This window comes from Fundulus heteroclitus, chromosome 3 (assembly GCF_011125445.2).
Source record: "Fundulus heteroclitus isolate FHET01 chromosome 3, MU-UCD_Fhet_4.1, whole genome shotgun sequence".
In the NCBI taxonomy this organism is placed as follows: domain Eukaryota; kingdom Metazoa; phylum Chordata; class Actinopteri; order Cyprinodontiformes; family Fundulidae; genus Fundulus; species Fundulus heteroclitus.
In genome coordinates this window covers 41,608,232-41,738,199 of record NC_046363.1, presented here as the reverse complement: position 1 = coordinate 41,738,199, position 129,968 = coordinate 41,608,232, and the positions used below count along the sequence as shown (strand labels likewise).

Below are 129,968 nucleotides of genomic sequence, written 5' to 3'. Positions count from 1 at the left end.
CTCTGAGAGGACAGTGCTAGCAGTGCGGTAAGGAGTTATAATCAGATTTGGACACTAAATTATACTTAGTTTTAACCATTTATGCCAGGAGATCTTCCAGCGGGAAAGGTGGTGTCTTAAAGATGTTTGTTGCTTTCTGCTATTAACAGCTCTATCTTTCTGCTTCTTTTTCTTTGCAAAGAAACCTGGTCAATATGATAGGAATGTGCTAACATGGAGATTTAGTCTCATTTTAGACATTCTCAGATGCGAGAGAATACCAAAACGATGCCACAGTGACATGGGGGCTGATCCTTGGGACAAGGCCTAAAGGTGATGTCATTGACTTCAGCCTGATCCAGTTTAGAGTTTTATTTTGTCAGAGACAAAGTTTGATTTATTTTTTATCCTTTTGTTTCTTTTATGTTTGTCATGTTAGAGGGAACACTGTAGGTAAAATGTTTGTGACTGTTTTGCTGTAATTTCTTTTCAACCTATGGAGCGTTTCTTTGGCAGGCGTGAGTACTGGAGGATGGACTGTTGAAGGGAAGGAGAATGTTTGGCTGCTGATATCAGACATTGGACTGAAAATGGACAATGAAGGACTATGACTGAGGCATCGGACAACCTTCGACAAAAAAAACAGATGAGTTCTGCAGACACGACTTCATGCATTTCACTTCAGATTTTTGTTGTACACAATTAAAACAAAACACACATTCCGAAACATTAGGATTATGTAAAGGTGGAAAACTTTTAAAGAAGCACCTTGATGGAATCATGGAGCAACTTAATGAATCAACAGTTAAATAAATAAATGAATTAATTAGTTTTCACCATATAAGTAGAGAAATCTGAACTTTTTAAATAGCATTTCATTTAATGAACATCTTAGAGTAAGCTGATTTCTGCTAGTCTGGCAGGCTTCAATAAAACGCAAAGAAAAGGTTACTGGCTAAAATGGATAATGTTGCAATAAAATTAGCATAATGACACATCCGACTAACTAACATGGGAAAATTTAGGATTAAAGCATCAGTGTAAAATGGTTACAATATTTATGGAGATTTAATATCTTTCAACTAGAACACAAATAACTCAAAAGTCTTATTAACCAGTTAAATATCCTAAGGGAAAAACACATAACACTGAGTTTTAGCTAACTGTTAACCTAACGGCTTTTAGATAAGGATAATTTAATGGTTATCGTCTTACATACAGAAAAGAAGTAAGATTAGTTTAATTAGATTAAATTATGGGGACATTTTGGATCTGGTCAGGATGGTTGGGGGCTGTGATGATAAAAGGGTAACAGCTTGAAGATGTATCAGTGAATGAAGGTTTTCTCTGAGGAACATCAAAGCAGCAAAGACACCCCACACTGGAACTCCTGTTGTGTAAAGAACATCTTGAACAGGACGTAAGGTGAGATCCTTACAACGAGAGGCGTTCCACACAGGGGGTGTGGAGACCCCTGGGGCATGGCACCCACGACGAGCTGCTGTGGACTTGACACAGCTGGTGGAACCAGAGGGACGACGAGGTGGTCCCACAGGTCACCTGACACCTGACACTGACTAAAGGGTTCTGGGTTTTCAGGGTTGCTGAAAACAGAAAGCTTCAGAGAACCTTAACCCTTCCTGACCAGGCACTCAGAATACATAGATCATAGATCAGATTGCAGAGGCCTAGACAAATAGGAACGCAGAGACGCGTTCATCCAAGAACTTCTTAATCAAAGTCCTTAATCCTCAGTTTAAGAAAACAAATAATAACAAAGTTCACAATGTAAGGTTTACTTTATTTTAGGATTAAATTGGGAACTAATTCTGATTTGTTTAAGTAGCTTTGGTTGTTCAACAATGTTAGAACGTTTTCAAAAGCTCCTGTTCTCTCCTGCTCACTGCTTTGTTTTGTAGAACCTTGGCGTCCTTGAACAGTAATAGCATGGTATAAATATTTTGTCTTTTCTGTGCAGAACAGCACCTCACTTTCTTCTTTAAAAAAAAGAGAGAGAAAGAGGGAAAAGGCTTTCACATGGAAAGGCTTTCTTTTTCTCAGTTGGGTTTTCAAAATAAAATGGGAAATGACATGAAACGAATATGTTGATGAAATTATGTTGCAGAGAACTTCAACTGTCAGGCAACAACAGTTAAGACACACATTAAAAGCATTCTGTTAAGAATTATTATGAATTTACTGCAGATACATTTGAACTTAAAGATTACTCTTTTAACTAATAATTAAATTGCAGAATTCTGAGAGCTAAATAATTGTGCACAGAAATATCTTGAATGTGAAAGTGCTTGGAGGATGTTTTAATAAATGACACATGAATGGGTTTTTTGATAAGAACACTAATTGCACCTTGTTTCTGTTCCCCAGTGAAAACAAGGACTTGTGTCTGCAGACCATCTTCACAAAGTGTTTTATTAGAGAGAAATGCAAAATAAAATGCTCAGTTCCCATCCAGAACTGAACGCTTATTACCATCCAGCTCAATCATCCAGCCTGTGAGGAGGAACCAAGAAGAGGACTGGGGATGAAGAAGCCAGAGAACTCTGATTCCTTATTCTTCAACGGGAGGAGTTGCCTGAAGAGACCCTAAGCGCGATTAGATTATTTTCTGCCTTGTGCCTGAATGGCCTGAAGGCTTCCTTAACTTTGCATTCTTGACGTTTAGAACTCTTCTCATATTCTGTTGCTGTTTGTTTAACTGCTCTGTTCCACTGACTCACATGTTTGATTTTTTTGTGTTATGAGATCTACACTTTAATATTACATCATGTTGATCAATATGGTTTTATGGTAAAAAATGGAAACTGTTTGCTTCAGACACACAAAGATCTATGGTTTATGCACCTTTTGATTTGATATAGGAAGAACCAGGATCGGATTGGCTCTAAAGATCCTTTAATATTAGCTGGTAATGATAACACTTAGATTCAATACAGGGTTTTCAGGCTCAGATTGGCCGAGAGCAGATCTCCCTGGGAGGGGGCCTTGCCAGTTTTTACTACACCCTAGGGGAAGCTTTTTCTGTGGTTCCCCTGCCCGCACTGAACCTCTCCTGCCTTTGCTCCTGGTGTTGTAAGTTTGGAGTGGTGGATTATTGTCCATCGTAGGGGTGAGTGGAGAAAGGAGTAGGAGGGTATTCAGGGTGGGTGAGAGTAGACGGATTCGACCTTGGTTACTGAACAGGTTTAGCTTACCATAGTCTAATGTAATTTTAAAATAATGTGCGCATAGGTGCCTAAAACAGGCCTTACTTAAGTAGACAAACCCTAAATTGTAGACAAAAGCTAAATCTTTGATCTTGTGTGTTAAACCTCTTTGAAGCATTCATGTTGATCTGTACTAAAAGTTCCAGCACTGCCCGGTTCCAACACGGGAACCCTTTGGGTCCCACTTTACGAGTTTACAGGAGTGGTTCCTCTGTACTTTGTTCACATTTTCAAGTGATAGGTCATCTTGTTTTGTCTTGATGCTGAGGACGCCATCATCATCAAAAAAATAAATAAAATAAAAAAGAGAGGAATGTTATAAGAATTATTATTCTGAAGTTACTATGGCCTCACACTACTCGGACAGAGGAGGCCTGGAGACCTGATGTCTGTGTATAAGATCCACTGTTTGCTGATTGCAAGGCCAAATACTGCAGCTGCTGAGGGATACTGATTGTTTACGATAGACTGTCTTTGTTTTGTCTCATGGGAAGGCCACGGTGCAGTATTAGGGGAAGCCCGAAAAGCGAGGCAGGCAGAGACAAGGCAGACAGAGACTACAGCGGAACCGTGGGGTGCGATTACTTTCCAACTATGTGAATCTCTGCTCTGTTTATCAATAAAAGTGCTGGAACGTCATTACTGCCGTCTCGTCATTTAGTAAAGATGGGAACTCAGTTACTATTGTTTAATATTCAACCCAAAACTCCCATAACAATGGTGCAGACCAAATAAAATAAGATAGAATATATATATATATATATATATATATATATATATATATATATATATATATATAAAGAAGCTATATACACAGTAGAATGTGCGTTGATGAAACGCAGAAGCTTGTAAGTCCTGAACGGGGGAGAGAGACAGTGTCACAGGCAGCTCTGGGCGTTGTTAAGGCTGGTAGCAGATGGGAATAATGTTTTTGGCGCTGCCCTGCTCTTGGGAACATTGGACATTTAACAGCAAATAAAGAATCTGTACAATCTAGTTCAGCACTGAACAAGACAGCATTGATGCTTTAACTCTATTGCCTGTATGCTCTCAGGACATTGAGCTTCTGATTATTAAATGTAGACCTTTCCATCTGCCCAGGAAATTTGCCATCATCTAACACAAAGGAGGCTCTGAATGTGCTCCACCATTCCATCAGTGATTTGCAAACCCACAGCTTGTTTTCATTGCTGTGTTGCAATGGGTGAAAAAAACCCTTCTGAATAATTAGTCTGATGTGTATGTGTCATGTTATTTGTGTGTACCCTAAGCCTCAAAGGTAATTTCCCCCATGGTAAAACATGGTGACGATAGAAGATTCTTGATTCTTACTGAGTTCACCTGAGTTGCTGCAGTAGTTCACTGGATTAAAATAATGTCAACTGAAGAAATTAACATTTAGTTAACACTCACCTTTAATTATATTGAAACGGGTTATGAATTATTCATGTGTGAATATTTTTATACAGTTGGTTGTGTGGCCACAGGACAAAAAAAATGAATCCCCCAACATAAACCAAACGGATACAAAAACATTAGGCCATTGACTTAATGTATTTTATTATTCAAATGGCTGCTAATTCAATTTTTAATGTTTCACATAGATACATGTCTTTAGTATTTTACAAATTACTGTGAGTGTGATGTTTAACACTAGTGCTAATTATATGAGGACAAATATGTTTCCTGTTGTAGAAGCTAATGAGGAACAAAATATGCAATGTTGAGGCAAAAGTCTTTTATTATAGTCTGACATGCTGCAGGGCTTTCTCTTTTCTCATGAACAGTTCGGTTTTCTTCCTCTCTCTGGTCCGCCCACCTCTTGTACTAAGCCGTAATACGGATATGCAGCTATAGACGATGGCTGGACGGATGTTAGTCATGGCTGAAACTGATATCTTTTAACAATTTGCACAAATAAAATCAATACAATAACCTGGATTTTCCAACATGTTAATCATTTATAAAATAGAATGCATTAGAATTAGCTGTAAATAGCAAATTTTCACATACAAACAACACATTACACTTCAGTCCCACTTTGCTTTCAGTTAAGACCTTTTAAGTGCAAATATACAAAAAAAGAAACATTAGTTGGCTGAAGTGCTGACCTGTGGGGAAAAGTTAAAAAAAATCTGTGTGGTGTCTGCAGATAATTAGCTGCCCTTCTCCTGATCCTAGAATAAGTCTGTGATGGAGGGAAGATCAGGTCTGATATTCTGCTCTGTAGACCTAAGAGGGCAAATCACTCAAACTACGTCAAATTACTACATTTAGACACATGCGTCACGGCCATCATGTGATCGTACAAGCAGAGCGGTAATGCTTGAAAAGTTTACTTGTTTGAGTCAAATAGTGAACAGATGTGTTCTGAATATCACCTCACAGACAGCCGGTGCGAGGAACTTCTGGCCGAACAGACGTGGGAAGATGTCTGACTGACAGAAGAGGGTTAGATGGAGAATGAAGCACAGAGGTCCAGGAGGCGCCGAAAGCTCAACAGAAAAGACTGCTTGGAGCGTAGGAGCGCTTTAAGTTGCAGGTAGCCGGCAGAGAGTTCGTTGGACGCCGGAGGCTGCAGTAAATCCAGCAGTGTAGCAGGGAGGGTTCTTGGAGGTGCACGGTCGGTAGACGAGGGAAACTCAGGGAGGCAGACGTGGGAAAATCTTTGTCATGCTGACAAGGAGAAACACGAGGCAGGAACGAGGTTTGGGTGAAGACGATCCAGCGGGGAAGAGAAGACTGAGGAGGGCTTTTGTAGAGACGTGAGCAGGTGGAGTGAGTTCTGACTGATTGAGGCCTGACAGGTGTGGCTGATTGCAGAAGGAGTGGAGGCTGAGCTGTGTGAGAGGAGGAGGTGCTGGAAAATAACAAGGGAAATGGCCAGGCTAAAAAAAACACCATGACAATTGCGGGCTGTCTCAGGAAAAAAGTGACATCATTTGAGAAATGCCCCATTGTTGCAGTTTTGACCTGTCTTATAGATGGATAAGCCAAACCAGAGAGTGATGAATGTACACAAAACAGACTCAATATTGGCAGCGCAAAAGATGGCCAGCAGCTCCTGTAGAATGTTGTACTTCTTAGGTTGCTGCAGAAATAGTCTTTCTACATTTGCTTACACTAAAGCCACGTTCACATGCAAGCACTAATATGCAGAACTGTAGGCAATGTGGCAAAGAGCCTTTTTCAGGGGCCCGATATGTGAAAGCTGAACTTGCCCTTCAAACGTTTGATTGCAAAACAGCTATGCTAACCACTAAGCCACAGTCAGTAGCTTGACAGTTTTCTTTTATTTGAACAAAGACACGCAGAGAGTTGGCACAAGCTTTTGTTGGCTATGAGAAGTGATTCTTAAGACATTATAATAGAAAGTAATGACCTTTTAGGTTGTTGTCTTCAAGTTTATAATTAAATTACTGTTTATTTATATAACACCAATTAACAACAAATGTCATCTCAAGACACTTTACAAAGTCCATTCACCGGAGAGACCGGTTAAAAAGTTTTTAAATAATAACTGACAACTTTTCTTTTGACTTCTTATTTGTAGCTCAGGATAATCAGATTTATTTTCAGGGCTGAAATCTAGATATATGTCAAAATGAGTAAAAGACAACGAGAAACCAGTCAGCCAAGAATAATGGTATGTACGGAAAAAATCTATGTCAGTGCAAAACTCAATGGCCACCCAAACACAACTTTGTTGTGAATGCTGGAAAATTAATTCATAAGGCAAAGAGTCATTAAAGAGTCTGGGGTCACCTTTATGAATCATGTCTACTTCCCCACACAGATAGCATTTGTAGAGAAAGTAAAAGCGCTCACTCTGTTCTATTCTGTGTGCCAGTTAGAGGCCACTTCTTCATTCAACATATTCCCCTAAGAAAGTTTTTTTTATTCTTCATGTTTTCTGTTTATGACCATTTTATTATTTCTCAGGTTTATTTCTTAGGTTCCAGAAGACACTTGATTACTTAATATTTCAGATGATAGTGTCTTTCCATTTAGAGGGAAGCTTGGCTCCCAATGCTGTTTTTCTTGAAGTGCTTTGAAATCCCTTCTGCAAAAAACCCAATGAAAAAGCTGATTATCACTTATTTATGTTTCATATTATCTAAGATTTGTCCATATTCTGCTCTCCAATCTACTGATATTTGTGGCTTTGTGCATACTTCTTCATTTCCTGCTGTTGGTGGATGTTTCAGGTTCAAAAATAGATCTTGTACTTCCACCCACTGCTCAAGTCATTTTCTATGGACACAAGCTCAAATACTCTGTTACGCAATTATATAATTAACCTTTAACAGCTCAGCAGATTGAGCATCAAGTCATACAGTTAGATCCAAGACACCGTAAGAGATCTGAGTATATCTGTAAAACATAACTGCTTCCACTTACTGAAAAGGTCACTTCAGACTACAACGACAATGAAAAGAAATGGTGCTCCATTTTTAGACTCTCCACCCAGTCAAACTCTTCAAAACTGAATTTTCTAAACAGTCCTGATGATTTAACAATGGTGGTGTCAAGGAAACAAATAATTATCATAAACATACTTTGATCTGGACCCAGATTTAACACCTGGATGCAGATTGGAACATCCTTTGTATTTATATAATTAAAAGTCAGTCCTTTTAACACTATGTACAGATCAACAGTGACAGTAGAGATAAAACACACTGTTTGCGTGTAAAGCTTCATTGTTTAAGGAATGAAAGCTTGACAGTAATGTTTGTCCTATGTATTTATTTAATTACTTTTTTGATCTATTACTAATTTGCAGACAGTGTTAAGTTAAAGTTAAAGATCCTCATTAGGGTTTTAAAACTCCTACGGTTTTGCCCACTTTAAGATGGTGTGACGCTTACATGTGAGAAATTTGTGAGAAGAAAAAAACTTAGTGAGTCATGTCTCTTCCTGTTTGGAGACCACAAGCTTCAAACTGTTACTGCACAGTATTACTTTCTTTTAAATAAAAGTAACCCAAATATTGTGGCTCAACCAGCCCTTTAAAACCACTCTGCCCCCTGATTTTGGACTGCTGTATATAAATGGATGTGCTCAAAATATGAGAGCTCTCTGGGCGTGAGCATTTTTTTTGCCCAGAAAGGGTAATAATGCAAATGAGCTCTGTAGTTAGAAGCAGAAGTTAAGAACTGTCATAGCCTCCAAGAGTGTTTGTGAGTTACAGGAAACGTCTACTTGTCATTGATAATGATCTCTTGCTCTTTATTTGTTGAATTTTAACCGAAAAGAAATAGATAAACTTAAATAAAAAAGATGGCAGAGGACGAGGTTCTGTATGCTTCGGTGGTTGTCAAAAGCAGGAGACCCCAAAGAGGTGAGTTTTTATGTGATCGTTTTTTTTTAATAGTCCTCCAACTAACAGGAACGTTTCTGTGTTTGTGGCTATGTGATCAGTGTTGTGTGTAATGTTGATTTATTTAATATCAGGTAGCTGTAGGAATAAAAATTATTAAATGCACAGAAAAATAAGGGAAGGAAACCATCAGAGAGCTTTTGTTAGGCTGTCAGAAGGTTTGTGTCTTTGGGCATTGTGAGGAAAAAAATCACTTAACAGACTGTACAGGTTTCAAACATTTTCAATTCAATTCAATTTTCAATTCAATTTTATTTATATAGCGCCAATTCATGAAACATGTCATCTCGAGGCACTTTACAAAGTCAAAATCAGTCAGATTATACAGATTGGTCAAAAATTTCCTATATAAGGGAACCAGTTGATTGCTTCAAAGTCTCTCCAAGCAGCATTCACTCCTAAAGAAGCGTAGAGCTACAGGAAGAGTTGTCTGCATTGTCCATGGCTTTGCAGCAATCCCTCATACTGAGTAAGCATGAAGCGACTGTGGAAAGAAAAACCACCCATTAGCGGGAAGGAAAAACCTCCGGTAGAACCGGGCTCAGTATGAACGGTCATCTGCCTCGACCGACTGGGGTTTACAGAAGACAGAGCAGAGACACAACAAGACAGACAAAAAAGCACAGAAGCACACATTGATCCAGTAATCGGTTCTACATTAGATGGTAGTAGCGGGTGAGCCGTCTTCTCTGGATGATGTCACAGTTTAACAGAACATCAGACCAGGTGTGCCTACTATGAAGAAAAAGAGAGAGAGCAAAAAGTTAAAAGCTGAAATGACGGCAGTCATTTCAATGTAATACAATGCAAAACTGGAGAACAGTAGACTGAAGAACAGTAGAAATCAGTAGAGTGAGAAAATTAGACCCTGATGTGCTCCAGTAGCCTAGGCCTATCACAGCACAACTATAGAGATAGCTCAGGGTAACATGAGCCACTCTAACTATAAGCTTTGTCAAAAAGGGAAGTTTTAAGATTAGTCCTAAAAATAGATTGGGTGTCTGCCTTACGGACCGAAACTGGGAGTTGGTTCCACAGGAGAGGAGCCTGATAGCTAAAGGATCTGCCTCCCATTCTACTTTTAGAGACTCTAGGAACCACCAGCAGACCGGCAGTCTGAGAGCGAAGTGCTCTGTTAGGAATATACGGGGTAATCAGAGCTCTGATATATGATGGGGCTTGATTATTAAGGGCTTTATAAGTTAGAAGGAGAATTTTAAATTCTATTCTTGATTTAACAGGAAGCCAATGAAGGGAAGCTAAAATTGGATAAATATGATCCCTCTTGTTGATTTTCATCAGAACTCTTGCCGCAGCATTTTGGATCAGCTGAAGACTTCGAACTGCATTTTGTGGACTTCCTAATAGTAAAGAATTACAATAGTCCAGCCTTGAAGTAACAAATGCATGGACTAGTTTTTCAGCATCACCCCTGGACAGAATGTTTCTAATTTTGGCAATATTCCTGAGGTGAAAAAAGGAAACTCTGGAAACCTGTTTAATATGGGATTTAAATGACATGTCTTGGTCGAAAACAACACCAAGATTTTTTACTTTATTACCAGAGGCCAAGTTAATGCCATCCAGATTAAGTGAATTATTAAGAACTTTATTTTTTGAGGACTCTGGCCCAAAGATTACAACTTCTGTCTTGTCAGAATTTAAATGCAGGAAATTTAAAGTCATCCAGCTTTTGATGTCATCAAGACATGACTGCAGTCGAAGTAACTGATTGGATTCATCAGGATTTATGGATAAATATAGCGTGTCATCAGCATAACAGTGGAAATTAATCCCATGCTGTCTGATAATTTTGCCAATCGGAAGCATATATATAGTAAAGAGAATTAATCCAAGGACTGAACCCTGTGGTACTCCACAGGTGACCCTAGAGTTTGAGGAAGATTTATTATTAACATGAACAAACTGGAATCTGTCCGACAGATAAGATTTAAACCAGCCTAATGCTTTTCCCTTAATCCCTACAGTATGCTCAAGTCTTTGTAGGAGAATATTGTGATCAACTGTATCAAATGCAGCACTGAGATCTAACAGGACAAGTATAGACACAAGTCCATTATCTGAGGCCATGAGAATGTCATTAGTGACCTTCACCAGAGCTGTTTCAGTGCTATGATGAGCTCTAAAGCCTGACTGAAACTCCTCAAGTAGGTCATTACTTTGTAAATGTTCACATAGTTGATTAGCAACTACTTTCTCAAGAATTTTAGATAAGAAAAGAAGATTAGATATAAGTCTGTAATTTACTAACTCGTCTTGATCAAGAGATGGTTTCTTAAGTAAAGGTTTAATAACAGCTACTTTAAAAGCCTGTGGTACATATCCATTTACCAAGGATAGATTAATCATGTCTAAAATAGGACCACTGATCAGAGGGAATACCTCCTTAAACAACTTGGTTGGGATTGGGTCTAACATACAGGTAGAAGGTTTAGATGAAGCTAAAATTTTAGATAGCTCAGAAAGCTCTACTGCTTCTAAACAGTTCAAACACTGCGCAGGTTCTAAAGATCCCTCCAATGCTGCCTCACTTACTGAGGATGAAGTGATCAAGTTTGGGAGGATGCCAATTTTTTTATTTTGAATGGAATCAATTTTATTTATCAAAAATCCCATAAAATCATTACTGTTAAGAGCTAAGGGAATGGATGGATCAACAGAGCTATGACTCAGTGTAAGTTGAGCAACTGTACTGAAGAGAAATCTAGGATTATTCTTATTCTCCTCAATTAATGATGAAAAATATGCTGCTCTAACTCTGCGAAAGTTCTTGTTATACAACAATAGACTGTCCCTCCAGATTAGGTAGGATTCCTCTTGATGTGTAGAGCGCCATTTTCTCTCCAGTTTCCCAACATTGTGCTTCAAGGAACGCAGCTCTGAATTAAACCAAGGAGCCAGCTTCCTGTGAATAATCACCTTCTTTTTCAAGGGAGCTACATTGTCTAATGCAGAACGCAATGACGAAGTCATACCGTTTACAAAGACATCTATTTGTGAATTGGAAGAAACAACATTGCTGCTATCTGCAATACTGACGATATTAAGACTGTAACTCATAACACAGCGGTTTCTTCAACAAGTCATTGTAGATGTTGATGGCTTAGCAGGAAAGATCTGCTGTAGTGGTCTGTTTTACAGCGGCTCTGGAGAAGCCTTTGACTGAAGACACTGTTGTACCAAAGTCTGATGAAGAGAATGCCTATAATGTTTAGAAACAGAATCCGCTTTATTTGCCAAGTCTGTGGGTACAAAAGAGGAATGTGACTTTGGACTCCAGCGCTTGTATCATGTTAAAAAAAAAAGGTAGATAAGTAACAGTAAGCAACTACAATCTTTAACAGAAAATACATTATTCAGGTAAAAAGTAAGAACAGGAACAATATGAGTTTTTTAGGGAGTTTTTTTTTCCCTCGGCAGGATAACTGGCTACCCTGACTGTAAAATGTTTATCAGAGACACTGTCTGAAGGTAGACGCTCGCTCTGTGTCAGCCTGTTTTAGCCATCCGTGCATTGTAGCGCCGACCTGAAGGTAAAAGTCTGAATAACCTGTGACCAGGATGAGCTGGGTCGAGAGCTATTTTAGGTGCCCGTTTACTGGCCTGGTCCTGTGGAGGTCATGAAGGGATTAGTCCTAATGATCTCAGAGCTCTACAGCTACCTGATATATATTTTTTTGTTCATTGCAGTTTGGACCTGTCAAGTTTTGCGGATGAGCTGAAACACACAGAGATAGATGGGCACAAGACTGACTGAACAATGACAGACAATGTTCAAAGAGTCCAAGCCCTGCATGAGAGACGCCACTGTCTGCATCCTTTAAAAGTGTGTAACAGTGGTCCAGTGTGTGTTTTTTTAAATCAGCCAGAATGATGATGAGAGAGTCACGGTGTTTCCTCTCCAAGTCTGTTATAATATCAGCAAGCTCTATTTCTGCCTCCAGCGTGCAGGAGGAGGAGGCGGGGTGGAGGCTCTGGCCAGTATAACCAAGGGGAATTTCCTTGGTGAATAAATTGATTTACAGCTGATAAAGAGTGTATCTAGGTGAGGACTGCATGATTTCTGTAGCAGTGTAACATCTGAGAACCAGTCATTGTTGATATAAAAGCAAATCCCACCTCCTTTGTTTTACCTGAGAGCGACCCACCTGAAACAGCTGGAACCCTGGCAGAGATGGAGCGCTATCTGGGATGTGCTGCCCAGCCATGTCTTGGTGGAGCAGGGTGTGGCAGATTGGAGAAAACCTGAGACAATGTTTGCTTCTGTGCTTTTTTGTCTCTCTTGTTGTGTCTCTGCTCTGTCTTCTGTAACCCCCAGTCGGTAGAGGCAGATGAGCCTTCATACTGAGCCTGGTTCTGGTTCTGCTGGAGGATTTTCCTTCCCGTTAATGGAGAGTTTTTCTTTCCACTGTCGCTTCATGCATGCTCAGTATGAGGGATTGCTGCAAAGCCATGGACAATGCAGACGACTCTCCCTGTGGCTCTACGCTTCTCCAGGAGTGAATGCTGCTTGTCAGGACTTTAATGCAATCAACTGGGTTCCCTTAGATAGAGAGAGATTTTTCGACCAATCTGTATAATCTGACCCAATCTGTATAATCTGATTGAATTTGAATGTGTAAAGTGCCTTGAGATGACATGTTTCATGAATTGGCGCTATATAAATACAATTGAACTGAACTGAATTCTTTGTGCAGAGAAGGAGGAATTCTTCCATTTTGTTCACCAGGGAGTGCTGATTTACATTGTGTTAGGAATCCTTCTTTGTAAAAGGTTCTAGAGGAGTCCCCTGAAAAGAGGTGATCTTCTTTATTAGCTTGTTGAGCTTTTTACAGCAGTAGCTCTGTTGCTGCTACAACCAACAGGTGCTGGCTGAAGAGACCAAACCCTTCACAATAGGGTATTCCTCAAGAAGTACAGTGTAATCTGTCCCTTCTCCCTACAGTTTGTCTTGTGTTGGAAGTCTGAGCATTAAAAAGTGAAATGAAATGGTGAGAGTACACTCCCCTGTGGTGCTCCTGTGCTGCTGACCACCTGGTCAGACACACAACCCCTCAGTCTCACAAACTGTGGTGTCATTTTCAGGTAGTTTTTGTTCCAGCCTTCTGGAGCTTTTGACAAAGCAAAGCAGATTATCCTCTCAGTGCTTGTCTGGCCTGTTTTAGTGAAAGTGGATTTATTAAAGGATGAGTTTGATCACATCTTCAACTCCACAGCAATGATCAAACTGCAGGGGATCCTGATAGTTTCTTGTCTGCTTACTCAGGTGGACTGAAGAGTCTCTCTAGGACCTTCAGAATGGGATGTCAGGGCAACAGGTCATTGGGGTCGGATGGCTGAGCTTTCTTTGGTACCAGAACAATGCAGGAGGTCTTTGACAACACTGGAACCATCTAAGTGTTGAAGATGTGCTGCAGAATCCCACTGAGCTGCTCAGCAAAGGCCTTCGGGACTCTAGGGCAGACACCATCTGGAATGGCTGCCATATTCCGGTTCAGCCTCTCCAGCTGTTTCTGTTTGACCGTGGGCGAGTGAGAAGGATGCTGAGCTTGTTTCTGAATGTGTTCAGCTTATTGGCTCTGTCCAGACTTTAATCTGTCTGATCTTCTTTCTGCTTTGCACCAATGATTTTATGCATCTCTCTGACCACATATCTATTTATCTGCTGAAGCTTGCTCTCCTGCTTCATCCTGAATGCCTCCCTGCTGTCTCTTATATTGACTTTAATGTGCTACGGTATACTCCTCACTAAGTCATATAAACCGGCATTAAACCTTAGATCTGTGTTAAATATTTTTAATCCATAACTTAATTACTGGCCATAATCATAATCATGATCTTATGTTTCTAACATCAATTTAATGAGGCACCTATTCTGATAGAGTCAACGCCTCCTAATTACAATTTTCTAGAAAGACTAGACTTGGGGTTCACTATGACATCTATAAAGAGAGACTTTACAGATAAAACATATAACTAAAAAATGCAAGGGAATCTTACTTCTCTGAGATCATGAGCAGAAAAGAGATTCCATGTTGTGCGGAGACAGGTTATTGGTTGGTAGGGGCCGTGCCCTTCTGGGGGTCTTTCATTATCAGGACTGTTCTGCCTTCTGTCAACTATTCATCAGCAGTTGGTTCATTTGTGCTGCTAGGCGTTCATGGAGAGAAGTCAGCTTCCTCAGCCAGTAGGCATGGATCATATCTGTGCCGGGTGCTTTCTAGTTCTTCATACCTGAAAGTCTTTGTTGGATGTTTTTCATTGGGATGTTCGGGGAGATTATTGTGGTCTGCTCTTAGATCTATTAGCCACTGTGCATCATTGTCATGTGATGCTTCTTTCTCCCATATCCCATTCCAGTATTGCTCAGTCTCTTGCCTTGGTGGGTGGCTTGTGTGTTATTACTCTGCCACTGCGAGTACACTTCAGCTGGTTCAGTGGAGAAAAGCCTGTTTATTCTTCTGACTTCTATCTCCCATGTGTATTTCTTCAATCTGGCAGCCAAGACTTGGAGTTTTTGTTTGGCGGTTTCCAGGGCCTCAAGTATGGGCATCTGTTTGTAGCTCTGGGGGATTCTCTTTCTGGATCCACCTTCTGGAGTTCTGACAATTGGGTTACTTCTTTCCTTGTTGCCTTGATTTTGGCGTCCAACCATCTCTTCCATGGTGGACGTTGTCCATTATGGCTGCTCTTAACGTTACCTTTGCCAAGCATCTCAAGGATCAGTGCTGTACTGTCTGTATGTAGGCTCGTTGGTCTCTGTTATGGTCACAGTAGGGATGTACTTTGTGGTGTACAATGTAGGGATTGTATCATCTAGGAGATCCTGTGGAGGAATTTCGCTTAGCTTCACAAGTTAATATCAGGGTTGGCAGGCTCTTAATTTAGCCATGGTCAGATGTTTTCACATTCAGGTATTGTTGCATCATTGGGGGTTTGTACCCAATCTCTGGGGGGTTGATGTTAGCTCCCCCTATCTGACTGTGTGTCTTAGTTCCCCTTTGCTCTAGTTGTGAAACTATCTCTTGGATCTCTAGTTGTGAAAGCAGCTGCCGTTTGTGGATGTTGGAATCCTGAGTTACGAGCTGTTTCACTGTTAGTCTAGACTGTGGGATGTATGCATGTTTCCCACAATCTTTTCATGTAGCCCTGTTGACTAGGGTTACTGGAGTAGTAGCATTCCAATTGTACGTTATTGTCGTCTCGTGTTCCAGTAGCCCATTTCTTGTCAAAGTGTCCTGGGTCCTCAACACCTGATGCAGACCTTGTTTGACCGGGCAACGTCTGAGCTGCTATGATTCTCTGTTTATGTGCTCTCATCATGTTTACGAGGTAGGCAGTTAGCCTTAAGTCTTTCTGTTGTGTATACATATTTCTGTATTTCTTTTTATCTGTTACTGTTTGTCTACACCTTCACTTTATTTTTGTTCACTTTGCAAGACCAGTCATTTAATTTGAGGTGGAGTACTTCCTCTCCCACAGAAAAGCTGGTGTTCCATAATTTAAAAAGTAGCCAAACGCCTGATCAACTTTTTTGCACATGTGCTGTATAAATTGGGTCTTAAGGGTGCTCTCTTTATGTTATGTGCAAGATAGAGCTATGGGGCGAACATGGAGAGACAAATATCTCATGATGGGATCTGGCACTATTTAGAAAGGTTAATAAATTTAACACCTTTACACGTTGATAAGTGTTCACTTGGTCTCAATTTTCTCGTCTAAAAATGTATGCAAAATTATTTTAAATGTTCAGTTCTTACCTTAATGTAGCTTTCAGTTTGATGTAGTTTTTAAAACATGTAAAAAAACTGCAATGTCAGATATTTCTTGGTACTTTTCCTGAGCGATATACTTTTTATTTTTTTGAGCCAACATCAGCTCCATGTCTGAGTTTGCTGACATTAAGAAAAGACATCGACTGATAATCTCAGTGTCAAATAAAAAAGTTTATAAAACAATTAATTTAATTGAAACATTTTTGAAAGTCTTTATTTGTTACACAATTAATTCTCTAACTTTCTTTAAGCTACAAAGGAGGATGAAGTTGTGTATGATGAAGTGAAGCTACCAAATCAAACGGTTCAGCAAACACTTGACACAAACGGTAAGTTGATAGTAACAAATAAATATAAAAATAAAAATCATTGTATGTATAAGCCATGCAGGGATAGGCTTAGTTATCTTTAAAATGACAATTTTAAGGGCAAAAATTTCAGTTCACATTAAAGGTACAGAAAAGTTATGTGTAAGAAAATATGAATAGTGTGTTTGTAGCAGCAGGATTTAATTGCAACAAAACAGTAGCTGCTGTCACAGAGTTTAGCCCATCGCCTCTAAACCCCCTAACTATGAGAGGTTGACTCCATCTTCCTCTCCATGTAACTGGTCCGAGATTTCTAAGTCTGTCAGGTATTACCTAGAATTCAAAGGCAATCTATTAAAACTGGTGTCGAGGAATATCCGTCTAACTATCTAAAGCCCCATTTCCACCGCCTCAATGCCACTCGGCTCCACCCCCTTGAGAGTGTTTCAGGAGCAGTTTTTTGTCCAGGGCCAGCTCGGGTTTCTCCGGTCAAACCAAGTGGACTCGAGCAGGTGTGACATGAACACACTGTTTTTCAGTGATTGGCAGAAAGGCTCTTAGCAGGGCTGCCTGCTGAAAGCAGCAGCAGCCGAGGAGTCCTGGCTCCTTTGAGCACAGATCTCTCAGGACGGAATCCAACCTCTAAAAAATAATTTCACCATGGACAGTTGTCTGCATTGTCAAACAACTGTTTTATATACATGTATCTATCTATCTATCTATCTATCTATCTATCTATCTATCTATCTATCTATCTATCTATCTATCTATCTATCTATAGATAGATAGATACACACATATACACACATATATATATATATATATATATATATATATATATATATATATATATATATATATAAATAAACTATACAGCCAATCTTGACGTCATAAAATAATTACATTTTGTACATTATGTATTCACAGCATGTAAATGACACATATACATAGTTTCATGCGACTAGAAAACATGTTACAAAATCCTAAAAACTTGAAACAGAAGATAATTGATATGGATGGATTGCTATAAGTTACATATATATACATATTTAAATATATCAATTAAAACTTCACTAATCTCAATCCTAAAATGATCATCTAAGCTCATAGACATTTGCAGCTTTTACGTCCTCTGCCAGGGTCCGAGCACCTAAAAACCTTCTGATTTATGTCAATAAATCTTTTTAATTTCATCTTCAGTCTGTGTGAGTCTTTCCAGGTTGAAATATTATTAATTACTGTATGGCAGGGGTTCCCCAACCTTTCAGCCTGCAACCCCCAAAATAACAGCACAAAAAGACTGGGGGGCCATTTTATGCAAGTGTTTTGTCTTTCTTTAGTTTTTTTTAAATTAGGAGAATAAAGTTTAAAAATTCTGACAATAGAGTGATAGTTTTATAAGACCTCTGACACAAAATGCAGCCTTCCCCTTTCATTAAAACGAGGAATATGCAGCATCTTGTAAAGTTATACTTTGATATCGGTTTCACTAATAAGGAAATATTTAATCTTTTTAGTAAATCCACATCAAATCGTCCCGCCACCCCTGACAGGTGTCTCGTGAACCCTCTGTGGGGTTCACGAGACACCTGCTTCTACAACAATGTAGAAACTCAAAATGTATGTTTTGGTTGTTTTTGTCAAGTAGTTAAATAAATAATTATGTATTTATGAAATGCAATTTTTTTATTCATAAACATATATAGAGGTGAAAAACAAAACAGTAACACAGCTGAGGGGATATATATATATATATATATATATAGATAGATATATATAAAATAAATAAAAACAGAATAAAAGCAAGCTGGAATAAAATAAAACATGGGAAAGTAGCATAAAGCATCAAGTGAGCTGAAAAACATTATTATATTATCTTGGGAACTCAATCTGAATGAATTTGGCCTGTCTCAATCTGTTGCAGCGTATGGTCTCTGTTTACACACAGTCACATAAAATTATTTGATTGTTAAAAATCAGTGGTAAGCACTTTAAAATCTAAAAGTTTGAATAAGAAAAAAAAGCAACTGAAGTAGGGTTTTGCTGTGGTGATGTTTTGTCCTAATAAAACTCTATATTCAATATTTTCTGATTAGACTCTGCACGACTTTTATCAAACAAGGAAGCAGAAAGAAAACATCGTTGGTATCAGAAGTTGGCTTGTTGCTTTGGGATCCTCTGTGTGATGTTGGTGTTGGCCATCATTGCAGTCTTTGCTCACTGTAAGTATGTGAAAAATAAAGTTCAGGAAACAAAGTTCTTCTGTTAAGACAATCAGAAGCTCAGATAATATACTGACCCCAAAGAAATAATGTGGGTATGCAGGCTACGTGTTCCATTAGTTTCATTTGTAAAATATCCAATAGGGAGGGCTAGAAAAGTTTTTTAAAGTATTCAGCTTTTGTGCTTAAAAAGATTCAAAATCTTTTGGTTAGAAAATCCTGAAGCTGTCATAGTTATGGTTCTGTTAAGTTTGTCTTTACACTTAAGAGGACCTTTTCTATTTATTCGTTCACCATTTCAGCCACCAGCAGTTATCCTTTCAGCTCAGTCTGCTTCCAGCCACCAACCCCACTCTAGATTATCTCCACCTGTTCCCACTAATTAACTACTCAGCACACATGTTCACCAGCCTACTTATACATGCCTCTGCCTACGCTTCTCAGCCAGAACGTCTCACTCACTTACTCACTTACTTACTCACTGTACAAAAGATAATCTCTGCATTTGCAAATGCATACTCTGACCGCGGTTCTTGAACGCACCACATGTCATGCTGATGTCAACTTCTTAGCGCAAGCTAAGAAGTTGGTGGACCACCTTCAGTCTATTCTCATGGAGGGTGGATTGGAGCTGCGGCAATGGGCTAGTAACGCCCTTGCAGTCATTGGCCACGTACCTGTGGAGTCCCGGTCAGAAAGCAGCGTGCTCTGGTTCTCCCACGAGGCAGCTGATCCTCAAGAGCGCACTCTAGGACTAGTATGGCAGTGCAAGTCTGACACACTTTGGTACAAGAAAACCCAGAGTGAAAGTCCAGAGCCGACTATGCGCAACATCTACCCACTACTTGCCAAGCAGTACGACCCTCTCGGGTTTCTTGTTTCCTACACAACCAGAGCCAAGGTCATTGTGCAATGACTCTGGAGCAAGAAACGAGGCTGGGATGATCCCCACCTACCAGAAGACCTACTCCAAGCTTGGCGTCTTTGGGAAAGCGAACTGACTCAGCTGTCGCAGATAACCCTGCCGACCCCAAGTTTGACTGGAGTAACAGCATTCTGAGTACTCATGTGTTTTGCGATGCTTCTGAGCGTGTATATGGGTCTATAGCTTGTTTACGCACAGACAGAGGCAAAGGACATGTCCATGTGACATTCTTGGCGGCAAGGTCAAGAATAGCGCCAAAGAAGCAGCTCTCAATTCCGAGGCTGGAACTGTGCAGAGCTCTGACAGGAGCACAGTTGGCTTCAGTCTTGAAGAAAGAGCTCACGCTTGTCCAAGTGGTGGTGTATTGGACAGACTCGACAACAGTACTCAACTGGCTCCAGTCAGAATCATGTCGGTATAAAGTGTTCGTAGGAACTAGAGTTGCGGAAATTCAAGAGCTCTCTGATCCAGCATCCTGGCACTACATCGACTCAGAGACTAATCCTGCAGATGACATTACGCGAGGGAAACCACTGGTTTACCTTGCAGGAGAATATTGATGCAGCCAAGGGCCACCGTTCCTTCAACTGCAAACCACTCACTGGCTGAAGGCACCAGCGAAAGAACTTACAGAAGAATTAGAGGAACTGAGGAAGACAATGTTCTGCAGGCTTTCGACGGGGTCAACCAGTCCACCAATACCTGACATCCAACAGTCCAGCAGTCCAGCACTTATCAGGACCTCCTGAAAGCCACTACACAGTCCCTGCACAGGGCGGCCTCTATCACCAACCATCCTGCTGCTGATGACTTCCAAAGGGCAGAACTGGCCCTGCTGAGACATGCCCAGGTAGAGAGCTTTCCAGGGGAGTTCACATTACTAAAGGCAGGAAAGGCCATCCTAGCCAGTAGCCGACTACTTACCCTCGCTCCTGAGTTTTCTGACATGATCAGAGTGGGAGGTAGACAGGTGTGCGGGCATGAGCTCGAAAGTTTTACATCCGATACTTCTAGACCCCTCTCACCAAGTCACAAAGCTCCTAATTCAGCACTGTGATGCGCAGCTGCATCATCCTGACGCCGAACGTGTCTTTGCAGAACTTCGCAAGAAGTACTGGATACTGAGGGGTAGAGAAGGAGTAAGAAGACATCAGCACAATTGTCCGGAGTGTAAGAAATGGAGAGGTCAACCCAACATACCAAAAATGGCAGATTTGCTTCAGTCTAGTTTGAGGATTTTCTGACCTGCCTTCTACTCAACTGGCGTGGACTGTTTCGGACCTATGCTCATCAAAGTAGGACAAAGTAGTGAGAAGAGATGGGGCGTTCTTTTCAAGTGTTTAACAACTCGAGCAGTCCAACTAGATCTCGTGCCAAACATGGATGCCGATTCTTTCCTGATGATGCTCCAATGGTTTATAGGTGTTGAGGGAAGCCCTTTGAGCTACTTTTAGATCAAGGCACCAACTTTAAAGGGGAAGTCCGGTCAACAAGGAAAAATCAGGGTATCATTAGCTATAACTAAAACTAATACGTTTGTGGTTATGAACTTATCTTTAATCAATAAGAAAATAAAAACATAAATTGTCGTCTGAATCACTGTGTATGGGGGCTGACATTACTGCCCATATTTGGGCAGTAAGGGGCGTTTGACATCACATCCTGGGGCGTGGAAAAGCGGAAGCGGCGACAGCATTTCTCTCCGCTTTCCATGCAAAGTCAATAGGAGCCGTTCTGCACAGCTGCGATCATCAATAATTTTTTCGGATTTCCAGAGGACTTCACCGCTGACATTCCCAAGAGCTTTTGCTGAAGCAACATTGCCCATGTGCATGGCCATCGGATGTTCCAACACAACTGGTAAAAGTAGAAAAAACATTGCTTATTTCAACTTCCCGATTCATGAGCCACCGGGCTCGTTGCTGGATTACCAACTTGAAGAGAACGGATTTGCCATCTAACTTCTGGCCAGAGAGAAAACACGTCATATGCAGCGACCATTTTGAAGAAGGATGTTTTGAACATGACATGAGAGCGAGGATTTTCAGTAAGTTATTTTTTATTTTAGAATTTTTTATTTAGAATTTGCGGGGATGGTCACCGAGCAAAGGGGCGGAGGGATACCACATGTGATGTGGTATCCCTCCGCCCCAGCATGTGCTGGAAGGCTCTTATATTTTAATATTTATACAATAATGACCACCTGCCCTATTTACTTAAGTCACTTCAGCGCGATCTCTCCTCCGCTGTGTGTGTGTGTGTGTGTGTGCTCCGCTGCAGCGCCGGCAAAGCCGTGCTGCGGCGGAGCGCACACACACACACACACACACACGCGTGTATACATATATACTGTAGGACCCGACTGAGTTTGCACTGGAAATAGGTACGCTGGATTCCGTCAAAAGTCCGGTTTCTGTGAAGAAACTCTTCTAAAAAAATCCATATCGCTATCAGATGATAGCTCCACGGAGCTCCCATCACTGTCACTAAGTACTTCATCGCTCTCTGCTTAGTACAGAGCACCAGTCGTCACCATGTTGGAAAATAGTGCGGCGTGACAAACAGAGCGTTGAAACTTGCTCAACTGCGGGTCCGCCGAGTGACGTCAAAAAATGGGAGGTGACAGTACTATTCTTGACCAAGATTGATTCCTCCACATAAACATGATTAAATAAAAATTATTCATAATTAAAAAAACGTATAATTTTTTGCACAGTATGTAGTAGTTTTATATTTAAAGTACTTTCAGTGGTTTGAATTCTGATTTTGACCGGACTTCTCCTTTAAGGGTGGAAGTAAAGAGCTGCATGAAACATCCAAAGCTATGGAACCCGCTCTCAGAAAACAACTGGCAGCAGAACAAATCTGATTCCACTTCAATCCTCCTAATGCTCCCCACTTTGGTGGTTCATGGGAAAGAGAGGTGCGGTCTGTGAAAGCAGCCCTACGCACCACACTGTGAGCTCAAAGTGTGTCAGAGGAGGTGCTGAGGACCGTCCTGATTGAGGTAGAGAGCATCCTCAATTCCAGGCCTTTGGGTTACATCTCCACGGACATTGCAGACCCGGATCTTGTCACCCCCAACTCATTGTTGATGGGGTGGCCAGACTGTTCTTTGCCGCAAGTGGTCTACCCAGAATCAGAGCTGCTCAGTCGCAAGAGATGGAGACACACGCACGTTCTAGCAGACCATTTCTGGAGACACTTCATAAGGCACTTCCTACCCACTTTACAAGCTCGTCCAAAATGGCAGACCAAGAAGGAGGACATTACAATTGGAACAGTGGTTCTCATTGTTGACCAACAAACTCCAAGAGCTCTCTGGCAAGTAGGAACTGTGAAAACCGTCATACCTGGTGCTGATGGTCGTGTTAGGACTGCAGTTGTCCAAGTCAAGAATCGGACCTATACTCGTCCAGTGGCACGGCTCATCAAGCTACCTGCTCTGTCTGAAGACGTTTAATGAAGCATTCTGTCAAATTTGCAAAACAAATTTGGGGGCGGCTGTACAAAAGATAATCTCCGCATTTGCAAATGCCTAAACTGACTGCAGTTCTTGAACGCACCACATGCACAGCGTTCAGTACGGAGCGCACATTGCTCGGGGATCTGTGGTGTGTGCGTTCATAGAACCGTGAGCTAATCAGTATGTTTGAGCTTGAGTTTGTTTGTTTCAAATTCTGAATTTGCACTATGTATGTTTGTATTTCAGAAACCACACACACACTCAGTCACACCCACGCACATCTTATATCTTCAGATACTTAAATGCAGATAAACTAATTGAACTGCATTAAAGGACCTCTTATTTCTGCGAGCACCTGATCATCCCTACAGTGTGACTGTTTGCCTGCTTCCTCTGCCATTATTTACCCCTTCAATAAACTCCTTAAAACGTAACTCTGTGTCTGGCTGAAAATCGGGTTCACCTGCATTAAAGCGTGACAGAAGCAATAAAAAGTAGGAATGTTCAGTTGTTAAATAAATATTAATGTAGAAGTTTGGATATACTTAAAACAGAACAGATTTGTGTTGTTTTTTTATTAAAATGTGTCATATTTGTATTTCATGTCTATGTAACCGCCACTTGGTTTGCAACATGTTTTGCAGTTTTATTTCCTCACAAAAGGGATGAGCAAGAGCTGAAACAGCTGAAAGCCAATCAAACGTTGCTGCTGGAGGAAATTTACAACCTGACAAACCTGAACAAGAAACTCAGCTCAGATTTGAACATCCAGGTTCACAACCACACACAAGAAAAAGAAAACCTGAGATTACAAAATCAAAACCTGATGACAGAACTTGATGAAGTGAAAAATAAAACCCAGAAGCTGCAGAAAGAGAAGAAAAACCTCACAGAACAAATAGAAACTATGGAGAAAACTTGGAATGAGCAGAACGTCAGTCGAGCTCAGTGGAGCGTTGATGAATATTGTCCTAAAGAAAACAACAGTATGTTCTATTCTAGTTGTGTTAAAATATTACCCTTAATAATAATTATGTTGGTCAGTCCAAATGTGTATTAGTTGTTCTCTGTTGTTTCAGAGAGAAATTGTAGTTCTTGTCAGAAAGGCTGGACTCACTCTCAGTCCAGCTGCTATGCATTTAATGATGCTAAACCTGAGGATCAGAAAACCTGGGAAGAAGCACGAGAAGACTGCAGAGGAAAGATTTCAGATCTGACTGTTGTTGATGATGAAGAAGAAAAGGTAAAGACAGAGCTGTGGAACTGTTGATGTGAACTAACAGTAGATTTTCTCTAAAAAACTGTAGATCATGTAAGTGAAGTAAATATGTAATCATTTTATCTCATTCTCCACAGAAGTTTATTAAAGACAATAGTTGGGTTAATAACAAAATTAAAGGATACTGGATTGGCCTCAGAGCTGAAGGAGGGAAATGGAAATGGATCGATGGAAGTGATCTGACCAATCAGTGAGAGACACATTATTTCTTAAACTTCGTAGAAAACAAATCTATCAGCCTTGATCTAACAGATGTTTTTCCTTAGAGCCTGGATACAGCAGCAGCCTGTTGATGGTCAGTGTGTAACTTCTCTCCAGCGCAGAGAATGGAGATCAGAGAGCTGTGATAAAAAGAATGCATGGATCTGTGAGAAGAAGGCTTTATCTGTTTAGACATGAAATATTCTGATTGAGGGACGTTATCTGGACTTCTTTAAATACAAATAAAGGAAATGTAAAAGCTTCACAGATTGTCTGTCTGATAATTCAAAATGTAAAACAGCTTTTTTTTTATTGTATCACATATTTATTGTAACACATGTAGGGATTTTAACTTGAAACCTGATTAAAGACATCAGAATTTAGAAAGAGTTTTAGTGGCACTCAACAGTAAAAAGATTTTGGAAATTTGAGGTTTTTATGATTATTTGTCAGAGCTGCAATTTTTAGAGTTTATTAACAGATTCATGATAATGTAAGAGATTATGTGACCCCAGAGACTGGACTGCATTGACGGTTGCCTTGGAGATTGCAGAGGAATGCCTGACATACTTAGATTGGACGGAATGACTGATTGGAAAAACGTGTTGTCTGGGACACGTTTGCATTATAGTCCTCTCCACCAATGTGATGAACGGAAGACTGTTATCATGCTGTAAACGCCCCTGAATGGGTGTAACACAACTGATCATATAAAAGGCCTGGGTGAAGGATGAACGTGCGGCTCGCTCTGAGTCTCATGTTCTGTCTGTCTCTTTCTTTCTCTCAGAAGTCCGGAAATGATGTCAGCGTTGTTGTGTGACAAACAGCACTGAACTGAAAGCTTTCTCTGCCTTTTAGACTAAATATGGTAAATATAATTATGGTTTCATGAGTCTTTTTACTCGTACAGAAGTCTGCAGTAGAAACACCACATTATTCAGTAAAAGAACCTGGGGTGACCACAGGAAGGTCAACAATCAGTAACAATAAAAAAAAGAGAAATGATTCCGTTTCATGTGTCCTGAACTTTTTACTGACCGTTCTTGAAGGACTTGTACTAATAACCATGGTTTTAGTAGCCCCACTTTGTGTTTAACTTCAATGGTTGGAATCCTGAGTATACATATTTAGCTGCTGCTTGTTTAAAGATGTCATAATGAATAAAAATAATATCTGTCACTTTTCCTCTTGTCATTTTTCTGTCACATTGCTCATCAAACATCTAGGAGGCCTGATTTTGTTCCTGAGCTGCACAAAGATGATCATAATTCTGTTCACATTAAAGCAAACAATCTGGGTTTGGAAGTAACTCTGTCTCTGTTATCATGTTCCCCTGAGTTGATGCAGGTTTCTGCTGTAGGTCACATCAACGTCTTGTGTTCGTATAGCTTTAAAAAGATACAGACAGAAAATAGAAGCCTGAGAAAGAAGTTGTTGACACACTAGAGTTTGAGATCATCCTAAAAACCTAAAAAACACTTTGATGGCTTTTCAGCAGATATTTATGTTAAAGCAGGAAACCCTGACTCACATTTTTCTTAGCTTAAAATTTGTTATTGAATGATCAGAAAGATTATAATTTTTTTAATGTCTATTCTTCCAAATAAAGAACAGCTGCTCTGACACATATTTGAAAGATTTTAGCAACATGGAGACAAAATTATAAATTGAAAAAAAGGCCTTTTTCATTAAACTCCTTTGTTCTTTATTTTTCACTTTGACACTAAAGTGTTCAAGACTTCCATATTCCACTGTTTGGTGTCTTCTGTGCCATGTTTGAGCTGAAATTGGTACAGGAAGAAAATATTTAGAACATAATTTATTGGTTGACATTTATTAAAATAATTAAAATATTTTTCATATGGATTTTAACAGCATGTTTTACCTTTTAATGCGTAATTTTTCAGTAACACTGAATGAAATGTCTTTTGTTTACATGGAGGGATCGTTTTACTTTAAATACTTTAAATATTTATATTGACTTCACAGGTTTCAGTTCCATGCAATGTTTCTGCTTAGCCATCAGAGGGCGCTGCATCACATTATCAGAGTAAGCTTTGTGCTGTTAGCTTAGATATTATAAATATTTCCTGTTAAGTCCCACAGAGGGGACATCTGTCTCTACATTTAACCCATCCCTTAGTCAGCAATGTGATGCTACACTTAGGGGAGCAATCTGTGGTCAAGGGTCACGCTCAGGGACCCAGAGGGACAGGCAGAGTTTTGACCTCTGGTCTCCATGATGCAAACGCTGAGCTCCCTACCCACTAGGCCACCTCTCCCACATTAGAGTACATTCACTTAGTTGATCCCACATCGTGGAAATTCATGTGTTACAGCAGCAAATGGCAATAAACAGTGTCACAATAAAAAAACCATCAATACTGGTACAGAAATGAGACAAAAAAATGAAAATACTCAAAGGTTTGGACATAAGATATATAAAAACTTTAAACCATGAGCAACGATGCAGTGGGATATTTACATCATCTACTGAAAAATATGCATAAAATAGGTTAGGCACTATGGTACACATGCATCAAATGCAGCACCTATATTTATGTCCTTTTCATCCCCACTGCAGAAACAAAAAGGTTCAAAATGTCCCCATTAGTGGTGTTTTTATTGCAAATCACAAAGATGCTGCAGATTTAATAGAGCCAATGGGAAAACAGAATTCATTATGCTGTTTGCTATATCCAAAAAATAAATACAATAGCTGGGGAGGCAAAAATTCTGTTCCACGAACAAACACAATTTAAATCCATTATTTTGGCAACTGGAATGTGAACCTAATGATATGGGAGACTATCTGATTTTGTTGGGGGGTGATTTGAATCAGGTTATGGACAACACACTGGATCGTAGCACCTCTTAAATTGGCAGTGAAAATCAGTTTCCATTAGGTACAAAATGTGAAAAGCTTCTGGTCAAGATGATGTCTGGCAGTTACTGAATCCAAGTACAAGAGACAATACTTTCTATTCCCTGCTCCACAATACAGGATCTTCAGGGTTGATTTTTTGCTACTTGATCTGGTATGTCCTCCATGTTTATCTAGCTCCATTGGTAGCATTCCCCTCTCTGATCATGCTCCTGTGTTTCTGTCTGGCCCGTTTAATTTATTATCCCCATTTCCGCCAGATGGAGGCTTAATTAAATACTTTACCTAAGTTTCAAAGACTTATTGAGGCCTCACATTGATCTCTTTATAGAGACTAATTTGGCATCAACACCCTCTGCTGGTGTGACATGGGAAATGTTTAAGGCTTTTATTAGATGACTTAAAATGACAGGCCTCTTTCCATAAAAATAATTAAACATAACAAAACATTGTGAAATGAAGAAGAAGATTTCTGAAGCTATGTTTTAAAAAATGACATCCTGTAATCTGAGCCAAAATGTAATCAAGTTAGTCTTGTCTTGTCAGTTCTTCTTTTTCAGAGCTAGGCAAAAGTATTTGAAATACTTGGCCAGACAGCTTGATGTGCTCTGAAAGTAAAATCCTTGCTATGATCCTGGCTGTAAGGTTAGATGGGGTGATAACCAAACTGATTTATCCTGATCAAGTTGGTTTTATTTGCACTTGGTGCTCAGCTGATAACATTAGACATTTGATGACATCATGGACCCCCGAAAATGAGCTTTCTCTGTTGCTGGCCTTTGACAGGGCAGAGTAGCAGGACTTGTTCTCCATTCTATAAGCCTTTAGGTTTGGTAAGATATTTATTAACTGCACCAAACTCTTATTTACTGACAGTAAAATCTCAGTTTTAACGGTGGCGTGTGTCGAGCCAGGTGGGGAATGGTGCTCCCCTGCAAGAAAGACTGGAAAAGAAGTTAAATGGGGACGGCCAGATCAACTCAAAACAGTGATTATAAGCAAAGAAATTAACTTTAGCTGAATGGTCAGATAGAAGCTCACCTGGAAAATCTGTTGATGACGATCAGAGGAATCAGTGGAGTATCCACGCTAGGTGAGAGCTATAGCTTGTTCATTTGGTATAACACAACGGATTCCATAATGAGTCCCAACATTTTGGTTTTGTTTACGCTTGGAATGGACCTATAGGTTGTGTCGATTTTGGGAAAGGCTGGGCTTTAAGAGCACAGGCCTGAATTTGTTTCTTTATTTTAAATACGACCGGGACGACAACAATCATAAGTTGGCTAAAGTGTCACTTTTTTCCTTTTTTATTTCCCTCTTGTTCTCTTGGAAGCCTAGCAGGTGATCAGAAATAAGGTTGAAACTGGCTTTCAAACAACTTTAGACGACTGTCCATCAACTATTTTCTTCCACACAAAACTAAACACCAGAAGCGGTTTAACTTTAATAGTAGTGATGTGTCCAGTGTGTTGATGCTTTGAGGCAGAATTCTTCAGGCAGATGTTTTATGATTCATGTATAAAGTCTTTGTTGAGGATGAAAGTAGTGACAACCGATGCATCAAGAGCCGGCCATACTAAGTGACTGATTCAGAAACTGGGTCTCTGGTTTGTGCTCATTTCGAAATATAAGGGGGGGGGGGACAGCTTGGTTCTCCCATCACATTTTGTTGTGGTGGGATTCTATTGTGTGTATGTTTGTAATGTATTTTAGTACTTGTGAGTAATAAGGGGGGATTTTGCTTTGTCTGGCAACAGTTTGATCTCATCTCTGCCAAAGGTATACAAATAATATAATTGCACAACATACTGTTATATATCATCAAACAACACATTGTATTCTGCTATGTAATTACTTTTTTCTAATTTCCATTGTTTTAAAAGGTGAAGTCTCTGTTGTGTTAAAAACAACTTGGATACAACAATAACAGCTCCTCTATGCTGAGGCATTATAGAGCCCTGCCTGCATGAAAACAGAGACTAACCAAGGAGGACAAGGCTCAAGTAAGTCCATTTAGGATTCAGGATGCACAAGACAGCTTGCAAACATCTAATTATATAATTATATTGTGTATTTACATGACATGGTTGTGCAATCAGCCATGTGGAATATAATCAGACTGTATGTTTAAAGCCACTGAAATGTGAGAGTTTTTACAGGCATGGAGAACAACATGCAACAACTTGACATTATAGCAGGAGGAGGCAGGCTTGGTGTCTTTATCACACCCCTATTGGTGCCTGGGGGAGGAGCGGGCCACCTGCTCTGGGGTCTTTGCTGGTGGTGGAAGTTGGGTCCCGGTGGTGGGCCGGGACTGGGGCTGGCCCTTTTGCCCTTAAATGTGTGTGTGTGTGTGTGTGTGTGTGTGTGTGTGTGGGGGGGGGCTAAGATATGGAGGGCAGGGTGTGGGGGAGGTGGAACCTCAGGGTTTGTGGGGCAGGCTCTGGTTGGTTGGCCCCATTCGGGTAAAGTTGGCCCCATCTCTGGGTGGATGGGCCCATGGGTTGTCTGGTCTGGGACTGGAGCATGGACCGGGTAGATTGGATTGCAGTGGTTCCCCCCTCCCACTCCATTTGATGTTAGGGTTCACTTTCCAGATCCAGGGGCTGGATACCCCTCTGGGGTGCCAATGCCTGGATCTGGGAATATAGGATGGGTGTGGTGGGTGGGAATGTGTGTACTGTATCCCCCTGTTTTTTTTGGAGCGTTTGCATGTGGTGCACTAGGGTGGGAAAGAGTGGATGTGACTGTTTACGGGGTTTTGTGCTTGTCTATTTTTCAGGTTTTGGTCTGCCCCCTCTCCTGGGACATCTCAGGTCTCCACAAAGTCTGGAGCCCATCGTTCTGTCCTGCTCCCCTCCACCGGCTGGCGCCTTGGCCCGCTGATGCGTTGTTGGTCCTCTGTATCCAGGGCCGGGTGCTGGGACAGGCGCTGGCTTGCTCCTGGCAGTGCTTCGCAGGGCCTAGCGCACCGCCCCCCTGCCCCTGGGGCTCGGGTCCTTGTGGGCCCATGGCTGGATCCGCTCTGGCGTAGCTGGCTGCTGGCGGAGCCCACAGACTCGTCCCTGCGGCTCCCGGGGGCTTCGGCATTTGGCTGTTTTTTTTTTTTTCTGGGGCCCGTCTCTCATCTTCCCTTGGGTGGGGGAGGCAGCTTTCACTGTGTTGGCCCCTTGTTGGCACCTCTGCTCTGGGGGTCCCTTCAGGAGTTTTGGTTTCCTGTGGCGTCTGCCTCGGTACTCTGGGGGGGGATTTTGGCTCCTCACAACCACTATTGGGCATTTTTCTTATGGATAAACCTTACGTACACAAGCGCACTTTCACAAAGACTTACAGGTGCTAGGTTCAGGTACTTACAGATTCACTTCTATACAGAAAACCCCTGTTATTATCTTTAGCTGTCACTTTATATATTTAATTTTAAATAATACTTTATATTTTTCAGTGATGGTATCAAGGCATTGTTTGATTGTACTTGTAATACTTTATCAGCTGGTTTTGCTGTTCTTTGTATATCTCTGTTTGCAGGTGTAGAAGCAGACTCGGAGGATGTTACAATTTCTGTTTTTGTTTAGCTTCACCATCGTTCGATAGTGCTATGAGCTTTATTAATAGGGAAGATTAATGTTGATTTAAGTGTGTTTTGTGTAACGTTAGGATTAACCCAACGACCTAATGACCGATCCCTACAATGCCCTCTAGCTACCTGGGGAAATAATTGCATTAATAAAATCAAGAGTCCTAAAGGTTAATGATTTTTATTGAGCAAATCATTCTTTATGATGATTTGCTCAAAAAATGTTTTATATAACTAAGATTTGCAACGTGAATGGGTTGTGCAGAGTTTGCTGTTAAAATAATTCCAGTGCTCAAATAATCATTTTAACTATTGTCCTAATATCAGCTGTTTGGGCAGATATTCACCAGACAATACCTAACAGACCGAGAGTAATTTTTGGAACGTTAAATAAATTACACAATGGAACCAAGGACCTTCTTGCTGCGAAGGCAACAACACTAGCCAGCACTATAGTTGCATTGTATCAGAGAAATTGTAATTATATCAGTACTTGTGCATTCAGAAAGTAAATTCTGTGTAATCCTGATTTGAAATAGTCTGGGACTTGAAATCAAGATTAGACTGCGTGGATAGCCTCATTTCCTTAGGGACTATCGAGCCCTACTGAGAAGTCTTTGGGCTATTACATATTACAATCACACAGAGGAGGTTAACTGCAAATTAAAGAAGCAGGTTTTAGGTAAATGGACTCCAGTAAAGACAATCAAATAAAAAAAGCCAGAGGTTAGAAGATTTACCAGGACCAAAACCTAAAACTCCCTCCTTCACATGAACCACAACACAAATCAAGACTAATCTTCCCATTACTAAAACACTACTTTTAGGAAAACCACCTTGACTATTGTCAATTTAAGCACCACAGTGCCAACCAGGCCTTCTACAGCCTCAGACGGCACATGTGCTGCTAAAATGGCCAACTGGCAATAATGAGACCTGCTCCTCTTCCAGCTTTATTATGCACTCGTTAAGGCAAACTTCAATCAGCTGCACCCTCCATGCAGCTGAGAACACAAAACTCAGGGGCAGCAAGGAGCCCCCCACCGACATGAAGGCACTGCAGCACATAACAATGAATGTATCATCCACGGACTGATGAAGGATTAATCCACATAACGTAAAACCCACCCACCTCTATGATACCAGGCCAGATCTCATGTTGAAACTTATGTTAAAATCAAAAAAACTATTACACCCATGATAAAGAACACACCATGAGCACCCAACTGCACTAAAACAGACACACACACAGACTCCCCACAAAGGAAACAATCAGGAAATCAATCTCTCTCTCTCTCTCTCTCTCTCTCTCTCTCTCTCTCTCTCTCTCTCTCTCTCTCTCTCTCTCTCTCTCTCTCTCTCTCTCTCTCTCTCTCTCTCTCTCATCAACAGCTTTCTCTTCATTTTAGGAATACCGACTCATGTTTTACTCAAATAATAAAGCCGTGCTCTGGAAGAGGAGCAATCCACAATTTTAGTTCCAGGTCAGCCTCTAATTCCTTTTTGGATATGTATATGTTTCTTTTTTTTTCCCAATACAGTGTTGCAATATTGTATGTCAGTATATTTTGTAATTATGTGTACTGCCCAACAATGACAGTAGAGGTAATACACACAGTTTCCATGTAGCGCATCAGTGTTGAATTAGTGAAAGACCTACAGTAATGATTTTTGCTCTTTATTCATTTATTTATTTTGTCAGCTATAAATTTGCAGACAGTTTTGGGTTAAAGTCAAAGATCTGCCTTTGTTCTGCTAAAACTCAAGTGATTTTACCCACTAAGGGATGATGTAACTCTTTGTGAAAATTCATGAGAAAAGAAACAAACTAACCTCTTTGTCCTCGAAGACCACAAGCTTGAAACTCTACTCATACAACATCACATATTTATAGTCCTCCAAAAACAATGGCTTAACTAGTCCTTTAGAACTACTGTGACTCCGCTCACTGAATTGTGATTGCTTTATATACAAATATGCTTAAAATACTTTATGGTGTGATGCTTTCTTTTCTAGAAGAGTTAATAATGAAAATGATTTCTCTGGATGATTATTTCACTTTTCCGCTCTATGTGAGCTTCCAGGTGTGTGTTAGTTTTTCTGTTTGCTAGTTTCTTCTTTGCCCTCTGCAATAAATATTACTTTGACGTTTTGAGGTGGAGAATTGATAATTTTTTGGTAAATAATCCTGAGAAAACCCACATCAAGTGAAAGATTTCAAATCATTAATATTATCATTAAGCTGAAAAGATTATTAAAAGACTTTAGAACCGATCATCTCTAATATATCTTGAAAATCCAAAGACATTAATTTTATTACATTCACTTTATTGAAGCATATCAACAGTTCTGCAGGTCTGACCACTTTCTGTTAAGCTTAGATCTTTTTCTCCTTTAACAGACCAGTCCAAGAAACAGGTGGAGGCTGGTTTGGTAGATAATGTTTAAATCAGCTTTGGTGTCATTCTCAACAAAATATGTTAAATTACCAAAAAGTATTTCCTACTATGCTAAACAGTTAGCTGGAACTCGATGGCAGGCAATACTAATGATGACGGATGATCAAAGCAGAAATTATAGCCACACATTTCTCAACTTCCTGATCTCTGAGGAAGCCGTTTAAGTTTCTGCATGATCCATTTAGAACCCATCCTTTGGGTTGGACATCATCCTGTTTCTCACTCTTTTTGGTAAGGCTGGTTTGTTCCTTTGTAAAGTCTCAACAGGAAATGATAAAATAATTGAAGTTCTTGTTTAGAAGCAGAAAGTTAACCGCAGCTCTATGAGAAGATGTTGGGTAGTAAAGACTTCTGACACGTCATAAAAGCAGAAGCAGAAACTAACATTTAAGGGCATAAAGTCAGCCTCTGTTCTCATTAACAGTTCCTCTTCAGCCTTCATCTGATGTTGAAACTTTTACAGAATGGACAGAAAAGCACAAAGTCTGGATGGATGGCCTGAGAACACAAATGTTTCTTTATCTGCAGGTAAGACAGACAATAAGGAGGTTTTTACATTCAGTTACAGAATTTTGTGAATATTTGACATTTTGCTTATTTTACAGTGTTTAAACTGAATATATGGTATAATTCAGGTTTAATATGAAACATATTTAAAGCAATGACTTGCAAGAAAGTAAAAATTTTCAAAAAAGATTAAAAAGAAAAACATGATAAAAAATTCAAACCCATTTTTAAGCAATTTCTGTTGGATTAAACAAAGTATCTGGTGACAATTGGCTCTGGGAAACCGCAGACGAATAAACTAACCAGAAGCCAGAATAATGGAAAGTGGAAACAACAATTTTTTGCTGATCTGTTGAAGACAACCTTCATAAAATGAACTCAGTAATTTGACCTAAATAACCTGATACATTTTTTTGTCTTAACCATTTTAATTTTATCAGATGCTAAGGACTATTTGAAAACGTTTTAGCTACTCAGGAAGTTTTGTTGGGTACATTCAACTTGAACATTTCATCTTTATCTGAATATGCCTTATTATCTATTAACATTGGTACATTATTTCCCCCTTCTGATAATTCTCTCTTCTGCTCTACAGTTTAACTCTAAATGTAACTTTTTACTTGTGTGTTTTTGCATTTTTGAGGGTCTTCTATATAAATGCTAATTTTTCATTATTTTTCATGGATTTCTTTCATTCCTGTCTGTGTGTCACTATGGTTATATAATGACAATAAATACCTTCGATTAGAGATTTTTAGATCAGAAGACCAATTGTTTCTGATTGTTTTACCTTTCAGAGAAAACTGAAGAAGCTGATTATGTCAATTTTCCAGAGGGTGCTGAGAAGAACGTAAGAGCCTATCCAGGTAGAACCTGAAGATAGTTACATTAGATTACATGATGCTAAGCATAAGAAATATTTAACTTCCATGTCCAAAGTCAAATTTTATACTTGAAATAAGAGAATTTAAAATAAAAATACTTTCAGGGTTACAGACAGTTTGATTTTGTTGAAAAACTAAAACTGAACTTTTTAATTTTTTACTTTTCTTCCCTCAGGTCACACGTTTCCTTCTTTTTCCCACTTTTTCCCACAACTGGCAGCTTATTGGCTGATTCTGCTGGTAGTTATCCCACTTCATATCCACTGTGAGTTCCTGTTATAAAGGTCATCTAACATTTAGTTGTTTAATTCCTCTGCTTATTGCTAATTAGGTTACATCTGAACAGATCTCTCAGGAAATTAATTTCAACAAACTTCTTTTTAAAGACTTCTTGTCAGATGCAGTTATTGCTTTGATGGTATTAATTTACTGAACAGTGAACACCATCAGCAGAGATTTTCATGTCTGAGTTTTTATACAGTAATCAGATGCAGGGCTTTACTTGGGACATGATGTAAAATGAGTTAATCTATCTGCAGCTTGAAGCACTTGATAAAATATTAAATAAATTTACTGCGGATTGTTTCAGTCTTCTCACTGTTGAACATCAGGTGATGAGCTCAAAGTTGTTAAGGTCACCACAGATAAAAAGGTAATGAATGACAAACCAAGGCATCACCACCATTAATGTTTTTCTTTTTGCCATTGTCTTAGTTCACCTTATTGCTCAGTTTGAGCTGAAACAGCTGATGACAGAACTTGATGAAGTGAAGAAGGAAAACCAGCAGCTGCATGAGCAGAACGTCCAGGTTCACAACATGACACAAGAAAAAGAAATCCTGAAGATAGAACATGATAAAGTAAAGAATACAAACCAGGAGCTGCAGAAAGAGAAGAAAATCCTCACAGAACAAATACAAACTATGGAGAAAACTTGGAATGAGCAGAACGTCAGTCGAGCTCAGTGGAGCGTTGATGAATATTGTCCTAAAGAAAACAGTATGTTCTATTCTAGTTGAGTTAAAATATTACCCTTAATAATAATATTTATTTTGGTCAGTCCAAATGTTTATTAGTTGTTCTCTGTTGTTTCAGAGAGAAAGTGTAGTCCTTGTCAGAAAGGCTGGCTCCTATCTCAGTCCAGCTGCTATTCATTTAATAATGCTGAACCTCCGAATCAGAAAACCTGGGAAGAAGCACGAGAAATCTGCAGAGGAAAGATTTCAGATCTGACTGTTGTTGGTGATGAAGAAGAAAAGGTAAAGACAGAGCTGTGGAACTGTTTATGTGAACTAACAGTAGATTTTCTCTAAAAACTGTTGATCATGTAAGTGAAGTAAATATGTAATCATTTTATCTCATTCTCCACAGAAGTTTGTTAAAGACAAAAGTTGGGTTAATAAAAACATTACAGGATACTGGATTGGCCTCAGAGCTGAAGGAGGGAAATGGAGATGGATCGATGGAAGTGATCTGACCAATCAGTGAGAGACACATTATCTCTTAAACTTTGTAGAAAACAAATCTATCAGCCTTGATCTAACAGATGTTTTTCCTTAGAGCCTGGATACAGCAGCAGCCTGCAGTTGATGGTCAGTGTGTAACTTCTCTCAGGAACAGAGAATGGAGATCAGAGAGCTGTGATGAAAATAACGCATGGCTCTGTGAGAAGAAGGCTTTATCTGTTTAGACATGAAATATTCTGGGACTGTCCTAAATGCAAATAAATTAAAAGGCTTCACAGATCTTTTATGTAAAATATTGTTGTTTTTTTAACAAAACACCTTGAACTGTAAAATAGCTTTTTAATGCATCTCATATTTAATGTAACAAATGTAGAGATTATAAAGCGAAGCCTCATTAAAGACACCAGAATTTAGAAAAGGGTTTTACTGGCACACAACATCAGTTTATATGAAGTATTTTGAGTTTCAAGGTTTTTCTGTTTATTTGTCTGTGCTGCAATATTTACAGTTTATTAACAGGTCCTGAAAAAACAACAGACATGATTCTGTTTCATGTTTCCTGAACCTTTTACTCAGAATTTGAATGATTTTCACTTATAACCATGATTGTATGAGCCCCACTTTGTGTTTAACTTTCTTTAATGGATAGAATCATGAGTAGACATATTTAGATGTTGCTGCTTGTTTAAAGATGTCATAGAGAATATAAATAATATGTCACTTTTCCCCTTGTCATTTTTCTGTCACATTGCTCATCAAACATCTGTGAGGCCTGATTTTGTTCCTGAGCTGCACAAAGATGATCATAATTCTGTTCACATTAAAGCAAACAATCTGGGTTTGGAAGTAACTCTGTCTCTGTTATCATGTTTCCCTGAGTTGATGCAGGTTTCTGCTGTAGGTCACATCAACGTCTTGTTGTGTTCGTTTAGCTTTAAAAAGCTACAGACAGAAAATGGAAGAAGGGCAGAAGCCTGAGAAGTTGTTGACTTTTTATCAGAAATAAAAAATAAGAAACACTTTTATGGTTTCTCAGAAAAACCTTAAATCTCTGAGAAATAATTTCTTTTGCAAAAATGTCTTGTTCAAGTTACAAAGAAAAGCTCCATGCTTCAACCAATTGCCTTCTTTCCTGATGATTGCAAACGACTGAATAGAGTCCACCTGTGTGTAATCTAGTCTCAGTGCAAATACAGCTGCTCCGTGACGTTCTCACGCTGCAAAAAGGGAAACTGCTAAAGCTCAGGGCTCGTTCATGTTACCACGGCCCGTCTCATTCATCCGGTTCGATGATTTGGCAGGAAAAGAGGAGACAAATAATCAAAGGCAAAACAGTTAAAACATATATTTATTACAATTTGGAATTCCAAATGGGAGACAACTTACAAGTTTTATCAACAATGCGGATAGCCTCATCTTACCCTGAAGTATCTTCCATGCATTGTAAAATGTGTCTCCGCGTTAACCCTCGGAACAAGCCTTTTAACACAGAGACGGCTCCAAAGGGGGCCGCACTAACCCCCCTTTTCTGGAGACGTTCAGTCTGCCTCAGACATGTGCTTCCTGACACTCGACTGTTAAATGTAAAACACCATCTTCTCCAGAAGACTTTCATAAATTTCCCGTTCTGTGCTGCGGCTGGCACTCTTACTGAAGTTTCAATGCACGTATTGTATTCTGTAACTAACTCCCATCCCAGGTTACTGTGTTAAAGGTTAATATATGTATAACTTTAAAATACACTATTATCATGTACGTGATTATATATTTTCATAACAATTTCCCTCTTGGACTCTCGAAAGAGAGTCCACATAAATCTGTGTACTGAATATATAATCACACAGCTAAGAAGGTGAGATACACAAAAACACTCCTGTCATTCTGGTAAACATATTGAGGCAAAACATCATAAACAAAGCATGCAGCATTTAACATTAAAAAGCAATACAAATCAAAACCATCATAGTGAAATAAATCAGAAAAAATTAAATGAGTAACTTATAATTAGCATTATTACGATTATAAAATCACTACTAAACCGTACTGCATTAGCTAATAGGGCAGTATCTCAAAATCAAACACATGTGAAACAGTATTTATTTATAAAACAACACAAAATCAATTCTGAATAACCGTGAAAATCCCCGCTTAAAATCATGTCACCCCATGATATTGTACCAACGCCAATCTTGTATCCTGCAGAGGATGCATTTCTCCCACCTGTAACATCTAAGTATTGGGAGGTGACGAGGATAGTGTACCCTTCTCAATAGTAGCTACAATAAATCGAACAGCAAGAGATGCTCTCCAATCTGCATTGTTTGACAGAAAATAAAAAGTTAAAAGTTGAAATAACATTTTTTCTCTTCATAGAAGGTACACCTGGTCTGGCGTTCTGTTAGCTGTGACATCATTAGGGGATGCAGATCATCCACTATTACCATCTAACATAGAAAGTACTCCTGGTTCAGTGTGAGCTTCTGTGCTTTCTGTGTCTCTGCTCTGTCTTCTCTAAGCCCCAGTGGGTGGAGGCAGATGAGTGTTCACACTGAGCCTGGTTCTGGTTCTGCTGGTGGTTCTTCTCCCTGTTAAAGGGGAGTTTTCCTCTCCACTGTCACTTCATGCATGCTCAGTATGAGGGATTGCTGCAAAGCCATCAGCAATGCAGACGACTGTCCACTGTGGCTCTACGCTCTTTCAGGAGGAGTGAATGCTGCTTGGAGAGACTTGATGCAACCTGCTGGGTTTCCTTAGAGAGGAAACTTTCTGATCAACCTGTCTGAGTTGATCGAATTTGACTTTGCCTTGAGATGACATGTATCATACATTGGCACTATATAAATAAAGTTGAACTCAATTGAAAGTTGGCGGAAAGAAAGGTGTATTAGTGGAAAGAGGTTTTCTTTTGCTGGTATGGTTGGGCTGTGTGGTAGCTAACACGTTCCAGCATTATGTGAGCTAGGCCTAATCAAGCCATTTGCAGTGTTCTCCAAAACAAAAATATAAGCCTAAACATTCCACCTAACGTTAATCAGCTCTGTGGATTCACTGCCCTGGTTCTCCGAGTTATCCCCACCAGAATATGTGTCCCCCGTGTCAGAAGCGTGCATGCAGCAGGGAGAGGGAATCCAGTCCATACGTCTCATTTCCAACCATCTACAGGTGAAAATAGAGATGTTTTATTTTTGTTAGCGCAGAAAAAGAACAGGGTTGTTACATTATCATTCAGTTAGTGGGTTAAACAAAATATTTTTAACACATCGGCACGTGGTTGTTTGAAAAGATCGAAGACATTTGGTAATGGATAATCACTGCTTCTCCACTCTACACAGCTTGTCCAACCACAAGATGGCCGCCACGCTGGCACAATGCCTGTTCTAAATTTAGTAATTTGACGTCATTTGAGGAATGTCCCTTGCAGCTGCAGGTGTCCCTGCTTGCTGTGAGAAGATGCTGCAGCCATGCACACTGCACAGAGGTGGACAGGCTGGAGGCTAAATGAGACGATGAAAGGCCATGAGGAGGACCAATTCACCTCTGGGTCTCTGAAATGGACCGAAGGGGGCTTCACTCTATAGTGCAATGGTCTAATGGAATTAGTGGGTAAAGTCAGTCACACCCAGGGCTGGGGTGGCCAGGGAGGTTCAGGAGGATTCCTGACCCACCGCTCGTTTGAAGCTGAAGCAGTCGGTGGTCGAACTCTTTTTTTCTCCCCTTTCTACTACCCAATAATAAAACACAGCCCCAGTGAAGTGCAGGCGTGATCCACTCTGCCAAAGTTCAAAGAGTTATCACTTAGTTATTTGAAGTGAAGTTCTTTATTTTAGTTGTTGGTTGTTACAAACATGCATTTGATGTTTTAGGATCGTGCGTCATGTGAACGCAAGCTCAGAATACACCTGCAATAGTGTGAAATGATATGTATTTGACATCTAGTATTGTTTCTGGAAAATAAATTCTAATCAGTGTGCAACATAGTTTGTTCTTCTTTTGTTACATTCTAATAGTTAGGGACGTGCCTGCCCAGGGTGTGTGCATGACACACACCCTCTTGTCTGTTCCCCTATTGCTAGGTCTGATAGAACCAAACAGCCTAGATCCACACATAGCTCAGTGAATATGAATGATTTGCCCCATGTATTGATCTATTTATTTTATTTGCTATTAATTTGCAGACAGCGTTGCAGACACTTTTGTTCTGCTAAAACTCACAGTTTCACTCTCGGTGGGCTGGTGTGACTCTTATATGTGTGAAATGTTCTGTGAAAAATCTAACAGAGTAACTAACCTCTTCCTCTTTGGTGAAATACTAGAGCTTAAATAAGTGTTAAAATCGCCTGTGACTCTGCCCACTGAATTCTGATTGTTTTATATTTTTAGATATCCTTCAAATGTGAGAGCTCTTAATGGTGTGATGCTTCTCACCAGAATAGTTAATAATGCAAATGACTTCTCTAGATCTAAAACAACAGACGTTAAAAACTCTCAGCTCATTAAGAGGCTTACAGGTTACAGAGTTACAGGACAAGCCTACTTCTTCCTAATAACTCTTACTTGACTGACTGTAGAGGTGGCAAAGGAACAGATTCTGTATGCTTCAGTGATCGTTAAGAGCACGAGACGCACAAGAAGTGAGTTTAGTGTTTTTTAATATTCCTCCAGCTAAGATGAAGCTGATTGAATGGTTGGATGTAATGCTAATTTATTTAATATCTGGTTACTGTACAGTACAATCTTACTACATATCTGAGCACCCCAGCTCGAAACAGTTTTGAAAATAATCTTCTATGATTTACATGGTCAAAGGCTTTAGAGGCATCTAAAAATACATAAGACTATAGTTTTACCTGATTGAAAGCAGCATTCTGGGCCATCTTCTTCCTTTGCAAGGCTGAATCTAACAAATGCTCCATTTGTTCTTCACGCCGAGCCCGGTGCAGCGCCTCTTCCTTCTGGATCTCAGTGAGGATAAATAAAAGGTTCCTCCTGGAGACCCTCTTCTTCAGGCCTGGACAGAAGGAGAAAGCGGAAGGTGATTTAGGACAACGTGTTGTAAAAATGTAGTAAAAATCAATAAAAACACCTAAAGCTGGTGATGAACTGTGACAATACAACTGGGGTGTTTTATGATGAAATGTTCAAAATCTATGTGCTATCTCAACAGTTGTTTAAACACACAGTAGCTATGTTTATATGGACAAAGGTAATCGGAATAAAGGGCCGGTCGGAATAAAAAAGCGTCATGTAAACAAGCCAATCGGAATATGATGATCGGATCAAGCTAAATCAGAATGAAATTGTAATCCGAATGAGAGGGGTGGTTTATGCCGATTAATAATCTGATCAACATGCAAATAAATGTTTGTCAGGCTCAAGTTATTCCAAATGTGGCAAACTGACCAGAGTGTGCATGTGCACCTGAGGTAAATGTGACGTTTTCCGCATTGGTGAGTTACAGAAATACATCGGGAAGCACAACTGTCGGGCCTCCCAATACAATCTTTCCGTTCAAAAAAGTAAAATAGCTCAAAATTGTTGCGTACTCAGTAATGTTTCAACCGTAATTAGAACATCATGCAAATCCAGCCAAAATGGCACCCGAAATTTCAATTAAATTTTATTTACATAGCGCCAATTAATGAAACATGTCATCTCAAGGCACTTTACAAAGACAAATTCAATCATATTATACAGATTGGGTCAGATTATACAACTGGCATACATCACTTTCCATGCAAAAGTTAGGATCTACAGAACAAAAGAAAAACTTGATGGGAAAATGTTCGGTCTTCATTGCAGCTCAGACCCATGCGTACGCTAATTTTGGAGACAGGGAAAATTGACAGGGCAGATGGTAAAGTAGTAAAATGTAGCCAAAATGCGTGATGATTCCTCTCAGACTTCCATTTTCACTCCATATCAAACTTTAATCATAGATCGACAGTGTTATTCATGCCTGCGCTGATGACACATAATTTTACATAAGCAACCTTAAAAAAAATAATTGAAAGAGTGTCTAAGCTGTCTGAAATCTGAAATAAAAGTCTGGTCAACATTTCATCTGGGTTTTCTACCATGTCCATGATATTGCTCTCCCCAGCAATCACCAGGGTTGTGTGTACCACAGATTAACAGATAAATTGTGACAAGGTGTGCAGTGATTACTTTAATTGCTGTAAACGACGGTAAAAGGTGTGCATTGGAACGGCTGGAAACATAATTGGGAGAATTAGGAGGGAACACAGATCAAATCCTTGAATTTAGATTTTCAGATAGCTGAGCGACAGAGGCATCTAAAAATACATAAGACTATAGTTTTACCTGATTGAAAGCAGCATTCTGGGCCATCTTCTTCCTTTGCATGGCTGAATCTAACAAATGCTCCATTTGTTCTTCACGCCGAGCCCGGTGCAGCGCCTCTTCCTTCTGGATCTCAGTGAGGATAAATAAAAGGTTCCTCCTGGAGACCCTCTTCTTCAGGCCTGGACAGAAGGAGAAAGCGGAAGGTGATTTAGGACAACGTGTTGTAAAAATGTAGTAAAAATCAATAAAAACACCTAAAGCTGGTGATGAACTGTGACAATACAACTGGGGTGTTTTATGATGAAATTTTCAAAATCTATGATTTTGAACATTTCATTCTCCCAATTCTCCCAATTCTCCCAATTATTTAGACAGACCTTGAAAAATATCCAGTCTTACCACAGCTGTTGCATTTCGCTGTGGCTACCGGGCATGTACAGCAGCAGCAGATCCACTGAGGGTCCTGGACGATTGTAATGTAATAGCAGTGTCCAATGTGAGTTAAAGTTCCAATAAACGCCTGTCACTCAACGCTGGCGCATAAGCTTTCTCAATAAACTGGTATTATGGCACCGTCTCATCAACCCGCTGTATTCTATGTCGAAACTGTATCCTGCTGTGACAACATTCATCTTCGGTGCAAATTGCAGTTCCAAGGCCACCATTGTTTCATCATATGAAGTACCAGTATCAGACCAGGTGTAGAACAAGCGTTCTCCTTCAAAGCGCAGCACATGGATCAGTAGCGCGTGGCGTCTAGCTTTGGGTTAGGGTTTTCACAAGAAAACAGAGTAACTAAGCCTCTTCCTCTTTGTAAACCACAAGCTTCAAACTTTACCCCAGGATCACAATTTTTTTTAAAGTACAAAAGCAATGGCTTAACTAGTCAACACTGTGACTCCAGTCACTGAATTCTGATTGCTTTATATATATAAATATAAAATATGAGAACTCATCATGGCTTGAAGCTTTTTCTAGAGCTAACGTTGCAATTGATTTGTCTAGTTTTAGAATTGCAGAAGTTAAAAATTGTCAAAGTCTTACAGAAACTTGTGGTTTACAGGACATGTGTACACCTCCTGAGTAATGCTGTCTCAATAATTGTGGCACATTAGTTATAAAACCAGCTCAGCTTTAACAGTCAGACTGTAAAGATGGCAGAGGATGAGGTTCTGTATGCTTCGGTGGTTGTTAAAAACAAGAGACCCCAGAAAAGTGAGTTTTGTGTCTTTTAGTATTTCTCCAACTAACATGAAGCTGTCTTTGTCTGTGGTTATGTGATCACTGTTGTGTGTAATGTTGATTTATTTATTATCGGGTTGCTGTAGACTGATAAATTCTTGAGTAAACAGAAAAGAGAAGAATCATCTTTTAAAAAGCTTTTGAAAAGTTTGCTTTGGGAAACATACAGATAAAAACACTTAACTGAATTGAATTGTTTCTAACATCCAAAGATGAAACAATTTTCAGTTTTAATAAGATCTGTTGAAAACAAAACAGGAAAAAAATTGTAGCAAACCAAAATCTTGTAAGAGGCTGATGACACTGTTTAAAGGAAGGGAGTGATTAAAAGTCTTTTTTACAGTCACTTGAGGTATTCCTCTATGAGAATGTATTTTTTAAATAAATAGGTAACTGGAATTAGCGTTTCTTTGTTTGAGTTTGCATACAGTAACTCATGCCGCAAAGGAATAAATTCAGTCTTCATTTCAATGTTTTTTTTAGAGAAAAAACTGAATTGATGGAAAAATGAGGAACACATTAAAAACAAGTGAATGCCAAATGAAAAACAGAAACTATATAATGGAAGACAGATCTAAATGAAAAATTGAATTGGTCTTTTATAATTTAAACAAAAAAGAAGTTTAAATCTACAGTTTTGAGAACAAAATATAAGTATAGCTGAACTTATAAATTCAGTTGGAGGCGAAAACATCAATTTCAAGTTGGTGTATAAATCTAAAAATACAAGCAACTCCTCTTCACAGTGGGAAAGATGAAGAACACAAGACATACATTTGTTGATTAGAGGCAAATAGCTATTCTCTTTAACTTATCTATATCTGGAGCATTAGTGAGGAAGTTTAAAGTAATTGTGACAACAATGGCTGAATGAGGAACCATGTTTATCTTGTTCCCACAGCTTACAGTCAGAGAACCAAAGCAAGGCGAGACATCTTGGGTTCACACAGTGTTCATAGTAACATTTCAAAACTTTCTGCATGTCATCTGATTGCTTGGAAGATGTGCCAGTAAAATCCTTTTCTGTACCTTCATCTCAAATGGCAATACGCAGAGATTGCTACCTACTACTGAAGCTTTCACTTGAATTGTGTGCTTTGGTCAAATAAGAAAAGCCAAAGCACTCAGGTGAGTCTGGCCCAATAAAAATAACGAATGCAGGAAAAAGCACTTAATAGTGTGATGCTGTGGGATTGTTTCTTCTCAAAAGGTTCTTGTAAGAACCAGAATCACAATCAGGTTTAACTGCCCAGTTATTTAATACAAGGCTTTTAACTTCCGTTCCACTTTGCTCTCAATGAAGACATTTTAAGAACAATTTACAAAAAGGTAAATGGAAATATTTTTCTTGTAAATACGAATTTACACATTTTGAACAAAAGCTGAATAAATGGTTGGTTTGGTACAAATAAGCATGATTTATATCTGGGTACTCTGACTGTTGAACAGTCTGGTTTTAGCATATAGCACAATTTAGCGCTGACCTGAAGGTAAGTCTGAACAGTTTTGCAGGATGTGTGCGGTCTGCAGAGATGTTAGATGCCCTTTTTCTGACCTGAACAATTCCTGGATGGAGGGAAGGTCAGCCTTTGCAGGGTGCTAATTAGCATGGAGGACACTCAGCATGATCTGTATTTTAAAGGAACATGTTAAAATTATTTAAATGTTCAGCTTTTACCATGTGTGTAGCTTTCAGTATGGGTACGTGATAAAGTGAAAAGTCAGATATCTCCCTGGGAGAGAAACCTTCCTTTTCTGAGCTGTGATCATATCAGTGATATTGCTGATATTTTAACTTGCCTCCAATTCTAAAGACCCGCTGACAGAAGGAAAAAACACCGACATGTACTTTAAGGGTTAAAAAAAGATGATTACACCATTAATTTAACATTAAAGTTTAAGGTTAATTGTGAAATAAAGTCATTTAAACCCTTTTTTCAGCTAACAAAGAGGAGGAGGTTGTGTATGACGAAGTGAAGATATCAAATCAAACGGCTCAGCAAACGCCTGACACAAACGGTAAGTTGTTAAAAGCAGTAAATTCAAACATAAGATCATTGTATCCATAAACTCTGCTACAACAGGCTTAGTTATCTTTAAAATGACCATTTAAAGAGTGCAAATTTCAATTAAACTTTCATCAGAAAGGAACTGATAAATGAAAAATTTCATTTTTCCCTTGGAAGCTTACAATTTTTTAAGTATTTTTTATTTATTTTCCAAACAGCACCAAAACCAATACCTAAACTGAAACTATTAGTACCAACCCTAACTCTCCAAAAACGTGTTAAGTCCTACAAATGTTGAATAACAGTAGCCAATAGAGCTGTTAATGGACTTTCCATGAAACACTGTAAACTCTTAGGAGATAATCTGCATTTCTTCTATCAGGGGGAACAGAAAATCATCGTATCACAGCTGGCTGCTTTGTTAACTATGAAAAAAGATTCCTTCAATGTAAATTAACTAAACTTAGCCTGGATTTCTGTAACATTTATAACACTCAGCTCATCTTTATCACTTTTCCTTTGTGTGCCTTAACAGTCAAAGAGAATATATAGTATGGACGCCTGCAAAGAAGGCTCTACTCAACAATCAAGCACTTTCAGCAGACATCATTTCATGGTATTAAAAGAAAGAAGTATTAATCACTTATATTGCAGAAAAACAAGAGATATATATTTGGCTAGGGTGTTTAGTTATGTAATTCCAACAGCATCACTGTAGAACAGGTGCTACGTTTCAGTGAATGAATTAAGAAATGATCCTTTTCACATCAAGCACAAACATCCATCCTTTGCGATCCAAACGTGTCTCAAAGGCTATTTTTCTTCTTCCAACTAAGTCCATGGAGTACACGCCTGCCTCTTTTTCAAATGTTCACAATCCATTTAATTTAGATGAAGCCAAAATGCTCCAATACAGCTTTTAATAGATCATACATACCAATGTACTTTGGTACACAGCATAAAAACAGTCTCTGTCCCATCTCATCACACATGAGCATCGTTGAACCAGGATTGAATAGATGGAGACAGCAGTAGGTAGCTTTTCTACTCCCTCCTGTGCTGAACTGTTGCAATAGCACCAAAAACATGTGATGGTTATAGTAGAAGTAATTCATAATCAGCATTATGGCTTCAAACCAGTTCATAATGATAACCAAGAAGGTAAAATAAAGCACTATTTTAATAAAACGTTGTAAAAAAAACATTTGCTAAATTAGAAATCCATATATTTTTGGACAATTGATTTCTACTGTTAAGAAGGCAACACAGCCACTGACTATATGGACTACAAAGATGGTGCTGAAAAACTTCTACAAAACAAATTTGTAGTATTAGGCTCAGTATCCTGTTCACACTAGTGATGGGAAATTTGATTATTTTTTACTGACTCAGGTCTTATAGAGTCATTCACAAATGCAACTGGAGTTTTTGAGTCATTCAGTCAATTACCTGCTATAGTGTAAATGTAACTCTATGTAATATTATCCATTGGATATTAATATACACTAAATCACATTATATATTTTTTCATGTCTGAGCTTTTGTTTCAGATATGCCAAAAATTAGCTTTTTGCATTGAAGCATACAAACAGAAGTGATTTATACCCTGAAGATATAATTTTCTCTTCACCATATGTACTAGAACAGTGCTACAAAATCCCTGAAGATCCAATTTATGGCTGGTTCTTTGCCAAGTTGTTTGAGTAGTCTAAACAATACTTTGTCCATTTGAATGCTTTGGCGTGCTTACTGGACAGATATTGAACAAAGATGCAACCAAAATCAATAGAAAATGTATGAAAGACTGTCGGGAAGTCTGCAAAAGTCTTTAGCATCAGAGGGAAGATTTGAAAACACATGAATGAATTTGGCTTTAGTACATTTTTGCAGCGTATCATTGTAACTTACTTTGGACTTATCTTATTCCTTTGTTTGTTTGTTTTTTTCCCCTATGTAATGTTTTTCTGTTAATGTACAGCACTTTGAATCGTCTTGTTACTAAAAAGTGTTTCATAAATAAACTCTCGTTGCCTGTCTGTCTGTTTACATACAGTCACAAATGAAACCAAAAATGTACTCCCTTGTTGAATGCTGAATGATGTTCAGTAGCAATGAAACAAAATAATTTAATGATTCTTATTAAAAAGTGTAACTGATTACATTTTGTAGGAGTTTAAAATCCAAAGGTTTCAATTTCACTTGCTGTGGTGATGTTTTTCCTAATAAACTCTATGTTGAATATTTCTGATTAGTGTCTTCAAGACTTTTGTCTGACAAGGAAGCAGAAGGAAAATGCCGCTGGTATCAGAAGTTGGCTTGTGGCTTTGGGATTCTCTGTGTGATTTTGGTGTTGGCCATCATTGGAGTCTGCGTTCACAGTAAGTATGTGAAAAATGAAGATCAGGAGTGAGGGTTCTTCATGAGCACAGGTTGTTCAGAGTTTTACCTTCAGGTCAGCACAACAGAGCACAGATGGCCAAAATGAGCCAGAGGCGGATCAGACTCTGAATGGAGGCAGGCGATAAGTTTCTTCAATTGAACTTGCGCTTCAGCTTCATTTTGCAGGACTGTATGAAATTTCAAAGTGTTTAAATTTCTATTGCCTACATAATATTCAAGGAGACTTGATTATTTCCATTGTATGAAATATCATCCATCTATAAATCACCACTTTGGGACTTTTATCATGCGTCTGTGGAGAGCTTGTTTGGTTTTTCCAAACGATCAGAACATTCCTCACTGCACTGAACTGCATACGCAAAAGAGTTTGGAGAAACCAAACAACCTCTTCACAGATGCATGGCTCAACACAGGAGCTACCTCCTCAGATTCTGCTGTCCACCTACACCTTAAGGACAAAGGACACTCTGTGAGGACCAAAATGTTCTAATTTTGGACAAAGAAGACAGATGGTTTGAAAGGGGTGTGAAGGTAAAGGAGAGAGAAACCTACCTTGAACAGAAGAGGATGACTTAGGTTCCAACTTTCAAAAACTTACAACACAGCAATGGGGTTGATTCCTTCCAATTATCACCTGAATCCTCACCTCCATGCAGGTGATCAAAATATCGCTCCTGTAAACCAGGCCAACGATGACCCTAACAACTCCCCGTTACGAAGGAGTGGACCTGTTTTAGTTTAATTTGCATGTTATCTAAGCCATTACAAGGCCTTTGTTAGGCAGTGGTATAAAGCTTGATACTCCACATTACTCCAGACATTTTAAATTGAGAAAGCTTTCTGGATGGGAAAAGAAACGTCTTCAAACTTTGGAAAAAAGTCCAGTTGTTTTCTTTTTTAACTTTTTTGGAATGACCATGACCTGGGGTCCGTTCTTCGTACGTCGCTAACTCAGTTAGCAGGATTTCATTGTTGACGATTTGGCATGATCTTGGATCGTTTGGTTCTTCGAAAGACATCCTGCACTTGTTGTCATAGCAACAAGTGCGCCAGCTTGAGCCTGCTCCAGAGCAGGCTTATTTCATGTAAACAAGATTAGATCACTGCTGTATAAGCGGAGGAGATAGGGAAGTCTGCCGTAGCCATGTCCATTTTTACGACAGCAACCTGTTGCGGAAGGTGCAAGAATAATTTGCAGAGTTTTTCGAATTAATCGCGTATTGCGCAATAGACAGGATCCTTTAGCGCAGCGCGACAGTGTAGATATTTTTCTTGGTGGCTGTTATAAACAGACAAGCACATAATTTAACAGTGGCTTTTAAAGAGGAAAAAGTGGTGTTGGAGCCATAAATCTAAAATTTTAAGTTATTTGTATGGTGGTTTGCTTTTTATTTTTATCCTATTCAGTAAGAAGACTTGTTCGGGCCATTTTATTGTGAAGTTTAGTTTACTTTGAAAGGCTTGCTTCCTGTCGAGCCGTATATTGTATTAGAAAAAACTATGGATGGATTATCTAGACACGGAGCAATACAGTTTTACCGTGTAAACTGTGGATGACTTGAAAAAGGAAGATTTTCATTTTTTATGGATAAAGATTGTTTTGTTTTTTTGTTAAAATTCCCAGTTTGCACGTGTCCTTTACTTCCCGTATCTAAGGAATGACACTGAAATTTGGATCTCTTGACATAACAAGTGCCTTTTTAAAATACAGTATAATAATTAAAGGCTACCATTTTGTAGAATATTCTTGTATTTCACTTTTACTTGTCCCCATGTTCTAGTGGGTTCCGTGGAGGCTCTGACATAAAAGAACAAAGTAAATATGAGATTATTAAAATGCAAAAATTAATACTGTAGAAAGTGATAGAAACATCTACCATGGACAGTATTTATGCATTAATTTGTCTGCTGCTTTTTGCCAGCCCTCTCTCCTGGCTTTAACAGATTTTTAGGTGTTTTAATTAATGACTCAAATTCAGCATAACCTTCCATTAAAAGCTCTTGTTCTGCTGGGAGAAAAGCTGTGGGCGTTCTTTGGCCATGCTGAACAGCCAATAGCAGCGTTGCTGATCAATGTTTCTACTATCGATACATTTCCCCTTTTAAACAAACGCATGAACGCGCAGTTGTCTCAGATAACTCAATCCAGTGATACTAATCGTAAACAACAGGTGTGTTTGAAGAACCCAATTAGCCGGATCATGATTAGCCGGATGAAATCATCTTGGATGTCTCATTTGATCTTGGATGTTTTAAGCAACGTACGAAGAACGGACCCCTGGGCTCCATTCTTCGTACGTTGCTTAAAACATCCGAGATCACATGACACATCCAAGATGATTTCATTGTGCTAATCATGATCCGGCTAATTGGGTTCTTCCAACACACCTGTTGTTTACGATTAGTATGGCTGGATTGACTTATGTGAGACAACTGCGTGTTCATACGTTTGTTTAAAAGGGGAAATGTATCGATAGTAGAAACATTGATCATCAGCGCTGCTATTGGCTGTTCAGCATGAACAAAGAACGCCCACAGTTTTTCTCTCAAGCAGAACACGAGCTTTTAATGGAAGGTTATGCCGAATTTGAGTCATTAATTAAAATGACAGTGAACACCTCAAAGTCTGCTAAAGCCAGGAGAGAGGGCTGGCAATAAGTAGCAGACAAATTAATGCATAAATACTGTCCATGGTACATGTTTCTATCACTTTCTACAGTATGAATTTTTGCATTTTAATAGTTTGATATTATTTGTTCTTTTATATCAGAGCCTCCACGGGACCCACTAGAACATGGGGACAAGTAAAAGTGAAATACAAGAATATTCTACAAAATTGTAGCCTTTAATTATTATACTTTATTTAAAAAAGCCACTTGTTATGTCAAGAGATCCAAATTTCAGTGTCATTCCTTAGACACTGGAAGTAAAGGACACGTGCAAACTGGGATTTTTAACAAAAAATTATTTATCTATGAAAAAATGAAGTTCTTCCTTTTCCAAGTCATCCACAGTTTACACGGTAAAACTCTATTGCTCCGTGGCTAGATAATCCATCCATCGTTTTTTTCTAATACAATATACGGCTCGACAGGAAGCAAGCCTTTCAAAGTAAAACTAAACTTCACAATAAAATGGCCTGAACAAATCTTACCGAATATGATAAAAAATAAAAAGCAAACCATCATACAAATAACTTAAATATTTTCTATTTATGGCTCTAACACCACTTTTTCCTCTTTAAGAGCCACTGTTAAATGATGTTTGTCTGTTTATAACAGCCACCAAGAAAAATCTCTACACTGTCGCGCTGCGCTAAAGGATCCTGTCTATTGCGCAATGCGCGATTAATTCGAAAAACTCTGCAAATTATTCTTGCACCTTCCGCAACAGGTTGCTGTTGTAAAAATGGACATGGCTACGACAGACTTCCCATCACCTCCGCTTATACAGCCGTGATCTAATCCTGTTTACATGAAATAAACCTGCTTTCGAGCAGGCTTAAACTGGCGCACATGTTGCTATGACAACAAGTGCAGGAAGTCTTTCGAAGAACCAAACGATCCAAGATCATGCCAAATCGTCAACAATGAAATCCTGCTAACTGAGTTAGCGACGTACGAAGAACGGGCCCCATGACTGAGAACCATCAGCAGCACATGGAGGACATGTTGACATTGTTACATTTAGGATACTTCTGTAGTAGTTATTATGGTGAAGTTCATTAAGTGCACCACTAGATGGTGTGCCAGTGGGAAATCTTACACACTGGCACTTTAAAGCTGTGTAAGGAAGACAAACAGCAAAAAAAAAAAAAAAAAAAACTTTTGTCCATACTGCCTGTTCTTATCTTTTACCCGAGTAATATTTTTGTTGTTATAGTGTTCAGGCTGTTCAATATCGACCTGTTCTCGGCCTCCCCTGGTTCTTTTATTTGATAATGTGGTGTCTGCATTGTAGACTTCTGTAGTAATACAAATACTCTTCAAACCATAACTATATTTTACCATATTAAATCTAAAAGGCAGAGGAATGGTTTACAGACACATCAGCGCTGACAGGCTCTTGATCGAACATGAGCCCCGACTGATCACTTCTTAAGCATTATAAAGAAGTCTAGCTACACGCCCATGCAAGGGCTGTATGCTTCCTAACATGTCGTCAGTAAAATAATGTGTCACCACTTGGGTGCTATCTGATGACCTTGTTTCCCAGACTGTCAGTGTGCATGCTGCTCCCAGGACTGACGCTCCACTTGTTCATCCCATTTCTACATTCTACTCATACGCCACATTTCTAACAATAGAGTTTGCAGTTCTGCTTATCTGCCTGTTTTTTTTACGCGCCGTGAGCATTGGAATCCAAAGTCAAATTCCTCGTTTGTACTCACAAACTTGGGGAAAAAATCTGATTCCTATTCAAGATTCTGTTAGGACAATCGGAGGCGTAGACAATGTGTTGACCCAGAAAATAAATGAAAGAAATGGAGCCTACATGTTCTGCAGACATGAGTTCTCTTAGCTCTATTTGTAAAATGTTAATTATAGAGGCCTATAACCAGTTTTACGGTAGGGTAGTCTGCCTTTTGGGCTTGAAAGGATTACTGACATTACAAATTTAATAACATTTTTGAATAATAAAATATAAAAACTTTTACTCTGGTCACATTTTTTTAGATCACACAAGAAAATACATGTCTGTTGTTCAGTACCATTGAGAACAACGAAGAATATTAAAATGTTTAGATTTCAAATAGAAATTACATTTCTGGGCAGTGGAAGTTGAAATATTTCTAAAACTCAAAATCCGGACTGATTTGTATTGCTTTTTTTTAAAGCTTTGTTTAAATGATGTACTTATATCTATATAAAGCCATATGGTATTTAACACTTTGATGTTTTACAGTTTTATTTTCTCACAAGAGTGATGAACAGGAGCTGAAACAGCTGAAAGCCAACCAAATGTTGCTGCTGGAGGAAAATCACAACCTGACAGACCTGAACAAGAAAGTCAGCTCAGATTTGAACATCACGATTCAAAACCTGACACAAGAAAAAGAAAACCTGACAAGAGAACTTGATGAAGTGAAGAATAAAACCCAGCAGCTGCAGGAAGAGAAGAAAATCCTCACAGAACAAATAGAAACTATGGAGAAAACTTGGAATGAGCAGAACGTCAGTCGAGCTCAGTGGAGCGTTGATGAATACTGTCCTAAAGAAAACAGTACGTTCTATTCTAGTTGTGTTAAAATATTACCCTTAATAATAATTATGTTTGTCAGTCCAAATGTGTATTAGTTGTTCTCTGTTGTTTCAGAGAGAAAGTGTAGTTCTTGTCAGAAAGGCTGGCTCCTATCTCAGTCCAGCTGCTATGCAGTTAATAATGCTGAACCTCCAAATCAGAAAACCTGGGAAGAAGCACGAGAAGACTGCAGAGGAAAGATTTCAGATCTGACTGTTGTTGGTGATGAAGAAGAAAAGGTAAAGACAGAGCTGTGGAACTGTTTATGTGAACTAAAAGTAGATTTTCTCTAAAAACTGTTGATCATGTAAGTGAAGTAAATTTGTAATCATTTTATCTCATTCTCCACAGAAGTTTGTTAAAGACAATAGTTGGGTTAATAACAACATTAAAGGATACTGGATTGGCCTCAGAGCTGAAGGAGGGAAATGGAGATGGATCGATGGAAGTGATCTGACCAATCAGTGAGAGACACATTATTTCTTAAACTTTGTAGAAAACAAATCTATCAGCCTTGATCTAACAGATGTTTTTCCTTAGAGCCTGGATACAGCAGCAGCCTGTTGATGGTCAGTGTGTAACTTCTCTCCAGGGCAGAGAATGGAGATCAGAGAGCTGTGATGAAAAGAACACATGGATCTGTGAGAAGAAGGCTTTATCTGTTTAGACATGAGATATTCAGATTGAGGGACGTTATCTGGAAAGCCTTAAATACAAAAAAAACAAAACAAAACAGTTTTCTTCTCTGAAGGTTTGTAGTGGTTTAATAACTCAAAATAACTTTAATAACTCAAACACATCTGTTCATGAAAAGTGTTTGGAGTTTGAAGTGTTTCCTGATTATTTGTCTGTGCTGCAACGTTTACAATTTGTTAACAGATCTGTGAAAAACAACAGACAGGACTTAGTTTTGTGTTTCCTGAACTTTTTACTGAGTTTTTGAAGGATTTTTACTTGTAACCATCATTCTAGATAGCCTTGCCTGCAACTTCAATTCTCGTGATAGTTGTGCAAGAATTTAGCTTGCCCCACTCCCTCAAACGTTGGAGACCAACCCAGAACGGGTCGGGCCAATCACATTTTGCTGAACTATTGTGTCTTGTCTTGCTGTCACATCCAATCAGGAACAAGATGTGGTTGTGACGTGGGGTGAAGGACTGCAGCAGAGACGAAGCAGTTTTCATTCAAAATGAAGGAAAAACTGATAGTGGCAGCCGAGCCCTTGGCTGAACCAACATAAATATGTTAGTGCAGGAGGATGCACACATAGCTGCTGCTATCACATCTGCTTTGTCAGCGTCTATGATGCCACAAGTGTCACCATCTTAACAGAAGCGTCTTGACCGCCGTAATTTGTTGCGGTTTGTCATGGCGCCAGCTGTTTGCAATTATTTGATAACGTGATTGGCTAAAGCCAATCTTTGGTAGGCAGGCACTAGGTGTCGCTTCATCCAATCTGCTCAGAAAGTTCTGCTGATTGTCCCTCCTTTCCCAGGAACAGATTTGATAGCAACAGTCCCAGATTGATAATGTGCAGGACAGAGAGTGCTACACATTATTAATCTGGCTTTCTGGGTTAGATTTTAGGGGCTCCACTTTGTGTTTAACTTTCTGTAATAGTTGGGATCCTGGGTATACATATTTAGATGCTGCTGCTTGTTTATGTCATAGAAAATATAAATATTATCTGTCACTTTTCCTCTTATCATTGTTCTGTCACATTGCTCATCAAACATCTGCAAATATGATCATAATTCTGTTCATATTAAAGCAAACGATTTGGGTTTGGAAGTAACTCTGCTTCTGTTATCATGTTCCCCTGAGTTGATGCAGGTTTCTGCTGTAGGTCACATCAACGTCTTGTTGTCTTCGTTTAGCTTTAAAAAGCTGCAGACAGAAAATAGAGCAGAAGCCTGAGAAGAAGTTGTTGACAAACTGTGGAGTTTAAGAGCATGCCTAATAAAAAAAATAAAAAAATACTGTTAATTAACTACAATAGTGACCACCTATCAGTTTTTACATTTCATAACAGTAAGTAACAACTTAAACAGCCAATGGAAATTGTAAAATATAGGCGGGTAAGGTCAGAGGAAACTTTAAATAAATGTGAGAACAATCAACTGGAGCAAAACTGGGAAGAGGTATATAATGAAAATGATCTTGACATATGAAACTCTTAGAATGTTTACATTATTATATGATACAAATTGCCAGTTCACCAGGCAGAGGTTTCCATGAGGGCTTCAGCAAAGGGCAAATCTGGGATCCAGGTTTTGAGTCATATAACAGGAGGCACACTCCAGGTATCCAGAGGGAGGCAGGCTTGGTATATATATATATTGCTCATCCCAGGCGCACTCCACGTAATTGGAGCCGCCGCAGGTGTAACTGCACAGACCTTGATTACAAGGCAGTGCAGGAGCAAGAAATGACGTCACAGAGACTGCAAACAGGGTTTCCACCGGAAGGATCAGAAAGAATCATCACAGATTTATTATTTTTGGCCAGCCAAATGAAAATAGTTTCTGCAGCAGTAGAATGAAGGGCTGGAAATATGCAGTAAAACAGAACAGATTAATGAAATAAGGACATATATCTATAGTAAATTTTAACTAAATGTTTGAAAAACTGTAATGATAAAAATATCTGACCATGTAAAATCAACTTTAATTGAGGTCTGTGTGTTTAGGAACAACTTTTGTTAGATGAAATGAGAACAAATTCAGAAATCCATCCATTTTCCGTCACGCTTCATCCCTGCTGGGGTCGCGAGGGTGCTGGTGTCTATCTCCAGCATTCACTGGGCGGGAGGCGGGGTACACCCACATCCTCCATATTGCTCTGTTCTGTTCATGTCCGACCGACAGAGCAACTACGTTGGTACGTTAATTAATAAGAATGGTTCCATATTTACAATGAATACTTTAAATAACATCGTTATCGTCAATGGAACAGCTCTCCGTCGTTCACAGTCAAATTATGGGACATCTCCAATTTTCTGTTCCGTTCCGGTCTGACGGACTCCAGCCGGGTAAAGCTCCACAATTCCAATTGTAGCCAACAACCACCAGTTTGTCAAATTTAAATGTTGTAATTAGAGATCGTGAACCACAAATCAAATACATTTTGTATATATTTGAAATAATATTAAGTTATTTTTAATATTGGATCCAAACCACTGTTTTTGACCCCAATAAGAAAGCAGATTTGTCATTTCAACATTTAATTTGAAACGTGGAAATCCTCTTGAAATAGATTTGTGTTCTGCTTTTAATGATGATGATTGCACATGCTCCCTTAGACTGACTACCCGCTGATATAGTGGGCTTTGCTTTTCACTGATTCAAGGACATTAAAACATTTTTTTTCCAACAGTCGTAAACTCTGTCTCCTCATCCTTCACTTTAACTGCTTTTAAAAACTTTTAATTAAGTAAAATTACTGTAAACCTATTTTGTTTGATTTACAATAATTTACAGCAAAGTGGATATGGCTGAGACAAAATATAGTACTATAAATATTGTTCAATATCAAAATAATAAACTTTGTTTGTGACTGCAGCATATTACATTACGATGAAAATGTTCCTGGGAGTCAATGGGAGTTGAACACAAAACCGCAATACTCTAACCACTAGGCCACCACTATATTAAAAGGTAAAGGTTATATCGCTCCCCTTCCCTGTTTGAGGGAGCTGAAAGCCACACCTCCTACAAAACGCAGCTGCTTTGCTGACTTAGGAGCATCACTCATGTTGTTTGTCTACGCTGGTGCACATGCTCAGGGATTGACAGCTCTCTCCAGATGAATATGCAAATGTGTTACTGTGCGCTGTAAGCTCATGATTCTGATTCTTTAGCTGTAGAGGCCAGGAGAGGGTCTACAGGGAAATGTTGAGCTACTGTGTGGTTCACAGTATTGCCGTATGAAGCCCTACAGAAACTTTCGCACACATTGCCTCGTATATTAGACTTGAAGGAGGGCCCCTTCACAAAAGTTTGCCTGGGTCCCCAAAATGGCTAAGTCCACCACTGGGCTCATCTCTGGAGGTTTGTAAGGATCATGATGCTAAACCTACTCAGGAGATCAAACCACTGTTTAAGCTTTCTAACATGTTTTTATACTGTGAGGTGAAGTCAAACAGCAGATACGGCTGTAACATCTATTCTCCATCACACGATGTCCTACACAGAAAAAAGTGGAATAGAGAATTTCTTGCTGAATACAACCAAACTAATCACGACAGCAATCAGAATTTTATTGGTATTTGTACAACAATAATTTGTCCAAACAACTTTTTTAATAGACTTAAGTAGGTCAACAGCACACAGATTTAAGCCACTAAAATTGTAATGGGAAACATTGGGTATCAGGTTTCAAGATATAAGAGAACACGTTTTGTTCTTTGTTTGAACCACTTCCACAATTTCTCACATCTGCTGAAACACAGGGGCTGATTTCTACAACTGTTTCTGTCTGGTTTATTATTATTTAAATTTCTATTGCACTTCATCAATTCCTGGACTGAATATACACAGGTATGATATTTAGGGAAATTCTAACACTTCCGCAATTTTAGACACAACATTAAACAGAAAAGTGCTGCTTTCAGTTTTAACACAGGAGGTTTAAGAGAAGCTAAATTCAAGTGATCTGAAACGATCAGCTCTGGACAGAAAGTTTGGTCACAGTTAACTGAAGAGTGAATCAAACACTCAGACGTAAAATGTGTTACACATTTTCTCATGTAACCACTTCAATGTATTTCCTCAGGATAGACCTAAAAAACAAGTAAATTCAAACATGGTATTTATTCCAAAAAAAGGTAAAAAACAAAGCAACTGGACTTGTTTTCAACTACGGAAAACAAGTCCAGTTGCTTTGTTTTTTACCTTTTTTTGGAATGACCATGACCTGGATGACTGAGAATCTTCACCAGCAACATGGTATTTACATTTTTGCTAATTATAAAAATCTGAAAATGTTAGAGTCTGGGAGACTTGGTCTCCTTTTTCCTTTCTGCTTCATTCTTTTGCTCCTCTAGAAGGTGTCAGGGAGCTCGGTGGTTTGGTGGAGCAACAGGTGTTTCCCATCTGCGTCATCAGGAGTGGAGTATTTAAGAAACCTGCTGCCAGTCCTTCAATACCTGAGTGTTTACCTATGCGTTATGACTCTAGCTTGCTGCAGCTCAGTTTAGCTTCCTGGTTCCCTGTAAAGACTGTTTTCCCTCACGTTTGACCCTGTGCTCGGTTTTTGGACTGTGCATCATACAAGATTCTGTTCTGGTGTACATTCCTCAACCTCATCCACTCCTATGATCATGACCTGCCCATCCTCCACTGTACTCCTCTTCTGCCATCAGGGAACCACCTAGGACCGAGAATTCAAGAACTCAATCTCCCTGAACTCATCCCCCCCCCCCCCCTTCCCTGTGCAACTCCACCCATCACTCTGTAAGCAAACGCTTCATGCACTTTTCTGAGACATTCCTTCATGCAATAACCCTCAGGATCTCTACAGACCTTCTGGATAAATCTTCGTCCAAACCCGTACCTGGACCTCCAGAGCTCATCACAGAAGATTCAAAGTTTTTTTTTTTTTTTGTTGCTGTTTTTTCAATAAACATTATAAAACTGTCTTTGCTTCCTGAGAGTGTTCTGCATGTGGGTCAGACATGTGGCAAAAACCTTGACAGAAAAGTATGGTGTCCATTTGTATCTAAGCCCCATTACTCTGAGAGCACTAAATAAAATCCAACCAACCAGTTGCTTTCAGAGGTCACCTAAACATTATGGGTATAAAGCCAATTAGAATAAGGTGTTCAGAGGTTACTATTCAATTCCTGACATGCATGCGCACAGTGATTTTGACATTTTTAAACCCTTTTAAAATTTTTACAAGCTATGCATTTTATTAGGAATTGATTGCTCAGTCAACTGTCTAAAGAAGCCACCTAATCCTCTGAGTGTCATGACCCTGGTGGGCCAGTCTAGTTTTAATACATGTGTGAGTTATCTTCCTGCTGGAGAGGAAGCTTTAAACCTTTGTCAAAACTAACAACGTCCAGGATCTCCATTCCTTCCCCTGCACCTTCCTTTTACTCTGAAACTGCAAGTCCTGGTCTTCACTTTACTTGTGTTTCAAAGACAACTTCTATAACTGCTCCTCTCCCTTTCAGACACCACAGAACCCTGGACTCTAATCAAATCAAATCATCCAGGTTGGTCAGAAAGTTTGCAATCTAAGAAAACCCAGCAGGTTGCATCAAGTCTCTCCAAGCAGCATTCACTCCTCCTGAAAGAGCGTAGAGCCACAGTGGACAGTCGTCTGCATTGTTGATGGCTTTGCAGCAATCCCTCATACTGAGCATGCATGAAGCGACAGTGGAGAGGAAAACTCCCCTTTAACAGGGAGGAGAACCTCCAGCAGAACCAGAACCAGGCTCAGTGTGAACGCTCATCTGCCTCCACCCACTGGGGCTTAGAGAAGACAGAGCAGAGACACAGAAAGCACAGAAGCTCACATTGACCCAGGAGTACTTTCTATGTTAGATGGTAATAGAGGATGATCTGCCTCCCCTGGATGATGTCACAGATAACAGAACGCCAGACCAGGTGTACCTTCTATGAAGAGAAAAAACGACAGGGAACAAAAAGTTGAAATAACAACAAACAATGCAAATTGGAGAACAGGGGTCCGTTCTTCGTACGTTGCTTAAAACATCTGAGATCAAATGAGACATTCAAGATGATTTCATCTGGCTAATCGTGATCCGGCTAATTGGGTTCTTCGAACACACCTGCTGTTAATGATTAGTATGGCTGGATTGAGTTATCTGAGATAACTGCGCGTTCATGCATTTGTTTAAAAGGGGAAATGTATCGATAGTACTTCAGAGTGAGAGTATGTAAAGTATTGCTGACTTTACATAACTATCTCTTATTGCAGGCAAAAGAATACTTGCTCACGAGCAGGCTTAAGTTTGTGCACATGTTGCTATGACAGCAAGTCCAGGATGAGTTTCGAAGAACCAAACGATCCAAGATCATGCCAAATTGTCAACAATCAAATCCAGCTAACTGAGTTAGCGACGTACGAAGAACGGACCCCAGTAGGAGAACTCAGCAGAGTGAGAGAAATAGGCCCTGATGTCCTCCAGCAGCCAAAGCCTATAGCAGCATAACTATAGAGGTAGCTCAGGGTAACATAAGATGCTCTAACTATAAGCTTTGTCAAAAGGATGGAAAGCATAAACATGACAGTTCTTGTAAAACTGATAACTGAAACATCATGAGTTTAAGTTTGTAATCTGTTTTTAAAATCATTAAAATTTTCTTTTAGTTTCCATTGTTTATTTTGCTTCAGTTTTCCTACATCTTATTCCAACTGTTTTTTTTTACTTACTTTTATTTTCCAATGTTTTAATCATTTAAAGCACTGTTCATTGTCCTTGTACTGAAATGTGCTATACAGATAAACTTGTCCTGCCTTGCCTTGATCATAACATCAGGCCCTGTTTCAGAAAGCTAGGTTAACTGATATTCAGAGTAACTTTTGGGGTAAATTCCTGCATACCCCGGCTTTTCTGTTTCAGAAAGCTCAGAAGCCTTTACCCTGAGTTAAATTATGACGACAAATTACCCTGGGAAACAATCCTGCTACCGAGCAGAGTTGTTTGGGCTAACTCTGAGTTTTTCTTACTTCTAAGTAGAGATCTGCGTAAGGAAGTGTCGGAAAAGGAGTGGCCTTTTCTAGAGGAGCCTGTATGCTGGAGCGCAAATACTAAAAATCTGTCGAGAGAAGCTGATCAGACCACGATAAAATGTTTTGTCATTTCTGGGTTAACATATTTTCAAGTGTTAGTAAGTAAGTTTTTTATTTCAAATCCTTTTGAAGTGAATATGTATTCATTTTGTGGTGGTCAGATGTTAAATATGGGACAATACTCAACTAATCTGTCTATTATCAGAAATTAATGGTAGATGTCGAGGCCTGAACTAGGGCTGGACGATATTTTAAAAAAGCATTATGATAAAATAGAAATCATATTGATCGATATCAATAATTATCAACAAATTCAAAACATATATTTTAAGTGCAGCCCTGGTCATTTTATGCTGTTACTTAATTACCTATTTTTAAATACAAAACACACAGACACTGAATTCAAACTCAACCCTTTATTCAACCAACTTTTTACTAAAAAAGAAAAAAAAAACATGTGCTCTCTGAACCCTCAAATACTTAACGGTAAAATGTTTTTTACCATTAAAATCATGTTTTTCACAAGAAGCGGCTGTGAGAGCAATTTAATATCTAATAATATGTGTGCCGCGGTGCTAACATTTGAGCCAGCGCATTATTTTGGAACAATCAGGCTACTTGACCACAACTTTTATATAGGTGTCCTATAAGTAAAGGACAATACCCAAAGAGGTGTCCATTATCAGAAATTATTGGATGACATGGAGGCATGAACCGTCCGACACAAAGCAGAGGACTGTTGCTTCCGAGAAGTCCTTTAATTTCTGTCAATAGACACCTCAAAGGGCATTATCCCACTTATACCATGGTCACTTACAAAAGAAATAAATATTAAATACATTTTATTACTATATTGTTTTTATCAACAAGCAGCTGAGAGAAATATTTAATATCTCTCGTGTGACGTGTTGTCAAAGTAACCAGCTGCTAACCTGCTAACTTTTGAGCCAGCACAATAATTTAGAACAATCAGTAAATTTGACTGGAACTTTTTTATATGTGTCCTATGATACTTTTTAGCAGACACCCTGCAACCAATCAGAATTGAGTATTCACCCAGACAATAGTATGATCCAAGATAACTGCTGAAAGAATCAACACACACTGATACTCACATTCACTCCACTCTCTCGTCCAACTGCATTATTTCCCATGAGCTAATTTCCAACTGATATTATTTTTGCACTGTTATCTTTTTTATTCCCTGTAAATAAACTAAGCTGATGTTCCAGTATTGATATTTTTTCAGATTTGGAAGCGAGTGGGGGCTTGTCTGGGAGTTCTAAGATAAATCTTGTGTCAAGCACAGAACAGAAGGACCCAGTATTCGAGACGAACAAACAGTTTATTAAGAACTGAAACTGAGCGGGCAAGGTCTGTGTCTTCAGCAGGAACCTCTGGTCTTAATTTCCAGTACTGGTCCGGTGACGGAAAGGGATTCCAGCTGGCGAGCTGCCAACACAATGCAGCTTGTTGTCAAGCTCCGAGAGTCTGAAGTGCGGAGGAAGCGATGATCGTGGACAGGCAGAAGGTCAGAAACCGTGCAGACGATAGAGGGCAGGTAAATCCAGTGCGTAAAGTCAGAGCAGATGTCGGCAACGTAGTCGGTGGTCGGAACCAGGAGGTGCCATGGGATAATCCAGAACGGAGTCGGGTCACAATTCAAGGTTCGGTGTACAGACATCAGGACGGGCGGGCGTCTAAAGACAGATCAGGCAACAGGAATCTAGAAGTCACGACAGGTTTGACACATGAAAAGTAGGGTGAATTCTAATTGTCATATGCAGGTGGAACAGGTGAGCGGTAACGAGAACAGGACGGAGTTAAACAGGTGTGTAAGATGAGTGATGCCTTACCTTAGTAGAGACTCTACGGTAGCTCTTTAGAATATTGGTGTTTGTGCCTAAACCAATATTTTGGAACAAACACCAAACACTTTTAAACGATGAAGAAAATTAAGACACTGATGAAGTTTTGCACAAACACCTGCCACAGGTGTGTGCTAGCCAAGCGTGTTATCAGTATGAAGCCCCAGGTGTTTATATGAGCTCACCTGTTGAATGTTCTGTCCATGTATGGCCACAGGGTTGTGGTCGCCACCTGCACTGGGGTCCACCAGCATCTCCATCGTATTTTCTATATTAATGTGTAACTTATGAGCATCACACCAGTTTAAACATTCATCAGCCGCTGATCTATGACAGCTTGGGTTGGAAACAGTGTTTAACAGGCTTAGTATTTCCGTATCATCTGAGAATTTCACCACATATTAATTAGGCTGATAGCTGACACAATCATTAGTGTACAGTGTGAATAAAAACAGTGAACTGACAGCCCTGAGGTGGTCCAGTGCTGCTTCAATTTTAACTGCTGTGGCCTGTTTGACAGAAAAGAATGATATTGTTTATTTAAAAAGAGATTCACGTCTAACTGAGTTTTATAAGAATAATATGTGACTGAATGGAATTAAAAGCAGAACTAAAATTAACCAAAAGCAGTCTAGGGTATGCACAGGGGGACTCAAGATGTTTTAAAATTAGGTCTGTTACAGTTAAAATGGCATCACTTGTGCTCTGTTCCTTTCTGCATGCAATTTGATATTGATCCAGGTGTGGCTCCACCTCCAAACATATCTCCTCAATCATCAATTTCTCCACTGACCTTATCACATTGGAGGTCAGAGCCACCGGCCTAAAGTCATTGTTTACCTGGGGACAAGCTTTCTTGGGAACTGGAATAATGATGGATCTTTTCCAGAGCTCTGGCACTGAATGAGTGTTGATGGAGAATTGGACATATTGTCTGGTCCTGTCACTTTGTTCATGCGCATTGATCTAAAAACCCGAGTGACTAATTGCGGGTTTATCAAGATTCTGTTCCCATCGTCCTTGCAATCAATCTCCTCCAAAATCTCCATACAGTCATTATTCTTCGCACTTTCAAATCGCAAATAGAAAATATTTAGTTTGTTTGCTTTCATTGTATCATTTTTAAGCAAGTCCATGTTGGTTATAGTGCGGACGGAATCCCATAGGTCCAACATCTTGATGTTCCAGGTCATGAGTTGAAGTTTACAAAGATCGAGTCATCGATGGAAGCAAAAAGCAGAAGTATGCAAATCAGGAGCCATAAAACAGCAGACCTGTCACAGAGGTGGGGTGATTCACTCTTCCAGTCACATCAAACACAACAGGAAGGCTGCAGAGATGGCAGAGGAGGAAGTTAAATATGCGTCAGTGGATATAAAAACTAAGAAGCAGCCCCAAGCAGAAGGTAAGTTTATACTTCTCTGCATGACTGAAGTAAATTCTACAACTCTACTAAGTCTGCATCTTTGCTTATCTGATAACTCAAGTCATGTTTTTTTTCTTGATGTCTTTAAAAGGGTAAAAGTGGCTTCTGTGTGAAACTGAAATCAAAGATTTATGCAACAAAGGGTGTGGAAACCCAAATTAAACAGTTAAAAGTCATGGGAACATTTGTGTCCTTAAGAGGTTTTCTGGTCATCTTAAAATAATCTACCAGTCACTGTAGAGTACTCCCAATATTCATTGGCACATCTGGGTAAAAGGTCATAATTTCAATCAAACATTTAATTTGAGTGAATTCATTCAGTAAGGAAAAATCTTTAGAAGCTGTTTTTTTAACAACTAATTGTAGAATTAAATAAGAGGCACATCCGTAAGGTATGCTGTAATTCTGTGTTTTTAATGTGCTTGACTTCAGAGAAGCCGGATAGTGTTGTGTTTAAAATGTTTAATAGAAATAAACACCAAACAGAAACCAGGCACCTGACCATCACCTGGTAAAGTCCTGAGTGGCGCAGGGAAGATGACAGGAGATGTAGACAAGAACGCAGAACAACTACTCACAAGGCTTGCAGACAAGCCATAAAAGTTTCATAATCCTTTGGATAAGACATAACCCATCATGTTTTTTAATTTACCTATTGTGTATTTCTTTTGTGACTAAACCCATGACTTTGTTTCCTAATTTAGGTTTAACAACAAAGAAAATATCAAACCTTTACAAAAAGACAATGACAAAAAAAAATGTTCTGACCTGGATAATTAAGAAAAAAAAAATTGTAATTGTCGCTTACTGACAAAAACTACACTTTGCTTGTATTTTACCATCAGTGTGATTCTGTTGTGGAGATTCTTTGGAAATACTTAATTGAAACAAATTAATACTGCTATATTTTAGCCTCTTTGTTACCCATATATATGAAAACACTCAGTTCTATAGCGTCTTCGGCCAATGGTATTAAAAGCCACTGCAGGGCATAGAGAGCCAAAGCTTGTAGACAGCAGCTTTAGAGTACATCAGCTGACAGAGACATGGTTCCATTGCCCCAAGTTCAAAACAGCAAAGACAAAATAACATAGTCAAGAAAGACAGTTGTGTTTTGATCTTGGTATTGACAAATGGCTCAGAGAAACATCTCCAAGCAGAGCATTAATTAAATGATATTCAAGTGTGGGTCGGCTTCTGCTGTAAAGGTAGAATAGGTGCCACATTTACAGAGGCTTTCAGTCCTCAATGTACCTGTCCGGGGTTTGATTCCTGACATTTGGATCTTTGCTGCATCCCCCCCCCCTTATTTTTCTGCCATTTTCCTGTCTGACTGCTGCAAATAAAGAGCACTAGTGCCAAAAACAGTTTAAAAAATGATATTCAAGTTTGACTTCAATTTATATTGTTGAACAGTCATCAAAAACATCCTTAATGTTAGCATTAGAACACAGTCGGATGGCTCTAATATTGGTTGGTCAGTGTTAATGAACTGAAACTTTTTGTAATCTGCTGCTTCCAAGTACAGTATGTGGTCCCAGGCCAGCATTTCATGTGTATGGATTGGTTGCTTTGGTTAACTGTATCATCTGCCTTTCCAAAAACATGTTAGTGTATATTTTGATCGATTATCTTATTAGAAGACAAAATCATATAATGAACATATGCCTCTGCTTTTTATATGTTGGTATGTGTGTTTTTAACATCACATGTGTTTAAGCTCACTGATCTTCTGACCCTCCAGCCAAAGATAAGAAAGAGACTGTGTATGATGAAGTGAAGGTGAACAAAGAACCAGATCAGGGTAAGTAAAAATGAGCACAATGTGTTTCAAGGTAAAATGTAAAACACAGAGCCACATATAAAACAGCGGCTCAGTTTCTGTCGTTTCTAAAAGGAATAGATTATGAAAGGTGGATCTCAGCTCAAAGGGTAAAACATTAACAGAGCAGGAAGATACTGAAAAACTGGGAGGATTCCAATTGTATTTATGAGTAAACCTTGAAATTGTCTGCCTGACTGGAAACGTTGTTCCAGTCAGGCAGAGCAGAGAGAACAAAAAAAGAGCATCACGCAAAAAAATGTCTAAGTCATTTTGACAAAAGGTCAGTTAATTTCCTCATTTGTGAAAAAGTTCTGCCATTTTGTCCTAAACAGACCGTCATTTGTTTATTAAGAAGAAAAAAAATTTTTTTGTTGCCACGCAGTTCAGGGATGTTGATGTGTTTTTATTCCCTCTTGGCAGTTAAGTCTGTTAATGCATTCAGAGGATAAATAATCAAAACAATGCTTGAATCTCAAAAATTTTTAAGCTATGTATTTTATTCCTTCCTTGTTTAAGTTAGTTGACAGTTTTCTTTTTTGTTTGTTTGTTTTGTTTTTTGTTTTTGTTTTTTAACCAAAGGTCAAAAACAAAGATCATGTCAAATGTTTAAACTTCCAAAGGTATATACCAGTATTAGTAAAGTCCCCCAAGAGATTTTGACTTTAAGTTCCATCATAACAAATCTTAGAAATTTCTTGTAGTGAAACAACTGAAAATTTCACCCTTTTCAGCTGAAACAGTAGAAGACGCTGAGTATGCTGAAGTGCAGAAGCAGACAAAAAGATTTCAACAAACTCCTGACACAACTGGTGAGTTTAAAAAAATAATAATACATTGATTATCAAAGTTCTCATTCAAAGGAAACTAATTTGCACTTTTTGTTTTCTATTAGTGAAGGAAATGGGGTTGCTAATGTATTATCCCACCTGTTGTTTTTTTAAGTCCATTGATGCATTAAGAGGATTCATGATCGAACCAAATCTCACATTTTCAACCATATATTCTTAAGAATTTATTTGGAGACCCCTTTTTGGGTTAGTTGACCATTAATAAACAAGCTAATTACTTTTTTACTTCAACAAACCCAAGATGAAATGTTTTAACTTTCAAAGCTATAACAACAGTAATGGCCCCTAGGAGAGTTTAAGTTACATCAAAACATGTCTTAGAAATGTTATTGCTGTGAAACAACTTACTATTTCAACCGTTTCAGCTAAAGCAGCAGATGATGCTGAGTATGCTGAAGTGCAGAAGCAGAATGAACGATTTCAACAAACTCCCGACACAACTGGTAAGTTTTAAAATAAAGAAAAAGGCTTTGACTCACCTACCCTCTGTTGTTGTTTTTGTTATTTTCCCCCAATTAATTTGGAAAAGCTGCACTCCTGGGCAGAAGCAACAGTCACATTATTTGTTAGAAAACATGAAAAATGCAGTGAGTTATGCGGTTAGCTTAAGAACATTTACTAATAGATCGGACAACATATTTTCTTTGGAGAATGACCCAAATAATTGAGTCTCATTCGGGTCTAATGTATTCATGTACTCCTCAAAATAACAATGGTTATTTATCATTTACACTTGATTCCTGTTATTCAACAAAATATTAAGACCACTGCCCATCTTCAACGGATTTGCTGCAGTTCTCCTACCAGCCTGGCACTGGGGTGGAAGATCTTCTACTTCCTGCTCTGAGTTCTGGGCCATCTGGAGAAGCGTTGAAGCACTGTGACGATCAGGTTCTTTGACTTCTCCAGTGCTTTTAATATCATCTGAGCAGGACATCTGAGGGACAAGCTGGAGCTCTCAGAAGTGGTGAATAAAGGATTACCTCACTGGCCACCAACAGTATATGAGGACACGGTTTTGTCTACTACAGACTGGTCAGAAGTACACAGAGCCCTGCTGAAACCATTCCTGTTCAGCCTTCACACTGCAGACTTTTGCTTCAGCTCCTAAAGCTTCCATCTTCAGAGGTTCTCAGATAGCACCGCCACAGTCCGCCTTATCAAAGGTGAGAACGATGCAGGACTTTGTGAACTGGTGCCAACAGAACCACCTCCTGAACACAGGCAACACTAATGGGTGGTGATGGATATCTGCAGGCCTAGACCCACCACCCCAACACTGCTTAACATCCAGGGAACTGACGTTCCCCCAGAATGCTCCTCAGGCTCAACACAGTTGCAACCCACTGCTGCCCAGGCGGTTGGGTTAAATGCAGAGAACAAATTCCATTGGAATGTATGTTGCAATGACAAAAAAGATGATTATGACTGAGATAGTGGACTCTTATAAGTACCTGAGTGTGACTGAGGTCTTTTGGAAAACAGAGGCCCTCTTGAAAACCTTTTTTTTTTATTCTATGGTTGCATCAGTTATCTTATGGTGTAATTTGTTGGAGCTGCAGCTGATCTACAGCTGAGAAGAAATGGTCAGATAAGCTCACCAGGAAGTCCAGGGATGTACTTGGATGCCCCCTTAACCCAGTGCAGGTGGCAGGAGACAGAAGGACTCCCGCCACCTGCAGAAAAACAGGACAGAAAAACATTGTTTCTCTCATTTCATACATGAAGCTGTTGCAGAACTAATGAGCTCCTTCATTTACAGACTGCTAAATCCCAGATGCACCAAGGAACGTTATTGCAGATCCGTCCTCCCAGCAGCTGTTATATTTTATAACCAACTCTGATCCCAACAAAACATCTATAAGTGTTTAGATCCATGCTGATTTTTCACAATTTATTTCTTTATTGTAAATAATGCGTTTAGGATTTTTATACATAAACACATATGTGTGTGTGTGTGTTGTACATTTTTAAATCCCACCTACTTAGTTGCACATTTCTTTAACCAAAATAGGCTATTATTATTATTGTTATTATTATTATTATACCATTATTTATTTATTTTATAGCTAATGGTATTTTTTATGTTATACATTTATCCTTGCTGTACAGTTTCTTATTCTTCTGTTTTGTTTTGTACGTTTAACCTTTGTGTGTATCTGCATGCTCCATTTACTTTTTACTTTGCTGCTGTTGAACAATAAGGGATATTTCAATCATATTCTATTCTAATGAAGCATTTAAAGCTGAAAGACTTTGAGATCCTCTTGAAAGTTAAATTAGAATACAATTGAAAATATAAAAAAAGTGATATCTGTCTCATTTTCTCATGAAGTCCAGAACAAAAAGAAAAGAGAATTCAAATTGAAATCTGCTGCGGTATGAAAAATTCAAGGTTTTTATCTTAAAATTACCAAAACACTACTGATACAACTCTACAAAACGTTCAACTGGGTAAATTTATGCATATTCCCAGGAGGATGCTTAATCTTTCCATTAACTTTAACTGCCATTAAATTTAAAACAATGTGTTTGTCTTCTGGATAATTAAGTGTAAAGGTTGCATTTTTAACTGCAGACAGAAAGTAAATGTTTCTGCTGTTTCAGGTCATAAAGTTCATCTTTGTTGTTTCAATCTCTGCAGGACCTCTGTCAGACAAGGCAGCAGAAAAATGTCGGCGCTATCAGCAGCTGGCTTGCTGTTTTGGGATTCTTTGTGTCCTTTTGGTCCTGAGCATCATTGGAGTCTGTGTTTACTGTAAGTGCATGAAACAACAAAGCCAATAATATCTGAGGTTATACTACTGTGTAACCTCAGATATAGTCTGTCTCATAATCTTATTGGTTTATAAAAGGGTTCATTTTTGACATGAAAAAAGCTTATATTTAAATTCAATGATTCGTCTATTTCAATTAAGTAGAAACTTTCTAAAGTTGTTGAATAATGTAAAAGTTGAGATGTTTGTTGCAGTCAAGTGTAGGTTAATGAAACATTAACTTTTGGTAGGTTTTCAAAGGACTGTTTATCTTGAAGAGGAACAGAAAGTGAAATTGAACTCTAAAGCACCAACAACAAATTACAATGAAAAACCTGCTTCAGTTTATTTTCATAAAGCTATTTTCATTTTCTATTTGTAACAGTTCATGAGAGCACCGCAAATGAGTGGAAATCATACAGAAAACTTCTGCGGGAAAAAACTCACAACCTGACGGAACTCACTTCAGATTATGAGAATTTGACAATTCAGTTCAAAAACCTGACTGCAGCTTCTGCTGCCTTAGAAAAAAATATCACCACGCTGACTAAAGAAAACCAGCAGCTGCAGACAGAGAGGAAAAACCTCACAGAACAAATAGAAACTATGGAGAAACCTTGGAATGAGCAGAACATCAGTCGAGCTCAGTGGAGCGTTGATGAATATTGTCCTAAAGAAAACAGTATGTTCTATTCTAGTTGTGTTAAAATATTACCCTTAATAATAATTATGTTGGTCAGTCCAAATGTTTATTAGTTGTTCTCTGTTGTTTCAGAGAGAAATTGTAGTCCTTGTCAGAAAGGCTGGCTCCTATCTCAGTCCAGCTGCTATGTAGTTAATAATGCTGAACCTCCAAATCAGAAAACCTGGGAAGAAGCACGAGAAGACTGCAGAGGAAAGATTTCAGATCTGACTGTTGTTGGTGATGAAGCAGAAAAGGTAAAGACAGAGCTGTGGAACTGTTTATGTGAACTAAAAGTAGATTTTCTCTAAAAACTGTTGATCATGTAAGTGAAGTAAATATGTAATCATTTTATCTCATTCTCCACAGAACTTTGTTAAAGACAATAGTTGGGTTAATGACAATATTAAAGGATACTGGATTGGCCTCAGAGCTGAAGGAGGGAAATGGAGATGGATCGATGGAAGTGATCTGACCAATCAGTGAGAGATACATTATTTCTTAAACTTTGTAGAAAACAAATCTATCAGCCTTGATCTAACAGATGTTTTTCCTTAGAGCCTGGATACAGCAGCAGTCTGCAGTTGATGGTCAGTGTGTAACTTCTCTCCAGGACAGAGAATGGAGATCAATGAGCTGTGATGAAAAGAACGCATGGATCTGTGAGAAGAAGGCTTTATCTGTTGAAACATGAGATATTCAGATTGAGGGAAGTTATCTGGACAGCTTTAAATACCAAATAAATAAATAAAACCAAAAGTTTAAAAATTAAACCTATTTCTTATGTAAAATTTTGTGGTCATTGAAACAACATATTAACTGAAATTGTAAAATGCCATTTTGATTGCATCTCATATTTATTGTAACACATGTGATGTTAACTTGCCTGATTAAAGACATCAGTTTAGAAAAGGTTTTTGGAGTTTGGAGGTTTTTCAGATTATTTGTCTGAGCTGCAATATTTACAGTTTATTAACAGATTCATGAAAAAAACAGACATGATTCAGTTCCATGTGACTTGAACATTTTACTGAGTTTTTGAAGGAATTTTCCTAATCATGATTTTAGGAATCCCACTTTGTGTTTAACTTTCTTTAATGGTTATGATCCTGATTATACATATTTAGATGCTGCTGCTTGTTTAAAGATGTCAAAGAATATAAATAATATCTGTCACTTTTTCTCTTGTCATTTTTCTGTCACATTGCTCATCAAACATCTGGGAGGCCTGAGTTTGTTCCTGAGCTGCACAAAGATGATCATAATTCTGTTCATATTAAAGCAAACAATCTGGGTTTGGAAGTAACTCTGTCTCTGTTATCATGTTTCCCTGAGTTGATGCAGGTTTCTGCTGTAGGTCACATCAACGTCTTGTTGTGTTCGTTTAGTTTTAAAAAGCTACAGACAGGAAATAGAAGAAGGGCAGAAGCCTGAGAAGAAGTTGTTGACACACTGTGGAGTTTGAGATCATCCAAAAAAAAGAGATTTAAATGCAATGTTTTTTTTTTTAGTAGCTATTTCTAATTAAACTAAATCCGGGAAAAACTTAACTCACCGATTTCTTAACTTTGAATCTGTTATTAAAAAATCTGAAATATTAATCGCATTTTCAGTTTTCTTCCAGATGATTATTGAAAAAAGGAAAATATTTTAATTCAAATCCTTTTTATTTTATTTTGTTATAGTCAATCATTTATTTTCTATTTTGACAATAAAGTGTTTGAGACATTCATAATCCATAGTTTAGTGGTAGTGAATTTTTTTTTGTAATATTTGAAATCACGTTGTCTGCCAATTCTTTTCCGTAACACTTAATCAAGTCTATTTCATTGTTTGCATTTGAAAGATTTTAACATGGGATTAAGGATTAATATTTTTAATTCAACTTCTTTGTTCTTTCTTGAGTGATATTCAATAATTTATGTTCTGTTTTGTCAATAAATTAACAGGATGAGGCATATAACCATCTTGTTGGAACACTTTCACAGCTACATGGACACATTTATCTTTATTTTATGTGTGTGCATGATTTTCTTCAGGTCAAGTGAAACAGAACATATGAGTATGGGGCTGGTTTGACCAGAGGGGAGGAAGCAGAGAAGTATGTCTTTCTCTCAAGGATTTCAGTTACCAAAAACACATGTCCAAAGCAGGTAGGAAGGCCAAACACGGCTTTCTTTGTATTATGTAATGCACTGAAAATCAGACAAGATATTAAAGAAGGACATGATGTTGTCTTTTAAAAGGTTTGTTAATATATAAACAGTTACTGGTGAAGACAGGCAAATCCGCAGCAGAAAGAGCAGAATCTTGCTGGGCAGAGATGACAGGTAGTAAGGATTGTAGCTGTGAATTGGGCTCTGGGATATGCACTGTGCATGCAGAAGATGGCTGACAGATCTGTTGGGACTTGGCAAGGTTTGTGTTCCCAGAAAACAGTACTGATGAGGTGTCAAATGAGAGTGAGGCGAGACCAGGAAATCCAATGAATGAGAAGCTGGATTAACACAGGAAAGGTGGGCAAGAATGCTGGACTTCTACTCATAATGTGGCTTTCAAATTATGTGGCAACACAATGCAGTGAAGCTCCTAAATATATAAAACAGGGACAGGAGAAAACATCTGACTAATTGTGCTGCTGCAGAGGAGAAAGATGGCAAGAGCATTATAAGATACTAATTACAAGGTGCACATTACAAGGTGCACAGGCTGGAATGTGAGGGAGAAGGCAGACAGCTGATAATAAAGTATCAAACCATGATGAGGGAAAATGCAAATAAGGGCTTTTTTATTTGTTTGCAAGACAGAGAAGTTTGCGCACTCTTACAGGCTTGCGTTGGAATCAGCAAAAATTTGACAACTTGACTACCTCACTGACCCACGGATATCAAAAGGTAATGACTTGTAATGAGTCTTTAAATGACTAGACCTTGTGTACTCTAAATTTTTGTTTATTTGAAATTGGCAATACGATTAGACATTCTTTTGTTGTCCACCAATGGGGAAATTTGTGTGTGACAGTGGCAAAGACACAGACGGTGTTACACACAGTTAATAGTAATGGAAAAAAAAACAAGCTAGTTTAATCTAAAGTTAGTTATAACGAAAAGGCAATCAGTGTCTTTAAAATCAGAATCAGAATCAAGTTTATTGCCAAGTAGGTTTGCACTTACAAGGAATTTGACTTTGTGTTGATGGTGCAGACAAAACAAAATAAATTAGAATAGATATATATACAGAAGCTATATACACTCAGTAAACTGTGCATTAATGTAATGCAGAAGCTTGTAAGTCCTGAACGGGGGAGAGAGACAGTGTCCAGTTTCACGGGCGGCTCTTGGCCTTGTTCGTAAGACCGGTAGCAGATGGGAAGAAACTGTTCTTGTTGCGTGAGGTTCTGGTTCTGATGGACCGCAGCCTCCTGCCAGAGGGAAGTGTCTGAAATAGTCTGTGACTGGGGTGAAGGGATCAGCCACAATCTTCCCTGCACTTTCTTGGTGAGGGGGTTGATGTTCAGCTCCCACTTTAGGTCCTGGGAGATGATAGTTCCCAGGAAGCAGAAAGACTCCACAGTGTCCATGGTGGAGTCACAGAGGGTGATGGGGGTATCTGGGACTAAGTTCTTCCTGAAGTCCACAACCATCTCCACTGTTTTTACAGCGTTGAGCTCCAGGTTGTTCTCCCTGCACCAGGTCACCAGATGGTCAGCCTCCCACCTGTAGGCGGACTCGTCATCAGAGTCAGATTTACAAATGTATACACTCTACAGAGTAGGCTCATTACCAGTGTTGGGTATCGTTACTTTTGAAAGTAGTTAGTTAGGTTACTACGTTACTATCAATTAAAAGTAATCCGTTATGTTACTACATTACCTATAAATAACGCGTTAGAGTACTCGTGCGTTACCAACAATTAAAACGCGTTTGGTGTGCGTCTCCGCCTGCAGCAGCAACACACATCCTCCGACAGTGCTGACTGTTTATCAATCTATCATGATCATGAACCTAACTGTAGGATAATGACAGGAAAGACAGTCAGTATATTGCACGTTTTATTTAACAGGCATTCATCCTTTGAGAATTAGAACAGCTTCCATGAATAACATATACCGGTAATAGGCAGAGTAATAGTCTAAATAAAACAAAAACAAAAAAACAGTAAACATCCTTGTCCGATGTCATTTCCTCTTTTTTCATTTTAACATAAGAATGTATCTTACCGTATTAGGCTGCGCACAAAAGAACCGTGCTTATACCGTAGGCCTTTCTAAATGTTTGTGCACAAAAGAACAGTGCATGACACTAAAAAAACATTGAATGAACAATGCAAATGTGTGTCACGTCACGTGTGACACCTGTAGCAAACAGCCCTACATTCATTCACATAATCATCACGTAGGTAACATTTAGCCTACTCTTCATCTTCAAAGTAATGATTGAAACGTAGTAAAAGAAGATTCTCAAAACGTTTGTCTGATAGTCGATTTCTTTTAGGAGTTAGAACAAGACTCCCGAGGCTGAACAGCCTCTCCACAGGCGCACTGGAGGATGTTGGGGTATTGAAGCGCAAAAATAATGCCTTGATCATGGGGAAATTGTTTAATGTGTCGATCTCGACTCCTGACTTAAGATAATCAGCAATTTCAGTCTCCACCGAATTTGAGTCCTCTTTGTCCTCTGTAAATGAAAAAAAGTCGAACTCGTCTTCTCGTCCGCTAACAGGTGCAGGCGGCAGTTCCTCTGGCAGTGGATGACCCAGGGCACGACACTCGGCAGCGAGCATGCACTTCGCTGTGTCTTTTTTGGCCTCATCCCTTAACCAGCGCAGTTTGAATTTAGGAATTGTCACTGCAGCCAGTAGAGCCTCTTTGCTTTCCAGCGTGGATTGATGCAAAACGTGTCTTTATGGCCTGCAATATATTAAAATGAATTAATTTGAAACCTGTAAATCGATGTTTTCAGTAAAGGTCATTATCACCATATAATACGCTTATTGTTTCTGTATCCTGCTGGTTTTAAGCCTTTTTTTCTCTGTATTTCTTGATTTCTACTTAGGCTATTTATTATGACATCATTTTGTTAACACGTTAGTTATAGCCTAAGTCATTCCTTTCCACTTTTTCTCTTATGTTGACCTATCAATGTTTTGGATCCAAACATTGAGTTGCATGTCTTGTATGAATTGTGCTGTACAAATAGGCCTATAAGAGTATTATTATTATTATTGTTGTAATTTTTATTATTATTATTAGCCTATTATTATTATTAGTATTATTAGGCCTATTATTATTAAGAAGAAGAAGAAGAAGAAAAAAAAAGTTACCTCGACTATAACATCGGGCAGGCCAGATGTCATCCGGGAGAGGTTGGCTTTTAAATCCAGTGTTTTCGTCATCAGGGCCTCCAGTGTGGGCAGGGTAGTCCCGTAAAACCGATTCTCCTCCCCTTGAAGTATATCTAGGGCCAAGCTTCTTAGGTCAGTGATGGTGATTTCTGTGATCCTACACAAAGCTTCGTAGAAGGAGTTCCACCTTGTTGATGTGGGAAGCAGCAGCTTCCTCCTGCTGAATTGTTCCACGGCTTCTGATGCTACTACTGACCTGCTTGCCTTGGTCCAGAGTGCCGAACATTTAGCGATGGCACTCCTGTACACTGCTCGTGTGTCACTGTTGGAAGACAACCATTTCTCTATGTCGGTGGATATGAGATTAAGCGTGTGTGAGGCGCATCTGTGATGTGGAGGGAGCCTGATCGTACTGTCATTGGCATCACCATCAGAGCTGGACAGCACATTGTTCAGATCCTCAAATGTAACACTGTCACTCCTGTCTTCATCCTCTTCTTCTGAGTCTGAGGCCATTTTGTGAAACACCTGGAATGCCTTGACGAAGTTAGATCCATTATCAGTAACTGTCACTTTCCCACCGAGGCCATATGACATATGGATTTGTTCAATCTCCCCAGCAATGACATCATACGTGTGCATACCTCTCACTCGCCTACACGCAATCGCAGCTTTCCCTCGCTTCAGAGTGGAGGGCTGAATCCAATGTGCTGTCATCCCCATGAAGCTCTTGTTATTAGCTGTCCATAAGTCTGCTGTGGTAGAGATGTATTCCAGGCCATCGAATTGTTCTCTCAGTTCTTTCTCCATATCTCCATAACATTTGTCCAGGTAATTGGCAAAGGTTTTTCGGTCCGGTAGCACTCCCCCCGTCTTGCTTGTCGGTATTTTATTGATTATTTTACGAAAAGATGGAGACTCAACTGTAGAAATAGGGAGCATCTCCTCAACTACGTAACCAGCCACAAGCTTGTGGATTTCACTGGCGGACACCGTTTTAGCCGAGCTAGCACTAAAACTAAGACACTGTTGCTTAGCAGCCAGAGCACCACCACTGTCCTCCATTCTCTCAGCAGGACGTCCTGCCAACTTGGTGGAGGGGTGTTTTGAGGAGAGATGTTTTTTTTTAATTCGAGGTTGAGTTTTTGGCAGTTGACAGAAGTTTTCCACCTACACACAGATTGTATTTTACCACTATGTTCTTGTCCTTTTCGCTGTTTAACTCAAAATAATGTGCGTACCTCTGTCTTCTCGGCCATCTTACCGGGGTACAAATACAAGTAGCTTACACACACAGGTGCGCACGCACACACACACACACACACAGAGAGAGAGAGAGAGAGGCAAGGAGCAGGGTACAGACTCAAGCAGCCGCATCTGACTAAATGCAGAAAAGCAGGGACTTCACTTTCCTTATCGAGGGAAATTCTTAAAGTAACGGAGTAACGAGTGCTTATTTTGGAAAATAACGGAGTTACTGATTACTGAATTCGCAAAACTAACGCGTTAGATTACTCGTTACTGAAAAAACTAATAAGAGTACTCTTATAATGCATTACCCCCAACACTGCTCATTACAAAGTGCTGAAGGAGACTGATTGAGCCAAATCAATTCACCAAGAGACATGGAAAAAATATTGATTCTTTAATGATAAAAAAAAAACTAAATTATTTGTCATTTGATAGGTAACAGTTTATGAGTTATGATGGATTTCTGCATTTGTAACACATTCTAAAAATATAACACACATTACGCACATGTCATTACAAAACAAAAAAAGTAATTATTGCTGTCTTACCTCTAGCCCAAGTTTTAAACTAATGTGGCATATTTGTTAAAGCTATTATTATTATTATTATTATTATTATTATTATTATTGTCATGATGGTTATTATTATTATATCGTAGCCAGTCACAGCAGGGAAGCTCTATGCCATCAACATCTACCAGGACAGGAGATGAGGAAGAGTTCAGGGAAGATACAGAGACAGAAAAAGACCAGGATGAGGGAGACCAGCAGGATGAGGGAGAACAGGATGAGGGAGAACAACAGGAGGAGGGAGAACAGATGGACGAGGGAGAGCAGATGGGTGAGGGAAAACAGGGAAAGAAGAAGTAAGATGAGCAAGATAGCGACTTTGCCGTATCCCACAGATCCTTTACATGTTTCAGCGTTTAAAATCAAGGGTGATGAATACATTTCAATGTGCTGCAGTCGGGGCCCATGCCAGCCAGATATAGCATACCCAAAAAATACAGAGGGGAGATCATTCCAGAAGCAGTGGTTTTCAGGGAATGTGTGGCTGGAATACTCCCCTGCTGGTAACTCCATGCATTGTTTTAGCTGTCGGCTTTTCCTCTCTGAGGAAAAATACAAAAGTAAAACAGCCTGGACAACTGATGGCATCAGAAAGTGGAGCACTGCTCTTGAAAAAAATCAAGCAATACTCCATCACAGAGATGCACATGACAAGCATGGTTCGATGGACCAACTTCCAAAAAAAGCTCCTTCAGTCCGCATTTGATGTTTCAGATGTAAAGGGGGTGGAAGTTAGAGAGCGAGAGAGGCAGGCAAATAGGGAAATCCTGACCAGATTGATTGACCTCACAGTGTATCTTGCACGTCAGGGACAAGCATTCAGAGGTCATGATGAGAGTGAGTCCAGTGACAACTATGGCAATTTCTGTGAATTGGTGAATGTGTTTGCTCGATATGACAGTGTCCTGAAAATGCATTTGGAAAAGGTTTCAAAAGCTAAAGCCACCAAGACTAGGCCCCAGGTGTCACTGCTTTCCAACAGATGCCAAAATGACATCATTGCAGCACTAGCCACTTACATCAGAAGTGAGATAAACCATGAATTAAAAGAGGCTGAAATGTTTTCCATCCTCCTTGATGAAACCTCTGATGTCTCACACAAAGAGCAAGTGTCATTTGTTGTGCGATATTTACATGACATGCAAATCAAGGAACGGTTTATTGATGTCTGCAACGTAGACTCCACTACAGGCCAGAAGCTGGAGAACACTGTTTCCTCCCTTCGCCAGAAGAATGGCCTAGAGCTGAACAACATGTATGGCTGTTATGTGCTTTGGGCACACAATTTTGTTTATTTGGGTTTTTTTAGATTGTTTTGTATTGGACTTTAGTTGAGTGGTTTTGTTGAGAGATTTTAGCATTAGATAATTTTTATTTTGTTTGATAATTGGATTACATTAGTTGTGGTGCTATTGGTCCGCCTATAAATAGGCTGGGTCTCAACATATTGGGGCCCCGCCCTTCCACTTGTCACCACCACCAAGGATGTGTCCTGATTGCGGTGCTCGGACGTCTTCTGGAGCTGTGTGACACAGCTGATGGTGACAGCTGACGACTCCAGCCGGCCATGTGGTATTTTTGTTAGCTTTTTGTTTGTTTGCTGTTTTGATGATTTTGGCCTGGTGGGACCGGTTGTTCTGTTTTCGGTTTTTACTTTGCAATAGTTTTTTTGTTTTGCTTTAGTCTGCTTATAGTAGAGGCTTTGACAGCCCTGTATAGGGTTGGCCCTCTACTATAGCATTGTGTTCTTTTGATCGGCTCACCAGGTCCAACATTCTGTTAATACTTTGGAGAGATGTTTTTTTTTCCCATTTTCACTCTCCCTTTTTTTTTGGACACAGAAACTGAGGGTATTTAAACTCACTCTTTTTTTTCCCCCCTCTCCCTCCACAGAGAAGGAAAGAACCTGAAAAAGAAGTCCAAGAGAGGTTTTTGAAAATAAACTATTGTTGTTAACCCTCATTTCTGTCTACGTGTCCTTAAATATGTTGGCCCCTTTCTGGGACGTAACATATTTATGGGGGCTCGTCCGGGAGTTGAACCCGGGACCTCTCGCACCCGAAGCGAGAATCATACCCCTAGACTTCGTTCCCTAACGCGTGCAGCACTTAAGCGTCAGAAAGAGGTCGATAAGGATGACTTGGACTTGAGTGATAGTTTTCTGTGCAACATTGAATCCAAACCTGTGTCATTAAAGAGAACTGTGGAGGAAGACATGTTGGATGCACAGGATCTGTGTTTGTCCAGAAATCAGTTGATAGATCTCCAAAAAAACTGATAAAAGCTTAGAACATTTATTTAGCGAGGCGTTAACTGATAAGCCAGACTCCATTTCTTCTGGCTATTTCTTAAATGATGGTCTTTTAATGCGTAAATGGACGCCATTAAATGTTTCCCCTGTTGAAGAGTGGAGTGTGGTGAAACAGATTGTTGTTCCAACCCCATATCGTACAGAGATTTTGCAGTTAGCACATGACAATCCACTAGCTGGTCACCTTGGCATAGGAAAAACATATGATCGCATTTTGCGTCATTTCTTTTGGCCAGGATTGAAGAAGGATGTCGTACGCTACTGTAATTCGTGTCATTTCTGTCAAGTATCTGGAAAACCCAATCAGACAATTCCCCCCGCACCATTGTATCCCATTCCAGCTATCTCTGAACCTGTCAGGAACCAGAGACAGATGGACCCAGTATTCAACCAGACAAGATAGGTTTTAAGCAAAAACAGGATTTAATGATAAACTGGGGACAGGCAGACTCAATGATCAAAAAGGCAGTCCAAAATCCGGTACACAAAATGGCAATCCAAAAAGGCAAAAGTACAGACAAGGCTAAGGCAAAACTTAAAATATCCCAAGGCAGGTCCAGGTCAGAAAAACAGGTAAGCAATCATACAGGGCAAGAAAATCAGGTTCAGGGATCAGGCTGGCTCAGAATCAAAAAGGCAATCGGGTCGATATCAAACAGGGCTATCAGAAATACAACGCTGGATAAGACTCACCAAGTGGTTTGAATTGATCTGGCAGATTGCAGAGGTTTGTGACAGGACTATATAGGGGAGTGAGCAGGTGAACAGGAGTGAAGACTAATTACTGACACGGGTGGAGTTTGTCAGGAACAGGGAAGTGACTGGAAGAAAACTGACACTGATTGGATGGAGACTGGAGAAGAGGAGTGACAGGGTGTTGACTAAGAGGTGAGCTGGCAGTTGCTGGCAGGTGAACTGAGTGACTGATTAAAGGCTGGATACAAAGAAGTGAACTGAGCAGGCCAAGTGACTTAATAACAAACTACTCCATAAACCAAAACAGAACCTAAACCTAAGTATAAACAAAACACAAGCTATAATAGAAACCAAACAAGAAAGAACCCAAAACCGATTTAAAAGGCCGGAGAGTTAACTAATAAATCAAAATTAACAAACAGCCAAAACAAAACCCAAATCCTGACAGAACCATTCGAACGAGTACTGGTTGACTGTGTGGGTCCGTTACCTCGAACCAAAGCGGGGAATAAGTTCTTGGTAACAGTGATGTGTACCTCCACTCGTTTTCCAGAGGTTTTTCCAGTGCGTAAGATATCTACACCAGTAATAGTGAAAGCTTTAACAAAGTTTTTTTCATTGTTTGGTTTACCTCGGGTTGTGCAGACTGACCAAGGATCTAACTTTATGTCAAAAGTTTTTGCACAGGTTTTAAAGCAACTTGACATAAAGCACTGTCACTCCAGCGCTTATCATCCAGAAAGTCAGGGGGCACTCGAGCGTTTCCATCAAACGTTAAAAACAATGCTTCGCACCTACTGTTTGGAGTTCGAAAAGGACTGGGATGAAGGGGTACATTTACAACTGTTTGCCATACGGGAAGTGGTTCAGGAGTCTCTGGGGTTCAGTCCGTCGGACTTGGTTTTTGCTCACACTGTTCGTGGGCCATTAAAATTATTAAAAGAGAAGTGGTTGTGTGAAAAATCTGTCCAAAACTTATTGGACTATGTGAGTAACTTTCGGCTGAAGCTGAGCCGTGCGTGTGAGATAGCCAAAGATAGTCTAAAAACTGCACAGGCTAAAATGAAGTCCTGGTTTGACAGAAATGCAGTTATGAGAGTTTTTGAGCCTGGTGATAAAGTATTGGTGTTACTTCCAGTTCCGGGTTCTATCTTACAAGCACGCTACAGTGGCCCTTATGTGGTCAAGAGGAAAGTCGGAGATAGAGATTATTTGGTCTCTACTCCTGATCAGAGGCGGAAATCTCGCCTATGTCATGTTAATATGCTGAAGCCTTACATCAAGCGTGCAGCCTCTCTGACTGTCAGTTGTGTTTCCAGTGAATCAGCTGACGTATGTGTCGGGGCCGGTGCGGATGCAGGGGAGGAGCTGTGTGGTACTGAACCTGAAGGTGACGTCTTTTTGCCGGATGTCTCTAAAGGAAAGTTTCCAAATTCAGAAATGCTGGAAAACTTACCTCTCTTGTTGTCTCACCTTGATTTTCCAAGCAGGCTGATGTCATTAATTTGATCCAGTCTCATGTGTCGCTGTTTGCAGACATTCCCACTCAGACTCGTGTGCTTAGCCATGACATTGATGTTGGTGATTCCAAGCCCATTAAACAGCACCCTTACAGAGTGAACCCGGACAAACGACGCCGTTTGAAAACACAGGGGGAGTACATGGTGAAACATGGACTTGCTGTTGCCAGCAGTAGTGCGTAGAGTTCGCCATGCCTCCTTACAGTTAAAGCCAATGGAGAAGACCGTTTCTGTACGGATTTCAGGAAGGTAAATGGGGTGACTAAGCCGGATTGTTATCCATTGCCACGTATGGAGGACTGTGTGGACCATGTAGGGGCTTGTCAAGTTTGTGACTAAGCTGGATTTGCTGAAGGGATACTGGCAGGTACCCTTAACAGCACGAGCTTTTGTCACACCCGATGATTTCCTTCAGTATACGGTAATGGCTTTTGGGATGCGTAACGCCCCAGCAACGTTTCAACGGCTAATGAATGTGGTTTTGTCCGGTTTATCATTCTGTGAGGCTTATTTGGATGATCTGGTGATCTGTTCTGCTACATGGGCTGAGCATGTTGAACATTTGAGAACTGTTTTTGCGCGTCTGAGTGAGGCTAATTTGACGGTTAACCTTTCTAAATGCCAATTTAGCCAAGCAACAGTGACCTATCTTGGAAAAAGGGTGGGGGGAGGTCAAGTGCGCCCTGTTGAGGCTAAAGTAGAGGCTATTCTGTCTGTTCCTGTACCCACCAATCTTACTGAGCTACGCCGCTATCTAGCAATGGTTGGTTACTATAGGGGGTTCTGCAAAAACTTTTCCTCTGTAGCTGCCCCTTTAACAGATCTGCTTAGCCCTAAAGTAGATTTTATTTGGTCAGAACGCTGTCAATCCGCTTTTGAGCAAACAAAAAATTTGCTTATTAACGCTCCTATGTTGTCTGCCCCACGTTTTGATGTGCCGTTTAAGTTGGCTGTGGACGCGTGTGATTCGGGGGTCGGAGCTGTCCTTTTACAGGATAGTACTGATGGGGTGGAACATCCGGTTTCTTATTTTTCAAAGAAACTTAACACGTATCAAAGATGGTATTCCACCATAGAAAAGGAGGCACTAGCGTTGGTCCTCGCTTTAGAACATTTTGAAGTATATGTAGGCGGTTCCAGCGGATCTGTGGTTGTTTTTACAGACCATAATCCTTTAGTTTTTCTGGACCGCATGCGTAATAAAAATCGACGTTTGATTGAACTGGTCTCTGCGGCTTCAATCTTTTAATATCTCTATTCATCATGTTCGTGGTAAGGACAACGTAGTTGCTGACGCACTTTCACGGCTTTAGGTTTTTTTTCTCTGAATGGATTGAGTTTTTGTTTTTCCCTACGGGTTACATCAATCCCCATTCAGAGTTTTTGGGTGGGGGTGTTATGTGCTTTGGGCACACAATTTTGTTTATTTGGTTTTTTTTAGATTGTTTTGTATTGGACTTTAGTTGAGTAGTTTTGTTGAGAGATTTTAGCATTAGATAATTTTTATTTTGTTTGATAATTGGATTACATTAGTTGTGGTGCTATTGGTCCGCCTATAAATAGGCTGGGTCTCAACATATTGGGGCCCCGCCCTTCCACTTGTCACCACCACCAAGGATGTGTCCTGATTGCGGTGCTCGGACGTCTTCTGGAGCTGTGTGACACAGCTGATGGTGACAGCTGACGACTCCAGCCGGCCATGTGGTATTTTTGTTAGCTTTTTGTTTGTTTGCTGTTTTGATGATTTTGGCCTGGTGGGACCGGTTGTTCTGTTTTCGGTTTTTACTTTGCAATAGTTTTTTGTTTTGCTTTAGTCTGCTTATAGTAGAGGCTTCGACGGCCCTGTATAGGGTTGGCCCTCTACTATAGCATTGTGTTCTTTTGATCGGCTCACCAGGTCCAACATTCTGTTAATACTTTGGAGAGATGTTTTTTTCCCATTTTCACTCTCCCTTTTTTTTTGGACACAGAGAAACTGAGGGTATTTAAACTCACTCTCTTTTTTTCCCCTCTCCCTCCACAGAGAAGGAAAGAACCTGAAAAAGAAGTCCAAGAGAGGTTTTTGAAAATAAACTATTATTGTTAACCCTCATTTCTGTCTACGTGTCCTTAAATATGTTGGCCCCTTTCTGGGACGTAACAATGGCCAAGGCTATGATGGAGCAGCCAACATGAGTGGCATGTACAAAGGTCCCCAAGCGAGGATTCGTGCACACAACAAGAAGGCGCTCTATGTGCACTGCAAAGCCCACTGCCTCAATTTGGTACTGGTGGAAGCAGCAAAGTCCAGCAAACATTTTGTGACATTCTTCAACCTGGTGGAGAAATTGTATGCATTTTGCGCAGGCTCCCCAAAGCGCCATGCTGCCCTGGTCAAATTTCAGGAGTCCTTACATCCTGGACAGCGTGTTTTGGCACTTCAGCAGCTGTCAGATACCAGATGGGCTTGCAGGGAAAAAGCCCTGAAGGCACTTCAGAGAAATCTGAAAGCTGTTTTGATGCTCCTTGATGACATCACTGAAAGTGACCCACCAAACCTGGCCAGAGGTGATGTACAGAAATGCCATCAACTTCATGTTTATTCTGTGCATGTAGATCACCGCCCCGGTATTCAAAGTCACTGCTATGGCATCAGATTCTCCGCAGAAAGAAGGATTGGTCCATTCCACAGCCCACAAGGTAGTTGATGGTGTTCTTCACACATTGAGCTCCATGAGGTCTGAGGAGAAATTTGGAGAAATATTTGAATGTGCAACAGAAAAGGCAGAGAGTTTCAACATTCCAGTACCTACTGTGGTGCCTGGTCAAGAGAGGAAACGGAAAGTGCCAGTGCGTTTCCAACACAACCCAACAGTGTCTCAAGTAGGAGCTTAGTTTGAGTCAGTGGAGGCATATTTCAGGAGTAGCGTGTACTTCACCTTCCTGGAGATTATGACTGAGGAGATGAACAGGAGATTCAAAGGGGAGAACACTGGAAGCCCTACATCAAGAATCATTGAGTCATTCCAGCCCTTAACTGTACATGCTAACTGGGTAGGCACACCAAACACAGAAGCCATGGAAGTTGTGCACATTCTCTGTGAGTTCTATGGAGAAGGTGAGGAGCAGCTTAAGACAGTACTAAAGGTCTTCCACTCCAGCTTTACTTCAAAGAACCTACAAGAAATATGTTCAATACTGAGGGAAAACAATGGCCAGCTGATCTTTCCTGTTTTTGTCAAAATGATCCAAATATATGCAACATTACCAGTGACGACAACTTCAGTTGAAAGATCATTTTCCAAGCTGAAAATCATCAAAACTAAACTAAGAAGCCTGTGTGGAGAAGAAAGGCTCTCTGACCTTCTTCTGCTTGCCATTGAAAAAGACATTGAGGTAAACCACAGCGAGGTCATCAACATCTTTAAAGACATTGCACCAAGGAGGATGCTGCTTTAAAGTAGTACGCTTTAGTCTGTTCTGTTGGTGGTGTGACTTTTTTCCATTGAAAACTCACATTTAGAGAATGTTACAAATAAAAGTCAAATTTCACTCAACATGCGTGTGTATTTTTTTTAAATATAATTAAGTGTTCCACGTGCGCTAAAAAGTGCCCCCCCCCCTCCTGAGTGCCTGCCCCCCAAAATGTCTGTGCACGCCACAGGCCTTTTTCGTGCCTATCCGAGAACCTGAGGTTATCAGAAGCTAATAGCCGTTTGGCAAGTGGATTTTCGGCGCTAACTTTAAAAGCTTCGGCTTTATTTTAGCAATAATGATTGGACGGATAACACAAACATCAATTTCCCATCAATGTATAAAACCCTTGATGAGATAACGTTTGTTATAACCATAAAAAAACACTTGAATCACATCGGCAATGACATGGTTTCCAAATGCTAGCGGGAGCTACTCGTAGCTCCATGTGTCATGACCGCGTCACACAAAACTTTCCAAATAAACCATTTCTTTCCCTGTGGTTTCTCTGCAAAGTTTGCCGGTACCTCGGTGTGAGTTCGGTTCACTTTGGGCGTCCAAGGAAGAGCAGTGGTCCAGGGAAAACGTTGGTTCTAGCCAAAACGTGGTCGTAACAGGGTAGGCCTGTCCGGCGTCCTGCACACAGTCTCTGAGCTCTCAGCTTGTCTGGTGAGGGAAGGAGACCGATCCGCCATCTCGAGTCCACTTTCCTGCCACAGCTGACAAAAATAAACAAAGCTGTTTCGATAATCTTTACTTTGCGGCTATTCGCGCAGAAGTCAGAGTGCAACTTATCTTCGATCTGGTCTGAATCTCCGAACTCAGTCGGGTCCTTCGCTCCGCAGAGGACAAGTTTCTCTCTATGGCGCCCTATGGAAACTGCGTCAGGCGAGGTCCTCGGCAGCAAGGCCTCAGTCAAATTGTCCCCCGCAATGTTTGTGATGTATGTGATGGACGGTTGTATTGGAACTGTAATTTCCCTCTGGGATTATTAAAGTATTTCTGATTCTGATTGTTGTCCCAACAAAACAGTAGGAACTGAGTTTCAGAGGGGCACACTTTTACTCAGCTTGTGGGTCTTTTGGGCCCCATGCCTGGCTGGCTTGTCCAGGGTGGACTCTGTCCTGAGAGTCCCAGGAAGAAGTGGGTTGAGACTGAGTCTGAGTCCCATGTGGCTCGCAGGGCATGGCTGGCTGACCGGTCTCAGCCAGCGCAGGCCCTCTCCTCCAGAGCAGACCCAGGAAGAAGTGGATAGACTAAGGGGGTTGTCCTGTGGGAGCAAAGTTTTATAGCACTGATCGCGCCCTGCTGAGATGGCGAATCCCTGTTGCCTGTGAAAGTCCCAAACTTCTGTTGCTTTCAATCCAATCTGATTTTATTTTTCTCATCATGGCTCAATGGCACTGCAAGTCACTGAAACAAATGAACACTGTTTAATCAGATCCAGTCTCTGATGCAACCCAAAAGCAGAAGTATGTAAAAAAAATGTATGCAAATAAAGAGCCATAAAAAGGCAGTCCTGCCACAGAGGAAATGTCAACTTCTTCATAATTTATCTAAATTCAGTGGTGATTCACTCTTCCAGTCACATCAAATTCAACGAAAGACTGAAGAGATGGCAGAGGACGAAGTTAACTACGCTTCTGTGGTTATCAAAACTAAGAAACAGCCCCAATCAGAAGGTAAGTTTATATTTCTCTGCATGAAGGAAGTATATTCTACAACAACTTTACTAAGTTTGCATCTTTGCTTATCTGATCATTCTGGTGAGGGTTTTTTATGTTAGTGTCTTGGGTGAAAGTGACAATAAAGACAACGGAAAACTATATTACACAGTTATAATACTGGGAACATTTCTGTTCTTAGCCTTTCTTTTCTACTTTAAATATTCAACCAATAGAGTGCTGTAGAGTGTTTTTAATACTTATTGACACATCTGGGGAAAAAAAGTTGTTCCATATACAGAGGCTATTAGTATTCAACGTGCCCATCCGAGTTTGAACCCTGACCTTTTGACCTTTGCTGCATGCCTTCACCCCCCCCCCCTTCTCCTTCTGCCCATTTCCTATCTGAATGCTGCAAATAAAGGCTACTAGTGCCTCAAAAACCTTTAAAACTGTTATTATATTATGACTTTCATTTTTGTTCTTGGACAGTCATAATATTTGCATAAGAATGCATCCTGATGGCTCTAATATTGGTTAGTTAGTTTTAGTAAACTGAAACTTTTCTAATCTGCTGCTTCTAAGTACAGTGTGTGGTCCCAGTTCAGTATTCCATGTGTATGGATTGGTTGTTCTGTAATCCCTCAGTATTGCTGCAAAGCCATCAGCAATGCAGACGACTGTCCACTGTGGCTCTACGCTCTTTCAGGAGGAGTGAATGCTGCTTGGAGAGACTTGATGCAACCTGCAGGGTTTCCTTAGAGAGGAAACTTTTTACCAACCTGGAGGATCTGATCGAATTTGACTTTGTAAAGAGCCTTGAGATGATGTGTATCATGAAAAAATTGTTTGGGTCAACTGTATGTCCTGTCTTTCCAAAAATGTGTTAAGGTGTATATTTTAATAGGGTTACCGTATTACAACATATTTATTTCCTATGAATTATAACAAATATATTTGTTTGCATTATGTGTGTATTGTGTTTATTGGATGTATCTAAGCTCATTGAACTTCTGATCTTGCAGCTAAAATTGAGAAAGAGACTGTGTATGATGAAGTGAAAGTGAACAAAGAACCAACTCAGGGTAAGTAAAAAAAGAACACGATGTCAAACAAGAGATTACTACGGAACCCGTCTGGTAACATGAACAGAAAAAAAGTTTACAAGATGTTAAGTTGTGGTGACGTGTTCTTAATGCGTGGGAACGAGATAGAGAAGATGAATACTGCCTTCGGTTTAGCCTCTGGGGTTGACTTTCAGTGGACGCGAGTGGATCCATGCAATGATTAACTGTACATCCTCCTTTTTCGCTAAGTGATGGTAGAAAAAAATACTTTTTTGGTAACATCTGGTATCAGAATTTATACTTAATGATACCGGATTGAGCCGTTGAGGTGGGCGGATTGTCCCCCGGATTGGTGTGCTGTGCACGTGGAATAAACAGTGGGAAAATGTATAAATAAAGAGTGAAAAGGGCTCCTTTAGAGGGAACAGGAGGAATGATGGATCTGAGCTGAAGCCCCCCGATGTTACTTAGTTCCATAAAATGATCCTTTTAAGTGCACACCTAAATTACATGTAAAGTCATTTTGTAAACCTGAATTCAAGCACAAGGCAGCACGCCTGTTTATAAGAACAAAACTTATAAACAGAATAAGTGGCTTTTTAGTGTCTGGTTAGCAGATCTGTTTTCTGACCCAGCGTGCAGCCATGACTGGTTCTGAATGAAGGATTTATCTGGTGACCACTCTCCCCCTTGCGGACGGTACCGGCTTACTGTCACCACTGGTTAAGACCAAAATTATTTATAACTCTGATAGCTCTTCCTGCTGCACTGTTAACATGAATTACAGCAGAATTTACTGATGGCCACAAGCTGTGAAAGAAGCTGAACCAGCTCCGCAGAAGGCAGGTTTAGACTGAGCTCTGGCTGCACAGAGATGTGAACAGATCGTCCGTAGCCCAGACAGGCTTTGTTATTTTTCTGTGTGAGAAATGCCATGTGTTGCGTGTGAGTGTGTGAAGACAGTGAAATGTGTGTGTCACACGGTCAATGCAGGAAAGTTTAAAGCTCTGCTTATCACCACTCGCTGTTTTAATTGCAAGAGATCACAGGGTGTCGTTATAGTTTATTCCAAGGTTTAAATAAAATGAAATCAAGTCTATGTTCCCCATTTTCTTGAATGTATGCTACACCACCATTAAGGAGCTCCCTCACAAATAACTTGTGGCCACGACTTATCCGTCTCGTTCCTACGCATTAGTAACGCATGGTCACAACTTAACATCTTGTAAACTTTTTTCGGACCATGTCACCAGACGGGCTCCGTAGATTACATTTAAAACAGCAGCCTGGTTTCTATTGTTTTTAAAAATAATAGATTATGCTTTGTGAAAGGTGGATCTCAGTTAAAAGGGTCAAAATGTAGGAAGATCCTCAAAAACTGGGAGGATTCCAAACAGTTTTGTGACCAAAGTGTAAAGTTTTCTGCCCGACTGGAAACATGTTGTTCCATTCCTGCAAAGAGGACAAACAAAAAAACCTGAATCCTGTAGATAAAAAAGACATCTGGGTCATTTTGACAAAAGGCCAATTCATGTCCTCTTTTGTAATGAAGTTCAGCCATATTGTTCCAAACGTACTGTCAATTGTTTCTAAAACAATTGTACTTCAGCAGTCTGTATGATTTTCATTTCCTTAAAATTTCAACCTTTTCAGAAAAAGGGCTGAAGATACTGATTATTCTGAAGTACAGAAGCAGAATGGACTCAGGAAGGTGGAGTTTTTGTTGCAGCAGTCAGAATTTATGGAGATGAGTAACAATCAGAGCAAACGTCAGAAATCTGGAAAAGACCACAGAGCCGTTTACTTTTTTAAAAGGTACAATATTGAGCAAAAATGTTGTGAATGGAGTTTAAACAGATGTGATTCTCATCAAATCATGCAGTCTTTGTATGTTGAAACAATAACGGGAGAACAGTTGTGTGTGTTTTTTCCGTTTTGTTTTAACCCACTAACTGAACAATACAGTGTCAACACACCTCTTTCACTTTTTAACAAAAGTAAAACATCTCTACTTCCATGTCTAGTGGGTTTAAAAATGACACAGAGTTGCCTAGATCTGCTCTTCCTGCACCGCTCTAATGCAGGGAGTGCAAATCATACCCTCTGTATATACTTAGGTCTGTGAATGACTAAATATACAGTGAAGTGCTTTGGGGTCGTCACACTTAATAAAGTGCTATACAGGTACAGACCATTTACATTTAAAAGTACCTGCGTGTTCACCTGAACAACAAACTGGACTGGAGCGACAACACTGGTGCTCTTTACAGGAATGGTAAAAGCAGATTCTACCTGCTGGAGTCTTTTGGAGTACAAGATGGCTTTTTTGATTCTGTGGTGACATCAGCCATCTGGTGCTGTAGTTTGTTGAAGCTACAGCTGAAAGAAAGCAGTTAGATAAGCTCACCAGGAAGGCCATGGATGTACTAGGATGCCCCCTACACCCAGTGCAGGTGAAAGGAGACAGAAGGACCCTGGTAAAAATAACAATTATTAAACAGTTTATTCCACCCCATGCATGAAGCTGTAGCATCCCAAATGCACTAAATAGTGTTATTTTATAACCAACTCTACTCCCAATAAAACCTCTATATGTGTGTAGATCACTGCTGATTTTGCATTTTTATTTTAGAATATTCCGTCATTATTATTTTTTCCCTAAATACACGAGATGTTATGTACATCTTTTAAATCACCAAAATCAGCTGCACATTTCTATAATTGAATATGCTATTATCAGTAACTAACATTATTTTCTGATGTGGTAAATTTACCCTTGTTTCTTAATATCTTATTATTTATCATTTTCATATGTTTAACCTTTGTTTGTATCTGCATACTCCACTTGCCTTTCACTTTGCTGCTGTACACCTGAATTTTCCCACTGTGGAAGAATAAAAAATATTTATGTAATTTTTTATTCTAATGAAGCCTTTTAAGATAAAAGACCTGGAGAGCCTCACAAAAGATAAATAAAAAAAGATTGATAAAATAAAAATATTACTGTCCATAAAAACTTAAATTTGGTTTACATAATCTTTGAGATGCCACCCATACAAGAACACATATAAACATTCATTATAATAATTCAGACTAAAACTTGATCAGCACTAGCCAGTTCATTTATTCTTCCTCTGGTTTAGGAAATTGATTAAATATTGCACAAAGGAGTTCTTATACCCGTTTCTTCTGCAAAACAGCACCTTAAATCTCCTCCCAGATGGCAAACATTGAAAGTAACTGTCCGGAGCATCCGTTAGGTCCATAGAGTTTATCTGCCAGTTCTGTAGACCATTTTTTGCACAGCTCAGTGAAATCTCCTGATGTCATGTGGAGCAATAGTAAGTTGGGGTTGGCCAAAGATGACTTCCTCAGTTTTAACTGAGTTCATTTTGGTCACACCAGTCAACTAGGCTCCTCATGCATGGAGCCATGTTGCAACATGGTTGTTTCTTCCCTGACAGTAAAGCCACCAATGCAGGGAAATTTTAGGTAAAGGATGGTTAGGCACTTTCATGATGCAGTCATTGGTGTAGATGGTAAACACAACACAGGGCAACCAACACAGCCCTGTGGAACCCCACAGTTTGTGCTAGGCTGTTAATGCATATTCTTTTCTTGAAATTCCTAAAACTGCTAGGGTCACGCATATGGTCACCATTAGGAGGTCATAGGTCACAAGTCATAAATACCATCCCATAAGTCATAGGTCATAGGTCATGCAGTTATAGGTCACGTGGTGACATCATAGGTCACGGTGTGACGACATACCAGAACTGGGAGGGTCAAGAGGCGGGACCTCTGGGGGTGGGACCCGACGTGGGTTAAGCACATATCACTTAGGACTGTGGGCAGGGCTCAGTGATTTGACGAAAGGGGAGGTCAGCTATTTTTTCATTGTCCATTACTGTATATACCCGAGGGGATACTTAATACTTCTATTAGCATTAAAGAAAAGCTTTTTTTCTTCTGGATAATGAAGTATAAAGGTTATAATTACAATTACAGAGAAACAGAAAGTAGAAGTTTCTGTTGCTTCAGGTCATAAAGTTCATCTTTGTTGTTTCAATCTCTGCAGGACCTCTGTCAGACAAGGCAGCAGAAAAATGTCGGCGCTATCAGCAGCTGGCTTGCTGTTTTGGGATTCTCTGTGTCCTTTTGGTCCTGAGCATCATTGGAGTCTGTGTTTACCGTAAGTGCATTAAAACAACAAAGCTATGAATGTGGTTACTTCTGTATAACCTCAGTATAGTCTGTTTCATAACTTTATTGGTTTATAAATGGGTTCATTTTTGGCATAAAACAGCTTACCTTTAATGTCAGTGAATCATCTATTTCAATTAACTCTGTCTTGTTGGTGAATAACTTATAGGTTGGGATATTCATAAAGCTGCAGCTTCATGAACTTCAACTTTTGCTAAATTTTCAAGGGATTGTTTATCCTAAAGGGGAAGAGAAAGTTGAGCAGAACTCTAAAACACCAACAACAAATTACAATGAAAAACCTGCATTAATATTTTTTTAATGAAGCAATTTTCATTTTCTAGTGGCAACAGTTCATGAGAGCACCGAAAATGAGCTGAACAAGCTGAAATCAAACCAAAGAATTCTACTGGAGGAAATTCAAAACCTGACGAAACTCAACAATATATTTTCTTCAGATTATGAGAATTTGACAGTTAAATTTGACAAACTGACTGTGGCTTCGACTGCCTTGGAAAACAATATCACCATGCTGACTGCAGAAAACCAAAACCTGACTACAGCTTCTACTGCCTTAGAAAACAATATCACCACGCTGACTGCAGAAAACCAAGACCTGAGGAGAGAAAGGAAAATCCTCACAGAACAAATAGAAACTATGGAGAAAACTTGGAATGAGCAGAACGTCAGTCGAGCTCAGTGGAGCGTTGATCAGTACTGTCCTAAAGGAAATAAAGGTATGTTCAGATCTTAGACCATCTAAGTCCAAAAATAACTAATTATAACTTAATGGATGATAACTACTATTTGAATGCTTTGGTTTTAGGGAGAAGTTGCACTTCGTGCCAGGATGGATGGAAAAAACAATTTTCCAGCTGTTATGCATATAATGACGCTCCGCCCTCTGATCAGAGAAACTGGGAAGGTGCACGAGAGAATTGCAGTACGAAGAACTCAGATTTGGCTGTTGTGTTCGATCAAACAGAAAAGGTAACAAGAACCGTGGAACAATTTAAATGGATTTAATATATGCACTGATTAAATAAAGCTTACCTCTTATGTTAATGGATGGATACTTAAATATTTTTAACATTGCATGTAGAAATAGAAGGTTATGTGAAAATTTTAATGCGTCTGATTTTCTGACATTCTCCTCAGGATTATGTCAATACACAGAGTCCAGTTATAAAAGGCATCCAAGGATACTGGATTGGCCTCAGAGCTGAAGGAGGGAAATGGAGATGGATCGATGGAAGTGATCTGACCAATCAGTGAGAGACACATTATTTCTTAAACTTTGTAGAAAACAAATCTATCAGCCTTGATCTAACAGATGTTTTTCCTTAGAGCCTGGATACAGCAGCAGCCTGCAGTTGATGGTCAGTGTGTAACTTCTCTCCAGGGCAGAGAATGGGAATCAGTGAGCTGTGATGAAAATAACGCATGGATCTGTGAGAAGAAGGCTTTATCTGTTTAAAGATGAGATACTCAGAATAACAGAAGTTATCTGGACAGCTTTTAAAAAAGAAAAAAGAAAAGTCTAAAAGTTAAACATGTTTCTTATCTAAAGTTTACAGTTTTTGAAAACAAAACTGGAACTCTAAAACAGCTTTTTGGTTGCGTCTCATATTTATTGCAACACATGTAGAGATTTTAACAAAGCCTGATTAAAGACACCGGAATTTAGAAAATGTTTTAGTGGCACAAAACATCTATTTAGAGTTTTGAGTGTTTCTGATTATTTGTCTGACCTACAACATATAAAGTGTCATGTTTCCTGAACTTTTTACTGATAGCTTTTAAAGGAATTTTACTAGTAACTACGATTTTAGGAGCCCCACTTTGTCTTTAACCTTCTTTAATATTTAGGATCCTGAGTATACAAATTTAGATGCTGCTGCTTGTTTAAAGATGTTATAGAGAATAAAAATAATCTCTGTCACTTTTCCTCTTGTCATTTTTCTGTCACATTGCTCATCAAACATCTAGGAGGCCTGATTTTGTTCCTGAGCTGCACAAAGATGATCATAATTCTGTTCATATTAAAGCAAACGATCTGGGTTTGGAAGTAACTCTGTCTCTGTTATCATGTTCCCCTGAGTTGATGCAGGTTTCTGCTGTAGGTCACAACAACGTCTTGTGTTCATTTAGCTTTAAAAAGCTACAGACAGAACATAGAAGAAGAGCAGAAGCCTGAGAAGTTGTTGACACACTGTAGAGTTTGAGATCATCCCAAAAAAAAGACATAAATGAAATGTTTTCTAAGTAGATATATCTATTTAAACTAAAGCATGAAAACACAACTCACAAATGTTTTTACTTGAAATCTGTTAATAGATAATCAGGAAATATATATATTAAATTTTCAGTATTGTTCCAGATAAAGAACAGCTGCTCTGACAAATAGTTTTAAGATTTTAACAACACAAAGAAAAAATGTTCATTGAAGAAAGACTTCTTTCTTCAATGAGAGGAGGAGGACATAAGGCCCGTTTACACTACACTTTTTTAACCGAGCCGAGACCCGTCCGAGCTCGGTAACCGAGATAACTCTTGTGTGTAAATGGTCAGCAGACTGAACCGGACCTCGCTAACTGCAGACCAGTTCCCTAGTAGGTCTCGGACTGTTTTTTTTTTATCCCGGTTATCTGATAACGAGCACATGAGCAGACCGCGTCATCCTCTACAGTCAGCTGACTGTCCGCGGTTTTTCCAGCGTGTCTGGCTACACGTCCCGATTCACACTCCATTCAGACAAATTTCAGACATTCATAATAATACTAGCTTCCTTACCGTGCCACACGGTTTCCAGTGATGATTCTGCTTAGCAGTGTGATGAACCTCAGTGTCTGTTGTTGTTTCCTGCGTCTGTAAATCCTTATTAGACATTTGTTTGTTTTATCCACGTCCCAAAAGCCGACTCTGTCTAACCATAACATCCTGAATGTTATGGGCGCTGCCATTATGATTTGCTTGGTCCCTCCTTCAATCCCAGATAGGAGGCGAGGAGCAACCAAGGAACCGGGATAGTGTGGTGTGTAAACAGTCGTCTCGGCTTGGTTAACTGATCCAAGCTCAGACTGGTCTCGGGTCGGCTCGGTTAAAAAAGTGTAGTGTAAACGGGCCTTTAGGTTCCAACTCTCAAAATCCTATAATCCAGCTACAGGGTTAATTCCGGCCAATCATCACCTCAATTGTCACCCTCATATGGGTGATCAAAACATCGTTCCTGCAAGCCAGGCCAATTACGACCCTAACGACTCCCCATTACAGAGGAGTGGACCAGTTTTGGTTAAATTTGCACATTATCTAAGCCATTACAAGGGCTTTGTTTGGGCAGTAGTAAAAAGCTTGAAACTCCACATTACTCCAGACTTTTTGAACTGAGAAAGCTTCCTGGAGAGGAACGTCTTCAAACTTTGGAAAAAAGTCCAGTTGTTTTGTTTTTTACTTGTTTGGATTGAAGAAAGACTAATCTTTTAATTAAACCCCTTCGTCCTTTATTATTTTCAATATTTGTTTTTGTAATTTTTTGACATGGATAATCCGACATTCAATGTCCTCTGTTTCATATTTCAGCTGAAAGCGGTGGGGAGAAAATATTTAGGAAAATAAAAATTGTTTTGATTGACACATCCAAAAATATGTAGAAATTATCTCCTATTGTGATTTCAGTATCATATTTGGAATCACGTGTTTTGCCTATTCTTTTCTGTAACACTAAATCAAGTGTCTTATTGTTTTCATGCAGGGATAATTTTCCTGAAATAATCATGCAATTAAAATAATGTAAAATAAAAACAGGAACATCATTTGACTTTCTCCCAACAAGAGACATCTGACTTAATGTTTCATGCTCAGTTGTTTCTATATTGTCCTGAGGAATAAATGCTGCTTTCAAGTTTTTAGGAGAAAACTTGATAAATCTCTCTTTTGTGCCAAAAATCCTGAGAAAACCTACACTAGGTGAAATATTTCAGATGTAATTCTCATAGTTAACAAATCTGTATAGAACTCTAATGAGGCATAGAATCACCTTGTTGGAACACTTTCACAGCTATGAACGCCTTTGACTCGGTTATCTTTATTTTTATGTGTGCATGCTTTTATTCAGTCAAATGAAGTCGAGCATATCAGGATGGGGCTAGTTTGACCCAAGGGAAGGAAACAGAGCAGTATAATGTCTTTATTTCAAGGAATGCAGTTAGTTACCAAAAAAGGTAACTAGGAAGGCCAAGGTAACTAGGTAGGAAGGCCAAACACTACTTTCTTTAAATTACGTAATGCACAGAAAATCAAACAACCCGATGTTTCAAGTGTTTGATTTATTTATTAATAAACCTTTTAAAACGCAACTGTGAAGACAGGCAAATCTGCAGCAATAGGAGCAGAATCTCCCGTTCATTCTCTGGAGAGAACCCTATTCCAAATAAACAAAGCACTGGGATAAGGTAAAGCCCACTTTGATTTGGCATTTATTTGTTTGTAACTTGAGCTAACCCTGCTGAGTGTTGGGTTGAGTTGTATATGTCAATCACTGTAGTTTTTAAAGATTTTAGATATTTTCACCAAACACTGAGTACAATTTAGCATTCTATAAGGAATGCTAAAAACACATCTACACTTTAAGGAAAAAAAGAAACAATAAAAGAGTCACCGAAACAAATAAACACGGGTCAATGTTTAATCAGATCCAGTCACTAATGAAAACTAAAAGCAGAAGTTTGCAAATGAAGAGCCGTGAAATAGTTGACCTGTCACAGAGGAAACATCAACTTCTTCCAAATAAACCTGAACTCACTCTTCCAGTCACATCAAATTCAACAAAAGGGTGCAGAGAGCAGAGGAGGAAGTGAACTATGCTTCAGTGGTTATGAAAACTAAAAAACAGCTCCAATCGGGAGGTAAATTCATATTTTTCTGCACTAAGCAAGTATATGTGGTAAATGGCTTGAACTTGTATAGACCTTTACCAAGTCTGATGACCCCAAAGTGATTTTAACTACAGTAAGTAACCCATTCAGACACATTCACACCCTGACAGTGGTGAGCTATGTTTGCAGCCACAGCTGTCCTGGCGCAGACTGACAAAGAGCCCTGGGTATTCTACAACAAGTCAGTCTGCATTGTTGCCTGTTAACTTTATACTTTGGTTGCCTTAACCAAAACTGCAATAAATTTGTTTCTCCAGTTTAGGAAAGGGGGTGATTTGTGCAGCCCTCTTTTAATATTACATTGTGCTGTGTTAGATGGAGGAAGTTTGACAGAATGATCCTGGACCAGAACCAAACTCTTCACAGCCCATCTCAATGCATTTTTGGGCAGAAATTTGTTTGCATAGAACAGTGGCCACCAGCCAAGTCATTTTGGACCAGGTCCGGCAGCCTATGAGTGGTGGTCTACTCCCCCTAGTGGTCTGGAGCTTTTCTTAACTTGCAGCATTTTGCCTTTGCATGCCAGCATAATTTGTGTTTGTAGCATGTTTGCACTTTGTGTGTCTTTCTGTGATTGCAGCATTTCTCTTTTGCTACAATTTTCAATTGCATATGTGTTTGTGAGTTAGCCTATTTTTTTGTAGTTTTTGTAGTACTTTTTGTGTTTGCACCTCTTATCCAACATAGAAACAAGTCTCTAAAACATAAAAAAATACATTGAAAAACCCAGTACAATATTAAGACATCTTTGGACTCTTCCAATCTAGTTTAAAGAGTTGTGCATTCTAATGGTATGAAGTACAAAGAACTCCCTCAGTCGCTCTGTTGAACAGCGCTAGGACAGCAGTCTGCTGCTGAACATACTCCTCCTCTGTGTGAAGGCCTCATGCCGAGGATGTGAAGGATTGTCCATGATGGCCCTGATCTGGACAGACGCCTCTCCTCAGCTACCCCTCCCACTGGAGCCAGCTTCAATACTACCACAGAGCTGGCCTTTTTGTTGATCTTGTTCGCTGAGGTTTTTCTTACTGGTGCCACACCAGCATACCACAGCATAGAGTGTTTATTTTAGGGATTAAGTAACTCTTACTTAATATCATGGTCTGATTCTGTATAACATGAAAAGGGTAAAAAAAAAAAACAGCCATCAGACTGCTACAATGCCATGGTAATGTTATATAGATCAATATAACATCAAGATTAATATTTAATATTTTTAGGATACAAAAAGTGCCACAGGTGCCACCGTACCAATGAGCAAAATATGTCAATGTTAAGGCTAATGTCAATGCTTTTTCAAGTATATTGTTGCAATATTTTTTCATAGATATAAAATATTCAGGACATAACATGCAAATTGTCAGCCACCTGTTGGTATGTTTCTGTTGTTAAGCATGGTAAATATTTGATTGTCCACTTGATAGCATCATATGGCTGAGGTTTTGCTCCTTTAACAGCACAATAAAAGGAATACATCAATTAAAAAAAATGTATTTGCATTTTCTTGGGAAAGTGAGATCCCCCGAGTGGAAACGCAAGGTGGGCTTTGGAGGTCTAATGGAAAAGAGCCTTATGATAATGTGTAGTCCACAATGGAATACAGCAAAGCAAACCACTCCACCATTGAATCAATAGATAAGCGCTGTTTTAAGTAATTATGTCCCAACTACACAGGTTGTGACAGATTTGTCCAAAGTATAAATGTTTACTTTTATTGCATTTTAAGTGATGCCAAAATGTGTGTGAATGTGAATGTGAAAATGTTGACCAGAATGGCTGGCATTTGTCAGAAGCGATCCACTTACCAGTCGGTGGAGGTAATGCACACCTCAATAAACACCAGAAGACGAGGAAGTGATCCCCTTCTCTGGATCTGTCCCTAAGGCCTGCTCCTCTCTTTCACTCATCAGTTGATTTAAGAGTATGGTTTAACGAAAGTCTCATTAACGTGCACTTTGTACGTTAAGATTATACCACTCTATGTCTGAAAAAAAAAAAAATCGCAAATATCACTGCATTCTACTTTTAGCTAAAAGAGCATCATCGTCTGAAGTGGTGGTATGCACGGCGGCCTAGTAACACATGGCACAATCTGAAGTTAAAACAGCAGCTTTAGCTGTGATTTTACTTACACACACATTATGTGAGTGATGTATTTTGGCACTTTTGGCTTGCCATACAGGGCTAGCACAAGTGCAGAGTTGCATGCAAGCAAACATGGAGCCGAGCAGGCGCAGAGATGGAACAGAGCGAGAGGGCACACAGCAAACTCACTGCACACAAACTGGTACCTGCGCACACAAGTAGGTGACACAAAAATAACGCCATACCTCTGCATGACTTGCAGGGTCCTGGGTCACTGGGACATTATTTGACTGTATCACCCCCCCCCCCCCCCCCCCCCCCCCCAACCCCCCAACTGAGCTTCGAGCTTGTAAATTTAAGTTTTTCATGTTTACTTGTTTTTAGGGGATAAATGTTACTTTCAAGTTTTGACAAGAAGAATTGATAAATTTACGACATGTTTATCCCTATTGGGGTCGTGAGGGTTGCTGGTGCCTATCTCCAGCTGTCAATGGGAGGGGGGGTACACCCTGGACAGGTCGCCAGTCCATCGCAGGGCAAAACAGAGACAAACAGGACAACCAACCATTCACACACACACTCACACCTTAGGAGAAATTTGGGGAGACCAATTAACCTAACAGTCATATTTTTGTACTGTGGGAGGAAGCCAGAGTACTGGGAGAGAACCCACGCATGCACAGGGAGAACATGCAAACTCCATGCAGAAAGACCCAGGGTGGACTCGAACCCAGGACATTCTTGCTGCAAAGCGTGCAGCCTATTTCAGATTATAATTAACAAAGCTGAAAGTTGAATAAAAGACTTTTGAACCGACCGACCGTCTCTAATATCTGTTGAAAATCCAAAGACATAAAATGTATTACTTTCTTGAAACATACCAATGGTTCTGTGGGTCTGACAACTTTCTATCGGTCAAGCTTGAATCTTTTTCCTCATATAACAGAGAAATCCAGAAACCAGTGGATGCTGGTTTGGACCGAGCAGAATCTGATTTCTGGGTTAGGATCGTTGAAATTGATCTGAAGCCTGAGAAAAAGATCAATAACTCTTCAGCCTTAATGACAGAAACTATCCTGGACGTGGAGTTGCTCTGCAACATTTTTAATATAGCAATGAAAAGAAGCAAAACAATTTCACAGGTTTTCAGACCCATGTAATGTTTCTAATTGGCCGTCAGAGGGCGCTGAATCTTTATCAGTAAACTGGGTTTACACGTGCATTAGATGCAGTGGCTACTTTAAAATTAACATTTGTCATTTTAAATCACCACCACAGAAAAAAAATTATGAAAATATAATAAGTGACTATCTTTCTAAATATGTGATGTTTTTATTGCAAATGACGAAATGTTGCAGATTTTGTAGAACCAATGGCAAAAGAGAAATCATAATTCCGTTTGTAATATTGTAACATGTTTCATCCTGGTATTGTTTTATTGTTCATCAGTTTACTCAGCTAAAACAAATTACTTATTTTAATGTTTGGGAAGAAAATAAATAACTAGAAATAAATCGTTTGGAATAATTGTAGTTTCCAACATCAACAAGTTCTCTGTACAGTTCAAACAGTGAGTTCATCATTAAAGTAGGACTGCGTTCACTAAACAGAGCCTTTATTTGAGCAGAGGTCTGAACAAGGGTCAATATTAGGGTAAAGAATTTGATCTAAACAACATCATGATTTGCTTTGAGCTTATTTACATCTCTCCCTTTCATGAAAAACAGTTCATCTTTCACTCAAAATAGTATTAGTCCAAGGACTCTTTGAGATTCTGAGGTTATTAAAACCTTTCACCACCGCGTGTTAGTACTGTGATGCATCCATTCATGCATCCATTTGATGTAATTGGTAGAAACTGTTATTTTTTTGTCAGGGGTCATAATCGTTGACATTTACAGTAGTATGAATTATTTGTAAAGCAAGCCACAGACATTTTAAAAAAAGTTTTTGTGACAATCTTACCAATGCTGTGTTAAGTTACTTACAATTATTTTTACAATGCTAAAAAGTTAGTTGCAGAACTCTGAAAGACAAATCTAAAGCTGATGGATGTTTAAAGCAGAAATCATAACCAAACATTTGTCAACTTCCTGGTTTCAAAAGAAGCCTTCTTAGTTTCTGTAGTCAATTTAGAACTTGTCCTTTGGGTTGAATGTTGTCCCGTATATCATTATTTGTAATTTCTCAATAAAAACAGCTTTATTTACAGAAGTTCTCACTTAGAAGCAGAAAAGTTATTGCTGCTCCATTAGAAGATGTTGCACACTGAAGATTTTTGACACGTCATAAAAAAGGAAGCAGAAACCACATTTTAACTTGTGAAAAATCCCACTGAGCTCCTTAAAGCCGGGCGTACACTGTACGAGTTTTTCAGTCGTGGTACTTATATACATCTCAAACTGTGCGACGGAACCGCGGGGTTTAAAAAGTTCACCGCTCACGATCTGTGCGGCGCGACGCTCGGACGAGACCGGACTGCTCACACTGTACGTCTTGTCCCCTCTGGGACCGCTCGCTGTGGGGACAGAGGCAGGCGAGCGACGGTGGGTGACAGGGACCCAGAGCAGGGGTTCGAGCCCAGCTCTGGCCAGGCCCGCAGGAGGCACCGGGGGAATGGAGGGGAGAGAGGAGGGACGAGACGCACCGGCGGCCGCGCGGCAGGTCGCCCGCCCCCACCCCCCCCGCGAGCGGAGGAGTGCCGAAACAGGCAGCCAGCGCGGACCGCGGAGGAGTGCCGAAACAGGCAGCCAGCGCGTTGCCGCCCTCCCCAATGCCCCCGCGAGCGGGCCGGGCGGAGGTTGCTTCAGGGACGCCCGCTCCCCTCCCTCCGCTGGCGGGGACGGAGAGGAGGGGAGGGCGCCCCCTCGTAGCTCTGCTTGAACAGCAGGATGCGCTCACGAAAACCTCACGACAGCCGACTGAATTTCAAACATGTTTGATTTTCACGATCGTCCGATTTCTGATCGGGAGGTAGTCGTGAGAAGCCAGTCCCCCCTCCTCCCCTCCTCTACGATCAAGCTGAAATTTGGCCCGATTCAAAAAATGCTTGCACGACTGAAGAATCGGCCCAAAAAGGGGAAAAACTCGTACAGTGTACGCCCGGCTTAAACAGTTCTCCTTCACCCTTCATCTGATGTTGATGATTAAACTTAAAAAAAATGGACAGAAAAGTCTGGATGGTTCTTCTGAGAACCCAAACGTTTCTTTATCTGCAGGTAAGACTAGTGATGTTACGTGATGTGCTGAGGCTTTGAGGCGTGTGTTGAGTAATGGAGGGGGCGTTTCCGTAAAGCGCGTATCGAAGCTTGCTTCATTTAGGGGAGGAGCCGAAAACGATGACGTCCGAAGCCTCGCTTGCCGGCTGTACCACGTGACTGCTTCGGGAAGTGGCTCAGAGTTTAGCCAGATGACCGGTTCATTCAGAACCAGTCTTGGCTGCACGCTGGATCATAAAACAGTTCTGCTAACCAGATGCAGTTTAAAACGCCACTTGGTCTGTTTATAAGTTTCGTTTTTATTAATTCTGCATTTTTTTAACTACATGCACCGTATTTCTGTGCCTCAGCGCTTGCTCCTCTCCCTCCCCTCCTTTCCCTCGGAGCAGGTGCTTTTATCACCGTTCACCATTCAAAACGTGAATCACTACGTTTAATGTCCTCACTTCGGTAGCAACGTGTGCCAGTTAAAGTCAATATGAGAGTTAGTAGCTGTGTTTCATGCTCTTTTGTTTTTAACAACATAGAATCAGTGGCGCTTCGGTGGGCTGCTGCCTCGCGCTTTAATTCAGGTGCGCACTTTTAAGGGTCATTTTTAAGAACTTGTAACATCAGGGGCTTCATCTCAGACCTGTCAGTACCCCTGTTCCCTTTATAGGAGCTCTTTACAGTATTTAGTTATGCATTTTCCCCGCAGCGCACCAACGGGGGTAAAATCCGCACCGCCGCACTGACGGGAGCAATAGAAATTTGTCTAGTCAGCGCGCCGACTGACTGAGAAACCTGTCGCTGTGAAAGGTGATGAGAATCTTACAAACTGTAACAGTCTAGAAGTGCATTGAGCTGAAAAGAGGGATACATCAGCAGCTGGATCGTGCGTAAAGACGCAGCGTGAACCTCTGTGTGCTTCAGTGTTGCTGCTGAGGGGAAATTGTTGATCATAAAGAGCCATAATAGACAAAAAAATCAATGCATCACACCTGTTAAAGATACAGCTGGCTGTGATTATACACCTGGCCAGTAGGTGGTTTTGTGTGCACATGAAGCTTCAAGAAATGAACCCTTTCTCGAACCAGTTGGCTCAAGTGGTTCAATGCCTCATGAGGCTTCATCTCACCATCACTAGGTAAGACTATGAGAAGGCTTCTGTGTTCAGTTACAGCATATTCTGAAAATCCCTTTTGTCATATTGTGAAAAGCTCTACAATAAACCATTAGCCCCAAACAAAACACACAGGAGCTTAATATAGTAACAGAGCAAAATGAAACCAATCCACCACGTTTATATCCAATGAGGCAGGTGGGAGAAATGAGAGCAAAGCAGAGGGGCTAATCAAAGAGGAATGAATTTCAGCTGAGACAAAGGGAAAAGTAAAGCAGAAAAGGAGAGAAAAGATAATAACATTATTAGAGCTGAACAAAAAACAATAGAACTGTCAAACAGAAATCTACCCAGAAATCACAAATAATCAAAACAAACTCAACAACGGATTGTGACAAAAAGTTGCTGCTGGAGCATTTGATGGCATGGCCGCATTGTATTAATATTCTTTATAAGTTCTGATGCATTCAGAGAGTCACGTGATGCTGATTTGAAATATGCTTTGGCTTTAAATCTCTCTAGTTTGCTAAGCTCACATTGACCTGAGTTGGGTCTGGGCTGAACCTGCTAGCATCAGCACCATCATTCTTGGAGATTAGTTCTGTTGAACCTTGTGATGTTGTCTTAGAACTCGTGTTAAAATTGTAAAGCTATTACACACATACTAAAGAACACACTATGAGCACCCAACTGCACTAGAAAAGAGACAAAGTTTACACAGACATTACCCACAAAGTAAAAGAAAATCAGGAAACCAAATAACCAACACAAATATTGCTTTGTTGGTCTCTCTCTCTAACATGAGGACCTTGATGACTTGAGAGCTTTTAATTGGCCTATTTGTTTTTCCTTCTCTGTGGTAATTGGTTTGGCTCATTACAGACCCAGTTGCACCTGTGGAGTGGGTGTGACTGGGGAGAAAGCTGGCTTCAACACAGTCATAGGGACGCTCGTTGGTTTGACAAATATTTTTAGTCACAGTTTTTTGGTTAATTGGTCCTATTTTCATATCATACTTAAGACATACAGATATTTCTCTATTGACCTAACCCTCTTTTCCTTTCACAGTGACCATTTTTAGTTAAATAAAAAAATGGAGCAAGCCAAGTTTTGTCTGTGGAGTCTCCATTTTTTTGTTACCAACTATGGGCCAGGTTGGTAACAATCCTATGTATTTATTTATTCTACTATCAGAGATAAGACAAAGTCGAAGATCAACTTTTGTTCTGTCCACTGGGAGCTGGTGTGACTTATCTGTGTAAAGGTCCATGACAAAAGAAAACGGAGTAAACGCTCTTCCTCTTTGGGGACCACAACTTTCAAACCCTTCTTGTACAGCATCACAATTTTTTTTTAAAAAGAATCCAAATACCATAACTGCCCCCTAGGAACAAATGTGACTCCACTTACTGAATCCTGATTGCTTTATGTACAGACATTCTCAGAATATGAGAGCTCTCTATAGTGTGATGGGTTTTTTTTTTTCTATAACACCCAAAGATGCAATTGATTTGCATAGTTTTAAAATAGCAGAAGTTAAAAATTGTCAGAGTATTACAGAAACGTGTGAGTTACAGAACACGTCTACTTCTCCTAATGATGCTCCCTTGCTCAATATTTGTGGTACTTTTGTCAACTCAACCTTCAACAGTCTGACCGTAGAGATGGCAGAGGATGAGGTGCAGTATGCTTCGGTGGTTGTTAAAAGCAAAAAGTCCCCAAGAGGTGAGTTTAGTGTTGATGTTTTTTTTTAAAATTCCTCTAACATGAAGCCGTCTCTGTTTGTGGTTTTGTGATCATTGTTGTGTGTAACAACATTGTTGTGTGTGTTTATTTCCTACTGATTTGCTGTTGACAGAATTGACAGAATTTCTTAATGAACAGGAAAAGAAGGAAACAACCAGCTTTTGTTGAGCTGTTGGAACGTGTCTTTGAGAATTATGAGGACAAAACCACTTTACAGACTAATTGTTAATAAAATTCAAAGATGAAACAATTTTCAGTTTTAATAAAATATGTTGAAAAAAGTTTAGCAAACTAAGGACTTGTCCAAGACGCTAATCACCCCAGGTTCTTCATAAAGGAAGAGAGTAATCAACTCTGCTTTACAGTCACTTGATCTGTTCCTTTAAGAACCTCTGTAAGAACATATTTGTTTAGCGTGGGTAACTAGATGAAGCTTTTGGGTTTTTTTTATTTTGCATGCAACAATTCATGCTGCAGAGGAAGAAATACAGACTTCCATTTTTTAGACAAAAAAAGGAGTTGACAGAAAAATGAGGAACAAAACAAGTACACAGTAACTGTAAAATTGAGAATATAAAATAAAAAGAGGAAGACATATCTAATTTGAATATGGACCTGGGTTTCATAATTTAAATAAGACAAAAGTTCAAACCTTCTGACGTTTTTTTAAACAGACTATTAATCATATTTACCATCTCCATCTAAGTTACCTAAAGTTGATTCAAGATATGTTCACTTGAGTTGAAAGCAATTGTTATTTGATTGGTTGGTTGCTGTAGTCTACAAGATCCTGAGATCCTGATTACTGCTGTGGAATATCTCAGAGATCTCTAAGTGATATCATGCCAGCCATGGACATTTGTCTTCTCACTTGGCTTTGTGGTAAATGTTTAGTGAACAACACAAACATTTTTGGAGGAACATAATTGGAGGCAAAAAAATAAATGTCAAGTTGCATCTCCTGTGACGTACAAACATAAAAAGACAAACAACTCCTTGCCATAGTAGGAAAGATGTAAAAAAAACATTAAATTAATTTGTTGAACTCCATACATTTGGAAAGGTTAGAGGGAAATTAGCTATTCTCATAAACCTGTTTATATGTGGAGCATTAGTGAAAAATATTTGTAAGTTAAACTGTGACAAAAATGATTAATTGAGGAACCATTTGTATCTTGCTCCAACAGCTCACTGTCAGAGAACCAGAGCAAAGAGGGGAATCTTGGGTTTGCACAGTGTTCATAGCAACCTTTAAAAACTATCTGTATGTCATCTGATTGCTTGCAATACATGTCAGGAAAATATTTTTCAATCCCATCATCTCAAATGTCAATATGTATTAGATTGCTATCTGCTACTGAAACTTTAACTTGAATTGTGTGCTTTAGTCAAATACAAGAAGCCAAACAAATCAGGTGAGTCTGGCCCAATAAAAAAATAATGTAAAAGTACCTAATAGCCACTGTAGGTAGATGAAGGATGTGTGATGCTGTGGGATTGTCTCTTCTCATAAAAGCCCTTTTTAGAGTCAGAATTACAATCAAGTTTAATTGCCAAGTTGCTTCATACAACAGGACATTTTAAGTACAATATGCAAAAAGGTAAATAGAAATATTTTTTGTGTAATTTGAATTTATACATATCCAAAAAAGATGCAGACATGGTCGGATTGGAGCAAACAAGCATGCCATTGAGCTGGGTACTGACAGTTTAATAATCGTCACATTGACAGTCTTGGGGAAGAAAACTGTGGCGGCTGGGTTTAGCTAATCTGTAGTGCTGACCTGATCGTCTAAGCAGTTTGTGCGCAGGATGTGTGTTGTCTGCAGAGATGTTAAGACCTATTTTTCTGACCCCAGACGTGAACAAGTCCTGGATGAAGGGAATGGTAACCCTTACAAGGTGCCGATAATTTAGCATGATAAGTATTTTAAAGGTATTTGTTAGAATTATTTATATGTTCACCTTTTACCCTGTGTGTAGCTTTCAGGTTGGGGAATGTGATAAAGTGCAAAAATAGATATTTTTTGTTTGTTTTCCTGCGAGACAAACTGACATATACTTAGTGTAAAAAAGGTAATTAAATAATTCACTTAATTAAAAAAAAATTATAAAATTCATTGTGTAACAAATAAAGTTCTTTACCTTTTTTCAGCTACAACAGAGGAAGACATTGTGTACGATGAAGTGAAGATATCAAACCAAAAAGCTCAGCAAACGCCTGAGACAAACGGTAAGATTTTAAAAACAAGTAAATGCAAAAATAAAATCATTATGTGTAAACTCTGCTACAGCTGGCTTAATTTTCTTTAGAATTACCATTTAAAGGGCACACATTTCAGCTGAACTATCATCAGGAAGAAACTGAAAAATGAGGAAATAATGCAAAAAGAAACATTTCAGTTCCGTTTGAAGCTTACTTGTTTTTTGAGCTTTTTTTTCTCTAAATTATTTTGCAAACAGCAGCAAAACCAGTGATAAAACTGAGAGTACCATACCTCTTTACCAACAAGGACCATGCCAAACAGATATGAGTTTAAAGATCTATTAAAGGAAGGGGTTGAAAGGTTAGATGATTCTGGAAGAGAGGTCATCTGGGGAGAGGCTTTGGAAGGCTTGGGAGGGACCGTCTTCTGGATAAGGTATCCTTTGCACACTTGGGATCCCCCAGATAGCATGCAATGAAGAAAAAAAGAATATGAGGAAGTAGGGATTTAAGAAGAAGGGATGACAGGAAGGATATATGGATGAGAATAGGGTAAAGGAGGGAAATGGAGGGTGGGGTCGAAAGAATGTAAGACTGTGATAGATGAGTGAGCTGAGCTCAACCACAAGTGTGGCTGAGGCGTGGCCCTGTTCTCAAAATTACGTTAACATATTAACTTCCCTTCATGAGCAAGGACCACACCACAAAGATATGAGTTTAAAGATTTATTGAAGGGTTGGATGATTCTAGAAATAAGGTCTTGGAATGGGACGTTCTTCAAATGACATCACATTTTCCCAGAGACAGCCCTGTTTAGGGCAAACAAGAACAGTGCAAATTAGAATGGCAACAACCACAATACTGACCATTTTGGAAGATGACGACATCCCAGGAACTTCAATACATCCTGCTTTAATCAAGAAACACAGCGTAGAACAGCTTAAACGTTGGTTGAAATGTAGAGGCTTTAAAATGAGCGGAAAGAAAGCAGTATTAGTAGAAAGGTAGGAGACGCTGTCCTCTCAAAATGGATCAAACTCAAGGAAGAAACCCGCTCAATCCGCAAAGAAAAAATCTATATTATTTCAGGCCTATGCTTTAAATTATTTTAGGGCTGAAGGGGTGGACCCATGACATTGAGAGTCTAGCTGGAATTACTCACATAGAGCAATTTAATCTATTTCCATTCTTTATTTGTTAAGATTTTTCTTCTCAGTGATCAGTCCTTTAGACAACATTCAGGTGAAAACCTTAGAGAAACGAATATTACAGTTAGTACATGCCCAATATTTACAACACACATGAATTTCTTAACAATTAAGAATTAATTAAATTAATCTAATTCTCATGTCCATTAGCAGAGTTTACTAAAATTACTTGCACTTTTATGCACCAATAAATCTAAAATCCCACTGGCCAAGTCACCATCATACTTCACTATGCCCAAACATATAACCAAAACATAAACACATCCCCAAGCTTATTATTTACATCAATGTTAAACACATGTTTGTTCACTGCAGCCACCTTCAAAGTCCAGGGGTCCGTTCTTTGTACGTCGCTAACTCAGTTAGCTGGATTTGATTGTTGACGATTTGGCATGATCTTGGATCGTTTGGTTCTTCGATACTCATCCTGGACTTGCTGTCATAGCAACATGTGTGCAAACTTAAGCCTGCTCGCGAGCAGCAAGTCATCTTTTGCCTGCAATAAGAAATAGTTATGTAAAGTCAGCAACACTACTGTCAAATGGTGTATTAGAATTTACTCTGAAGGTCCTTTTGAAGCAACTCGATCTCTAGTGCAATTTTTTTCTATTTCAAGTTGCAGAGTTGAATTTCTCCTCTTAATTTGTGTTTTTTTTTCAGGTCAAAATACTATTTTTTTGTTGAAAAGCCGTTTATATAGGGAACAGATGGCACTATTTGTCATTTTGTGAAAGAAAAAGAAAGGGTGAAACATGCCTAATGCAACAAAAGTAAAAAGAACCTGTTTTTTTTAATCAGCCTTTTTCTTGGTGGCTGTTATAAACAGACAAACACATCATTTAACAGTGGCTTTTAAAAAACAGGAAGAAGTGGCTTTTTAAAATAAAGTATAATAATTAAACGCTATCATTTTGTAGAATATTCTTGTATTTCACTTTTTTCCCCATGTTCTAGAGGCTGACGTGGAGGCTCTGACATAAAAGAAAAAAGTAAATATTAAATTATTAAAAAGCAAAAATACATTCTGTAGAAAGTGATAGAAACATCTACCATGGACAGTATTTACGCATTAATTTGTCCGCTGCTTTTTGCCAGCCCTCTCTCCTGACTTTAACAGAATTTGAGGTGTTCCCTGTCGTTTTAATTAATGACTCAAATTCGGCATAACCTTCCTTTAAAAGCTCTTGTTCTGCTTGGGAGAAAAACTGTGCGCGTTCTTTGGCCATGCTGATCAGCCAATAGCAGCACTGCTGATCATTGTTTCTACTATCGATACATTTCCCCTTTTAAACAAATGCATGAACTCGCAGTTGTCTCAGATAACTCAATCCAGCCATACTAATCATAAACAACAGGTGTGTTCGAAGAACCCAATTAACCGGATCATGATTAGCCGGATGAAATCATCTTGGATGTGTCATTTGATCTTGGATGTTTTAAGCAACGTACGAAGAACAGACCCCAGGTGCACAAACCACATAAGCAATTCTAGTTTAGTTAGTTTGCAGTCTCACACATACTGGCATTACTATTACTGCAGCTGCTCTCTTATGTGTAATTTATGCCCTAACAGTTGTCTGTCAGGCAAAGTGCCGGCAGGTCATCGCAACACACACACACACACACACACACACAAGATCACTGTGAGAGAAACAAGTGACTTGCTCCATGAAAACAATCCAAAGCTGTAATTATCTGGTATTTACACACACCGGGGATTTTCCGCTCGTAAAATAGTTGTCTGTCTCCGGGAGGATGGGTGGTTAAGCCCCCGCTGATAGCTCCTATTGTGCAGCGTGATAACCTGAAAACTTCACGTTCACAAACCCAAGAAACCGCAGCTGCAGACTCATGAAAGTTGGAAGTGACTTTAGAGAAAAACAAGCCCAAAGTATAATGATATTTTCACTCCAGTGAGAAAATGCCAAACAAACATAGCCTACCTGCACAGACGCTGCAGTGTCTGCTATCGGGTCTGGACATTGACGTGTTGTCTCCTTACCACCGACAAAACTTTGAACAAATGAAAAACATGAAAAATGATGAATGCAAAAGTAACAAATACATGACAATTGATCCCACGTTCAACCTGTTATAGTTGTACTAATTCAACAATGATTTACTCTGAACAGCAGCATTAAACCCCATTCATGCAAACTTTGAGGATCTTTGGTTTTAATGAGCTCCTTCTAATGAATCTTCTTCAGGAAAACAAAACTTGTCAGGATCACATTGGTCAGTCACTTCTGGAAAGTCTGGCATTTGTGGTGTTTTTAGGGGTTTTCATTAAACAAATACATGTGAAAATAGGACATAGAATAAATCTTATTCTAAGAGCACTTTATAGGATGAGCCCTGGTTCTGTATTACACTCCCCATTGTTGCATTTTATTCATTGTAGTTTTTTCATTTTAATCCCAATTAAAATCTATTGTCTTTGACATTTTTCCTCCTTGATTGATAAAACAGTTATCTTGTGTGTAAGTATGTGCACCATTGATACAAAATCAGTGTATTGATTAATCCTGGTGAAGCTGATATTCAGCCGGACACAGAGTTACGTTTTTAAAGGTTTATTGTGAGGATGGTTATTGACAGGTGAGGCAGGCAAGCAGAACCAGGCTTGACAGATGAATAATGGCTGAAGGTGCAGGCAGGCAGAGATGAGCAGGAGACCAGAAGATGCAGGTCATGACAGACCAGGACAGGCGATGTGGACCGGAGAACCACCAGAACGGGCACAGCGAAACAGGCAGAAATGCAGCATGCAGACACAGGCAGCTTTTATCAGGGGAGTCCAGCTGGCTGAGCACGTAGGAACTGGCAGAGGCACGGCACGTCACACTAGACGAGATAAGACGTTGTGGCAGGGATGAGTTGCTTATTTGTAGGCAGGTGGACAGGTGAGCCAAGTTGACTGTAGTTAGTGGCAACAGGTGGAGCTGATCTAGAGCACAGTGGTGGAGGGCTGGAGGGAGACTGAGCTAATTGGATGATTGCTTAGAGGTGAAGGCTGATCCAAGAAAAGTCCAGAAAAGTCCAAAATAAACAAACAAAAACCTAAATCATGACAATTAGTTTAATCTTGTTTTCAGGATTTTAATAACTCCTTTTATTTGTTGCAACAGTCTTTGAGTCCTCTTGGAGCCAGGAGAACATCACAGCAGTGATCATTTTCCTCCGCTTCTCCTCTCTCGTGCGAAGCGCCTACATCCACTGGAATGTACAGACAGCGTTGTGCGCCAAGGCAGTGGATTTCTTATGAGACAATTAAAAAAAAAGAAAATCAACAAATAGGCTACAAGCCGTAAACTGTGTAGAGGTCGACGGGGATGCAGGTTAAAGTACACGCTGCACAATAGAAAAAAGTCCAGGTACACTAAGGGATAAAATTTAGAAGTGCTGGCACTGCGTACCAGTCCATACGGGCCCACTTAAAGCACTGCAGCAGAGATTATAAAGTCTAACAGCAGACGGGAGGAAAGACGTGCGGGAGCAGTTCCTAGAGCATCTAGGATCCAGCAGTATTTCACTGAAAGAGCTCTCCAGCTACGCAACAGCTCCATGCACGGGGTGGGGAGACAGTCTTCATTAAATGATCTTTACGGAAATGTGACATTAAATGACAAAGCCCAGCTTGTTTTATATGTGGTTCTTATTGCATGGTGACAGGGGAAAAAACAACAACATACAATCGCAGAAAAACAAATTCTGCCTGCCACGATAGACAAGGTTAGTACAATTATTCATGAAAAAGCTGCAGATAAATTAAAATGGATCTCACTGATTGAAATATCAGTAATCCATCTGGAATTTGCTATTACTAATAACTAATGGGGAGTGGTAGCCTAATGGTTAGAGCAGTGCTCGCATTCTGAGAAGACTGAAAGTACGTGGGCGCTGTAAGCTCCCCACTGCTTTCTAAGTGATGTGTTAAATGAAGAAGACAAATGTGTAATTGCATTGACAAATAAAGATTTCTTCTATTATTTTCTGATGTTCTAAATGTGCCCCTGCTCTACAGTCTGATTTGCTATTTGTATTATTTAATTAGTTAAGAACAGGCTTTACTTCCCTTTTGTAATTTTAAGCTAACTTAAATAAAATAAAGTAAATGAGCACATTAAAGTGCCCCGTATTATGTTAAAAAATGGTTTCCTCTCTACAATATTTTGACAATAGATTTTTCCAAAGATATATTCAGCATTGCTGCTTTACTCTTCATGAAAGCCCAATGAGAGCATTTGGCAAAATAAAATCCAGATTTTCCAAAAGTTAAATCTAAAACATTAATAGATCAAATCATCTTTTTTGTTTCCGTCTCTGCAGGACCTCTGTTAGACAAGGCAGCAGAAAAATGTCGGCGCTATCAGCAGCTGGCTTGCTGTTTTGGGATTCTCTGTGTCCTTTTGGTCCTGAGCATCATTGGAGTCTGTGTTTACCGTAAGTCTATGAAACAACAAAGCCATGAATGTGGTTACCTGTGTATAACCTCAGATATAGTCTGTTTTATAACTTGGTTATAACTTTGTTGGTTTGTAATAGGGTTCAATCTTGGTCATAAAAAAAGCAAAAATGGAATATCAACGCATCGTCTATTTCAATTAGCTGAAACTTTGTCTTGTTGGTGAATAATTTAAAGGTTGGAGTATTCCTATCAGTCAGCTATAGATTTAAGAAATAACTTTTGCTGTATTAAATCACTAACAAATAATAAAAATTAAAAACTTCCATTAATAGTTTATTTAATAAAGTAATTTTTATTTTCTAGTTGCAACGGTTCGTGAGAGCACTGGAAATGAACTTAATGAGCTTAAATCAAACCTGACCAGACTCAACAACAAATTCACTTCAGATTATGAGAATCTGAAGGTTCAGTTCAACAACCTGACTGCGACTTCTACTGCCTTAGAAAACAAGATCACCACGTTGACTGCAGAAAACCAAGACCTGAGGAGAGAAAAGAAAAACCTCACAGAACAAATAGAAACTATGGAGAAAACTTGGAATGAGCAGAACGTCAGTCGAGCTCAGTGGAGTATTGATGAATACTGTCCTAAAGGAAATAAAGGTATGTTCAGATTTTAGACCATCTAAGTCCAAAAATAACTAATGATATCATTAAGGATGATAACTACTATTTGAATACTTTGGTTTCAGGGAGAAGTTGCACTTCTTGCCAGAAAGGATGGGGAAAACAATTTTCCAGCTGTTATGCATATAATGACGCTAAGGAGTCTGATCAGAGAAACTGGGAAGGTGCACGAGAGGATTGCAGTACGAAGAACTCAGATTTGACTGTTGTGTTCGATCAAATAGAAAAGGTAATGAGAACTGCGGAACAGCTTTAATATACTCTAAATGTACACTGACTAAATAAAGCTTACCTCTTATGTTAAGGATGGATGCTTCATTAGTTTTAACAGTGCATCTACAAACAGAAGGTCATGTGAAAATTTTAATTAATTTGTCTGATTTTCTGACGTTCTCTTCAGGATTATGTCAAAACACAGAGTCCAGTTATAGAAGGCATCCAAGGATACTGGATTGGTCTCAAAGCTGAAGGAGGGAAATGGAAATGGATTGATGGAAGTGAACTGACCAATCAGTGAGAGACACATTATTTCTTAAACTTTGTAGAAAACAAATCTATCAGCCTTGATCTAACAGATGTTTTTCCTTAGAGCCTGGATACAGCAGCAGCCTGCAGTTGATGGTCAGTGTGTAACTTCTCTCCAGGGCAGAGAATGGAGATCAGAGAGCTGTGATGAAAAGAACGCATGGATCTGTGAGAAGAAGGCTTTATCTGTTTAAAGATGAAATACTCAGATTCAGGGAAGTTATCTGGAAAGCTTTAAACACAAAAAAATAAAAATTTAGAAGTTAATATATTTTATCAAATGTTTGCTATAAAACTGTGTTTTGAGTGCATCTCATATTTATTGTGAAAAATTTAGAGATTTTAACTTAAAGCCTGATTTAAGACACCAGAATTTAGAAAACATTTAAGAGGCACACAGTAGCTGTTCATGAGTTTGGAGTTTTTTTTTTAGGTTTTTCTGATTATTCTGAGCTGCAATACTTACAGTTTATAAACAGACAGGATTCAGTTCCATGTTTCCTAAATTTTTTACTGAGAGTTTCTGAATTAATTTTAATATTAATTAATAACCATGATTATAGGACCCTCACTTTGTGTTTGTGATAGGATCATGAGTATACATATTTAGATGCTCCTGCTTGTTTAAATATATCATAGTCGTGTCCTTGGGCAAGACACTTCACACACACTTTGCCTACTGGCGGTGGTCAGAGGGCCCGGTGGCGCCGGTGCATGGCAGCCTCGCCTTTGTCAGTCTACCAGGGCAGCTGTAGTTACTAACATAGCTCACCACCGTCAGGGTGTGAATGACTGTAGTGTGAAGCGCTTTGGAGGTCGTCAGACTAGTTAAAGCGCAATACAAGTACAAGCCATTTACATTTTAAAGATGTCAGAGAGAATAAAAATAATGTCTGTCACTGTTCCTCTTGTCATTTTTCTGTCACATTGCTCATCAAACATCTAGGGGGCCTGATTGTGTTCCTGAGCTGCACAAAGATGATCATAATTCTGTTCATATTAAAGGAGAAGTCCAGTCAACAAGGAAAAACCAGGGGATCATTAGCTATACCTAAAACCAATACGTCCATGGTGATTTAATGAATTTAGCGTTAATCAATGAGAAAATAAAAGCATAAATTGTCGTCTCAATCACTGTGTATGGGGGCGGCCATTATTGCCCATATTTGGGCAATAATGGCCGCCCAACATCACATCCTGTGACGTCTCTGTGCGGCCAGGCACTGCGCTCTACAAGCTAATTCAATAGGAGCTGTTGTACACAGCTGCGATCAACAACAATTATTTCGGATTTCCAGAGGACTTCACCAGTGAAATTCACAAGAGCAATTGTTGAAGCAACAATGCTCACGTGCATGGCAGTTGGATGTTCCAATACATCAGGTAAAAGTGGAAAAAACATTAGTTTTTTCACCTTTCCGATTCATCATCCACCATTGGCTCTTTTGTTGGATTACCTACTTGAAGAGGGAGGATTTAATTCAACTTAATTCAATAAGATTTTATTTATATAGCGCCAATTCATGAAACATGTCATCTCAAGGCACTTTACAAAGTCAAAATCAATCATTTACCATCGAACTTCTGGCCAGAGAGAAAACACGTCATCTGTAGCCAACATTTCGAAGGATGAATGTTTTCAACATGACATGAGAGCGAGACTTTTCAGTATGTTTTTCTTTTTTATAATGTAGAATTTGCCGTAACATTTCTTTACCCGACCAGAGGGGCGGCGTGATACGACACACTTAGAAACATTGCTCACTGTTGTGAAGCCCACTTATTTTATGCGACTTTGGTCTTATTTTTTCTAAAGTCGCTTGTAAATTTCATGAGTTGCAGGTTGCAGTTTTTTTTGGGCTTGTTTCTGAAAGTGAAGTCGATTGTTTGGGCTCTAAACTAAGTGATGCCGAAATATCCCTCCGCCTCATAACGTGCTGCAGCTCATCCTGACAGGAGCAGAGTAAACTCAGAATGAGCCGATCTAACCATATTTTCTGCCGTTTGTGGTTGCAATAACTGATGATAACTGCTGAAAGTAGATTAGGCGGTGCAGATCACCATTCTGAGCAGAGATTGGTTCTAAAGATGAGTTTTATACTCATCTTATAACATTGCAGAACCCAACCCATAAACCGTACTTTAATGTTTATTTGTTGTCTTTTTATGTCTCTAAAATGTAAAATTAGTATTACTTTAAATTTAAATACTTAATACCATGTCTATCTTTGTTTAAGAGGTTAAAAAAATATTTTGGCATGAAAACGGGTATTTAATTACAAGGGGACAGATAGATCCCCAAAAAATCTATTAGACACCTGCAGCTGATCCAGAACGATCCCGCTCGTGTTCTCACTAAAGCCAGGAAGATAGAACATCGACCTGGTTCTAAAGTCCTTCCACTGGCTCCCTGTAGCTCAGAGGTTTAGACTTTAAGATACTTCTGTTGGTCTATAAATCCCTGAATGGCTTAGCATCTAAACACATTAAAGACCTGTTGTTGCTGCATCAACCCTCCAGACCACTCAGGTCCTCTGATTAGGGTTGTCTTTCCTCATCAAGGTAGATCCTGTACCTGGTCCTACCTGAGGCTACAGATGTCACTAGTTGTTTTGTAAAAGGCACTTTGAGAACCCCCCCCCCCCCCCCCCCCGATATCCTCTAACGTGGTCACAGACTAGTCTGTGTCTCAACAGTTCCTTCTTTTATGTTGCAAGTTTCTACTTCTCTATTAACAGAGAAGCCTCTCTCTACTGTAGCTTCCCCATGAGAGAGGAGCAGGAGATGATGAAGGAAACTCTGCAGCTCGGTAAAAGACTGTTTGAGAGTTCCATGAAGAAAAGCATCAAGCTGTATGTGGGTGGGATACCACAAAAAAAATTCAATATGGATGTCAAGGCAAGGCAAATTTATTTGTATAGCACATTTCAATACAAAGACAGTGCAAAGTGCTTTACATGATTGAAATATAGGAAAATAAAACAGAATAAAAGCAAGTTGGAATAAAATGTAGAAACAAAATAAAACATGGGAAAATAGAAACTAAAAGCAAATATTAAAAACAGTTTTCAATATTTGCTTTTAGTTTCTATTTTCCCAAGTTTTATTTTGTTTCTACATTTTACTCCAACTTTTATTCTGTTTTATTCTCCTATATTTTAATCATATAAAGCACTGCATTTTCCTTGTACTGAAATGTGGCGTACAAATAAATTTGTCTTGCCTTGCACTCAATATCAAAATGCATTTGAAAAATGTTTTCAAAGAACACAAATCATTTTTATTCCAACACCTAAATTTTTTTATCCATCCATTTTCCAACCCGTCTGTCCCTTGTGGGGTTGTGAGGGGTGCTGGTGCCTATCTCTGGCTGTCAATGGGCGAGAAGTGGGGTAAAAAAAAAAGTATGTATTGATTTTATTTTTCATATATAAAAATGTTTTTAAATATAAAATAAAAAAGCATCAAGCCAGATGTTTGCTTCATCAAGGGCAGGAACTCATCACTTTTGCCATGCAGAGAAAGAAAGCTGTCAAACTGTTGCACAACATCATCCCCCACAATGGGTAAACAACAACACTGTAAATACATCTTATCAGCTTAAATTGCGTTTTCTGGACGTTGCATTGGTAGAGAATATCAATATAAACATTTTAGCATAAACCTAACCACTCCAAAAAAAAAAAAATTGACAAGGTCTAATATTCTTCTCAGCCATTGTGTGGATGTACAATAGCTAACACCACCTATGCTACCTACAGTAAACAACATACAAGACATCCATGAGCTAGTGATAACAATTTCCTAGAACATTAAAGGTAATATTCTTCTTCTGGGCCTTTAAGATCAAAGTAGATACACTTCAGACATAAAATGCTGTTTAATGATTATATGAAACTATCCCTATAAAATTCCCACCAGCAGAAATCCCTCCTGACAACTGCCTGTCCTGCAGAAATCTTTCAACAAGTGATCTCATTTGTCCCTTGCACCATTCTGGATCTTTGCTCATGATGGAAGGGTCCATGCATCCTAGCTGCCTGACAGTTGGGCATTTTAAGAGGCTCTTTTCTTGCACTCTCTTTACAATTCTGGAGAGGTACCTTATGCAGTCCCTTCTGAACTCAAGGGCAGTGAGATCGCCTACTTTGTAACAAAGTAATTAATTGCCGACCTCCATGTACTTCAGCATGTTCTTGTTGGAAATCGTTGAGGAACTTGAAGTTCACATTTGGCCCATCCATACCAATGGAAAGAAGATTCTTCATATCAAGTTGACGCGCACAAGCCTAAAAATAAAATATTTCATTAACTTTTTTAAAAGGGAAAAGGAAAACATGTATCCAGCATGTTTTACCACAAATCTGCATTTGACTGTGCCTCCCCCACCAAAAAAATGAGCTCTGAGCTTGTAAATTTATACGTTTTTCGTGTTTACTTGTTTTTACTTGACGTGTTACTTTCAAGTTTTGACGAGAGAAATTGATAACGGCTGTTTTTATGGTCAAAAATCTAAGAAACCTGGATAAGGTAAAATATTTCAGAGCATTAATATCATCGCTAACAAAGCTGAAAAGATAAAATACTTTTGAACCGACCGTCTCTACTATCTGTTGAAAATCCAAAGACAATAAATGTCTTAGACTCACTTTCTTGAAACATAACTATGAATTAAAATGTGTATCTCAAATTTGTATTTGTTAAGCTTGAATCTTTTTCGTCATATAACAGAGCAGTCCAGAAACCAGTGGATGCTGGTTTGGACCGAGCAGAACCTAATTGCTGGTTTAGGGTCATTGAAATTGATCTGAAGCCTGAGAAAAAAGATCAATAACTCTTCAGCCTTACTGACAGAAAGTAACCTGTAGGTGGAGTTGCTCTGCAACATTTTTAATATTAACAATGAAAAGAAGCAAAACAACTTCGCAGGTTTTCAGACCCATGTAATGTTTCTAATTGGCCGTCAGAGGGCGCTGCATCATTATCAGCAACCAGTGTGGGTTTACTTGTGCATCAGATGCAGCGGCTACTTTAAAATTAACATATCATTTTAATCACAACCATAGAAACAAAATTATTAAAATATTATTAAAAATATATATGTTTTTATTGCAAATGACGAAATGTTGCATATTTTATAGAGCATATGGGAAAACAGAAATCATGACGCTGTTTGTTATACTGTAACATTGGTCCTCCTCTTATTGTTTTATTGTTCATCAATTTACTCAATTAAAGCAAATTATTTATTTTAATATTTGGGAAGAAATCAATTGACATAGTTCTAAACAACATCATGTTTTGTCTTCAGCTTCTTTACATCACTGCCTTTTATGGAAAACTGTTCATCTTTCAGTCAAGATGGATTTATTTAAAAGGACTCTAGACTCTAAGTCTAGGTTAATTGAAACTTTCCACCACTGTGTGTCAGCTCTGTGATGCATCCATCTAATGTAAGGGGTATAAACTATTATTGTCAGGGGTCATAAAGACATGTTGACATTTCCAGTTGTATGAGTTATTTGTGAAATAGGTCAAGGGCATTTGTAAATCAACTTTTGTGGCAAGTACTAATACTGTGTTAAATTACTTAAAGGTATTTCCTGCAATGCTGAAATGTTACTTGCAGAACTATGATAGACAAACCTAATGCTGAACTTTGTCAAGTTCCTGGTTGTAAAATAAGCATTCTAAGTTTCTGTAGAGTTAATTTAGAACCAGATCACTTGGGTTGGATGTTGTCCCGTATCTCATTATTTTTGGTAAAGCTACTTTGTTTCTTAGTACAACAAACGGAAGCAGTTTGAGTGTAAGTGCTTCAGGGCCCAGTTTTTCAGTTTTGGCCGAGACGGAAAATGCTCTACCACAGCCTGCCAGTAGGGGGGATCCAGAAAAGGAAATCTAGTCGGAAAGTTCAGAGCAGATTGGGAAATAGTGTATTCTCGAATATGATGATTTGTATCTAGGCATCATTCTGAAGATACAGAAAACACATGTCCAGGTCAAATCCATGCCAGGTCAAATTGATTCTATTGATTCTACTGACATGATATTCACTGGTACCTGTTTGACGATGTCCTTGAACTCATTACACCCCCACAGCCGGTGACAAAGTGCCATGTGGAGGTCTTAAAAGAGGTGTGGAACAGACTTACAAGATAAATTCAATTAAATAAGAAGCAGATGCATGCATTCACACACACACACACACACACACACACACACACACACACACACACACAGGCACTGATGCAAACTAATACAAATAGTAAACTGTTTGATTAATATTATCATGATTTCTATAAGCTTATTAGTTTACAAGCATAATTCTATGCTTGTAAACTAATAAACTTTTGTAATTTTTGGCATGAGGACATGGTGCAGTTTAGTACACCTCTCAAGAAGCTCTACACACACACACTTTGTTTTATTTGAGCAATTCACATAAAATTCCACAGTGTTTTAATAAAACTATCATTTTAACAATTTCTATCTGTTGACCCCCTTGTGGTTACATAATACAAAATACAAAGCTAATAATATGTTTTATACACTTAATCTGGCGGTAAAAAAAAACAATCCGTCTTATGTAAGGCTCTATTTGTCCCTTCAAGCCCTTTACTAACCTCAACCCTGTTATCCTAGTCTCAACCCCATCACAAAGACATTCTCCTGTAAAATGTGGAAAGTCGCTGTAATTGTCTGTTCATTGTAACTTTTTAATGTGTTTTGTTTTGATCATAATTTATTGTTGAATTTGTGCAGTGTCCTTGGGTACTCTGAGAAGACATTCTAAATCAAATGCATTATTATAATTATTATTATTGTGACAGACTGGCAACCTGTCCAGGGTGTACCCTGGCTCTCGTCCAGTGAACGCTGGAGATAGACACCAGCGACCTCATGAGGGATTAAGCGGGTCAGAAAATGGATGGATGGATATTATTATTGGAGCTCCAATAAGAAGCTTGTCACATGATGAAATATACCTACCACATCATATCCTTTAAATTATTCAGATTACTAAAAACTCCCCTATAATTAAGGGGTATTTAACACTATAATATTTAACTATCACCATTGTTAAAGAAGGTTTTATAAACAGCCCTGCAAACACCATAACCTGATCTGTTTATTGAGCTACCTTTTCCCTGGCGCACATCAAGTGACAAGCTGCGGTCTTTCAGTGTCTGTCAATCAAATCTCGCTCGGCCTTGGAGCACGGAAGAAAAATTCAAAGATAACATGTATTCAGGCGCCATATTAAAACTGGGACCTGTTGGGGTCAAATTTTTTTCAACTTGTTCTATCAGGAAATACGTAAGATCTCGGTGGCAGTTTTGACTATGGTAAGGCTTCCTGGAGATAGATAAGGTTTGAACCGGGCCATGATCACCCAGACTCAGATGATTAGTGAACAACACGGCAACCTGGATGCCATACTTGCACTGTATTGCAGGCCGTCTGTAGTTTGAACTATATAATGAAATGGAAAGACCTCGGGGAAGTTTTCTAGCTCGATTTACGGCAGATAGTCCAACAAATTCCCCTGTTTGGGACTTGCCTTGAAGACGGCAAAGACTTGAAGGCTGACACAAATTCCACAGTCAGCCTGACAGAAAACAATCTCCTTATTCTTGAATCTGGTGCCCTGATGGCAAGCCTTGGAGCTGGTTATCTCAAATTCTCCTGGATATTTTGCAAACAAGATGCTCTACCCCCGTCCAACCCGCTCATGACACCTGTGAAGTCAGTTCCCTTTTTGAACTGCTGATAATATACCATCTAAGGTTGGAAGAGGGCAGCGGGAGAGTCACGGGCCCATACTGACACGCACTCACATTGACACGCACACACATGCATGAACATGGTGATAAATACACCCCCCTGTGACAAGCATTCGATGTGTCTGATGTTTTCCCCCTGGGACAAGAACCTAGGTTTGCTGCATGTGTACACACTGCTCACTTGGGGTACTGGACTTGGATATCTCATATCTGATTATCTGTTTTTCCCTGAATTATTTCATTTTGTTTGAATTCTCAGTAGACAGGGTTTAAAGCAAATAAGATGCATACAGTATATTTTGTTAGCCCTGAAATGGGGCAGGGCTAAGAATTAAATTAGGGTTTTATTGCTCAGTTTATGTTGAGTTGAAACACATAGGGAATTGAAGGTGTGGTCAGGTGCAAAGTGCTGTGATTTTTAATGTGTGGAATTGCACCTCCTTAAAAAAATGTCATGCCCAAAACCCAACTCAAACAACTGTTTACATTAAGCATGTGTCAACCTAATTTTCATTGGCAGAATTTTATTTATCTAGTATTTGTGTTCAATATCTGTTGAAAACTGAATTGCATTTGTGGTTGTGTGTTAGCACAGTTTACATGGTATTGGGAAAGTATTTTATTAAGTTATTTTTCAAAGATACTGAAGAGGAAAAGTTTTGTTATTGTTTTTGTACTGCAAGTTTAATTAACTTGAAATTTTGTTTTTATTTTCTTTTTGTGTTTAAAGAACAAGCTACAACTTAAAGAGGGTTATTTTAGGTGGTAATATATTCTCCCAGTGCTCATATTACACAAAAAATGTTGTAATATTTGAATTTTTTTAATAAACTCTAAACAATTTTCAGGTGGTTTTGCAATTAAAAAATGAAAACATTGCAGCCTTTATCCAACTGTTCACAAATGCTGCTGCCAAATCAGGCATTTTAGGCAGCAACAGTAACTAAAAACTGCTGTGAAATCCTGGAGGGACTTATATATATACACACTGAGGCAGGGATAAGAAATGAGAGCAAAGCAGAGGAGCTAATCAGAGAGGCAAAGCAGGAAAGGAGGAAAAGACAAAATGAATAGAGCTGAGCAAAAAAAAGCTGTTAACCAGAAATCTAACTATCTAAAAAGGATCACAAGTAAAACACAAAAGAAAGCACTAAAGAAATTAATCGAACAACGAAGAGTCTAGGGAAAGGAAGTGATATGGCAAAAACATCCTAAACAGTAAGAAAAGAGCTAAATAAGGAAATATTTACCAAATGATAAAAGAAGACACAGATTAAAATCAAAACATAAACACCAACAGCTTGAATAGATAGTCCATTCCATTTGATTCCTTAAGGGCAACTTGTTGGGTTGAGTAGTCATATGGCAATCAGAAGGTTGTGGATTCGATACCAGCTTCTCCTTGCCACATGTCGATGTGCCCCTGGGCAAGGCACTTAACCCCAAGTTTCTCACAGACTAATTCTGTTGAAGCTTGCGATGTTGAGGGATCATTTGTGAGCTTGAAAGTGCTTACAACTGATGTAAAGAACCTCTTTTAGTATTAATTGCATTTTTCTCTTTGAGACAAAAATAATGTCTGTACTTCCACTTATAAACATTTCCTTTCATTCCATGATTTTTGTCCAGGGTTGCCAGTGTTAAACTTTTACACATAATAAATAACACGCCATGAGCACCCAACTGCATTTAAACAAAGAAAAAAAGGATACACAGACAGACTCCCCACAAAGTAAGCAATAAGAAAAAACAAATAACCAACCCAAAGGTCGCTTTGCAATAATGCTGTCAAAGCTCCTGGGTTACCCAACACCAGCATGAACTCATTTGGTCAGTCTCTCTTTCTTACATAGACTGAATGTGTAATGAACTGAGAAAGTGGACCCAGAATTCAGCCAGACCAGCAGAGGTTCAGTTCAGGTTTCTCTTTTATTAACAAAATCAAAAAACAGGGAAAAAGCCAAATAGATCGTCAAACCAAAAAACGGCACAAAAACAAACAGACTAACGGGGCAGGCAGGACAGGAACAGACAGGAAGAGGATGGCTCAGATAACTGAAGACAAGGGGTCAAAAATCCAAAAGCAAACCAATAAACAGAAACTTGCAGGAGGAGACTCACCCATACTCAAACAGACGACCTGGCACTGATGTCTGGTCTCGACAGTTTATATGAAGGAGGAAGCAGGTGAAACCGGTCAGAGATGATTGCAGCAGGGGTGGAGTAAGGCAGGTGTGCAGAGTAGGTAATTAGACCAGACATCAGTGCAGAGGATCAAAACAAGAAAAAAATCAGAAACCAAAACTAAAAAGCTGACAGGACAAGTGGACAGAAACTACAACAAACTTGCTAAGAAACAAAATCACCCTGAAGTACAAACCTAAAACAGAAGATAAAGCTAAGACTAAAACTGATGACAAAACAGGATAAACTAACAGTAAATAAAAACCCAGACAAGACAAAACTCAAAGCAACCAGAGAACCTAAAGCAGGAGAGCAAAATAACTCAAACATAAAACCAGAACATTACAGGATGAGCGAGTGAGAAATGTTCCAAGGTTCTTAACCCCTTTATGGTGGGGAACTCCACCATTTCAGTTTTGGATTGACCTCCCATTCCTTTCTGTATGTGTACTTTCTTTTGTAGTAAGGTGTTACAGTATTGTATGTCAATAGGTTTCACACAAACCCAGTCTCACTGAGAAAGCGTGTAGCAGCCACATTGGTCCACAAGGGGAAATGTATTACGGTCACAATCTTTGCCACCTGTAAAATTTCCTCACTCCTAAATAATCCACAGTCAGCTGCCAGTGGTATGATACATATTTTATATCATCCACTTTAACTTTGTACCGCTTGCTAGAAATGTCATTAAAATGTATGGAATTATATTTTAAAATGTTGCATTTTTCATTGCAAACAAGAGCTGTGTCTGAATGGGGTACCGCGCACGTGACGTCACCGTCTCAAGAGCAACGCCCCTTTTGCCGCTTAGGTAGGGCACACAGGAGAGAACGCACGGATAACCCAGCTATTACAAGCGCAACAGAACCAGCTATATGACCGACTTTGCAGCCATTAAACTTTCCCAAGACGATGTTCCAGGCGCACGGTTTACTGGGCGCACTGTCGAAGAACACACCAACCTTCAGCTCAAACGATGGCTTGAGGTTCGAGGGCTTAAAAAGACTGGAAAACTGGCCGAGTTGATGAACGGTAAGCTTTGTTTTTTTTCCTGCGCGGCTATCATGGCGGCGTCGGCCGTTTTTTTTTTTTTGTTTGCAATCACCGTCCAGGAATCGGTATATGTTTAATGTTTGTCTCATTTGAAATGTTTTTGAGTAAGCTATCCTGGTAGCAGGGTATCATGTTAGCGCCTGCTACCATGATAGCCTATATGCTGTCATGGTAGCAGGCGCTACTTTATTAACATGTCGGCCACCAAAATACTCTTACCTTGACTTGATGTCGCTGGAATTGGGTCAGGATGTTCTTCGGTTGTGCCCTTTCCTCCGACAAAATGCTTGCTACATATGTAGGCCTACCGCCCCGGTGTACCAAGCACACATTTCTCCTTGGCAGTCTTGAAGAAAACATCCTTCATATGCGGCCGATCAGCGTACCTCGAGTCGCTGTTGCACGTTCCATAGCAACAATGTTTAAAAACCATGGTCTTAGATTTGGAAAATACAGTCATTTACGGAGTAAAACCTAGGCTAACGCACGTCTTTTTTAAAGCAAAACAGCGGCGGGTTTCTGGAGTTTGCCCCACTGCGTACCACGTGATGTGACGTCATCGTGACGTTACGTTTCTAAAAATAGCTTGTTCGCGGTACCCCATTCAGGGGCGGCATCCTTCAAAGTACCCAGCCCAAGTAGACTGGGTCCTTCACTGACTTTGAAAAAACAAAGACCGGAAGAAATTAATTTGAATGGTGTCGCCTTCACTGGCTGTCCCTGCCCTTACGTCATTGTAAGGTCAGTTGTCTAGGAAGCGAGATGGCATAAAGGCACAGCTTTAAATCTGAACAAATGGAGTCCAAAGACTGATTGCGTTGTCTTCACTAAATAACTGCTGTTTTAATATTTAATTTTAATCTCATTCTTTATAAATGTTCAAAGCAAATTATATGTTCATAGATATAGAAATGTACCACTAAATAAAATGATGACAAATACCATTTGTTTAATTTATTAACAAAACATTTAACAACCTAAACCCAAACTCTAATTTCTGAACAAAGCTTAAACCACTTTATTTGTAGAGTATGTTAGTAATAAAATAGCCAAATATTATCGTTAGATATCATCTGTCTGAATTACTCCTGCTTTTAACTCGTTGGCATAGCAAGTCTCAAATGTCCCGTCAGGTGAACGGTGGCGAGGCGAGCTGGCTGTTAGAGTAGCAGAAGTGGGGATGTCTGCAGGTGTCCAAGCACTTTCAAAATTAAGCAATATGTTAATACACCGAGCAGATATTTCAGTTTTACACTGCTAAATTTTCACCTAAAAACTTTTAGTTACTTTTATGTCACAGTAAACGTAACATATCCAACATTATTCACAGCTTTTCACTCTTCCCCACCACTGCTGTTTCCATTTAAAGAATGCTCTTCAACCCGCAATGAATCATGTGTATTATTATTATTATTTCCTGAACGAAGATTATGAAAATACTATGCATACTTCTCGCTAGAAATGTAATCAAAATGCATAAAATATAAATGGAGATCATTTATATGATCATTTATAAGATGTTTGGAGATCCAAACCTTTCCATGCTTGGGTCTGGTTCTGCAGAGTAGACCAGAACCAGAACCAGAACATCTGGGTGGTCTGGAGGGTTGATACAGCAACATCAGGTCTTTAATGTATTTTGGTGCTAAGCCATTCAGGGATTTATAGACTAACAGAAGGATTTTAAAGTCTATTCTCTGAGATCCAGGGAGCCAGTGGAAGGACGTCAGAACCGGGTCGATCTGCTCCATCTTCCTGGTTGTAGTGAGAACACAAGTAGCAGAGTTCTAGATCAGCTGCAGTTGTCTGATTAATATTTTAGGTAGACCTGTGAAAACACAGTTGGAGTAATCAATGCAATAAAGATAAACGCATGGATGAGTTTCTCTAGATCTCGTTGGGACATCAGTCCTTTAATTCTGGAAATGTCCTTAAGGTGGTAGAAGGCTGACTTTGTGACTGTCTTTATGTGTCCTTGAAGATTCAGGTCTGAGTCCATCACTACACCCAGAACTCAGGCCTGATCTCTAGTTTGTAGCTATAAGAACTGAAGCTGCTGCTGACTCTAGTTCGTTCCTCTTTAGGTCCAAAGATAATAACTTCAGTTTTGTTTTATGTTTCAACCATTTAAAGAGTTCTGATTTCATCTGAACTTTCATCAGAAAGGAACTGTGTCAGGTGTTGAGTATTAGAACTGAAGTGCAAAAGTCACACGTTGAAAAGTGAAGACGATTTTAATGAATAAACAAGCCTCACAGGATGCCAGGAATACAGGAATACAGGAACACAGCAAAGATAACCAGAACAGAGTACAAAGACAGAGGGCTGATTATGACTCAGCTGACTGAAGATATAGGAAAGGAGGAAGGAGGAGAAGCAGGTGGACCAAATGACCATAGGTTAGAGGAGTAAAAGGCAATTAAGCAGAAGAAAAGGAGGTAGTAAGCTGGCAGGGCAGAGGGATAATTGAATCTAAAGGAAAAATGAAGACTGACCAGGCATGAAGAAATAACCTAAGTAGACTAAGCATGGGCAGGCAGAAAGTAAAGATTTAACAAAACTACAAAAATCATGAAAACGTAAGCTTACTAACACAGGAAAGGAATTTAACTGATACAAAAATACACTACTAACATAAATACTCAATAGAAAACTGAACTTATGACAGATACAGGATCTAAATGTGAACAATAATAAAACTGCACAATATAAACGGGCTGCAGGATAACCAGGGAGCCACAATAATTAATTAGAAGATCCTGACAAACTAGTAAATATTAGTTATGTAAAAATTAATTACTTAATTTTTCCCTCGGAAACTTACATGTTTGAGCTTTTTTTTCTTAAATCATTTCCCAAAAAGCAACAAAAGCAATTGATAAATTTAAACTATGAGTTTGTTGGCAGTAATTACTGGCAGCAGGTGGAGCTGATCTGGGCTAATTGACTGGTGACTGTTGGCTAAGGAGACTGAGCTGATTGGATAGTGTCTGGTGGCTGAGAGGTGATAGGCTGAAACTAGAAAAAGTCCCAAAACAAACAAACAAAAACCTAAATCATGACCTATGGCGTCTCTGCATCTGGGGCCAGTGAGGCTGGGCCCAACCAGATGTCGCTGTGGAGCTCTATGTTCACAATAATAAGCGGGACAGGATCATTCTTTATAGAGTAATGTTGTAAAACAGACTGATTCTCTTACCAATAAAATTCTGTTAGAAACATTTGTGTCTATATATCTATGTCTGCCAGATTTATGTTACTTGTTCTCACCTGTTTGTTGTGTAGTTGATTTTTTTTCCCCAGTTGTATCTAAGGCCTGTTTATACAACAACAATAAGAAGGGGACTTTTTTTGTATTTCTGTTAACACATTTACATGACAGAATTCTAATTCCAACCTTCAATTACACTGCAGCAATAGAAACAAAACCAGTGTTCCTAGGGTGCAACTAGAGGTGTTATGTTCTTAGAAACTCAACATGTGCATACATACTGTGTAAAAGCCGCCACACCTAATAAACACGGTGTCATGTTCTGGCTCGGCTGTCTGCGTTATCCGTCACTCTCCAGTCATGGCAATCAAGAACATCTCAACATCCTGAACCCGTTTATCTGCCTTCATATACTGAGACTTCACAGACAGCAGACCCCAGATTATTGAAAGCCATATGCGAGTTCTTGTCCAGCAGTTCTTGGCTGCCTTACTGAGTTTCTGACCTTCATTTACGTTCCTGGATATCCTTGTCTCATCTTACCCACGTCAGACTCCATATCAGGCACTAGTTTAACTATGCAACCCTCTATGCTGATTGGTCAGCATATGTA

The 129,968-nt window shown here is 39.4% G+C and overlaps 6 protein-coding genes across 10 annotated transcripts; all 6 read left to right on the top strand.

The window, feature by feature from the left end:
* Positions 1-8,407: 8,407 nt before the first annotated feature.
* On the top strand, positions 8,408-25,253 carry LOC118562687 (C-type lectin domain family 10 member A-like). The gene is made up of 7 exons (XM_036135423.1): positions 8,408-8,547; positions 16,634-16,711; positions 18,787-18,912; positions 23,948-24,289; positions 24,383-24,546; positions 24,660-24,772; positions 24,849-25,253. Exons 1-7 carry the CDS (start codon positions 8,487-8,489, stop codon positions 24,973-24,975), a joined length of 1,011 nt encoding a protein of 336 aa, XP_035991316.1. The 5' UTR covers positions 8,408-8,486; the 3' UTR covers positions 24,976-25,253.
* A 10,023-nt stretch (positions 25,254-35,276) lies between these two features.
* LOC105922975 (C-type lectin domain family 17, member A-like) lies at positions 35,277-37,410 on the top strand. Its single transcript, XM_036135422.1, has 5 exons — positions 35,277-35,359; positions 35,809-36,093; positions 36,190-36,353; positions 36,466-36,578; positions 36,655-37,410. Exons 2-5 carry the CDS (start codon positions 35,844-35,846, stop codon positions 36,782-36,784), a joined length of 657 nt encoding a protein of 218 aa, XP_035991315.1. The 5' UTR covers positions 35,277-35,359; positions 35,809-35,843; the 3' UTR covers positions 36,785-37,410.
* Positions 37,411-44,017: 6,607 nt separating this feature from the next.
* On the top strand, positions 44,018-55,563 carry LOC118562686 (C-type lectin domain family 4 member G-like). Of its 2 annotated transcripts, none has more exons than XM_036135421.1 (7): positions 44,018-44,078; positions 46,047-46,124; positions 48,367-48,492; positions 53,420-53,737; positions 53,831-53,994; positions 54,110-54,219; positions 54,296-55,563. In XM_036135421.1, exons 1-7 carry the CDS (start codon positions 44,018-44,020, stop codon positions 54,420-54,422), a joined length of 984 nt encoding a protein of 327 aa, XP_035991314.1. In that variant the 3' UTR covers positions 54,423-55,563. The 2 variants fall into 2 exon arrangements, with proteins under 2 accessions (XP_035991314.1, XP_035991312.1); XM_036135419.1 differs by having other exon boundaries at positions 54,107-54,219; positions 54,296-55,562.
* A 9,123-nt stretch (positions 55,564-64,686) lies between these two features.
* Positions 64,687-72,059, top strand: LOC118557709 (C-type lectin domain family 4 member G-like). Its single transcript, XM_036127917.1, has 8 exons — positions 64,687-64,792; positions 66,558-66,617; positions 67,370-67,447; positions 70,131-70,244; positions 70,628-70,924; positions 71,018-71,181; positions 71,294-71,406; positions 71,483-72,059. Exons 1-8 carry the CDS (start codon positions 64,726-64,728, stop codon positions 71,616-71,618), a joined length of 1,029 nt encoding a protein of 342 aa, XP_035983810.1. The 5' UTR covers positions 64,687-64,725; the 3' UTR covers positions 71,619-72,059.
* Positions 72,060-87,674: 15,615 nt separating this feature from the next.
* On the top strand, positions 87,675-94,902 carry LOC118562684 (C-type lectin domain family 17, member A-like). Of its 3 annotated transcripts, none has more exons than XM_036135408.1 (7): positions 87,675-87,749; positions 88,757-88,816; positions 92,877-92,990; positions 93,580-93,738; positions 93,828-93,991; positions 94,160-94,272; positions 94,349-94,902. In XM_036135408.1, the coding sequence occupies exons 1-7, from the start codon at positions 87,683-87,685 to the stop codon at positions 94,476-94,478; spliced, it is 807 nt and encodes a 268-aa protein (XP_035991301.1). In that variant the 5' UTR covers positions 87,675-87,682; the 3' UTR covers positions 94,479-94,902. The 3 variants fall into 3 exon arrangements, with proteins under 3 accessions (XP_035991301.1, XP_035991300.1, XP_035991299.1); XM_036135407.1 differs by having other exon boundaries at positions 93,355-93,738; XM_036135406.1 differs by having other exon boundaries at positions 93,346-93,738.
* Positions 94,903-105,993: 11,091 nt separating this feature from the next.
* LOC105922843 (killer cell lectin-like receptor subfamily B member 1B allele A) lies at positions 105,994-115,920 on the top strand. 2 transcript variants are annotated; one of them, XM_036135417.1, is made up of 7 exons: positions 105,994-106,065; positions 108,242-108,319; positions 113,830-113,943; positions 114,413-114,571; positions 114,661-114,824; positions 114,996-115,108; positions 115,185-115,920. In XM_036135417.1, the coding sequence occupies exons 1-7, from the start codon at positions 106,005-106,007 to the stop codon at positions 115,312-115,314; spliced, it is 819 nt and encodes a 272-aa protein (XP_035991310.1). In that variant the 5' UTR covers positions 105,994-106,004; the 3' UTR covers positions 115,315-115,920. The 2 variants fall into 2 exon arrangements, with proteins under 2 accessions (XP_035991310.1, XP_035991309.1); XM_036135416.1 differs by having other exon boundaries at positions 114,272-114,571.
* Positions 115,921-129,968: the final 14,048 nt, after the last annotated feature.

Bases quoted from the DNA above. Each gene is read 5' to 3' on its own strand.
- LOC118562687 (XM_036135423.1), top strand. From the start codon at position 8,487: ATGGCAGAGGACGAGGTTCTGTATGCTTCGGTGGTTGTCAAAAGCAGG. The intron at 16,712-18,786 runs GTAAGTTGATAG...TTTTCTGATTAG, and splicing joins GCAAACACTTGACACAAACG to ACTCTGCACGACTTTTATCA. The intron at 24,290-24,382 runs GTATGTTCTATT...CTGTTGTTTCAG, and splicing joins TTGTCCTAAAGAAAACAACA to AGAGAAATTGTAGTTCTTGT.
- LOC105922975 (XM_036135422.1), top strand. From the start codon at position 35,844: ATGACAGAACTTGATGAAGTGAAGAAGGAAAACCAGCAGCTGCATGAG. The intron at 36,354-36,465 runs GTAAAGACAGAG...CATTCTCCACAG, and splicing joins TTGGTGATGAAGAAGAAAAG to AAGTTTGTTAAAGACAAAAG. The intron at 36,579-36,654 runs GTGAGAGACACA...GTTTTTCCTTAG, and splicing joins GGAAGTGATCTGACCAATCA to AGCCTGGATACAGCAGCAGC.
- LOC118562686 (XM_036135419.1), top strand. From the start codon at position 44,018: ATGGCAGAGGATGAGGTTCTGTATGCTTCGGTGGTTGTTAAAAACAAG. The intron at 46,125-48,366 runs GTAAGTTGTTAA...ATTTCTGATTAG, and splicing joins GCAAACGCCTGACACAAACG to TGTCTTCAAGACTTTTGTCT. The intron at 53,995-54,106 runs GTAAAGACAGAG...CATTCTCCACAG, and splicing joins TTGGTGATGAAGAAGAAAAG to AAGTTTGTTAAAGACAATAG.
- LOC118557709 (XM_036127917.1), top strand. From the start codon at position 64,726: ATGGCAGAGGAGGAAGTTAAATATGCGTCAGTGGATATAAAAACTAAG. The intron at 66,618-67,369 runs GTAAGTAAAAAT...CACCCTTTTCAG, and splicing joins GAACAAAGAACCAGATCAGG to CTGAAACAGTAGAAGACGCT. The intron at 71,407-71,482 runs GTGAGAGATACA...GTTTTTCCTTAG, and splicing joins GGAAGTGATCTGACCAATCA to AGCCTGGATACAGCAGCAGT.
- LOC118562684 (XM_036135406.1), top strand. From the start codon at position 87,683: ATGGCAGAGGACGAAGTTAACTACGCTTCTGTGGTTATCAAAACTAAG. The intron at 92,991-93,345 runs GTAAGTGCATTA...TTCATTTTCTAG, and splicing joins CATTGGAGTCTGTGTTTACC to TGGCAACAGTTCATGAGAGC. The intron at 94,273-94,348 runs GTGAGAGACACA...GTTTTTCCTTAG, and splicing joins GGAAGTGATCTGACCAATCA to AGCCTGGATACAGCAGCAGC.
- LOC105922843 (XM_036135416.1), top strand. From the start codon at position 106,005: ATGGCAGAGGATGAGGTGCAGTATGCTTCGGTGGTTGTTAAAAGCAAA. The intron at 108,320-113,829 runs GTAAGATTTTAA...CCGTCTCTGCAG, and splicing joins GCAAACGCCTGAGACAAACG to GACCTCTGTTAGACAAGGCA. The intron at 115,109-115,184 runs GTGAGAGACACA...GTTTTTCCTTAG, and splicing joins GGAAGTGAACTGACCAATCA to AGCCTGGATACAGCAGCAGC.